Raw genomic sequence first — 130,924 nt, 5'->3', positions numbered from 1 at the left:
CATTCATCTGTAACTTCATCCTTATTTAAAATAAAATAACCGACATTACAAAGTTCGAGATCTCAATCCTTCTGTTCTTAACCAATCAACTGAAGGCAATTAGAAAACAAGTGCAGAAAAATTGTGATGGCAGCTTAAAACAAAGCTTTTTATTACAGTATTAATACATTTGAAGCTAATTAGTCTGCTAAAAATTATTCAAAATAATTGACCGAAAATTCTCTCAGCCCTATTTCACAAAAGCAAACTTCTAACTTCCAGCAGCAGAATGGAAGGTTATGTTTTCACACCAAATCCCCTTTTTTTTTGGTGTTGAGCTTAAAAAAAAAGAGCAACTAATAAACTCTGTCATGAGATTACAGGATGCCCTGCATTGAGGACAGTAGGAGCCTTTGGCGAGCTTCCGCTGGGCGCATATTCCTCATCAATCCTGCAGACTTTTTTCTCTGGGCCGGCCAAAATGCAGATCAGCACTCAATAAATCTCTGAGAACTGGGACAAGCTGAGCTGTCAGACTCACCAACCCTCTTCTTGCTTCATTGATTTTCCTATGCGTGGAGGCCTGTATTTGTGAAACCTCTTGCCAGGAAAAATCGTTTTTTCCTTTTTTACCTGAAATTTTTTACATCTTTAAACCTGAGTGACTTGATTAGATGTAACATACTTTTTAAATTATATTACTCATACGATACTTCAACATTAGACAACAGACAAGTGTCTTCTCCTAAGCTGTCTTTAGTATTCATTTTTTGTGACTGTACATGTTTGAGGGCAGCATGTAGAACCATACTACATGTACAATCCATGATTTTTTTTTATTTCTACATCATGTTTCAAAATATTTTGTTGAACCATTTCCTAGTGTCCCTCCTATCCTCAAAAAGTACCAATAAGTGATATTTTCCTCAGCTTTGTCCAAAGAAATCATTGACAAATGTCTAAATAATTGACACAAAGTATTGGTAAAACTGAGACATACCTGACTCAAATGGGCGTTTTGTGGGAGTAGAAAGTGAACCCAGGACTGTGTCTGAGGTGGATATTTCTGAAGAGAGAAATATATGTGTTAAGATAATATTAGGAGAATGGCATATATTTATATTTTCCTACAAAATACTTTACTATACTTTCTCGAACAGATGAACCACAAATACAAATTTAGATTATACAACACAAGTATAAGTTATTTAAAAAGGCAAATTAACATGAATAAACACGTCTCATAACAGAGTGGTAAAGTGGCTTGTTATTTGCTAAATGACCTGGAGTTAAATATTCTTTAAAATGGTCAAGACCAAAAATATAGAAATAATCTAAGCTGGTCAGGTTTCGTTTTTCTTTTATATTTTAATCATTTGCCCAACATGTACAATCTTTAATGTACCGGTAAGACTTTAATTATCAAAAGATCATTCATTTTAGTCAAGCTTGTCCAAAGTCCGGTCCATGGGCCAAAAGCGGACCACAATCAAATTTCCACCAGCCTACAGGCTCCTTTCATAAAATCAATAGTATGCGGCTCCCAGCAGTATTTTAAAACTGTGTGTATGATTTCTTGATTGTGGTTGGCTAAAATACATTTTAAGCCGTCGTAAACCTGTGGCAACATTGTCACAGGACCCTTTTGTGACACTTCTAGCTCATATCTAAAATATCAAATGTAAGTTTAAAAGAAAAAGAAAAATTGACAGTGAGGGCCAAAGTTTCCAGGAAAAGTGGAAATTTACTTTTTCTAATGTGCCATGAGACTGCAGCTGTTTTTAAGGAGTACAATGTCAAGAGGGACAACCAGACATGACAACCTAACTGGGAATGAACTATGCAAAAAAAGTGACAGTAATTTTGGTAAAAATTTATTTAGATGTATTTGTTTTCTATGTGAAGAAATATAAAGTATGCCCAAAGTTCGAAGATTCTGACCTCACATTTGTTGGACCTCCATTTTTACTTCTGGCATTCTTTACTAAAATTTGGTTAACCCTGATTTAAGTCTTGTAAAGTTTGATCAACAAGCGGGTTTTATTTAAACATCAACACGATAGATAGAATTTCAAAGTATCCCATACTTTAGAAATATGGGAAAGGGTGTTCATTTTAGAAACATCTCAGCAGGTCACTGTGCAGAACCCTATTCTTGATCTGGCATCACAAGAGCTCAAATGTGACTAATAAATGCTTGCATGTGCACTTTTTTCTCTTTGTGTTTCAGACTACCGTATTTTCCGGACTATAAGTCGCACTTTTTTTCATAGTTTGGCAAGGGGTGCGACTTATACTCCGCAGCGACTTATATTAGAAATAAATTGAAATAAATACATTGTTAACCCTCCTGTTATGTTCATTTGTGAGGAACAGAGATGATGTGTAGTAGTGTGAGGACAAGCAGAACTCCCTCCATGATTCTAATCAAACCATGGGATTGGACCAGGAGACAATTTAAATCTGTGTTCGTTTAGTTCCAGCACTCTTCACCTCTACTTGTCCCAACATTAGCCAATATTCTTGTACACTTAAGAAAAAAAAAATGCCACATGAGCTATAGACTTTCTGACGAAGAACCTGAGTGTGTTTCAAAGTAGGACTGAGAAGCTTTTGTAGTTTGAGCTCATCTTTCCATGGCTCTAAATTATGAATCTGGTCAATTCTGTGTTTTCTATGTTTTTGTTTTGTTTGTAAAAAAAAAAAAAAAAGGTTAGATAGTATCAAAGGTGTTCTCTTTACCCTCTACTCCATTGCTAAATAAGCTTTTTTTAATGTTTGATTTTGAAACTGTAAAGGCCTGTTCACACCGGGACGAATTTCGCCGGCGATTTTCGCCGACGTTTAACGCCTCGTGACTAAACAAAGGGCACCAATGAGAGTGTGCACACCGACGCGAAAAAACGCCACGCGACAAAGCGTCAAAAAAAAAAACGCCTCGGGTTCGTTTTTTTTTTTCGACGCATCGCGTCGAAATCTATTCGACCAATGAGAATGGCGCTTTTGCACACGTGTCTGGAGCTTCTGAAGTTACAGTAAAACACAACTTGGGGGCGCTCAAACACAAAACTGCCTTGCGGAGCACACATACCAGCGAAGAAGATAGACGCCAAGTAGCGTCAACACTGCCGCAAAGAAATAATGACGGACATTCTTAAATATCCCCTTACCAAGTACCAGTTGGAGCTACTGATGCTTGAAATATTCATGTTTTCTTTGTATTATTCTGACAAGCGCGTAAATACTTGCTATCTTCTTCTGAGTGAAAAGCGACTTTAAGAAGCGTAAAGTTGCGCAGCGCCACCTTGTGTACAGGAGTATTTCTGTTTACATTAAGCGCCATCTAATGTCAGGGAATGAAATTGCATGTTCGCTCGGCTCACCGTCAGCGAAAATCGCCTGGGTGTGAACACAAAAAACGTGGCGAAAAACGCTGGCGAATAACGCCTGGCGAATATTCGTCCCGGTGTGGACGGGCCTTAAGGACTTGCACAACTGGTACCAACCTAATTACTCCTCGTCTAGGATGTTCCAGCACTGTTCTGCAATGCCCACTACAAAAGCTAGTCAAGGTTTCTTGTTTGAGCCTTTGTCCCAGAGTTAACATCTCCTCCTACCTTTTACTGTGTACCACTAGAAGGGTTTTCAACCCTCAAGTATTTCAAGCAATGTGAGTTGTCAATTCTTTATTCATTTACAAGTACAAAAGCTACAATCAAAGCAGGCCTTTATTTGTTTGAGTGTGATCGCTTGACTCTACACATATGTAAGGAAAGTAAGAATACCTGGATTAAATCGCCTTACCTTCTTGAACAGGAACAGATGTTGCTCCAGAGTCTCCTGGCAAAGGGTCTTCTGAAGTGTTAGGCGTCGTCAGGGACTGACTTATAGTGCTGTTTGTTTCGTTACAGAAGACGTCTGGTTGACTGCTGCTGGTACTAGAAGTGGCCTTTGGGATACAATCGTCATTTGGTTGCTTCTTTTGAGTGTCTGTAAGAAATTGATAAGATAGTGTTTCAGTGTGGCTGTAAGTACAGTACATGTACAATGATCTTTGGGATAAAAACAAACACTTTGACCTGGAAAAAAGGCCAAAAGCTTCATTTGTTTAGGCTGATTTGGAATTGCTAATATGAGAAGCTTTATTCCAATTTGTTAATTTTGTATAGAATAACCTCATTGTAAAATGTGCGAAAAAGAGGAGATGTTTTACTCCACAAAAGACTGCTTAAGAACGACTTTTGGTTCAGAGGCAGTTTGAAAAATGCCAGGTGATTATTTCAAAGCTTGGGAAATACGTTTGAACAAAAGGAACTGCAGTATGACATACTTAAAATAAAGACAAAGGGGTTTGATCTGTGAGTCTTCAAAACCATTTTTCTGGAGGTACTTTTTTCAAATGTCATGTCAATGCAGATTTTTTCGGACAGGCAAAAACTAAGGAATGGAAAATGAATATTAGGACTGGGTTTTAAAATTAAAATAAATCAACTGGTCAATTAAGAATTGATCTTTACTTGGAAAATTCAATTTGTTAAACCCACGTATCAATTTTCTTTCGAGGCATTTTAAAGCTTTTTTTTGGTTTTGATCTTTTTTAAATTAAACATACCACTTTTATCCAATTAAAGTTAATATTTATTAAAAAAAAGCAGTTTTTCATCAACTAACAAAATGTATTTTAAAATAGAAATTCGACCAATAAACCAATATTTAAATCATTGGGTTGAACCAAAAATCTAATTTAATTGAGTATTTTGGCAGTGACTGCCAGTTCTATTCAAATAATAAAATATCTTGAATGGATGCAGCATCTAAAACAGGGCATGTATTTAAAGAAGCTCAGTTGCCATGTAGACATTAAATGTTTTTTTATTTAAATGAGGAACAATACCTGCAAAGCATTTTGAGCAGAGGTTCTTAGTTTTGCTTGACCTAAAGAGAATGGAGAAAAGTGTGTTACAGGTTGGCTTCATACAAACACAACATAAAAAACGAGATAAATGCAGGATCTACAATTTCTACAATTATTATAAATAGAAAAACACGAAGTTGTGACTTAATTTTTCTATACATAGCAGAAATATGTATTTCACAACATTGCTTAGATAATAAAAATAAATAAATAGAGAGTTTACTATTCTATTTCAATATGTCCCATGAATAATATTCTGGGCACTTGTGCTCAGATTATCCTTTAAATAAAAAATGAGCAGATAATGAAGTTAAACCGTGACACTACAGTTACCAGATTACAGTTAAAGTTATCTAAAATTGGCCTAATTTTCCAAGGACAAGTTTTACATTCATATTCAGAAAGTAACATTATCATTACAAATATTATTTTCAATGGATGAAATATTATAAAAAGGGGAAAAATAGTACTTTCAAATATTTCTACATATTTAAAGATGTACACCGTGAAAGACAACAGAAGTGCAACCATTTCTTCCACCTTTTGTCTTTATTAAGAACAATAAAGGGCTGCACTATATTCATGGTGATTTACTATGCCCTCTTCTGTTTATATAAATGACAATTTGAAATGTTTTCCGTTTGCAATCTTTGCTTCTTTTAGACATTTTTCCCATTTGTTCAAGTTTTAGTCTTGTTTTTGCTCGTTTTTTTGTTGCCAGATTTGTTGTATAGTTTGTGCGTTAGAACTATTATTCATCCGGGCAGTCTGACATCAATTTTGATCCACTGATGTATTTTCTGACTACGGCACAAATTTCCCAGTTTTGTTTACCTTAAAATTAATTTTAATCAAATAAATTCCAAAAGTCCCCATCTTTCTGCACATTTTCTGAAGTGCTTAATTTTTCAACATAGTTTAACAAACACATTTAAGTGCAGTGTAGTTTGCATGTTTGGAGATTATTTTTCCTTGGTTTACAAACGCTAAATTAAAGGGATTATTTTATCATCAGATAATATGTTAGCTACTAAAGCAATATTAAATTTACCAATGTTTGTATCATGGTCCACTGAATTAATGGGTTTTTCCCTCTGTATGGTTGTAATTATTGATCATTGAAAACATTGTCACTGAACTGCCATCAGTCATAAGCTCTCTGTACATTACATGGCTCATGAAATAACTAACTGCGGGGTTGAAAGAAAGTGTGTGGTGTGAAAATGCATTCTGCCTTCAATAGAACACATTGAAATTATAGGTAGTGTGGTTTTGTGCCATTATTTCTTTAAATTCATAAGACCTATAAACTGTGCTTGTACCTAACAAACAAGAACGTTCAAATAAAACTGGCATTCATATGGAGTTGACCACTGAAGCCTTGCTAAATTGGCATTTCTCTAACAAGGCTCTTCTCATTTCCCCTCCAGCCCATGTCCTTACTATCTGTGCACTGAGCGTGTCGGTCACTGCCATCAGTCACATGCAATTTACTTTGGGGGCTTTTTGCACACCTTTGTCCTTGTTTCTAAACGTAGGGTCAGCTTCAGTCACCCTATCTGTCAATCTGCTGGTGTGCTGTCTTGTGTATAAAAAGAACAGAAACGAGCATTGGAAACCTGTGTGGCCCATGCAGAGAGGAAACAGGTGACATCCTGCTAACAACCTCACAAATCAGAACTAAATGACCTGCTGGTTAATTAATGAAGTGAAGATAAGGAAAAAATGCATGGGGAAAAATAGTCTGTTCACAGCTGCTCACCTAAGTGAAGTCTAAACAGGGTAAAAATAACGCTTCATTACTGGCCCACCACTGTTACTAATGGGAATATCTAATTAGAACTGACAAGAGGCAGGGCTTGGTCAACTTTACTGTTGGTGACACAGAGGAGCAGTGGATTGTTAAGTGCTTGAAGAATCTATATGTTCTGCTGAACACCAGTGACATGTGCTGAAAAACAGAACTGTTAATCTGCCTGCAGCTACTGATGCTAACATACCGGTACATGGATTAAAATTATAATAAAAAAGAAATTGAAAAAATTGCAGATTTACATATAAGCACTAAAGAATTCATTTTACTCAAGAACTGAAATAAATATAACATTTAAAATGTTTTTTATACCAAATTGTTGGGATTTCTATGTACTTTTCAGAGTGAAGAAGAAGATGAAAGGATTATTTGTGTCATTTTTTGTGTTAACAGCAAAAGATTAAGTATTCTCAAAATTCAAGGAATTGCAACTCACTGCATATTAACAGTTTACACACCCCACTCCCTTTAACTCACCACCCCCACACCCCTTGGCCAAAGGCCACTTTTGTTCTTTCACAATATCTTGATTATCTTGCTGGATGTCCCTTCAGCTCACGTGAGTACAGTGGTTGTTTTACAGATATCGTAAATTGTTCATTACTGTTCAACAATTTATTTCACACTAAAGCCTGCTAATTTCTGGAATACAGAAAAAAGGCCATTATGTTGTGAAAGCTAGAAAGGTCGTGTGATGGTGGAATACCTGATTATTAATGTTTTAACGGAAAAACATTAGGACTTAATGGCCTGACAGTTGCTCCAAATATGACCTGTTATTTATGATGTACACAAATCTCTTCCTGACACATTTGCCTTAAAAATCTACATTTACATCTGGATCAGGGAATTTGACAAAAGAATGGTCTCACACAAGGACCAGAGAGGGCAAGGTAGGTAAATTCTAACTGCACAAATTGTAAAAGTTGTTGTGTTTTCTTTTTTACAGAAAAATAAGGTACAAACAACAAAAACAAACAGAGATATTCCACCACCTGTAGCATATATTACTGATTTAAAATATGTATATTTTTTCTTTTGTATGTATTGATTCCCTCCCTGAGCTCCTTTGCATTTTGTGTCTTTGAGAGTTTATTTAGAGATTTAAATCACAAGCAGTGACACAGATGTTGGGGTTACTAAAATGTGCACACACCCCGCTAAAATTAAACACAAAGCTGGCCAAGAGGATTCGTATACTTAGTATCTCTTTAGACACCACAGCAACTCAAAACCTATATTAAGAACCCAAAGAAGCTCAAATCTCAAAAAGGTGAAAGAATTTGTAAACTTGATTTGGTGTTGTCTGGTGATGAAGTAAAAGAACTAAACTAAATCTGGAGTGATTAACACAACACTAATAGCAATGGCTTATCTGAGTACCATTTTTGATTTAAACCTATAATTTTATCTGAGTTTTGCAAACTGCAAACTACGCAATTATCCACTACAGTTAATATTGCTCATCTACTAAACTAGATTTTTACATTTTTAATGGTTTTAATACCTGTGTATTGACCTACTATGCAAAAATTTATGCTACATTTTTTTCCTAATCAAAGCTCAACTTAGAACCAATGCAAATCAAAAAGATGCCCATCTGTTCACTTTACTAATATTAGTCTATTCGATACTTTAAACACCATGCCCATTTTAAAGAAGTCTCTGGAAGCAAGTAATAGCAACCAAAAACGTATCCACATACCTGCAGGACAAACCTGCAGGTTTAAATTGTACATAGAGCTAAATAAATGCTGAAAAACACTGTTTTTTGTGTTGTTAGTAGCATGTATTTTAAAAGACATGCAAACACACAAGGTTGTACATGTGACATAGGATCAAGACATATATAACTAACTCACTTTAAGAAAGTTGCTCAAAAATCTGAGCTAATGTCAGAATGAGGAGACGTGCAATTAATTTTTTTTGTATTTTTTTTTTGTCCAAGTCCAATCCCACTAACAAAACAAGTAAGTCAATCGTTTTTCCCTGTTTCACTTTGCAATTATAGCAACAGAATGTCATTTTTTTTCTTTTGTATGTCAGTAAAAAGTGAAATTCTGCAACAAAGCTTTAATACTTCACAGCATTAAGCATCATACTAATTGAGTGCGCCTAGTGTCACCTATAAACAGATGATTTCCTTACATGTTTAAACAATTATTCATATTTTGCTAATTTACACAACACCAAAAGTCATGTCAAACACAATGTGGACATAGTAATCTAATAAAATAATAATTTATATGTTGCTAATAGTATTAAAGGAAAGACTAAAAAAACATTACGATGACCTGACATATAATTTTAGCTTGTTAACACACTTTGATTAAAAGTGGAAAAAACTGATAAAGATATTTTTGCATTACATTTTTTATGTATGAAGTCCATCTACATGAGCTTAAAAGCCCAAACGTTTACACCACTGAAACATATTTTTAAGTGCCAGCTAGCCATGACCGTCTTGACAATATTTAAAAGTATCTCCATCATGATATGATACTTGAGGAATTTGAATATAGCCAACTGTTTTTCTTCAACAAAATGTTTTGCTACGCCAGGATGTTTTATTTACATTGTGTTAATGTAAAACAGGACATAATGTAATGAAATGTCAATCCCAACAGCCTAAGACAATTTACGTCATCGCGTATTAAAGAAATCCGTTAAGACAAATCACTTTTAGAAATTGGTGATTAATTACTATTTTAGTGTATTTGTTAAACTTTTGTTTCAACAGTAAATTATCGACGTATAAGCTGCTTCAGTCGTGTTTATGGTCAATCAGCCGTAGTTGGTAAGCTCCAACCAGCCATTTAACTTTTGAACGCGGAGCTTTAGCTGTTTTCTTGTTTACTAACGACACCATTCTTGTGTCATTATGTGTTCACCTAATCTCCCACATCTACCTTTTTGTGCTCCTTCACATGACAAGGTTACCTAGGCCAGCTGGTTTAGGCTAACAGCTAATGCTACAAAACAATGGGAACGGGTACTGACAAGAAAAGCAGCTCATCCCTGTCCTGTTTCGGCGGCTAATGCTAATGCTGGCTATTAACTCAGCTAACTCCTGGTAGAGAAAGAAAGTATTTAAATTGTAGGTTTCGACAAAACTGTCGGCTTACCCCCAAAAGCCACATGGGCAACGAGGGGGTAAAACGTTGACTTTGCCCGGTAGCTTGCTGCCTTCACTCCCGGTGTCCCCCATTTCGGTCAGCCGTGACAAGCTTTCCGTGTAGCAGGTGAATCCGTGGATGGAGTAAAGGCCTCACTCGTATTTGTGTATAGAGTCCTTCGCTTTGACAAATAACTCGATGATGCTCTAACTAGAAAAATACACAGACTTCCAACTAAAAATTAACAAATTGGAGACAAATAAACGTAAAACTAAAACAGCCGAAGTCGGCATTCGAACCGTCAAAGCCGACGACGGAGAGGGCCACCGGGCACACTGGGCCGATCAGCTGGAGTGCGGAGCGAACCACTGACAGACAGGGGACGTTTGTGACGAGGATCATAAACCACCATAGAATAGCGTATTTTTGCTGAATCCAATATCTTTTTAAATATATATTCAAAGCCATTTAACTTTTTTAGATATAAAATATAGCCCGAAAACTGCAAACCACTTTAAAGAACTAGCATAAAGGAGAACTTGAGTTGTCATGGTATGTTCCACACAAAAGGACTTGCATTAAGAAAACAATTGACTACTGACAGCGTACATTTTCGTTGCATGTCATTCGTTGACGTTGGAAAACTTTGACACTTATTTGCAACTTACACAAAAATGACACTGTGTAACAATTATGATGGGCAATTAGTGCCATTTCCCTTTTTCATAACGATAATTTCCCCAAGTTATCCCCATTTCAAGCTAGTTGGACCAATTGTTGAAGCAGTACAACAACATCACCACCAGATACTGCTTTATTCAACCCTTTTTGTCATGATAAAACTTGTTTGTTTTTTAGCAGAAGATGGAAAAATATAGAATTTATGACTCATACCCAAACAAACCCTTAATCAACAATTAAGATGGGGGGCAACAAGGCCCACCCACAGTACTATTTAGTAACAACAACTAATAGGAATAAAATAAAGAAGTAGAAACTTTTAAAAAACACAAAAAAACATTTATTTTAAATATAGGAGGCAATTAAAAAAAGGGGCTTTAGTCACATGACACATTTTTAAAGTAGCGTAGGTCGTAGGTTGTCCTTGTGTCCAACATAGATGGCTGGTTAAAAAAAGAGATTTGGAAATGCTTAGTGGTAACAACATATATATATAATTTTGTTTATATTATTATAAGTGCACTTAAAAACAGGACACCTGAAATGTTGCTATGGTTGGTATATTTTTCATCGTGTAGTATATTTAATTCAGATCTGATAAGTTAAAAAAATTCTCACAATTTCCAGTTATTTTTGCCATATCACAATTGCTGTGTCGGCTGTGCAACAGACATAAAAAAAAGCCCAACCTTCAAATAACTCTAAAATAATGCATTTAAGAACCAAATGTATCTGTGCTACAACATTATATGTTTGCATGTACCTTGGAAGTATGTTTTTGAGGTCTTTGAAATCACTATTTGTATCAATAAATCCGTCTGTCTGTTAAAAAAAAAAAAAACTGCTACAGATGGTATCAAGGGTTAGGAAGATGTATGTAGTTGTAGATATGTGCAGAGCTCTTGGCATGCAAATGGTCTTCAAATACCACACCTGCACTACTCTGATCTGTGCACAAAAGTTTATGTGCTATCTTGATCATTTAAAAGCATGCAAATGCTTTCAAAGGTGTGTGTGCACGGTAAACTTTTCTGTTGGTGTAAAATAAGACAATCATTGTGGTTGATATAAAAAAGACTCATATAGAATTAATATTTGAACAGAATGATTCATGTGCATTTAAAAAAAAACACACATTTCCAAGTTCCTAAAGTTACATGGAAATTTCCGACAACAGTATTTTAATAACATTTTTCAATGATTTTTTCCTCCCCCAACATCTTGGCTTCTGCGACACCTTGCAAACATAGATTGATCAGTAAAATAATGATATTATTTCTGCTGGTATTTAGCATCCCTCTAGGTCATTCCATGAGACATTCCATGATGCTATTTGGTCTTGCCAATGCTCTAGAAGTTTTTCAGTGTCATAATAATGAAGTTTGAGAGATGTCCTGAACAGTTTTGTCATTTGTATATCTAAAGTAACATTATTGTTGTCTGTTAGTATGACCAACATGTGATACATATCAGAAAATATCAGAAAAAAAAGAAAAAAACTGTCACTGTAAAGACTAACACTTTTACTTTCTCTCACCGCGGATTTCTACTGAACTATAATGTTTCTCTTTATGAGCGAAACCTCCCACTGACATGGTGTCCTTTTCCTCCAATATAGCATAACTATGTCGTCCATCTTAGACAGATTTTCTAAAGCAGCTTACAGTTTTTCATTACTTAAACTTCCCTCTACATTTGAAGGCACCAGTCACCTGCGGTCACCATCTGAAGCTTCCATTTATTTATCCAATGCTAAATAGGCTCATAACTTCGAACCCCCAATAGCCACTGGTCTGACAGCTATTAAAAACTTCTCCAGATTGCACGCTGTCTTTGCTATTTCACCCTTTAATCAGCACATCAGTGTCTGTACAAAATAAAAAACCTGAAGTGCACTGCACTGTAAAAAGATTGCTGACTGCTACCCCGCTAGCCTGCTTACACTCCCCTTGATCCAATGTTGAATGATTCTCAAAATGTTGTTCTATTAAAATCCTATAAATTCTAATTTTAATACTTAGAAGTTTTTGAGATAAAATCCAATTAAACCAGAAAAGTTTAGGCCCTATTGGACAGCTTTGATTCCAATGATATATCGTTTTACGGCTCTTAAAATTTTACATCTTTGACATCGAACTGGCTTCTTCCATCTTAAGCATGTTTTTCCAAATGACGGAGGGCTGGTGCTCTACACATTATCTTTGGAATTCATGGTCAATTGTTTTTCAAAAGACCCACTCCGATGGAAATTATGTTTTTGCTGTTTTTAACATTTTGATTTGATTTGATTTGATTTGTTGAGTTATTCCAAGCATTGTAGTCAAAGCAATAAAGAACTGTGTATTTGTCAAACTCATTACAGAAATGTTGAAATGCATAGTTTAAAAGGCATAAAATAAAACAAGACAAAAAAGCCACTTAAATCACATTTTGCTTAAATACAGTGATCAATAACTAAAGTCAAGTAGAGCTTGATTTATTGCTTGAAAAGGAGTGGGAAGAAGCAAACTTACATAATCCCACCCTGACTGAGTTCAGTAAGGGTTAATGGCCAACGAAGTATGCATTATCACTTTTTAACGCACGCTGTGGAAGCCTGAACCGTCCGGCGCGAAGTGACAGTTTGTAACGCACTTCCGCGAATGCACTCCCCTCTCCTGGTCTGGCTGGCTAGGATCTGGTTCCCCTTATGAACACACGGTTCACTTTGGCAGCATGCATGTATCTCCACCCCCACGTGCACGTGCACACTGCCACACTGCTCCCTGTCTGCTTCATCCCTCGTCCTAACCCACAGTGTATTGATGGGCAGATGTTTTCCACTCATCTTAGTGTCAGAATTTCACCTTTGATGTAATATTTGTCTTTCCAGCAGATCTGGTATAATTCTTACAGCTTAAAATAATAACTTATTCAAATCAGTACTTCTATCCCCCATTTTCTCACCTCTTTTCCTTTTACTCTCCCCCCCCCCCCCCCTCACATTCTTCCCCTCTCCGTCCCCACACACACTAGATGTAACAAATAAATAACAAATAATACAACAAGAAGGGGTTTATACAAATCTACACCCTGGTTTCTCGAAGGCATATAACCTCTTTGTGTGATAGTAAAACCTGTCCAACACAAAAAGCCTTCAGCTCTAATCTGTTTGCTCAGCTGTTGGACAGAACAAGTTGAAAAAAAAAAAAAAAAAAAAAGTGATAATGCATATTTCGAAGGCCATTGACCCGCTCATACAATGGTCACTTACAAAATAAATAAATAGTAACCACTTTTTACTCTTTAATTCTTGTTTTTATTCCAATTTACAATTTCTCACAAAAAGCGAACTATTTGTTTGTTACGCGCCACACCACGTGACAAATAGTTTGCGCCGCGCCACCACTGATTTGGCGACATAAAGCGATATATATATTTGCTGATCTTTCCGATGGGTTGAATAAAGCATCAGTTCAGAGAGAAAGTTCACCTCAAACCATTTTATGTGGCCCGCGAGGCCATACAATTTTTTCATTTCTTAAAATAAAAATTTTATTTAGCTGATTACATGTTATTTATGTGTAGTTGCGTTTATTATTCAATGGTTGCAGGTCCTATGTGTGTATGCAGACTAAAAGTTACACGTTTTGTGTAATACATGTTCTTTCTAGCTCAGTTTTATGTTGTTTGTCTTTATTCACTTGGACAGTTTGATCCTTCATTAATGGAGTTATGTAGGTTTTAATAAGCGGAGTTGTATAAGTGATATTTGGCCCTTTGAGGACAGCAGCTTTGCTGGTGTGGCCCTCGTTGAAAATGAGTTTGACACACCTGGTCTAGATGATGAAGCAAGCAATTGTTTTAATGAAGCCGGCGCAGTGATACAAAACATTTAAGCTAGATGACCCGAACATCTTTTTTCACCGTGCGGTTATCCCGTGGTATATCACTTTTTAATGTACACCCAGCAGTCAATCAGAATCGAGTATTCACCCGGACCATGGTATTATTCATTTTACAGTATTACAGTTTTTGTTATCCGGTTCTGATCCGATAGATTCTTTTCAAGTAACAAAATGATTGATTATCTTCGGAATACATTCATTCATGATTTCAGTAAACAGTATCGATAACTAATATGTAATAATCATTGATTATTATTGGAACACAAAATCACAATAAACCAGTAATCATTGCTACACATTGCAGATCAAGTAAAGAAAATCAATAGCATATTGATTGTAATTTAAACATTTCAGTAATCATTAATGCACATTACAATGTAATACTCATTGATTGTCATTAAAAGAGTTTTGATTATTTCACCTCAATCACGTCTTTCATCATTCCTCATGATGAAGGACATATATAATATAATTTAAGCTAATTACTGCATTTCTGAATATTTCTTCGCTGCCAAACACTGGCGCCAACCTCCCACCAGAGGCAAGGCGGGGTTCAGTGTCTTGCCCAAGGACACTTTGACACATGCAAGGCGGGAATCGAACCTGCAATATTACGATCATGGGTCGACCGCCCTACCGCTGCACCACGGCCGCCCAACATACAACACAGGCCTTTTAACTTTGGCTAAAAACTGCATAATCACAATTAAAAGACCACTGGGAACTATTTTACAATATTAAAATTAACTTGGAGTGGGACTTTAAGCCAGCTCCAACTAGCCACAGTTCAAGGGGCACCTGTTAATTCTTACATTGTCAGCTGAAGCCCATTGATGCTGACTGTCAGCTGGTCCTCGTGAAATAGCTAGTATGTCAACTGTTACTTTGCTTGTTGTTCTTGTTGAAAACATTTTTGAAAGACTGGCTGTCCCACTTAGTTCAAAGTTCAGTAAGTGGTTAGTCAGATGCCATGCAGTCGAATCATTTCTCTTTCCTTCATTTATTTACAACATTTTATTATTTTGAGTTTCTCCTTTTTTGGCATTTGAGTTACCGTAAGTGTTTACATTACAAAATGTATTCTTAAGCAAAAATCAGAAGTTGGATAGAGTCTAACCACAAAATATCACACATCGTATTAAATATGTGTAATTTAAGCTAGGAAAAAACAGGGACTTTAACCAAAAAACACCATAACAAAACTTGTATTTGTAATTACATGCAAATCATCTTGTTGCCATTAAATTGAGGATGTATGCTGTGACATCAGAATCAGAATCAGCTTTATTGGCCAAGTACAATGCATGTACAAGGAATTTGGCTTTGGTGTCTTGTGCTCTCATGCAAACCAGCAAGGTATACAAAGGTGTAAAGGTTAAGACAAAAAGGATAAATAATAAAGTAATATAAGGTAGCTATAGGAATAAATAAGCATAATAAAAAATGCAACAGTAGGTGTGACAGTTCTTACGTTTGTGTTCCGTGCTCTGTGAGTGGTCAGGAAATCATCAGAGTGACGGCTCGGGGGAATAAGCTGACTTTGTGGAGAGTGGTTTTGGCCCACATTGTCCTAAAATGGCCCCTGACAGGAGAAGGCTGAAAAGGTAGTGTCCGGGATGAAAGGGGTCTTTGGCGATTCTGCCAACCCGCTTCCCTGGACCCTGGACCGGTACAGGTCTTGAATGAGTCGAGAAACATGTTCTGGTTGTTTTCAACTTGTTTCAGCGGCAGGCAGGAGGTGGCGTTATTTATCCTCCGCAAAACGCTACGATATCACTGTTTTAGTTTTGACTGATGGGACTCTGGAAATCAGCTTCTTTGTGGTGTTGTTTATTCGTCCATGAAAAGTTTAGTTGATTTCTGTTATTTATCTTTCAATAACTTTTTAAAAAAAGCAGTTCTGTACTTGAGACCCTGGAGGTTTTCCCTTTGAGGAGAACCTACCAAGATGGAGCTACTGTCTCCAGGGAAGGAAAAGTGGGCCCTTTTAAAATGGAGAGCTGGATAGCTGATTGTTCATTAGCTAAGTTGGGCACGGAGAAGGGTTCCCCACAGAGGATAGCAGAATTTTTTTTTCTTTGTTTCACTGTAGTGTAACACAATGCTGGCAGTCATCTTGTTATGTGTGCTTAGTCACAATCAAAGCAAACACTTCTTTCTGTTGACATTTTTGTGCTCTAAGACACTGGATTTATGATGTGATGTATGGTTCCAAATACACAGATATTGAGAGGCGTTCCAGTTTGGAAAACACGGCCACTGCCAGCCCCGTCTTCGGCCCCACTGTGGAAAAGTGGTTGTTGCTTCTCTCCACAGCCTGAGTCCAGCCTGAGGCTTCAGCATCCTCAAGAGGCTTGTGGAACACCACTTCAAAGACAAATCCCCTCTCTTCTTATTCTGTATACCCCCTCACCCCTTCCCTGCATTGAACACAAGAACTTAAGAAATTAATTCGATATGGGATCAAACATGCATTAGAAAATGCAGCTCGCAGAGTGGTGATGCCACACGTGGAAGTGGTAGTTCATTTCAGACGCAGAATGACAGAATAAATTGGCAGTCTCTTGACCTTGCTCGCTTTCTGTGAGAGATATATTTGGACATACTTTGCCAGTTTTGCTCTTCACACAGAGGGACAGCACCGCAGTCGTGAAACAATGCACGGAAAATTGTCCTTGATACATGACTGCTTTTTGAAGGTCCCCTCTTTGAACGTTTGAGACACAAAGGCACTTTTCTGATTCATTCTCAGTTCAAGGATTCAGTGACATTACAAAGGGGGTTAAAGTATTTTTGAAGAAAATATAATATAGCTTTTCTGTGATATATGAGCCGATCACTATATATGATTCCAGAGCTTTTTTTCTAACTATTGTATTTTTATAAATAAATACATGAAGTTGAGTTGGTACTGCAAATACTGGTTACACAGTTTTGATAGTCAGTGATACAATTGTTTGCAAGTTCTTTTCCTTCATTATTTCTACTAGATAGAAAACTTTGCAGGGATGGTTGTTGTGGAAAATGTCTTTTGTTCTGGAGACAAACACATTTGATGACTGTAATTACTAAATAAAACAAACTTTGGAAAAAAAAACGCTACTTAAAAGCTAAATGCCAACTAAAATTTGGGAAAACTGAGATGTGGAGCATTAAAATGCATTAAAACAGTCTATCCATTCATCCATCCATCCATCCATTCATCCATCCATCCATCCATCCATCCATCCATCCATTCATCCATCCATCCATCCATCCATCCATCCATCTTTTTCCACTGCAGTCTAAGCAGAGATGCTCAGAGTTTCCTCTCTCCAGCTCCTCTTAGGGGACCTAAAGGTGTTCCCAGACATAGTCTCTCCAGCGTGGCCTGGCTCTTCCCCAAAGCCTTCGCCCTGTGGGAAATGCCTGGAACACTTCCCCAGGGAGAATGATAGCTCACTTGGATTCTGGTGCAAACTAAACATATGAAATCAATCAGCCTTGATATCCTTCAGGTGAACTCTTGTCGATTTCATTGATAGTTTGGACAAGAATAAGTGACATAAATGTTTTCTATAATAGAAAGGAAAAAAAATTGAATTAAAATAACACATTACAAAAACTGTTGGAAAATATCTTATCCCATGGTTTAGTGAGTAGCTGGTGCAATCTAAATTCATGAATAGCAGGACATTCTGGTCAAGGCAAGTTTTAAGCAATACGTCCTGCTAATAAACAGTTGTTATAAATGTGTAGCATTACCTGGCAGCTTTATCAACATTGAAATGAAATCAATCAGAGCCAAAGAAAGGTGTGAAAACTAATGGTTTTCTCCACCCTTTTTAAACCAAGTAGAAGACTAGTGTGCTTAAGTGACTCGACCGTAGTCAAACAAGTTCCTATTATGCAGAGCACTTTAAAAAACACTGACATACATTTTTAGCATGCTCAGTAAGTTTGCTTTCTGTGGATGTATTGACTCTGCAGTATAAATGATTTTATTGTTTTTTTTATCCATATGTTGTTCTCAACTGAGCAAATGCTGATTGACAGATGAGGAAAGCTTTTTTGACAAGGGGGTGAGAGATCATAACTTGGCTGTGAAACAGCACTGGCTGGAGGCAATTTTTAAAGCACACACAAGGCTGGATAAACATCAGAGAGGACACTGCCAACTAGGCAGTCAGTAAAAAGTGTTTGCGCCTATTCATTAAAGCCCCCCTCTCTATTTTTTTAAAGTCTCTAGCTCTCATTCGTTTCAAATATTAATATCACACAATTTTACCTTGCGCCATTTTTCATGTCTTCAAGTGTTTTCAGATTTTCTTTTGCTTTTTTGGTTTTATCATGTGTGCAGTTCATACACTTTCAAAGTTCATCTTGAGCCTTTAAGGTCACAGCCACTGTGCTGGAGAGGTGTTGTGAAGCAGCTTGTGCATCCCATCTCACTATCTGTTGATCAAAGAAGCGCAAAAGCTGAGTGTGCATAGCAACTGCTTTCCTTTACATAATGAATTTCATCATTGGCCCCTGACATTTCTATTAACAAATGCAGTGGCGAATATGTCTGCAAAGTGTAGGAGCAAACAAATTTGATGTTTTGTACTTGCAAAAACAACAGTTTTGTTTTATGTTTTCACACTTGTGTTTAAAGTTGAAAGTCTCTGATAGGCAGGCTGTTCAGATAAATTGAGTGAGGAGCCTCGGTAGGGTATGAGCAAAAGAGGGGGAAGAAAAAGATTTCAGCACAGTGAAATGTTGTGAGCGACGCTTCCATCACCCCGTCAGCATGTGGGGATGCCTAATGTGTGCTCTTTATCTAAATTATACTCAGTTTATTCATGAACTCTGGCTCTCATTAAGACAAGACTGGTACATCAAACCTGTGTTGCCTCTTATGACCAACAGCGGGCAATCCCATTGATTGTGGATTTCCCACAGTAGCTGCATTCTCCTCAAAGTTAGCACTAAATGTAAATACACTAGCATGCATGAGAGTGGGACTGTTACTCTATATTCTCAGTTGTAACATTAAATTAAAAGCCTCTTTTAAAGACTTTACATTTTTTTATCAATGTAATTTATCATTTTAAGCCTGAAAATTAATATTTGTAGTTTTTTCATTTATTTTTCTGTCACAGGTATTTTGAACTTGCACGAAAATATATCGTAGCAGTCACCTTTGCCAGACAATGGTAAAGCACAAATCATTACTACTCTGTTAACCCTTGTGCTATCCTATGGGGTCAAGATGAGCATTGACGTGTTCTCCCTACCATGACAAAGGTGGATAAAGGTGGAGAGGATTTCATGTAATCCATGAACACCAGTGAAGATCACAAATCATTGAAGAAAAAAGGTTCAGCGCACTGTCTAGTGGGTCTAGATGACCCCACTCCCAATGTTAGAGTGCCTAGGATAGGACAAGGGATGAAGCGGCTCTGACTTCTTTTATTTTAAAGCTTATTCAATTGTGCCCTCCAATGGAGGGAAACAGATCTTGTTTACCTGAAAAAAAGAAATCCAGTTTTGGATGTGGGTCTAAAATGAAGTTCTTCTGGACTGCACTCAAATCTTTTGAATAAAAACAAAACAGTGAAACATGTACTTTACAGGAAAAAAACGCAGAAACAAGGCTGTTCTAAATGAACAGAAGTGTCCGTGTTTTTTTATATTCCCAAGAAATGACCAGCTAGGAAAAACAAAGAAATAAATAACCAGGGAATTTCAAATCCCAAACAAAACTGAAATTGTTTAATGTTTTTACTTTTTTAAAGCTTGAGATTTTACTTCTAATAATCTGACACAATCAGAAAAAGAGCACACATAATTTGTAGCACATGTACACTTAATGCATTTTAATGTAGTCAATGGAAAGGTTATTGAATGATTGCAACTTTCTAATCCAATTGCTAATTTGGTCACTGATTGGGAAAGCTCAGTAATGTAATGATAATAATATGCAGATGAGTTCTCATCTGAGCTGCTATCCATTAACGAGGCGATATTTGACTATTGTATTTGTGAGAGTGTACACATTTCCAGTGCGTGCCTGCACTGCTGCACACATACGTGCAGAATTTTTGTATAAGTGGTCACACGCACTGTTACCAGAACATTTTAAATATTAATGTTTAATCAATCCACCACCATAGCAAGGTAAAAATTTGATTAAGAGAGGCCACAATCAGCAGTTATCAGATGGAAGTAGCTGATTGCAGTTTCCCAGACTGTTGGCTCCTTTTTTAGGAAAGTGTTAGAACTAATGTTTTAATCTTTGGAGATTTTAGATTTTTAATTCATTGTGTTGTTCTGTTGGGGTTGTATCATCAAATAAAAAGGCAAAAATATATATCATAGATATTTCAAATATACCATCTGTTTGCAGTGCAAAAAACAACATCAGTGCTATCGAAAATTAAAATAAAAGTTGGGGCCATGGTGTAGGGGTAGAGCGGTCGTCCTTTGATTAGACGCTTGGTTCCGTTCCTGCCCTGCCTGCCCGTGTGTCGAAGTGTCTTTGGGCAAAACACGGAACCCCACATAGCTCCTGGTGGTTATAGGTTGGCGCCAGTGTTTGGAAGCGGACCCACCTTGTGTTGTAGAAGTATATACCACTTACCATCTTTCCCTCTCGTAATCCCTTTTAATATCATTTAGATTTAGTTAACTGTAGTTATTGGACTTAAAACCAACAATTCTACTGTCTGCAGCTAGAAGTTTCTCCGTTTTTTTGTTTTGTTTATTTATTTCTTTATGTTATGTTTTAAGTGAATGCAAGGAGGGTCTAAGGGCAGGGATGTCCAGTTTAGTTTAGTCTGTTTAGTTTAGTTTAGCCATTACCTAATGAATTGTATTACTTCCTATTATTTATGATTTCATGTTTATTATACAATTACCGGTATGAAGCCCATTGAGACGACTATTGTTGTAACATTGGGCTATATAAAAAGATTGAATTGAGTTCTCTTCTATATAAATGTGATAATAAATGTGCCTGCAGAATATTTTTTGCAGGAGAACCTGTTTGTTGCCCAATAACAGTTAATTCAACTTGGAATATATTTGATCTGTAGACAACTTCAACCACTGATTCACATTTCTTTGCTTATGTGTGTTTCTTATGTGACGCCATCAGAGTAATAAATCAGCGATTGTTTTCAGACGATCTAATTAGCAGGCAAATATTCATGAGTTTGATCTGAGAGGTAAGCTATTTCATCTTTTTTGATCTTTCACTCTTAAAACACCAGAAAAAAATATGCTTCATACTGTTAAGTGCACAGTTTAATTATTCAGGACTTCCTACGCAAATCTAGCTGAAGCACAATTTAAATCTTTTTTTCTCTCTCCATTTCCACAATTTCGGATTCTCCTGCTGCCATCAAGTTCCTGAAACCCCTTAGACAATGAATGGTCTGTTTACATCACCTCAAAAGCACCAACAACACATAAAACAGAAAATAAATTATAAATGTACATTGGTTTTCTTCTTCTTCTCTGTGTTACCCAAAGGAAAAATGGTGTTTCTTTCAGTCGAGGACCCAAAACCCATTGAAGAGTGATGAAACAAAATGCAACTGCCTATCTCCTCTCCATTTTCAGCCCACTACACTAAATGTTTGACAATGACTCACAGAGCAAGCTCATATTACTTTACACGTTGACATACCAACTCACCATCATCACTTTAATATCCCATGTGTGATTAAAAAAATTTATGAGATTTTTTAAAGGACTTTGTTTTAAATTCCTCTTAAAATGCTTGCGATAAACTACCAAAGGCATCAATAAAACATCAGACAACACAGCCAGCGAGCTACTTTTATAGAAGTATATTTTGTTACTTAGCAAGTGTTGACTGTCCAGACTTGTTTCAAAGTCAGATCTAATTCTGTAGAACATTCACTTTAATGCTCTGGACACTCAGTTCCAGCAATCCTGTTAATCACCACTAGAGGGCGACAAATAACTAGAAAAGGTTGTGAGAAAGCCTGCTTCCTTTGTGAGTCCATTTTTCAGTTCTAACATCATAATATCAAGTCACTTTTCCAACAGTCAACAAGGTGGGATTATTTCACTTCAATTTTATTAATATAATCCAATATTACAACAATAGTTGTCTAAATGGACTTCATACTGGTAATTGTATAAGAACATGAAATTAGTTTTAAATTCATTAGGTAGTTGCAAAACCAAACAAACTAAGCTAAACTGGGCATCCCTGTCCTTAGACCCTCCTTCTTAGTAATAAAAAACTCCTAAAAAAACAGATTCCGGTAAAAGAAAAATAATGAAAACACTTCAGGGATGTCCACATGAAAGAGGGATCCTCTCCCAGGATGGAGAGGCAATTTCCCAGAACTCTTAGAGAAGAATTTGTTTATCTAAATCTACAACTACATGTTTGAATAGTGTGGCAGATGGGCCTTATCAAGATGGGACTGGGGGATGGGTGTGGGCGCGAGACAAGCCAGAGGCAAAGTCCATGGCCAGGTACAGGGGAACAGACGAGCCAACTTAAAACCTGGAATCACAAAGAGGGACAACATATGAATCGCACTCCACCAACAGAGGCATGGGGAACTAAATGATAAATTAATGATAAATAATAGAGGAGAGAACTAGATGAGAACAGAGGACAAAAGCCCAGCGCACCTACTTTCCCCAGCTTCTAACTTCTTGCAGCCTGCTTGCATCTAATTGATATTGTTATTGAGATTTAATTCAAACATTTTACTAGAAAGATGGTAATAATAAAAATAACAATGATAATAATAATAGAAAATCAAAATTTTTAGGATATCAATATTAATACAATATGGTATTAATCGAAGCAGGGGGAATGGGCCGCCCTGGCCCTGTTTATGAAACAATCTTCTCTCTGCTGAGAAATTTGTATAATGGATGCTGCCGGGGTGGCAGTCTAAGCAAAGATGCCCAGACCTCCCTCTCCCCGGCCACTTCCTCCAGCTCCTCTGGGGGGACCCTGAGAGATGACCCAGAGCTCATGACCATAGGTGAGTATAGGAACGAAGATCCACCAGTAAACTAAGAGTTTTGCTTTCTGGCTCAGCTCTCTCTTCACCACAATGGACCAGTACAGCAACCCCTTAACTATGGGCGCTGCTCCGATCCCCCTGTCAGTCTTGGGCTCCGGTCTTCCCTCACTCGTAAACAAGTCCCCAAGATATTTAAACTCCTCCACCTGGGGCAGGGACACTCCACTCACCGAAATTCTGTCCTCTATTCTTAGACCTGCTAAATTCTGCTACAAAAGAGCCGTGAAATTACAATCTTTGACTGTTGACAAATGTCTGTCTTGGCAAATAAAAGCTCCTAGGTTTAGCCCCTCCGCCATTAAATGAATTTGTGAAACAGAAATCTAGGGAGTCTTCAAACTCGAGCCACTGTCAGACGGGACTGTGAACTCCCATTCAGGTGAACGTCTATCTCACAAAACATTTTGTCTTACCAGGTTTTGACTTTCTGCAACAGCATACCTATTACAATAAGAGAAGGCACAGGTTTTGTCATCTTTAAAACACAATTGAAACTGCGGATTCAGAAATCCCAAATGTGTAATCACATGTGACTAGGAATCAGAGCATTTTATTGGTTAACAGCTTGATATGAAAACATTATACTTAGTTTTATATTTCTATTTGTATTTTATTCCCTTTCACTCTAATTTACATTCTCATGTGTCATTTCTTCCTCCCTAAAATCTGTTTTATCTCTTCAAAAACATCAACCTACCGGGGGACTGCAGATGGAAATTAGCCTATGGTTAGAATCTGGTATATTTACACTTTGTTTTTTAATGATATTTAAAATGCAGTGTCCCTTTCTTAATAAATACTTGTTCAAAATGAGTACATTGTAAGTTTACATTTTCTCACATTTTGTTTAAACCAGGGGTGTTCAAACTTTTTGCAAAGAGGTGTGAGGGCCAACCATTCGGCTTGCATTCTTTGAAGCCTTTTAAAAATATTAAATGCAAATGAACTATTTAATTTAAAAAAATGTTTGTAATGTTTAATTTCTTCACATAGAACAGAAATGCATGTAAATAATTTTTTACTCAGATTACTGTGAACTTGTGGGCAGAGTTAAAATGAAGAAAAAGTCTGTCTGGAGAAAAAAAAGCCTTTTGTCAACAATAAATTTGGGTTTACGGTATATGAAATGTTTCATACAGTAAACTTCAAAATTTAAATCATGTGAACATGAAAATAACACAAATAGTTATCTCCTTCAGAAGTATAATCATTGTTGTTTTGAAACAAATAAATCTGTTTGTTTGACCTTAAAGGCTCTTAAGGTCACAGGTTTTTGCCACATGTTTACAGCGGCTTATAACATCATTTAGCCAATCACAAATCAATAAATCAAATGTGCTGTGGGCTGCATGTTATTGATTTTATGACAGTATGATTTTATGGTGGGTCAGTAAAAATTTGAACAAAATCATGTGACCCCTAGGCCGGACTTTGGACATGCCCGGTTTAACTGAAAGGGTTAATTTCAAACAACCTGTATGATCATCAACATAAATATCTGTAATCAAACACCAAGTCAACAAAAACAGAATTACTACAAGTTGTGCTACCAGTGAGCGTGAATTTAGTCTTTACACATGCATCATAGAAGACTCCTCAATATTTTCACTTTTATCCTCAGGAGCAAAATGTTGTCATTTTCTGTGGCATGATCTGCAGAGGCTTAATGTCCTTCACCCTTTAATACTTTCAGCAGTATCCCCCATGCCTCTAAACTGAAGCCCTTAGAAATACAGTACCTACAGTAGTGCTTGCCTCCAGTCTTCTTTGGAATTTTTTTTTTTTTTGCTATGAAAGGTGGTGCCATTGGAATCTGTTTGAGCTGATTTAGTTGATGCCGTTGGGGGATTTCCCCAAAGGGAAGATGTGTGCAGAGAGTAACTGTATTCTTAGGTGATACTTCAGAGAGACTATTAATGAGCTTTGTTCTCAAACTTCACATGACTGATTCGGAGGCACAGCTTGAAGAACTTTGTGTCTGCCGTTTTTTCAGAAGAGGCGTGGTCTGTCTGACTCTGGTCGTCACTGGGGTCCACGTAGGTGTGGACCAAGAACTCCACACATCAAGCTGGAGATGCTTTTTTTAGAACTTCACAGACTTCATAGGGTCCTCAGGTTCATAATCTTCTGGAGGAACTACCTCCATGAACAGCTGGAGGTGCATGGTGATGGGCCCTATAGAAGAGTGGAGACCAGAGATCACATCAGATCCAAAAGATCCCGGCTTTCCTCTAACCACAACACCACTTCATCAATCTTCTGTGAAACTTTTGTTGACATGCTTTTAAACTTTCGTTTCAGTTCATAAATAAAATTTGAAGATTTTTTTCCTAAATCACTGTTTTTGGTGGAGAAATGTAACCAAACTTTTAACTTACTCATGATCCTGCGTGCCCATCTGGGTTTAAGATAGACAAAGGGATAGTAAAGGATGAGTCCACTAAAGATGAAGATTGTACAGTAAAGGTACTCAAGTTCTGGCTGATCAATAATTGGAGCCAAGACGAGATAGCAAGAGACCACAACAATCAGGGCAGCTATGACAATTGGCACCTGCAGATAGTCAAACACACAGAAAAAAAATCCATTGTAAAAATTTGCTCTTTTTTGCACCAAAGACTGGAAGTAAAAAGTGAAAGCTCTTTCTTCATGTCAATAACAGAAAAAAGAGCTGAAATACATTTTATTTAATATATGTTATTGATTACGGTAATAGTTGTGTTAAGAGGTGTTATCTGAATTATTGCAAAACCAAAATCAATGACAATAAAAAACAAACAAGCATCAGTTCCGCTCTATAGGCCTCACCCTAACAGGTCTGTGCAGTTCCTTCCTGGTGAAGCGCATCACTATAAGAGACAACGCCGTCAGACCATAGAACGCCCACTGAGCAAAGCTGAAGTAGTTTATGAGGCTGTTGATGTCAGCTGGAATGATGTAGAATAAAGACAAAATACCCTAAAAGAGAGAGAAATCCCACATTTTGAAATGAAATACCTCAATTAAAGTAACTGTTTTATTCTGAAAATCCTTTCAAATTAAGCAGAATAGTAAACATTTTCAATATGATCTTTGAAACCTGATTTTGCAAACTGTGCTCAAAAAATCTGAGTACACTAACCAAAATCCGTATCATAGTTAAAGGTTTCCAGCCTTATATACATGTTTTACTTTATTTCAAATATTTAAAAAAAACAAAGAAAAGCCAAACACTGAGGAAAATAAAAAAATGAACATAAATCAAGAGACAGTACATAGTCAACATCAATGTTATTCAGTAAAGATTGAAAACAAGAAAAAAAAATTTTTAAATCTTACCCCTAAACATGATTTATTGATATATGAATTAGTTCAAACTTTAATTAATTCAAATCTTAGACATTAATAAACACATTTTAATAAACCAAGGATTCTACATGCAATAAGAGCAAAATGGATTGTGTTAGTACCTACATTAAAAATAAGAGCAGGTGATGGGGTGTAGCGCCTCAGGCTAACATAGGACAAAATTTTCACCATGTGACCTTCTCTTCCGGAAACAAATGCCAGTCTAAGGGGAAAGAATGACAAATTTACTGTCACACACACAGTAAGGTTCTGCATGCATGTGCAGAACGTGACCTTGATCTGCTCGTTTTACCTCCCAGCAGTGAAGCAGCTCCCGTTAGCAGCTCCAAAGGTGGAGAAGGCAACAAAGAGGGGAACAATCCAAGACAAAGGGTAAAGCACTCTGTCTCCAAAAGTCTATGGAGGCACAAACAAATCCTTTAGAGAGACAAGAAGAAAGAATTGAACTAACATAATGAAGACAAAAATGATCATCAAGCATTACATAGAAGAAATGGATTCCAAAGTTTTCATTTAAGCCTATTAATATTTTATGTTTTCCTGTACTGATGAGTAATTAAAGCCTAATTTAAGCTTTTGCAGCTCTTGGGTCTTGCGTTAAAACACCCCGTTGTCCTTACCACAGCCACAGCTGGAGACACCAGTAGTTCAGAGGGGGTCAAAACCGTGAAGTAGGCAATGTTGACCAAAACATAGCACACAGTTACCAAAGGAATCCCAATGATGATGGCCAGGGGCAAATTTCTGAGATGGAAAGAGAAATATTTCCACATTTTAACATCACACATAGGGGTTTTTCTTTTTTTTTGGCAAGCATGTTCATGTGAACTGGATCCAAACTGGTATTTCCTTCTTTAAATATTCTGATCCAAAATGGTGATGACAAGACAATTTTTACCTCTAGGTTGACTAAAATTAACAGTAAAATTGTAAAAGCATTTATAAAGGGGGTGATTTTTACCTGTATGGGTTTCTCAGTTCCTCTGTGATAAAATTTAATTGATTCCTGAAGGGAAAAAAATAGAAAATAAATAGTTAAGAGAAGTATGGATTTGCTTTATGCTCTGAAAAAATTCTAGATTTATAGTTACATTGTTTATTTCCCTTAAAATTGATGCTTTTCATAAACAGACTGTGGTTTTACGGAGAATACAATTTTTCAGCCTTTTGTTTTTAATGTTTGTAAAATTCTTCAGTCTGCACAACCAAAAGGTACACAATATTAAAGCAGCACTGATTTCTAACAGGGAGTTTGTTGCCTATTGTGACAAATAGCTTCCAAAGTTGCAGCCGGAAACACAGCTCTCTCATGCCACACAGTGGACTTAGAAGGGAAGTGATATTCTTTGGACATCAAACCTGCCAGTGCTGTCATGTAAGTGTCTAGTCCCCGTCTCATAGCAAACTCCCAAAATTCCCACAAAATTTTAAATATTGTTGTGAAATAGTGACATGTTGTAATTTAAAATAGGAATCACAGAAGGCCAAAGTAAATAATACGTTTTTTTTTTTCTTGGTAACCTTTCTGGATGAAATGATTGATGCCACAGGAAGATGAAAATGATATCAATTTCAATGCAAGGGTTGTTAGCATCTCCACAAAAACACCATAGTGAATTGAGCATAATTGTTACCATCCGTCATAAGCCCAAAGACCATTATAAAAGGCAAGTCCAATCGCTCCAAAAGACATTGATGAGCCGTCAAAGGCATTTGACAAGTTCTGTGTCTTTCCTGGAGACAGACAAAACATTTGATTTCAAAGACACATTTTTTTTAAGTATTAAAAACTTTTTAAATTTGGTTAATAAGATATTTAAGGAACACAGCTATAAACCACAAACAATTTGAATTTTAACAGGGCTTACCTTGAGCTAATAAAACAATACCAGCCACTACAATGACGAGAATGATGACAAGCTTGGCTGCTGTGAAGAAGTTCTGCACGTAGCTTGCCAGTTTGACGCTTATACAGTTGATAGCGACAATTATCACTGAAAATAAATAAAAACAGCATCAATATAAACCAGTGGTCTGTAGCCTATAATGCTAGAAGAGCCATTTGGTCTGGTTTCTTACTGACCAAGCGAAATCTGCAAAGTCCTACTTTATGTTTAGAAAAAATACACTTTCTTCATATTTTAAGACCTTTAGCCCTCTTGAATATTTACAATAATTGAAAAAGACCAGGGTCATATTTGTCTGTAAATAACGGACTTTTGTTTTTACTTTTGCCAGAAGCACATTTAAGTTCCTTTCAAAATAAAATCTTCCCTGAGTCAAATAAGATCCTCCTGCTGCAACATTAAAAATCCAGCATGGATGGATGGATGGATGGATGGACCGTAGATTAAACTTTTTACTATCATTTTGATCAGTTATTTGACTTGTTAAGAATTAAACAGAATTGATTAAACCTTTTCATTCATTCATTTATCTTCTTAACCGTTTATTCCCTTTCGGGGTCACGGGGTTGCCGGAGCCTATCCCGGCCACTTGGGCGTAGGTAAGGGATGCCCTGGACTGGTTCGCCAGTCTGTCGCAGGGTAGAATATCTTCAACCACACATCCATTCACTATCACACTCACACCTATTGGACAATTTAGAGTTGCCAATCAACCTATGAAGCATGTTTTTGGACGGTGGGAGGAAGCCGGAGATCCCGGAGAAAACCCACGCATATACGGGGAGAACATGCAAACTCCACACAGAAAGGCCCCATGTTGATGTTGTATTTTTGACTTGAACCAGGGGCCTTCTAGCTGTGAGGCAAGAGCAAGAGCGCTAACCACTGCGCCACCGTGTAGTTAAAACCTAATTAACTAAAAGAAATAAACCATAACAACAAACCCAATAAATAAAAGAGATGGATGTGGCCATGGAGTGGCAGGTTGACCCCTGGTATAAAGGACTATTTATTGTGTGAAGAAGATAATTACTCATTTGACCTGCTTTTTTTAACTTTGACTTGCTTTATACTCCAATTCAGTGAAGAAGACATTTGTGTCCTTTCACAAATGCCAACTTTCAGCAGAGCTACAAAGAACAAAATGAGCTATTCTGTTTCTAAAGTTTTCAACTATTATGGTAAAAAAAAATGTTGTTTTTCTCTTTTTATGACTTTTTAACAGTGCACAAACAGTCAATTTTAGTTGATAACTTCCAAGCTTGCACTTACAAAGAGACGCTATAGCCAGACACTTGATGATCACAGTAGGAGGAGTACAGCCAGGGTAAAAAGGAGTAGCTGTGTATTCTGCGAAGCTCAAAGCGATGATAGCAAAGGAGGATGGCTTTAGAACAATGACTGTGGTCCAGGAGTAGAGGTAAGCCACTATGGAGCCAAAAGCCTCCATCAGATAGGGATACTCTCCCCCAGACTTGGTGATCATGGTACCAAGTTCAGCATAACACAGAGCTCCTGAAACAACAAATGTCCAGATAGAAGCACATAAACAAATAGACATGGAGAAAGAAACAGAGAGTTACAACAATCATTTAAAATTCGTCATCCTCTGTTTTTGATCAACTTTTTTTTACATATTTGATACATATATTTTTTTTGCTTTTAATTAAGCATTAGCTTTGAATAATTAGCTTTAATTGGTTGAATTTGTATGGTCTTTAGTTTTCCACATTTCAAAAACATTGAATTCTTCTGATCCTATCCCATTTATCACCTAATGAATCATGGAAGAGACTCTAGTTCTTGTTAAACAGCTGACCAGTATTTGTGAAAATGAATGGATTTTTTTGTCAATAGCAAAGCAGGAAATCCGCCCAAGCAGTGGTTTGGCTGTAGATTTTCTCCACTAACCCTGGAAAAAAGCTGGAGAAAAAAAAAGCCTTACCAAACAACAAAAATAAGGCTCAATCTCGTTTCACGCTTAGCCATGGGTTGGACCCGAAGAATAAATTACCAAAGATATCCCAACAGAAACAGATAACTACCATTCCATCAGAAAAATAGGTCAAAAGCTGTGCACACTCATGTAAATCGATGGCTCTTTAACTTTAATGACACCTTTCGCTTTTAATAATATCCTACTCTTTTTTTTTACTTGAAATTTCCATGTTGTTTTCTATAATTATGCTTCATGTTACGGTTCCTTTAAACCTGCTTGATTTGTCAAAACGTAACCATGTTGGCGTTCCCATCTTCTCCTAATTACATATGTAAAACATTTAACAATGTTGGTAATTTGCAATCTGCGTGTTTGTGCTGCTGATACTCATTAACATTTACTACCCTGAAAACCAGAGGACAAAGTCCTTTGCATCCAGATTCTAGAACGTGCTACACTAAAATTACTTTTTTAAGCATGCCACAGTGGGATTTTATGGTCTTCATTAAACTTTGACTACCAACTGCAGTTCTTTCAGAAATAAACTTGCAAAAACAAAGATGGTCTAAATGTGTGTGTGTGATCTTAGAGTTTCTAAGAATACTGGAACTATGGAAAAAATAAATTGTGCAAAAGAAGAGAAAATTAAATTCATGTGGTAATAAAAGTTATGATCAATTGTCACATGAAAAAAAAGATTATATATGAAATTATGAAGTATTTCATGTGAGCCGCCCAAGTCACCACATTGACTCATTCAGCTTTAGATAGGACAGAAAAGAGAAGATCTGGTTTCTTCATGTGTTCTTTTTTTCTTTCGCTCTGGATTGGTGTCTCATCTTTGACCTCGGTCACAGCTAATCATCTTGTGGTGTCATAACATGGGACAGCAGCAAAAGTTACTGAGATTCCCCACAGCCATTCTACCTACTTTTAGAAGTGCAAGGCCAGCTGTGACCCAACAAAACATTGACTAAAAAAAACAATTGCATGTTAATAAATAAATGGTATTAGGGGAAAAATGCCTAAAAAGTTGGGTTTTCTAAATTTCCTTCAGACATTTCTTGATCTCTGGATAATTGGTGATAGATTACCCCATGAACAGGCAAGTTATGAAAAACTGGAACTTCTTGCTTTATATACACATCTAGGTACTAGGATTTTTAAAGAGAAAACTAAAAGTTAAATGTATAAACAGCACTTGAAATCATAAATATTTCTGGAACAAAGTCAGTCTCACCTAAAGTGGATAACACTCCACAGGCTGTCCAGATGAGGAGGCAAGGTCCCACAGATCCAGAATAGAGCAAAACAGACTTGGGAGAAATGAAAATCCCTGAGCCAATCATGGTTCCAACAATTAGACAAATCCCACTCAGCAGGCCAACCTGAGCACTCGCAAGGCAAGGTTAAAAAAAACACAGAACAAGAAGAAATATGTTCAGTTGTCATCACTGCAAGAAGCTGTATGTTTGAACACTTAGTGTACATTGAATGACTTCATCTTAGTCTACATGTCTACAAGTCTACTATTGCAATCATTTTCCAACGTCAAGATCAAATTAGATGAAGGCAGGGAGGGTCTATGGAGCCAAATCGGGGAAATAAAAGATCTGAAACCCATAAATAGTATAAAATAGTATAAAATAACTTGAAAAATTCAAGCTGAAATATTGGTGTAAATCTGAAAAAGTGTCTGAAACTATCTGCAAAAACTTCAATATTTTCAGCTTCAAATTTTCTGTTTTTAGGTTTCAGTTTCAACATTTTTTTTTTTTCACTTTAAAATTTTTTTTCTTTCTTTCTTCAATCTAAAGGTTTTTAACTTTTGTCCCCTTTCTGGCGTGTGGAGGCGGGGCTTAGATGAAGGACTAATCAGAATGATGAGGCTGGAAGCTTTCGGCACGGTGCATTCACTAACAATGGAAACTTGGATAATTACGGACAGAATAATAAAATACTTACTATTGAAATGGTCATTGTGAACAAAGTGGCCACAATAGACTTAACTAAGCTTGTAGTAGAACTGAAGGAAGATTCAGACACCAATAACACCCAGATCAACACCCAAATAAAACCAAAGAAATTGCTTTATTTGGCTTTCAAATCTTTATGGCCTGGATTAGTCTCCATAAGTGTACAAGAACTATCAGCGCACAAAGTTTGAAGGGCCTGCATTCCACCAAGTTGAGCAGTGTCTTGACATGATATTTATCTTTGTGCAATCTTGATTTAGTGATAAACCATTTACTACATCTTGCATAAATGAAACTCTTTTTTTAACTTCATTTACAACTTTATGATCAGTAATTGGTGCAGCAACTTGAGCGGCTCAGTTTTGCAATGGAATAAATCAAAAGTATAAATCCAGATGAAGTTCTTTGCGTGACAGATGATGATTACCGCCGTCTGTGTGTGTGTGTGTTTTATTGGGTTTAACAACTAGAAAGGTTTATGTTTTAAAAAACTGTGATATAAATTATTGTCATGTGCTGGATGGGCTTTATCAATTTCACCTGGTTAAGTAACATTGATGCAGCATAACAAATGAGAATCTAGAGTATTTTTAAACCAAACACCATCACACTGAGTATGATGACCAGATATATGTTGCAACACTATATCTACTAAAGTAGTGGGGCAAAAAATACTTGCTGATCTATGAGTTGTTCGACAAAAAATGAAAAAAGGTCTGTAATGTTTATCATATAGAAACTAACTGTGAGAGACAGAATGTAAAAAAAGAATCGAGAAAATCACATTGTATGTTTTAAAAGAATTTATCTATACAAAGGTGCAGGCGATACATATTTTTATATTAATATTCAAACTGGCTATCAGTAACCAAAGATCTGTCCAAGGACACTAAGATTGTACAACTGAACAGAACTAGGCGGAACAAATCTACAATAAGGAAGCAACTTGGTGAGACGAAATCAACTACAAAAATCATTGGCAGCTTCCTCCTACCTGGGGCTCCATGCAACCTCTCACCTGGTGGGGTACAAATTATTCTATGAAGGTAAGGAAAGATCTCAGAACTACAAGGGAGGAACTGATAATAAAGACCATGTAATAAAGGAGTAACACGCTAAATTTTCATGGATTAAAATCCTGCTGTACTCTTAAGATCCCCCTGCAAAGACACGAACATGTCCAGGCCCATTCAAGGTTTCCCAAAGACCATCTGAATGATCCAGAGGAGGAATGGGTGAATGTCGTGTGGTCAGATGAGACCTGAGTTCCATTTCAAGAACACCACATCCACGGTGAAACATGGAGGTGGAAACATCATGCTTTGGAGCTGCCTTTCTTCTAAGGGAACCAGATGACTGATGCATTTTAAGGAAATGAGGAATGCGTCCATGAATGCTAAGATGTGGGGCAAAAATCACCTTCCATTGGTGAGCCCATTGAGGATGAAACGTGCCCTGGTTCCAAAATTACAATGATCCCAAACATAACAGACAATAAAGGAGCGGCTACAAAAAAAAAGCTTCCCAAGGTACTTGAGAGGCCTGGCCAGTTTCTGGACCTAAATCCAGTAAAGAATCTGTGGAGGGAGTTGAAAGTCTGTGTTGCCCCAAAACATCAGCTTCATGGAAGACTGGACCAAGGCAGCAGGTGCACTTTGTGCAAACCTGGTAAAGACCTACAGGAAACGTCAGACCTAATTGATAACCAGGATTACCTTACTAAGTATTGCGGTGAACTTTTATTGTTGACCAAGTTCTTATTTTTGTACAATTATACCAAGATTTTTTTTTTAAATCTTATAATTACAATCATTGAGCGAAAAAACACTTTTTACCCCAACATACACATTTGTGAGCACACATTACATTTTTGTTTAAAATGTCTAAAACCCCCAACCTTCCCAAATCCCCACACGCTGGCAGTTCACTATATTTCAGTCAATTACCCATTTGAATGGGCAGCATCCTCATGTATTTCTACATAGGAAATGTATCGTTGGAGGAGCAAAGTAGTTTGTTCTGGCCATATGTGGGGTTAGCTTGCAGTTTCCAGTAATCATTTATATGTTTTTAAAGTCATGATGTGCTTTTTGTAGCCTTCAAAATAATTGAATTCCAATCTGATCTGTTGGACAAGACCTTAGGAGTAAAATGTGCTCCGCAAGTGTACTGGGGGTTTCAGGTGTTGCATCTGATAATGTAAAAATATTTATCTACTTTTTCATAAAGTGAAAAAGAAATAATTTTGGTGCTAATAACAATTACAAATACAACTCTGCATGCGCAAATAAACAAAATTTGGCTAAAAGCCTGATTAAATTTCTGTATGTTCTCCACATTACAATTGCAAAGAAAAACAACACAAAAAAAGTTAACATCTTGAAAAGAATCTCTGAAAATGTTTTAATTTCCTTTTAATTATTTTTATGATGTGAGTTTAGCTGGAGTTGATTGAACTGAACTAACTCAATTCAGTGGTTAAAAAAAACTGAATGCTCAATTGATGTTATGTATTTTTAAAGGAACACAATACATAAATTAGAGGTGGGTTTATCACAATACAATAAAGGTAATAGCATCTCTAAGGATTTTGACGTGCTGAAAAAATTGCTGTCCTGTGAATACAATAAAAACTTTCAAATAAAACTTTAATAGAACTTTTGTTTGACATTGAATAAATCTAATTAAAGATTTAAAAAGATAAAAATGATCCATCAAAAATAATAATTTTACTATATTTATGTAAAAAGTTATGATTTGGTTTCCTGAATTTGTTCAGCTGAAAGGTCAGATTGACCTGAACTTACAATATAATTTTACCAGACAAAAACTTAGCTAGAGGTTTTGTAGTTTCTCACTGCCAGAAAACTGTTTTGCAAATGCATTATGAAAAAAGATGCTGTCTACATCTGGGATTATTTTACAGGGATTATTATTCTGTCTGGACGTCAATGGAAAAATTGATGGTTCTGCCAGTTGAGTATGGGTTGTTAGGTAAGTGTTAGATACAGGTGTGTTGAAATTATAGCTCAGGAGAAAGGCATGATTCATGTTATTGCGGTTCTATGTTTAGAATAAAGATAAGAACAAATGTGTTTACGGCGATGCACAACAGGAGCCTTCTGTTTGTCTGTATTTCCAAATAGACTTTTAATTATTTGTAGATCAAATATCATAAATACAATCTCAAGGCTAATGCTTTTACTTTGAAAATCTACTTTGACATTGATAATTTTCTGCATTATTTCTGGGATTATTCATCTGATTATTCTTTCTGGGATAGTTTCATCTGATGCTGTAGAACAATTCCTAACCTCCTTCTCTCAACATATCTACTAATCATTTGTGTGGGTTTCTTTGCATAAAAAGAACAGAAAATCCCAACCTCTGTGAAATACACCAATTATTAGAAAGCCAACATATAGCTGTGGTGCTGCCAACTATAAGAAACCTAGGGAAGCATCATCAGAAGCTGCTTACGTTAGACGGGCAGACACATAAGAAGCTTAATTAATCACTTTCTGTTACGTCAGGTTTCCCCTGTCACCAAAAAATATCATTAATGCTGGTGTAAAGGTAGAAAAGATGAAGAATAGAGAGTTTCGTAATGTTATGACCTGCCGTCTTGAGTTAAAATGACGTTTACCATTTTTGTTTTTGGAGTGGGTTCATAGCAGTTTGTCTCACTTTCTTTTGCAGTATGTTTGTGAAACGTTTAAAAAAATTACTTTTCTCATCATAATTTCCAGTTTTCCGATGTTGTGGTTCCTTTACATTTACTTAGAAGCTCAGGAATTTAAGGCGCCTGGACAGTTCCAGGGTTTGAATGATTGCTTGGGTTAATTTGCTGACATTTTTGTGGTACAGCCTGGTACTCGGTTTCAGCACTCCTCTGAGCAAAAAAGGACAGATAATGGGATTGTATGGTGTGAACATTCAAAAAGGCTCTTTCTCAGGAACTCACAAGGACAGCCAAGCAGGCGCAGACTCACATCTTTTTGAAGCGCTGTGGCCTTCTCAGTCTTTTCCTTTTCGGTGGGACCAGTGGTGCCGTTGTGCGGCTGCCTCTTCTTGATACTTCCTTCTCCCATGCCTGTCAGCAGACGCTTTATAAAAAAGCAATGTCGTGCCATTTGGGTTAAATTTTGCAGCTTGTCTTTGTTGTCACAATCACAGGTTATCACACAGGTCACCATGCATGATAAGATTTACAGCCGAGAAGCTTTACTGTCTGTAAAGTTTTATCTATTTTAGATAATGAATGACGTTCAGATCGAAGTAAATTCTTCTGTAAGGATTCACTTACACAAGATTATTTTGCATTTTTAATCCACTATTGTACATTTCGAGCAGCTGCAAAGATTTCCACTGGAATAGTTTAGTCTAAGTAAAGGAATTCATCTTTTTTTTAAACATTTTAGACTGGCAGCGGCACTGTGAACCAAAAACTACTACTGTAATTCAAATATAAGTTAACGTTTTTGCTTAAAGCCGAAGAAATGATAAATAAGAATGATACATTCAGTGAAGTCTTGTAGATAGATTTGAAGTTAAATTCTGCACACATCAGCAGATTCACCAGGACTGTTTTGGTAACCAGTGTGCCATGTTCCATCTCTTTCTGGGTGTCTTATGAAAACTTTTCTCCAAAGTTCAATCACTGAAGCACATTTTTTAAAACAAGCAGTACCTGCAATAAATAGAGAAGACTAGATGTGTGTTTTTAGGGAACAGTTTTGTATCAATACCACTTAAAAAAGAAAATGTTGATCAACCTGATGTTACAAATTCTAATATTAGCCTATGACTGAAAAATCCAATTAAATGGCATTAAATTAAGATTCCATATGTATTTATATATTCTGAAAATTACAAGATTTTGGCTTCTTCTCTGACTTGCTGAGACAATATTTAACTCCTCTCTGTGTTAATGTATAATCAAACAAATCTTAATAAAGACTAGAACTTAAGAAAAATATATACTTGTCACAGTATCTGGTGGAAAATAAAAAAACTTTTTTTTCACTTACCTTAGACACTTGGAAATTTTTTGTAAAAAAATAACTTGAATGCAGGTTTATTTTAGAAAAGGTTGATGTGAGAAGGCAGGTGATGCTTAGCCAAGTTAAAGGAAGGATACCAGGAATGTCTCATGCAAATGAACACCACAGATTTCATGAAGACCGAACACACTCCTCTGGTGGGAGTTTCCTTAATGTGATTGGACGAGCTGGCTAGACCTGAGTGAAAAAACAGGGGGGGGGTAATCAAAATCTAAGCAGTGCACTGATCTGAGCTTAAAAGAAGCGGGATATAAAGTTAGGAAAATGTGGACGTCGCACAGCTAATCCATAAAAATGTGAAGATTTTGACTCATACTATACTTTGGCGCTTAAAAATTATACAGTGTCCCCAATCTCACTTAAGAATAACAGTAGAGAACTGTGTGTGACTTTAGTAAATTGTTTTTGACTGAATTTCGATGCATTCCTAATGCTATTTTGAGAAACTGAACTAATCTGATGATCAGGTTACAAACCTGAAGCACTGCAGTGTGAGTCAGAATGTAAAGGCCATGCCAGTGTGTTTTTACACACACATACAAAAACAAGAACACTTCCTATACTCTGAGCTTACCTAACCCGACTGCCTTCACAATGCTTCTTTGATAAAGATACATGACACCACTGAAGATGTGCTGTGTACATTTGTGTGTGAGCCACATTTCTACCCTGCCCTACTTTTCTTCTTTTTTTTCCTTTCGGAAGTATTTTCTTACCAGGTGCTTTTTCAGATATTATCATTGTAATCATCAACATCCCTACTTTTAAAGCTTAAAAACTCTCCGTTTTTTGTTTGGACTCTCTGCTTAGTCATTTTAACTATGAAATGAATGTTTTATAGACATAATGCAAGAAAATGAATGAATGTCTTGTAATGTCACCACCAAAAGGTGATTTCAAATGCCACCGTCTTGGTAGTGTGGAAAAACTCAATGTGGAGTCCAAAAGGTTCCTACTCTGCAACCATGTTGACTACATAGTAGTTAGCTTTCAGATTTAATATAGATTTTTAACATCGACTGACGGGAGGCTGAAACTTTTGTACATTTAATAAGCTTGAAAAGAACTTGAATTTTTTTTAAAAAGTTTTTGTGAAATTCATTGGAGAATATAAACAGTTCTGAGATCGCTTTAATCAGCTAACAGAAGAAAATCTCAGTATATGAACTTGTTAACCTTGAGAGCAAGAACAACATGACCACATTTCTGACACATAAAAGGGGGGCTTAGGAACTGACTGTGTGCATTTACAGTAATAAAATGCCATGTTGGTAAGCCAGTTTAGGAGGAATTTATTGAGCTGGAACTGTATTTATTTGGTGCAGGGTAATCCTTTGTTCAGTGGGTCTGCACACAGCTTAGACAGAGAATCTGACTCTGCAAACAAGGATGATTGAACAGGAGAGGTTCAGGGAACACTAACAAGTGAGATTATAAAGACAGTGTCAAAATATCACAACTTTGGACCTTCTTTTACTTATTGGCATACTTATCATTAAATATGAGCCAAGAGAAAATATGCTTTTTTTTAAATCTGATCCATGATCAGATTACAATCAATTATATTCTTTAACCAATAAATAAATAAATACCTGGGTTTTTAACATTGCAGGGATATTTAGTGGTTTTCTTCGCATAACTCAAATTCTCTTCCAACAGGCATAAACCTTCAAGGAAACCAGTATCAAAACCAGATTCAGGCAGGAAACCATCCACCTCAAAGTGTTTGATGGCAGAAAGACAGATTTACCACTAATGGGAATATGTACACTAAAATTACTAGATTTAGCAAATTAAAAATATAAATACATCTGAAACATTTGCTATGAATAGAGGATAACTTGGAACGGAGTGGGGAATTCCAGGTCTCAAGGGCTGGTGTGTCTGCATGTTTTTCAGATATCCTTGCCCCGATTAGCTGGATCAGGTGTGTCTTCCCAATTAGAACATAACAGAGCAGGATTTGTTGGAAAACAGGCAGGAATGCAGAACCTTGGTTCAAAGCTAGAGGAAAGCTATATAAGGAGATGCCGTGAGTAATTCAGACCCCTAACAATCTGACACAAGTCTGCTCTGATAACAGATTTATGATAGCCTTCATTTTAAGGTATCCGATCATCTTTTGATCTGTTGTAAAATAGTTCAGAGTGGTCTTTTTATCATGTTTACGCCGGTTTTAGCCAAAATGTAAAAATAAAAATAAAACTGTGTCATTTTCTAGGACATAGAAATTACAGAATGGCAGTAGTTCGTTAGAAATTCACCTATGAGTTGTGGGTGTAACTGTTGGCACGGAATAAGCCTGCCTCATTTCCCATCATCCATCTTTGTACACGCTCTCCCGATTGCTTAAAGCCCCTCCCCCCCAACCTAACATTATGGATGCAACAAAAATGGCGAGAAAAATTGCAAGTATGCTGTACAATTTTAAGCCAGAGGCAAACTCAAATGAAGAAAATGAAGAGATGCATGGATCTATTTGTCTATAAATGGATGCATCAGATTTGAGCTGCAGCTACAAGTCTTTTTCCAGCAGCATTTATTTTTCTCGTTTTCTTCTGATTCACAACAACTTGTATTACGAAATACTCAGAAAATCAATTATAAGCTGAATTTTCTTTATATTTGTCAACAAGAAAATATTGAAAACACCAAAAGTAAGATTTTCATCGGAGTGAGTCTTCAAAGAGTTAATGTAGTCCGATTAATATGTCGGAAATTATATAATTAATGAAATTGCGTTTATGTAAAATCACAAAATTAGAATGGATAAATAAATGAAAGCAAGCCATTTTGGTCTTCCAGCCAGTAGGTGGCGGTAGAAGAAAGAATCATTCAAATGACGTCACTTCCACCCAAACAAACATTCTCATTTCCCACAGTCTGATCCAGCTGCAACTTGAGGTTTCTGAAATGTTCATGGCTAATTCTGACCAATAAGTAAGTTTTATGGTTAGATGATGAACGCCGCTCTGAAGCACTGGAGGGAGGCGGCCACCCTAATCTTGGCCGCAGGACACAGACTCGGCGCGGACAGTTTATTGCCAAGGACACCGCCGTCCGTTTCTCTTCGCTCTCCGTCAGAGAGCAGCGGCGAGTGGGCACAGCCGCCGCTCAGGTCCCGTTTTGACTATGACGTTCTGCTGCTCAAACGAAGCGCTAAGAGCGGATTCATGCCCAACGCCTATGTATTTCCGGGCGGCGTTCTGGACCCCTCCGACTTCTCGGGTGACTGGCTGGACATTTTTAAGCCTTTCTCCAGCTGCCCAAACTTTGGTTTGAGACAAACAAAACAGCCCGTGGAGACCAGACCCGCCATTTTTGCCACAGACCGACTGAAGCTGGGTTCTCCCATCCCGGGGGACGTCGCCCTGCGGATCTGCGCTTTGCGGGAGACGTTTGAAGAATCTGGGGTGCTGCTGGTTGTTCCAAAAGCGGAAGTGAAAAGCTTCAAGGATGATTGTCCTAGTAAACACTACAAAGAGCCTCCGTTCTCCGTAAATGAACTCTCACAGTGGAGGGCTCTGGTGAATCAAAACCCGACCAACTTCATCCGGATGTGCAGGGAGTTGGAGGTGCTGCCCAACATCTGGGCCTTACACGAGTGGGCCAACTGGATCACCCCCGTCGGCATTTATGGTCGCAGGTTCGACACCGCCTTCTTTCAGTGCTGCCTGCAAGAGATTCCGCACACTATCCAAGATGAGAAGGAAATTGTTGATTTTCAGGTGACTTTACAAGCCAGACAGTTTAGCACTTCATTATAACCTCCGAAAAGGTTTTTTTTATATTCCAAAGCTGGCATCAGGGGAAGTTAAGAAGAAAAAAAAATCTGAACATAATTAGCAAAGTCACTCTCTTAAACACGTGCCCGTAATCAGCCTCTAATTATCAAACAGAACAGGGAGATAATTATCAGTTAAAGAAACCAGTTTTTATTTATATGTTCTCAAGATGGTTAGACAGTAGAGTAACAATGAATCACAATGCGACAAGCTGTTGATCGAGCTATACCACTATTAAAAGGTTTCAAAATGAATTAAATATTGGAAAATACCATTTGAATTGAGGTTTATTTTTACTATAACATAAAAACGACAGCGGACAAGACACGTGTGATGACAGCAAACATGATCAGTCCATCACTACGGTCCAATGTGTGGAAATGCTGGATTTTGCGTCCATACTGTCTGATCTAATGACGTTCCATTTGTATTATTTTGATGCAAAAACAGTAGTGGGCTGAACAAAAGTGTGAATGGATTTGCCATTCATTCTTATTTACTTGTTTGTTTGTTCACATATTTCATTTACACTTGATTATCCTGCAAGGAATCTAGAAAACTTCACCTGAACTGTTCAGCACCCAGATTTTTATCTCTCAGTCACACTGATTGAATTTTTGGCCAAAGATGTCCCGGGTCGATTTTTAGGTCAGTGAATCGAATCGTTCAAAATGAACCAAAATCGACTAAGAATCGTATCGGCGGCCACAACTGAATCGTTGTTAAAGTGAATTGTTACACCCCGGACAGGACAGAAATTCTTCCTTCAACATGGCAGAAGACGGTGAAATTAAGTGTAATTATTTAAATAAAAATATAGATTTAAAAAATGAATGAACAAATACAAATCCCAGACTCCATCTTCACATACAACTTAAAGGTGCTATTGGGGATCAAACAGATTAGCAACATTGGGGATAAATGATTTTTTTGTCGATGTTATGCCTGACCAGCAGGTTTCTATATCTCCTGCCTGCAGAGTGATGAACAGAGGTGAGTGGTGTCCTCCGGGATGGAGGTGGCTTTCCTCATCACTGATCACCTGTATGGGTCACTGAGGTGACTGTATTTCAAAGTCCAGTGGGAACATCTCGTACTCATTTGAGCAGATTATTTGCTGGGATTTTCTGTAAACCAGGACATTTTTTCATGTGGTTAACCAAGTTCATCAAAAAGTTGACTTTTATAAACTAGCCTAAACTCAGATCAGGGAGCAGGGAGGCATTGGGACCCATTTTAAGAGTCCTTGGCATGACTCGACCGTGAACTTGAACCAGAGACCTTCCAGTCTCAGGGTGGACACCCTACCACAAGCCCACAGAGTTGGCACAAATATCTGTAGTATAAACCCAGCAGTCCTACCATTTTGTCTGTAGGGTTTTAACCTCCAGTAGAAGAAGCTAAGAGAATCATCATTAAAATGACTCTTTTGAGTGTAGTACTGCTAGGTAAAGATTTTACAAAGCTGTCTCAATATTCCATATTTTTATTATTATTTTTTTACCAAAGCATCTAAAGAGAGTTAAATAGATTCCCAGTCCAAATTGTTTTTCCTGATTTAATTGGCTCTATCTTTGTACCACATTTAATACTCTTAAGAAAAAACACAAGTGGTCCCATAGCAGTTTTTTTTCCCACAGTTTAATATTTTAATCATGCTTTTTTGTGGAAAAAAACAACAAAAAAATGTTAATTTATATGAAACATTTCCTGGCCCTTTAAATTTTGTTTTCATCTTTTTGAGTTTTAATGCTTCTTAATTCTTCATTTGTGTTTTGTTCTTTAATTTGGATCTCTGTCATGTTAAGCCAATATAAGAACAAATGAAAACGTAAGTGTATTTAAACAGCAATACTATGAATGAAATTGATTTGTTACCAAAGCTAATGTATAAACAGCACTTTTTTTAGATTTTAAGGTAAATTATAGACAAAGTTTGAAAAGAACTTGGAAAATAGAAATTCAATACCAAAGAAAAGCAAACGGTTGAAATAACTAAGGCTAAGTGGGCTAAGCAAATGTTTGACCTTAAAAAATAATGGATTAAAGTCAACTGAACATTAACAAGACCCAAATGGAGCAATCCTTTAAAAATAAATCTATACATACATTTGTTCCTATATGACAGCTGGTTGCCTTTATAGATGTGATTTATCGTGTCATGATTTGTTTAAAGACAAACAGATGTGTGCATGTGTTACAGTTGCTGCTTTCATCTTGTGTTCCAGTGGTCCACTCCTTCAGAGATCCTGCAGTGCTACCAGGAGAGGCAGATGTGGATGGCTCCTCCTCAGTTCTATGAACTCAGCCGCATGTGTTGTCTCCCCCGTCTTAATGACCTCCACAGCTTTGCGTACAAGCGTGCAGTAGAAGGCTGTGAACGGTGGCTGCCCGTGGCTTTACTGGAAAATGAGCAATATATATCCCTGCTGCCAGGTACTGGGTATAGACTATGTTCCAAGTATTAACAAGACCGAAAATGCAGAGCAAAATGACTACTCGAATGTATCCGTTTGGTTCGATTTAATGTGGACCTCTGATTAAACATTTAGATTGTTGCCTTCTTTGCTCTTTCCAGGTGACAAACAATACCCGCAAGACACTTCAGGGCAGATGGAAGCTGATAGAACTCCAGACCATGAGCTGAACAATCCTGAAAAACAGTCTGCCCTGCACCGCATGACAATCAAAGACTCCTACACCACAGCTCTGCATGTCACCATCAAGCCCAAGTACAAACACTTGCTCCCCGTAATGGAGCCAGCCTCACCACAAGGAACGAAAAGTCAACTGTGACCCACTCTTCAGTTCTAACAAGATATGATTGTGGAAGACATTTAATTTGAATAGAATGAATGCTGTCATAACCAAAAACTCAGTATCTTTAAATTTATATTTAAAATGAGTAAAATCTACTTTTAAAAGTTGTTTTTCATAAATCTCTATTCAGCTTTTCATTTCAAAAATGTCATGTTTTACATTCTTAATAGGGAATGGTGCAAAACATGTATACAGTCTAAGCTAATATAATGTCCTTTAAATGAATAATATTGCTCTCAGTGGGATTCCATAAGTCAGAGATGGAGGCTCGGCACGGCTCCTACCTTTTTACATGTCTTTGTGTGTGTGTGTGTGTGTTGAGGGGGGGGGGGGGGGGGGGTCATCCTTGCTCATTGCAGTACACTGACTGAGAAGTCCTGGCTGGGGGACATGAAAAATAGAACATCAATGGGGGACCTTTATGTGTGGAGTTTGCATGTTCTCCCCGTGCATGCGTGGGTTCTCTCCGGGGTCTCCGGCTTCCTCCCACCGTCCAAACATGCTTCATAGGTTAATTGGTAACTCAAAATTGACCATAGGTGTGAATGCAGGAGTGAATGGGTGTGTGAGTGAGGACATTCTACCCTGCAACAAACTGGCGACTTGTTCAGGGTGTCCCCCCTGCCTTCGCCCACAAGTGGCTGGGATAGGCTCCGGCAGCCCCGTGACCCCGAAAGGGATAAAGCGGCATAGAAAATGAATGAATTTAAAGCTGTTTTTATATGAATTTTCACCTTAACTCTGACCAGAACACAACTTTTTAAAATTGTGTTAAGCTGTAACAAATCATGCCTTTTTTTTCTTGCTTACTTCATCCTCCACTGACCCAAATTTGGTGTTTGTATTATTTTTAGAGGAACATGACAAACTAAAAGTTCTGCAAATTTTGTTCTTTTCTTGCAAAAATATTAAATAAGTTAACAATAACTGAGTCAAGACTTCTGCATCAATCTACAACTGATGTACGATTGGCATTTGCAATATCTGAGAGGAGCATGAAAGGCTGCAACAAATCCTTTTCACATATTTCCTGTGGCAGAACAGTGAAAGATGCTGAGGATCGACATCCTCTGTCCTCACACATCGTCTCCTGCTACTTCAGATGCTTCAGTGTGTAGGATGTCGGTGGCAGGGAGCGGGTGAGTTGAAATAACGCTCAACCTTCTGTGCTGTTTGCAGTCGATTGAGGGTTTCTATGGAGACGCACAGCCTTGGAAACCTACCAACTAAGTCCAGATGAAGTGATGGCAGTGGTCTGTGTGGCTGTGCACTGTGTGTCGCTCACCTTCGTGCAGAAACAGCCATCTTGGTTCGTCAGTGTCCAGGCAACAGAGTGAAGCTTTTCCTGAACTTGTGAAATTACAACACGGATAATCAAGATGTCTCAGATTCCACTCAACTCATGGAAGGAAGGCAGAAGTATTTGTGCATCAAAGTACTCTATAGTAATTCAGTGATTGTAATGCCAAATTGTTTTGTCCCTTCACGCCATTTTTCTGTTTTACGTGATCTTTTCTTTGTAAATAACTTTTAGAATTTTAATAAACCGTCTTCCTCCGAGCAGAGGAAGGATTGTGGGAGAGATCAAGTTGTTCCTACGTTTGATGTTCTGGGACTTCATTAAGCCAAAAAGCAAAGCAGATTAGACTTTAAATGCCAGGGTTCTGCCAACCAGTAAGTGAAGAACCTCTCTAAGTGGCTAAAGATCTTGTTTGCATCAGTCAAGTGGCCGTTTGAGCAGGCTTTTTGTTCATCAAAATTCATTTCTCATCAAAGCACTGTATCTACATATATCTGGGTAAAAAACATTAGATGTACTGAGGACATGGTGGCAGAAAAGGGCTGTTGATCTGTTTTCAACTTGCATTGCATGTTTTCTTTTGTCATCATTGACCCACAAACAAATTCATAGAGACTAAAGGAAAAATATTAATTTAAGAAGGTTACATTTAACAATTTAGACCCTCTCTATCTCAATTTAAATGCACATTTTTGCATCCACTTTTCTAATTCACTAAAGGTTTTAAAATGTATGACATTAAATAAGAGACAAACAAAACCTTTTCAATTCTTCTTTAACTAGGCCCATTTTTTTCTGGGCTTTCCACAAAACAAAGGAAAACTTTCTTTTGCCTTCTTTTAATCAAAATAGCCACATTTACCATATTTAACGCAGTCCCATGATTGTTCTTTTTTTATCTGTCCAAGACCAAATGTGCATCAAACAAACTACCATTGCTCCAAAATTACTTTAATTTAGCATATACTTGAAAGCAAAAACAAAAGTGATTTTTTAGTCATCGCTGAAAATAATTTCAAACTTGATGTTTGAATATTGCTAGATATGGAATTGGAAACTTTCTAAAGTTCACGTTTTCACTGTTCTGCAATCTTCTGAAACCACTCGTGTTCTTCAGCCAACCTCACCTTTGCACCACTCCCCAAATATCTTCAAATACTCTTAGAACTAAAACTATCAAGGAGTTTAAACCTGCATGTCATTCTCATTTAACACTCTGCTAACACTAAGGTTGTTAGGTCTGGGAGTAAAGCCAAACCTGAAATACCTTTAAGTACATTATCTTGGCAGTGTTTACAAACTCTTTAAACGTGTTTTGGTGGTAGAATTGTGTCAAATGAAGTATTAACATACAAAAGAATCCTGATTTTAGGTGTGTTTCAAAATTTTATTATATTAAATATACTTATGTACATTATCTGATGCTGCAGTACAGACCGTATGTACAAACCATCTACTAACATTTTGCAAAAGGTTTACATTCAACACTGCTTACAAGAAAACCCTGAAAAGGAACAGGCTTACAGTGAACAGGTGCATTAAAAGACAAATCTTATTGTAGGTCCCAAGGCTCGTTGAGATTTTAGTGCAGTGAAGCTAGATGCATGCCCACTGTAACCTTAACCCTTGTGCTATCCTATGACCCCACCCTTACATTGACGTGTCATTCCTACCATGCCAAAGGTGGATAAAGGTGGAAAGATTTCATGTAATCCATGGACACCAGTGAGGTTCACAAATCATTGAAGAAAAAAGGTTCAGAGCACTGTCTAGTGGGTCTAGATGACCCAACTCCCAATGTTAAAGTGCCTAGGATAGCACAAGGGTTACGGAAGAGGAGGTGAGGTGGATGTTGAAGAGTGCAGATTTGATCTTAGCCGGTCTGTGATAGCAGAAGCCAGGATTAACTGTTCTTTCTCTGCTGTATTGGGTTTTAACAGGCTTATATAGCATAGAACTAATGCTCAGACCAGATGGTACTTTTGCTTGTTTGAAGACATTTGACTTTCCTGAACCGAAGTGAGAAAAGTAAAACATCAATCTGCCAGACAGAAATGGGAATACTTATCCACAGGCTACATTTATCTCCAATAATCCACTTGGATTAGGTGTTGTTTGTGTCATTCTGGTGGCCAGACGCTGTCACGTAATTTGTGACTCCTTTTTCTAAAAATAAATTACCATTTTCACCCACTCTCTCATTCACAAAGCACACACAGACTACAATTATCTACATCTGATCAAGTGCAGCCCCTCTCCTCCACGAATTACATTCAAGAATTTAAGAGAAGTCAACAATGTATTCATATTGGATCCCCTTGAAGCCCTGTTTGCCTCCTGGGCAGGTGACAGCTCTTCCCTGTGGAGGCGCTCCACGCGCGGGGTGTCCATCCGCGTGGGCTATAATATATATAATTTTTTTATTTTGGTTTGTTAGTTTCAGAATATTCAGGACATGTTGATCACCAAATATCCTAAAACCAAAGCAACAGTAACGATCAAAAGGAATCCGATGACAGCGCCGACCGAGCCAAATCCACCGCCTCTACTGCCTTCACCTTCATCATCTTTGGGCTCCTCTTCGCAGATGGAGATAACGCCCACGGAGGAATTCCCTACACTCAGGTTGGATTTGAGTTCGGCCCCGGCTTCCTGCTTCGCCACGACGGCCCACGGCGCCACTTGGACCTTCATCTCCATTTCCTCCATCATCTGGCTCACCTGGGTGATCTCGCTCTGCAGGTCTTTCAGGTCCGCCGTGTCGATGTTGCTGTCCGCCTCGTACTTCATATTCTGCACGCTCATGGCGCGCGCCGCCACGGTGCTGGTGCTGCCGGTCATCCCCGTCTGGATCAGGTGTCTGGTGGGCACCTTAAGGGGGAAGTCCTGCCCGATTTCCAGGGACCTTTTCATGTCCACCTCCAGGAGCTCCATGCTGCTGGAGAACAGCACCCACAGGCGCTCGTACTCGGCGCGGTCTTCCTTGCTGATGGACTTGTCTTTGAGCAGGGTGGTCAGTTTAGTCCTGTTGGCGACTGCCAACTCTTGCGCCTTTTTGCGGGTCCTCTTCAGCTCCTCGCGCAAATTTTGGGAGTCTGATGTGCTTCCAAGCGCGATGACCAAGTGTCTGTAGCAGGCTGTGACTTTGTTCAAAGCATCTAGCATTGTTTTGCACTCTTCTTTCCCCATTGTTAGTTATAAAATAGCTGTATCCTGATTAGAAATTTTCAACAAAAAAAGAGCTTGAGGAAAAATGGCGAACTGTTGGTGGTGCTTGGAGCCACTGTGCACATGCGGGTTAGATTCCCCGGGAGCTCACCGCCCGCTCTGCAAATCCACTCAAGGCACTACTCAGAGCAAATTCCTCTCTATCCATCATGCTCTCTCCCGTAAATAGGCACAAAGGGAGGCTTAGAAATCTAAGCTTATGTCTTCTAGTCGGATTGATGATACCTTTACGCTTCCCCGACGCGGGATCAGACGGCGCCAGAGCTCCTCTCCTGCTGGACCACGGCGAACTGATGTGAAACAATTCCGCCCCCCGCGCTTCAACAAGACCCGGTGATTAAGCTCTACAGGTGCCCCGATATCCGCCCCTGCAGGAGAGCACGATGCCTTCACCGCCTCCCCGACTCAGCCACTCAAAGGAGTCAAAATCGTGGAGCAAAAATGGGGCTCTCCATTTACTGCTGTGAAGCATCCGGTGGCACAAGCTGAACGAGCCATTGCGCGTTCATCTGTTTATCTGCGTGGGGAGCTGTCCACTTCAGCACCCAATCGACGGTGTTTAAATAGCTGTGTGCGCCTTCAGCGGTCACATGCGGGCATAAAACGGAGCCTTTCAGAGGCAGGCAGGCAAACAAAAGGATTCACTCCCATTGGTTTGATCACTTTGGCGCCCGCCTACAATGCCTCCTGTCATTGGCTGCTCGGATCTCATATCACAGAGCCTCAATGGATCTGCCACTAACACTTACCACTCATGTTTTCATGATTTTAAGTTTCGCAAAGAAAAACACAAATAAAGTTTATGTAGGTGCATGATAAATGAGGTTTAAAATTATTTTAGCCACCCTTTCAACTAATTCAATTAAGAGAGATAAGACTGAGTGCTGTCACAATACATGCCCGTACATCCATGGAGACCACAAAAGGTGCCAATTGTTGCACACATGCTGGCTACATAATGTGCTGTTAGGTTTTTTCTCCTGCTGTGCTGAGAGGGTGAGTCAAGTAAGGCCACGAGGGGTTTGCCCGCTTTGCTCTTTTTGCATTATTGAAGCAGATGGGGTCTAATGATCCAGTAAATACAGTAGGGAGCTAATGGACTAAAGCACATGGGGATGCCAAAGGAAGCAATAAGAATGGCTCAATGTTTGTGTAACATAATCATTTCTGGATTTTCATGATCAATCCTGCAAAAAATAAAAAACTTCCCCTGGTTTCAGTCCCCATTCAAGCTTTATTTAAATTATTTAAAAATGCGTTATGTGATTTGATCTCATTAAATAATCTGCAGTGCATTGGCAAAATCTGCCATATTTGACTAATAAGAAATATCTTTCACTGAGTCATATGCCCTAAACAAATGGACTCTTTCTTTAGATGAAAATGTCACCATGGTAGTAACCGTTGGTGTTTTACCAGGTATTTCTTGGTTGTTATTCTTGAAGGTATTATTCCTGTTTTTTGTGGATCTGTATACTGGAGTTACTTTTAGCTGTTAAAATAGACGGTAATTAACTATTTGAATAGCTGGACTATGACTAGGCAGTGATGCTTGAGCCAGATTCTGGTTTTGAAACTTTGAGTGATTAAATTAAATCAATCATCACATTTTTTTTTGGGGGGGGGGGGGGGGGGGGGGGGGGGCTGGAATGTCTAAGCCAACTGAAAAGTTTAATCTACATGCACATGAGTTATTTTAATCTTTATGAAGAAGACCTTGTCACAGTTCCTGTGTAAAAGAACTTGGCGCTTGGCCTATAAACAGGTCCAAACTGGGGAATTTGGGGCCATTTTATTCTGGCTTCATTGCCTTTTCAGAGAACTGCTACCAGAATGAAATCGGTACTGTTTGTCTCTGTTGATGAGATTGCTGACAACCTGGTCTGTAGGGTTCAAGTGCTGAGAATGAGTCAAGCCTTGGTTTGATTCCTCTCAGTGTGAACGCATCGAGACAATCAATTCCTGATTTCCTGCAGAACCAGTCTGTCATGGAGCCATGCAGAGATATAAAGCAATGTAACACTACTTCTTCAAATTAAATGCAAGAATCTTTCTTACATGGTAATGTTACAAGAAAGCTAATACAGAGTGTGACTGCACCAAATCCCCTCTTTCAAATATTGACAGAGTTACCAACTCACAACCAACGAACTCCTTTTATTCTTTAAATAGACTCTAACTCATGTAAACAAGTTTTCTTTGCAAGTGGTGAAGGCATAGTTTTCAAAGACAGCATACATTTTGACATCCAGAAACATCTAAGACATTGAAAGAAGTTCATTACTATGACCACTTGCTTTCACAGTTAAATGAAAAAGACTTTAAAAAAGATGTTTCATATAGAAACTGTCATACATTTGTTACTGCCAATAATAAGTATTGTTAGCTTGTCAAAAACTATTTGAGAACTTTGAGAGTCTAAAACACTGCAGTAGGAGCTCTGATGAGAATTGAAAAGATAAATCAAATATGAGCAATTATTGGATAAAACAGTCTTTTTCCTCACATTAAGAGCTCAAACTGATAAAACTACTTCATAATATATGAATCTTATGAAGTGGAAGCTTTCAGTTTGTGCTGTTGAGTTCAACAGTTTCAAGCAAAGGTGACAAATGTAGCTCTTTTATTGGAGTTAAACATTTTTTCTGGACGTTGCAGCAATTTAACCCTATGCTGTAGGCCTCAACAGCTGATATTTTCCCATGATGCACTTTAACCATCAAGATCCACCATCTAGAGAGAATGAGTGCAGGGAACTGTTGGCTGTCTCAGCTCAGAGATAAACTGATTCAAATGAAATACTGGATGAGGTTTGACTGCATTTTGCTGCAGTTTTATTTTCTCATTGTTCTTTTCTTTGATTTTTTTGTAGATGGAAACCTGGTGTGAGCGTTGAAGATCCACACATATTCACCATCACCAGCTGTTTACACTAGCCTCCTGCCTGAAGACAGACATTTAGGAACCTCCTCTAAAAAAGGGAATAATTCATGTTTTATTATTTCATTTTAAACTTAAGTCTAAAGCCAACTTTGTTTGATCTTAAAAAAAATGGTTGTCACATAACAAGTAACTATTTATCACAATTGATTTGACTTCTTTTAATTCTGTTTTTATGAGGAGCAACTCAGTGATCTCCTCAAAACTGATGGACAAAGAAGGCGGGGTTTTGGTTGAAAGGTAACTGTCATGCCTGCATGACATGTTAAACCGATCCCAATAAGTGGCATTTACTCTCAATGACTTAGAGTAAGTTGTCCTGATTTAATTTCAGTCTTGCAAATCTCTTTTTAATTTGGGCATTTTAGCCAATATTTAGCCCAAATTAAAAAAAGGGAAACTTTTATGTTCTGTACCCTGAAGTTTTTTAGGGATTGTCTGTAGCTTTGGCTCTTCGAAAGCTCAGTTGTCTCTGTTGACCTGGTTACTGACAGTTTATCCTTGACTTGCTGACATGCATGCTGGATGGAAGGGGTGTTTTCAGGCCATACCTGACTGACCTTTGGCTCCACCAGCTGGAAAGAGACATGGTGTGAATCCAAGAATCATCTTGCCTGAAGGACTCTAGTCATTTTAGTTCTTAAGATTGACGCATATGGCTGGTTTCTTTGATTTATTGATGTATTATTTATTTTATAATATTTATCAAAAGACATTTAAAGTTTTCTTTAAACATTTTGGGAGTTTTGTTTGGAACTTGATCCTCATCCCTGACAACAGGCAGTCGCTTTTAAGCAGTTGAGACTATAAAACCTTTCCACCTTGACAGCTGTTGAATTTTTAAATTACTGGGAATTTTTCTTTCTTCTTTTTTACCAATTTGAGAAAAAAAATTGTAAAAAACGTTTGCCTATTTCCAGCATTTGTTAAATTGTTTCTCAAACTAAAAGCAGAAGGCCTTAAAACAACACTGAAAAAGCCTTTAAAAAGAGGGACTTGGTAGATGTGTTCGTTTGTGCCTTTTACCATAAAAGTAGCAGTGTGGCAAAAATTCGAACGACTGCATCTTTTACTCACAGAACAGTGTGTTATGTTACATTTGCTTGGATAAGATTTGCTGTAGCAGCACTAACAGATATATATTACAGTGAAATATAATCAAATACACACAAGACTTCAATAGTTTAAGTTGAATAAAAAAAAAATAGTGATAAAAAAATCGTATCCAGGGGTGGGGAGTGGTTAACAACCGATACCATAAAATGTAAAAATCCAGATTGACAAAGTTCATCCAGGTCCGTGGATTAGGAGTGTAATGCCCACTAATGTATTTTTAATGGAAGCTGTCATCTCTCGGGTTTACATTTTCATCATATGGAGTTGATGCTTTTCTGCTTTCAATGTGATCCATGTGAAAAGACCAAAAGAAGAAACTCATAAACAGGCTTTGCCTTAAAGTGCAATAGCTGTGTGCAGACTCATTGGTAGATTCTTCTGACCTCTTCAATTTTCTAAGGTAAAAGCTTCTGCATCATCAAAGATCAAAGTTAGATTTGAAATGCATTAGCAAGTCTTTTACAACATTTAGGTTCCTCAACTCAATATCTAAGACAAAATTGATTAATTTAGCTTCTTCGATTAAAAAAAATAATCCTGGATGAAATAGATAAAGAAAAAACCCACAGACTTTACAGTTTGATGTCTATTTTGAAAGTCTATATAAAATTCTGAAATGAATTTCAAAATAATGTATTTAATTCTTGCAGTTTTGACTCTGCTTTGTACAGGATTTTGGAGGTTTGCTCACTTAAAGAGAAATTGAAAGTCTGTTGTCCTCATGGTAGGTTCATTTGAACAGTGACAGATGGAAAATCACAAAGAAAAAAATCAAGAAATATACTTCAGTGAATTTATATTCATTATATTCAATGAAAATAATTATTTGATCCCATACTAACCTTTAAGAAATTCATACAAACCAGTTAAACTCCTAATCAAGCTGTCACCTGATCAGAAGACACCTGGTTTTAATCACCTGTAGAAAAGAGACCTGTCTACAGAATCAGTCAATTGATCAGACTCCAAACTCTCCAACATGGGAAAGACTAAAGAGCTTTCAGTGGATTTAAGGGAGAAGATTGGAGACCTGCACAAGACCGGAATGAACTACCAGTACAAAACCTTCTGCAAGAAGCTGGGCGTTGATAGAAGTTTAATAAGAGTTTTGCTACAAAGTACTAAAATGGTTCTGATACTTGTTTCCTCAAAGAAATGCAAATATATTTAAGTAAATTATTAAAGTTTATTTATTGTTTTTGCTTGTGATTTTCTATCACTCATTGTTTAAACAAACCAACCATTAGGATGACAGAATGTTATTTTTTTTTTAAGTGGGCAAACCTATAAAGTCAGTGAAGGATCAAATACTTATGTCCTTTATTACATAAGGGTGTATTTAAGTCTGGCTATTCATGCAGAGAGAAATCCCTTATCTGACCAGGGTCACTCGGGCATGACCAGATTTGTTTGGAGATATGCTGAAGCTCATTTTAAGTGGTTTGGGAAGTCTTGGTTAGATGTGGGTTGTCACTGAAAGCAAGAGTTGGTTGTTTAGTTAGAATCAGGGAACACTGGGACGAAAGAGGGGGGAAGGAGGAAGTCAGCCGTCATTGAATTATTCATGGAGTACCTCCACAAATGCTGTCGCATACTCAGAACAGCATGCAGCAGCTATGAGACATGCCTCCACAAACGTCCAAAATTTCTTCACACAACTTTGTCTTGCACAGCTCTGTAAGCTCTGACAATGCACCCATCATGCTCTTTGAACATGAAGTGACCAGCAGCAGAGAGACCCTTGATGTCTACTGATTGATCACTATTTGAGAAAAATTGCCTTAAAACACAAGCGTTTTGTGCTTTTTGCCCGTAAAAGGGAAAAAAATTTGCAGCAAGTGGTGGGTGGCACAGATTAAAGCTGGATGAGAATAAAAAATGTTAACATTCATCATATCAGACGCACTGAGGCACTGAACTCTCTGTGGGAATTTCCCAAAAGTAAACTTCTTCTGGTTCCTAGTAAACAAACAGAAAAGCCATTCTAATGGGTCATCTGTGCAGGAGGTTTAACAGAAACAGTCTGGGAGATGTCGTTGTCCCCCCCCCCTTACTTCCTGCTTCCATTAGTCCATCTGAAATGCAGCTTTAACAGACTGTGCTATTGATCGCTGCAGCTAACTCAGCATCAGAAGGTTGAAATTGTGTATTCCCTATGAGGTTTTAAACACCCATCTGATTAAGTTTAAGAAAGAAATGTACCGTAATGATCTGCTTTAAGCTAGAACTATGCAATTTTCTTTCGAGGATGTCGGATTAGGTCTCTTTACGGTGTTGTGGCTTCACTGCTAAAGTGGGATGAACCAAAAAGATCCATGACATCTGTCAGGTCAAGGCTTAGCTGTAATCCTATCACATCAAGGTAAACCATATGAGTCGAGCTTCAGAAAACCCATGGGATGTTTAGCAAGTGAGAAAAGTGAAACATCTGAAGAGCAACCCCCCATGGACTTAACTGCATCTTTATTGCTTAAATCATTCTTATAACTGTTATTAGGCATAATGTTTTTTTGTTGTTGTTGTCATTTTCCTTCTTGTGTAGTTTTAACAATAAATTTCTCACAGCAAACAGCCTCCCTGGCTGAAAGAGGTAGCTGCTTGTTTGCTGACTCATGTCTCTGAAGTTCTGGTCTAATCCACGCAGGCTTTCAAAAGCTCAACACTGGACTTCAGGAGCTTTAAAAAGTTAACAGACCAAATATGTGCGTGTGCTTCAACAATAAGTAACTAACAACCTGCTGCTAGTTACTTATTTATGACACTTATTGCACATGCCTTTTAGTACTGGGTGTTGTTAACAAACACACAAGGTCAATGCTCTTCCCTGTTTAAATCTTTCACTTTAAAAAAAGCTGACATGTTGCTTTTGTAGAATCCCAAGAAAAGTGTGTTTACGTTTGACTTGTGATTTTGATTTGTTTAAATGAGAAATGTGTCAGCGGTGCTTCAACTGCACTCACTCTCCAAATCACTTAGAATAAAGTTCTGTCAAAATCTTTGCTCTTAACTTTGCGTGTGAGAAGGATTTTGAATGTTTACATTTTTCTTTGCTATGGAAGACAGATGGTTGTATGGAGCCATATAATCGAGATCAGTTGGCCAGGAGATGCATTAGCAGAATTACACCCTTTTAGAGCACCGGGTCATGTGATGCTTGAACCCCGCCTCATTTACAAGTGACTTAAAATTTTTAATACCTTGTAAAAACAAACAATAAAAGAGAGAGGATGCCAGATTTTCCACCTGTAGAGATTTTTGTGTGTTGTAAACATTATTAAAGAAATTATATGAGTGGATTTACCTCAAGAGTGATCAAACCTAATTAAAGCAAACATTATAGTGCAGGATTGGGTATTTGTTGGTTACTGTAAAATCAGATTTTATTTCAAACTTTCCTCATTGTTTCATAATCATTGCATCATTTCTGCAGTATGTGAAATAAAACAATTTAAAAAATGACTTACATTGTTAAATACAGAAGTATTCCTTTAAATATCTTTATTCATCCATCATGTACACAACGAATGTTGCTTCATTTCAAAAGCTTGCATGTAAATGCAGAGCTCTGCACTGTCCTTAGCGAGAGAAATGATTTGTTACACAAGCACCAAGCATTCATTATTTAATCTATTAGCAGACTCCTAAATGCATCAGCCTTTTGAATCACACATCCATGCATGCTTCCGTTCTTTTTTTGGTCTCAGATGTTTTTTTCTTTTCCATGTGAATTTTTATATTCATACTTGCCCCCTTTTTGAGTGTATCTGCTTGTGAAGAGTGGGTGTGTCAGTAGAACCTTTGGGAGGATGAAGCACAGAGTTTATGCAGAGTCACTGTGACAGCTCTTTTGGCCATCACTCACATACTCAATCATGTAGTCATAATGGATAGGGAAGGCAACTCTGGAAATGGAAAGGGCTTCAGTCCCCAGATTCAGCCTTTAAGCTGCTTTAGAGGATTGCTGGGTATTTTCTCTCTCCCGCCCTCCAAAACACACAGCTAATACTGGCTCTGAACCAGAACGAGAGAGAGGGCAAAAGCTCAGCGTTTCGCTGCGCAGCTGCAGGCACAAAGCAAAGAGTGGCCAAGCTGATTTGTCTTGGCTCTATAATCTACTCTTGGGAGACACGTGACAACACACATTGCTGCCAGAAAGGTCTTGTCGCTTCCAGCTGGGAAAGTGAGCCTCTGTCCCCAGTTGACCACAACAGTGTCTGCAGGTCAATCTAAATATTTCACAGCTTCATACAGTCTCTTGTTCTTGATGTGTATTCTAAAATACATCCCTGTGACATCACTGACTAGACTGGAAATGTAGGGTGCATTAAAGTTTTAGTTATGCAGCAGGCAGTGCAGAACCTTCTTCTGCTTTGTTGAATTACCCATGCATAGATTTATGTCTGCTTTGGCAGAAAGATTGTTCCAGGCAAGTGTGTAAGAATGCACGCAATATATGCAGCAATGGTTGACTCAAATGCCTAATAAGCCCGTCTGGTAAACTGTCTAACCAGAAATAGCTGTATGAGTTCCTAAACTAATTTCATTCACTGTAAATATAACACAAAAAAAGGTTTGTAGTCTGTGTCAAATATGTTTAATGTGGAACAGCACAGCACAGCATACGTGGTTCATCCATCAATCACTAACTTTAAGCATAACATCATAAATCTGCACAGAAAGTTTTACAGATTAAAATGTTAGAATAAAGTCTGTGGATTGATTATGAAACAATTGACCTGTCTGAGCACAAAGATGTAAAAACCTCCAGCGCATCAAGGATGCTCAAACAGACTCAAAACAGAATGAAACAGATAATATATGCTTTTCATTTTTTTAATATAAGTGGTTGTTTGGAACCAGTTAAGTTTTAATGATGTAGGGGCTATGATTATTTTGTAATTATTGTTTTTTTGTCTTGTTGTTTATTGTGTGTCCTGTATGGGGCAGTGTCTGATTCAAAGTGGTATGGATTTATTTCAGAATTTTTATTTTAAGCCGATATAATTTAATTTTACACTTTTTTTCTTTATAATCGTTCAGTTATTGTTTGCCACAGAATATTTAATTAATTATTTTTGTTTTAATACAGTTTCTTTGTGTTTCATTCTGATGAGAGAATAGCACCATCTAGTGGAGGGTTGATAAAACCGCACACAATCCTGCTTTTCTCTGCAGGGTGGGGCTCTGGCCCCGGCATTGGAACCATCTCTACGGAAAATAACGGAGAAAGCCGAACCCAACCCCGGAAGCTTGTGGCCGTCACTGACTACTGTCATCCCGTTGTTGCAATGATGGATTTCCTCTGCCGAGGAGCAGTAGAGTCCGTAAATTTTAAATTAAAACGCTGTAAAATGGAACGAGAAGAACGGGAAAACGTGTAATAGTAGCAGTATAAAGGTATGTGTTTTTGTCGCTATGTTTAAAGCTCTGTTTGTGTTGCGGCGTGCTTTGCTAGCATGCTAGCTTGTTAGCGTCTTTCCGAGGTTAAGTCAAATGCGAGATTTTACAGTCCACTTCTGCTTCTGCTTGTGAGGTTTCGGGCTCAGCCACTAACTGGCTTCCCCCGACGGGCTTTGTATGGTCACTGAAGAGTTCATTCACAGTCACGACCCTTAAAATTAGCCTTGCAACGACAAGACACGACTGATCGATGCGTAATGCCTTCCAATTAAAAATACTTGTATCAGCGTAGGCAGTCACATAGATCGTATATATCAAAGATGACCGGCTTTGTTTTGTTGACCTACTATTGAGCTCCGCGGAAAAGCCAGTGACAAAAACAACAAACAGGGAGGATTAAGAATTTAATATTGAGTTGCTGAAGTGATGGGTGTGTTTCTTTTTTTTTTTTTCAGCTCAGCAATGTGTTTCTTTTAGACTCATATATCGATTTATTATGCCGCACCTATACGACGCTGAAGTTGCTATTGTAAATAATTAAAAAGACATTAAGACTAATATAACAGTGTAACTAACAACGTTATCCTTTATTTAAGCCCAGAGCTGTTATTTAAACAAGTTAAAAACATTTATAAATAAAGCTGGCAGTCAAGTGTGTGCATTATATATTATTATTATTATTAGTAATCTGTTTGTTTTTTAGGGGACAAACTTCATTCTTTTACACCTTTGTGCTTCATTGCTGATGTAAGAAGTTCACTCCACTGCATGCTGTAAAATAATTGAGAAAAAATAGGTTTGGTTCCTCTCAACTTCACTGTTTTGTTTTTTCTTTATCTTGTTAGTTGCAAAACAGATTTAAACAACCTCATGTCATCTGCTAGTGTCTGTTTAAAACTGGATGAGCAGCATTCCTCTCTCTGGACAAATTTTCTTTTAAAGTTGCCGTATGATCTTCTTGAATGTTCCCAGTGGTGTTTAAATTATGATTAAGAAGTTTTTAACCGAAATCCCACAACCTAAATGTCTTAACAAACCAAAGTCAGTTGTACAGACGCAATCTTAGGTCCTGCACGCGCGACGTAATTTGGTGCCTATCTGAATCAAATCGGCCAACAGTAACCGGGACCTGGACAGTCTATCGCTGGGCCAATGAAGCTGGAGCGATCCTGATCACCATACCGGCTCCCAGAAGGCGAGCTGGTGGCCAGACAGAGACCCGCTGTGGGATGGGGAGCAAGCCTGCTCGGGCCTCCTAAACCTTATGATATATTTTTTATTTTCATCGAGGGAATAATAAAAAAACGTCCCCTGTTATTCTTGTTTTTATTTTTACCCTCTCTGGTTAATGCGGGACAGCAAGCCTTCAAACTATGTCAAAGCAAGAACTCAAATGTGGAGATCACATTTGGGACTTCAACTTTAAGTTTAATTTTAAATACGTGCAGCCAACAACAAATTCCAGTCTTGGATTCACTTAAGATACATGCGTGGGACGCAGCAATGTGCCATCTTCTCTTCTCTCTGAACTTGTGCACGCTGGACAGGGCAGATCAGGGAGCTTGTGTAATGCGCATGCGCTCCTGAGTCGTTGTGACATCACAACAGCTCATTAGTTCAAACCGAGTGTCTTAATGACAGTTTGATTGACAGCCATTTAAAAGGAGAAAAACTCAGACATTCAGAAATAAAATGATTTTTTATTACATTTGTTCTCTTTCATAAGAAAAATCCTGTCAGAAAAAAGCTGTCAGAATCCATCCACGTGGTGTTTACACTAGCATTCATGGTAAAGTAAAAATGATTTGCTTTCAGAAAGTATCACTAAATTGGTATATAACTGCCATCAAGGAACAGAAAAAAAGTGAATAATCGCCTGTTCTCTTTCACAATACAAGGAGATGGCTTTCCAAAACTGTCTGAAATGAAGGACTTTGGTTGACCGCTGGTTATACTGGTCAAAGAATGGATGAAAGGAGGTAAAGCTATGCTGCACTGCCAGCTGGAGGATCTATTATCGCTTAAATATACCTTTCTTCTTTGTTTACCTAAAATATGTTCATCAAGTTTCTTTGTATGACAAACACAATTTATCATACATTTCAACAATTCTTCCAGCCCTCTACGCATGTTTGTTGCTCATGGATTTGTCTGTTGTTTAAATTTGATCGTTTTTTTTTTTTTTTTATATATATTTTTGACATTTCTGGAATACTTTGCTTTTGTTCGACTTCTCTTTATGTCTTCTGTAGACATCACAGCTGAAAGAGAATAGAGAAAGTCAGTGAGAGACTGATTAGGATTTAAGTTAAAGAAAAGGTCAGCACCCATTTAAATCATTTTCTGCCTATTTTTATGCCCAAAGCAACAAAACAAAACAAAAAACCTTTGAACTTTAAGGTAAAAAAAATAAATCATAACATGATTGTAAAATAACAATAGAGCATCATCTCAAATTTATAATAAGTTAGCTTACTGAAATCTGAAATGAAGCATTTAGGAAGATCAAATAACTAATTTGAGCAGCTGCTTTGGCTTAACAGGAAGCTTAAAAACCGATGGGTATACTAAATGACTTTAAAAACCTCATTATTTGTTTACACTTGCAGTGACCTTCTGCAGATCCACTGCTCAGCACAGATAATTAGATTTTCTTGTTAAACAGATGCTTCAGAACCTAAAGTATTAACACTTTCCTAAAACCTACAGGAACAGTCGTTTTTGTTAGAACTTAAGCTTGGGTTGCTCACTTTGAAGCCACAGTCCACATTTCAAAGATTTCTCAGCGTCTGCTGGCCAATTTATGAATAAATAGGTTTAAGTCTGTCATAAATCCAGTCGCAGTAGTTTTGAGTTTCATTTTGCCAGATAGGGGAGAAAGAAAGATGGCTACCAGTGTTTTGTGGCTGTCAAAGGGATATTGTTGGTGTTTGGGGATGTCAGCACTTCCTGTCTCTCATTATCCAGTTTGCTATATTAGAAGGTTTGGATGCTGGATTTTTAGTCAGCTAGAATCAGACAGCTGAGCATGCTGCATCGGCCGTCTCCCTCACGGCTTTAATTTGATTTCAGCAAATAGTGGTCTTCTCTGCTTCAGCATGATAGACCTGAGTCAGTCCACAGTACTTAACTGAATACAGGGGGGAAAATGGTTTTAGCATCAAACACGTGAAATAAGACTCTAATGTGTTTTCTGTTGGTTGTGCCACAAGTTCTCACTTCCAGAAAGATTTGTGTTTCATGATTGTTTGTTACTGAAGCTTCTGACAAAGGAAGAAATGGATTTTCCTCCCAATGGAAGACTTTCTTTTTTTTTAAAACTTGTCATGTCCAACAACTGAGCTAACAGATGAGAACTGAAGGCCTTCTGTGTTGGACAGATTTTACTATTACAAAAAGGGGTTATTGTATCTTCTGATGGCCAATATATAGCTCCCCAAAGCCGGACCAGCTAGGACCAGACCCACCCATCACCATCCCACCCCTTCTAGGTGATGTGACTAATCAGCTGGGACCAGGGAGAGTCTGAACCCGACAGATTATGTTTGGAGGAAGCAGACATAATCGCTAAACTGATATGATCTGACATGAGATTTCTGTACTGATAAATGCTACGATTATTTTTGGATTTCCAGTTCAGGAGGATAGTTTTCTCTGCGATACATAAAACACTGAGAACCATGTGTACCTTGTTGGTTTCCATGTTATTTGGGTCACCTAATAGACAGAGTTTGGGACCTTATATTTAAAGCATATTGATCAATCCTCTCAGACCCTTCGCCTGAATGTTTGGACAGGTGAACAGAACCACAGGACGAGCATTTAGTCGTCTGTGTTGTTACCTGTGTGCATATAGCAGACCGATTGAGACCCATTCTAAAAAACCTTTGTCCTGTGTTGTGAGTTCTGTGGAGAATCTTGAAATGAATAAGTTGCAGATTAGGACTTTTGGTCATATTAAAGGCATTCAGACAGATCTGCAGCCAAAATTGATCACTGGAATTCAATAATAGCCCAGACTCCCATTTTGCGATGGGCAGGTACATTTTTGTCATTTGTGTTAGATACCAATTTGTAAATTTTGAGGGCTTAGTTTTGGGTTGTTAAGGTCCATGAAGTGTGTTACCGTAGCAGGGAGTTGTAGGTCTATTTGGGTCAAGCAGTATTTAGTACTTATAATTGATTTGAGTTGCTGGTATTCTAGAAATTATTTTTTGCTAATCCCATAAATTGAGGATAACGTTGGGTGTAAATGTTCTTTTCTGAAGGATATGCTGAAACTGTTGGATCCCTTTGTTCTTTATTTGGCATCTCATCTGAAGCAAATAGAAATAGCCACACTGATAATGATCAGGAGCCATGCAAAGGGTCAGCCATGCTTTGGTTTGATGTAATAGCCGTGCATCAGAAATGGGTTTTTAACTGGTTGGTGAATGTGTGTTGAGGGTGTAAGGGTGTGGTGAATTCCCTTTCCCCCCACGTTAGTTTCTTCACTATGACTTTGAAACACATTATGGCGAATCCATTTTGTTGATCTTAGACTAAGCAGCATCACATAAATATCTTGTTTTGAAGCTTTACTTTGTGTATTAAAAAGATGTGGGGAAGTGGGTCTGGTTGTAATTATTATTAGCCATTTTGCACCACTGCTGCAGGATCAGTTTCCTTCAGGGACCAGGAGAGGCATCGATTTATCCTCCAGCTGTTAACTTTGTCTCTCCTGAATGTTTTTTTTTTTCGACCTTGATGTGAAAACAGAAGATCAAACTGGGATGAGTAATGCTTCTCTGAGCAATCGGGGGAGGGCTCGAGGTGTACTGGAGTTAGTAACAATAAATTAGTTTTCTTTTTTTTGCAGTTGATGGTAAAAAAAAAAAAAAGACCGAGGTTGGTGGTACTTTTGTTTTGTCCTCTGTGACGAGGATTTTATGACAAGCTTTGGCATCTTGTTGCAATCAAAGATCTAAAACTTGACCTGAAATGTGTTGCTGCCCTGATTATCACTTCATTTAATCGTTTGGTCTTGTCTGTGTCCTTTCTCTGTTATAGTTACAGGACAAATTCAAATTAATTTCAAATTAATTTTATTTATAAAGCACCTTTCATGTCAAACAGACAGCTCAAGGTGTCCTATTAGTTTCTTTTACCGTTTGAAACATTTATTGATGTCATTTTTAGAAACACAATATTTTATTTGGAGTGGATAACAAGAAAGTAGTCTATTAATTCAATCGTCCTCTCCTTTCTCCAGGGAAAGATGCAGTCTTCAAACCATCGACTACGAGACATGGAGCAGCACCACCCGCTGCTTTCAGGAGGCACAGACGTCGAGGCGGATAGCCTGGCAGCCGGAGTGATGGTTGGTGGTCCGCACTCGGGTCACGCCGTGGGGAACCGCACGGTGTGGTTCATTCAGGACAGCTGTGGGATGGTGTGCGCGACCATGACCTGGTTCCTGGTTCTTTACGCTGAGTTTGTGGTGAACTTTGTCATGCTCCTGCCCTCCAAGAACTTCTGGTACTCTCTGCTGAACGGGGCTGCCTTCAACTCTTTGGCTATACTGGCGCTAGCCTCCCACCTTCGCACCATGCTCACTGACCCGGTAAGGAAGTTAAATCAACATAAATTCAATTCAATTATACTTTATTAATAAAATAAATAACAATAAATACTGTCAAGTTAAAGTTTAGGTTAATAATCAAGGTTTTTTTCTTTGTGTAACCAAAGTGGGGGGAAAAATCATTACATTTGTTTTCCTAATAAATGATGGTCATATTAACCTGACTTCATATCAAGCAGTACAATGTACCCTCGTTTATCTAAAAATAACTTACAAAGTCCACCAAGTAGGATTATAGATGTTTTAAGGCTGTAAAACCCAATACATTCTTTATACACTTTTCTCAGACAGACATTAGCATTTAAACGCTTTTCTCTTGTGCGTAAACCCTCAAAGTTCAAACCTTAATAGACACATAATTCCAGTATCATGAAATGAAAACAAGGATCTGATAGCAGTTGAAGATTTATGTAGAACGGAACGCCTTCTGTACTGGAGACATGACACAGAAGAGGTTGATTGACGAGGTCAATAGCCAATCAGGACTTGGAACACAATGTACTGTTTAAAAAAAACAAAAGAAGCATACCAAAATGCACTTAAAACAAACCGTGAAAGATGAACCACAACACAGCTAGGAAACACTGATTTTATATATCATAAGTAAATTTGCCCTCTTAGTTTTTCTTTTAGGCTAATAAGGTTGTGACTTGATGAATAAACATCCATCAAAGCTTTTTTCCCCCCCATTTTAAGTACTTTTTCCCCTGGTTTCTTTGTCCTGTAGGGTGCAGTTCCCAAGGGCAATGCAACCAAGGAGTACATGGAAAGCTTACAGCTGAAGCCAGGCGAGGTCATCTACAAGTGCCCAAAGTGCTGCAGCATCAAACCAGAGAGGGCACATCACTGCAGGCCAGTCTCACACCCCGTCCACACACATTTTGAAAAGACCATTAATGTCACTTTATATCCTCAAGTGGTGACACAGCCACACCAGGGTTTCTTTACTCAGGCAACAAGTTCAATCTTCCCAGTGTTAAACTCTTGCAGTGGTGGAATGTTTATTTTAGCTTCACAGTACAAACCATACTTCCACAGTCTCTCCTTTTTTTTTTTTACTTCTGTCAGCATTTTTACATTGAAGATGGTAACCAGCTGGAGTTATCATTTCTAAACTCACTTCAATACTCCAGAGTAACAAGATGACAAAACTTTTGCTGGACACTCACTTTTTGATCATCTGCTTCTGCCCTTTTTTGCTTAACGGTTGAGATATTTACGCAGTCTAATACTTCATCGGCTTTTGTTTATGTGAGATTGGATCCAGTCAGTTTCTTTGCTTTAAAGAACAGATCTCTGGCACATTTGTCTTAAGAGAAAATGGTGTTCTTTTCTTTTTTTGCCCGACTGTAAATGTGAAGCAAAGACTTGTATAAACAACCAATTTTAATTTTTTTTTTTTTACCGACCGTCTCTGTACCACCTAAAACACACTTTATATCGAAGTCTGCATAAACATTTACAAGCACTTCGGCTTTGGGGAAATCTGCATAGTCTCCCAGCCCTTCATACATTAACTGTTCTTTTCCTGCCTGCAGTATTTGTAAGCGATGCATCCGGAAGATGGATCATCATTGCCCCTGGGTCAATAACTGTGTGGGAGAAAAAAACCAGAGATTCTTTGTTCTCTTTACTGTAAGTACTCCAAAGGTGTTGTTGTACTAGTTCTGCTGGGTGTGGCAGAAATGTTTAGGATATTTTTTGTCAAACAAAACTGGTGCATGTTTTGTGTTTGCCTCTTCTCTGCACAGATGTACGTAGCTTTGATATCGGCTCATGCCCTGGGCCTCAGTGGCATGCACTTCTTCACATGCATTAAAGTGCAGTGGAACGGTAAGGCTGCGTTTGTGGCATTTACTTTACAAAAAGTTTAAGGTAAAATAATTGCATAAACAAAAAGGCATATACATACTGCACTCCTTAGAGCTGGCAAAGAAAATACAGAACAGAAGGGTAAAGAAGTTTTTTTTCTTCCTAAGACTGTGCTGCTGAAGTTGTAGAGCTTGATTGTGGAAGATCTGACATTCAGGTTTTTCCCTGCTGCTTTTGTTGGCCTTTTTGCAGGAGAATTATGGAAAATTAAGCCAACATTTGCTTTATAGGGGTCATGTTTTCACTGTGATTTTTTTCAGAATGAGCTAAATAACTCACTTCGGAGTCTGTGACCTTCAAACAGAGCAAGCTGCAGAGAGCGCTTCTCTGTCGGTAAAAGTAAACATCCCAGATCGCAGTTTACTTTCAAAGCGTCATTTGGTTTAATAAGACTTTATCATGTTGTCAGTTCTTGTTTTTAACAGCCAAAACGGAAGTAGAATGAAAATTAGAAACCTCCAACAGCCAGAAAAGGCTTTAGTTTTAGACATTCGGATGAGGTTTTTGTTGCACAGTAACAGTCTTGTTTTCTTCTTTCTGTGTTGTCAGAGTGCAGTGATTTTTCTCCTGGGGTGTCTGTGCTGCTGCTGATTTTTCTCTGCCTCGAAGCCGTCCTCTTCCTCACTTTCACAGCTGTAATGTTTGGCACACAGATCCACTCCATCTGTAACGATGAAACGGTTTGTATCCGCTGCCTCCTGCACATTTTTATTTCCCTTACCGGTACTTTGTGTAACCAGGAACTTATGTCAAATGGGAATATTTAAACAAAAGATGACAGCAGGCCAACTTCAATGTGTTCTTCATCTGTAAATAAGTGACTCATATTAATCCAGTTCTGATGTGTTTGTGGCAGGAAATTGAGCGTCTTAAAAACGAGAAGCCAACGTGGGAGCGTCGCACCAGATGGGATGGAATGAAAACAGTTTTTGGGGGTCCGCCCTCTCTGCTGTGGTGCAACCCGTTCACAGGTCTACGTCTGCGCCGGCTTCTGCTGAGCCGCGGGCGACGTAGCGGCTCAGAGTTTTCTGTCTGACAGGATGGGGTCGGGAAGGTTTATACCACCAACAGTTGCTGCGATTTCAAGCAGAACTTCTTACATGCCTTCAGTGGCTGGAACTGAGACGGACCTCTTCCCCCTGAGGCTTTATGTCTGGACGGCAGGCTGCTATGATGCATCACCGTCACCGTGCTCATGGAACACCTTCTGCATTGCTAGGACAGTGGAAAAGCATCTTTAAACACTGGAGGAATTTTTTTATATTTTAATAACAGCGTTTGGGTATAAGTTTGTCGGTACATGATCTAATGTGTAATCGGTCTTTATTTTTCTCCTGACTTTTATTGGAACTCTATCCTTCCACCTTTTACTGGCAGTGTGATGAGTTCATCTTCTGTGCTGCACAAAAAAAAGTTTAGTTATATATATAAATTTCTTTTTTTTAAAGTGGACGAGTTTTATGTCTTCAATCACCTCTGGACCCACAAAAGATCATCTAACTTTGGACTGAGGAAAGGAAGTGGGCCAAGCAAGACGTACACTACTTAGCAGAACACTTGAGTCACATAAGAGACACGTGGAACGTAGTGAGCATCAGATGCTGAGATGCTTGAATTTGCATGTACAAAAGCTCAATCAGTGGGGCTTTCATCAAACAACAAATGATTGAACATGCTACCATGATTGAACAAGAGCCTTATTCTTATTCAAACAGACTGAATAGACTCTAAGCTTTTAGTGTGCATCTTTCTTATTTTTTTGCATCAATAACCCAAAATTTTGAATTTTTGGACTACGCAGATGTCTTTTTCCATCCTTATATTCAAAAAAACTACTCCTCAGTTGCCAGATGACTGTTGGGGTTCAACTGCAGTTTATTCTTATCTTTGAGTTGATAATGGATATGTAGTAATGGAATATGTTTGACTTTTTCCACTTTAATGCTTCTACATGCTGCTCAAAGTCACTGACTGCCAGAACACTGTCATAATTCAGGTAGACGACTTAATCTCAATCATTTCTCATAGATATTTCTTTATATCAAATACTTGGGGTTACCAAGGGTATCGGAACAACTAATGGAAACCCTTTGGGATAAAATTGTACTAAACCTCAAGACAGAGCTCAGTATTAAGTGTGGTAGATGTGCATGCTGCTTGGCGACTGTGTGGAGCGATATTTTTAAAACAGGAGTGCAGTTTGTTAGGCTTTGTTCCTCTGGACAGTCAGCCTGCACATTTGAAAAGAAAGAACTACAATTTTGGAGCATAGAATGTGGCTTCTCATACTTTAACGTTTATAAGAATAAAACCCTAAATTATCTGGCAGTAAAGAAAGAACAATCCTTTTCTAGATTCATCCAAGCGCTCACATTGTCTTCAAACTCATGCAGTCAGTAGAATTTGCTTGAAATATGTACTTACATTTGTTTTATCTCTATTTTACTACTTGGCTAGTTGGCACAACATAAACATGTTTTTGGGTTTAAAGAGCACTTGTTGAATCCTGTTGGTTTTATCAAACCTTACTTTTCAGTTGTTGTTTTTTTTTTTTTTTGATGATCTACTGCTGTTTTAGTCATTTTTTATTGTCAGAGGAAAAAAAACATTACTATGAGAATATCAGATGCTCAAAGACTAGTGTTTCCAGGTAATGAACAGCAATTAGAATGTAAAACCAGTATGATTTTAGGATTAGCGGTCAGTGCATTCAGCACTAACTGATATCAGGGGATTTGTTATTTTCAATGCTGGCTGACTTTTTTTTTTTCTTTTAGGCTGGATTTTTTCAGAATATCACTTTCACTCGAAAGCTATGCCACAATCATGTAGGTTGCTAATTTCACCGATAACATTTGAAACTTTTATTAGAAGTCAAATCCATACATGTAATTAGAGGCTAATATACAAAAAACAGTGTTTTTGAGTGAACAGAGTCGATCGCATCTCTTGTGCTGATTTGCTGTCATTGTTGGAAAACCTTGTTTTATTGTTTACAAGTATATGATCAAATAGTATGTTTTCCTTAAGCTTACTATAATGCTGTCGGTTTCCTACGTTTGGGTATTTTGGGTACTTTTTCCATCATTAGACCGACCATGCTGACCTTTGCGTTCTCTCCGCCTTTCGCTGTGCGATTTAAAAAAAATCTGCCAAATGAGCCGATTATTGAACACCATGCAAACCCATCTATGACAACACTGTGCTGTTGAACTTTTTTTTTTCTAAATTATTTTCCACAAACTGTGGTGCTTTTTAAAGGAATTTATGCATAATCTAGGAGACTTTTGTGATGAGTATTAACAGGATGGGAGTTTAGTTACAGTTTTATTTATCATCGCTGACAACGAAGACTTTCTTACCCACTTTCTCCAGAGAATGTTTTCTTTAAGGGCAAAAATCTTTACAAAGGAAATATAAAGGTAACTATTATTAACTTGTGAATTGAATGTTTTATTAGGTTTTTTGTATTGTGTCAGACAATGTCATATCCCTCATGTCATACTTTTACATAATAAAAACAAATTAAACTTGTGATTTCAGCATGATTTCTTGTAATGCAGAGACATCCATGCAAAGAAGAATATCAGCTGGTGTCAAATAGTAGGGAAACTGAATGCTTAAGCCGATGCAGTGGTTTCATATTGTATTAGAGCCTGAGTAATATATGTTCCAAGGTTTTCATTTTTATAATGAAAGAGTGGATTGGATTAAATTATTGAGTTTAAAAAGGGGCGAGAATCTAATATCACCCAATGTTAGTGTAGTAAAATAAAAAGTTGAAAAGTTAGTGTGGAAAAGGTACGAATTATATGAATTATACTTTGTTTTTACCTTTGATATTTTTGGTTAAAAAAATTGCTAATTTTTAAAATGTCCTTTTTTATTTGTATGTTCTTCTTTTAATGAATATACTAAAGGGGTTTAGCAATGGTGACGCTGCAAGACTCAGCAAAGCCGGACTTTGAATCTACCGGTGTCTGCGTCTTGAAAAACACCATTCCGCTGTCGCTCGATAGAAGGCGCTAACGCACCCAAACTCGGTTTATAAGCTGCAAAAGGCTAACGAACAAGTTAGGCTCCGAAAATGCTCCAAAAATTAGAAGAAGAAGAAGACCTGATTTAACATGGCGGCAAAAAAGTGTGTAAACAGCGATCTTGTTAGTGTCGAACGGGTTGTTAACAGATGGATTGTAGATTATAATTTATCTCTGGCGCTGGAATTATTCAAAAAACAACAATTCGAGGACTTTAATGAAGTCAGGAACGTGCTGAGTGGTAGGTGGCTAATCCTCGATCATGCCGTTGACTAACCCGTAACTGAGTCTACAGTCTGCATATAATGATAACTTTTTTTTATTTATTTAGCATCCTTAATAAAGACGTTCATTTCCCCATGGTAAACCCTGCTGCACAACCTTTACACAAATCATCTGATATTAGAGTTTTAACTTAAGCAACTTTTTAGTTTAGTACATCCCTGCAGAGCTCTTTTGAGTCAGAGGTAAAATCTGCAGAAGAATGGGTTTGTAAACATGTTTTAGTTAAACTTTGTCATTTATGTTTACATTTTCGTCATGTGTCACAACTGAGCAAGAACGATGGTAAACGTTTAATTCTGCAGTCAGTTTGGTCTTTAAGAGTTAACTTAAGCTCACATTGAACTAATTTCAAACAAATTCATTTATTGTAAATATTTAAACGCTCTTGAAAACAAAAAAAAGACATGGCCCACAGGCCACAAGTGCATTTTTATAAACAGTGATGTGGGTAGTTGCTGGGTTTTTGTCTGTAAGAGAATGTACCCAATGAACATTTTACTGTTAAGCATTGCAGACCCCTGATTGAGGTTATTTTGGGTAAAATGATTATTTTGAGGTGATCAAACAAAAAACGTGTGTGACGTGTACGCCTGGATAAATTAGTATAGATTGTATGGTAACTAAGATTTAGCTGTATAAAAGTCACAAAGCTAAAGTAACTAAAGATAGAAAAATTGTTGGCTTTCTTTACAGGATTCTGAAAATCTACTTTTATTTTCCATTTAAATACACATTGACACACACTATATACTAACCAATATTTTCACAAAAACTTAAAAACCAACCAACCACACACCTATGGACACAGACACACAGTATTAACGTATTTGTTTTAGATAAAATTTTCAAGAAATTCTTTTAAATGTTAAGAATTTTGGTTGGATCTGTCAGTTCAGCCTTTGAGGATGATAACTTTACAGTCAGGGCAAAGTTTGCATGTTACGATTTTTACTTTTGATTCATTTCCTGATTCGAGTTACACAAACAAACAAAAACACTGACCTATTTATATTTTAAAGTAATTGTAGAACTTCTTTTTTGTAACTGCAGTTGGTTGTTTACCTTTCAGTTGTCATGAAGCGCCCTGTAGAGGCCACCAGTGACATGCCCTTGAAGATCAGAATGCTACAGTTCCTTGGACGGATAAATGAAGGGGAAAACCTCGGTAAAAACAACAAAGATTTCTTTCATTGTTTAACATCCTTTTTACAAGTTAGTCAATGTTTAAACCTATGTTGGCAGATTGTAAGGTAAAGTAAGGTCAACTTTATTGTCCTCAAAGAGACAATAAGAGACATTTGTTCTGGGCCACAGAGCCACAAACTGTACAACATCCTTCATCATTCACACATCACATACATGATAAAAGAGCATAAAGCAATTACATAGTAAATAAGTAAAAACAGAGTATACAGATTTTTCCCCCAGTTTGTCAATTTGTCTGTATCTGCAATTATGCAATTAGATGGTTTTTACATACAGTGGAGCCCAAAAGTAGTTGGCAGTCAACAATTCTGTAAGTTTTTCCTCTTAAAAAGATGAGAGAGGTCATTCATCAGGCACACTTCAACTGTGAAAGGCAGAAAGTAAAAAAAAAAAAAAAAATGGAAATCCTTTTTTAGATTTGAAGTTTACAATTTGGGGGAAACAAATGTTATTTAGAATTCTGTCCCTCACTGAGCTGTAACTTCTTCTTTTAAGAAGATCTTCTATCCTCCACTCATTCATAACCTGTAATAATGGCACTTGTCCATACTCTAAAACAGTCAGACTGCAACCTAACCCCCAAGACTACAGAGCTGGTGTCCAAGATCACCAGTGAAAAGATTGGACAGCTGAAGAAGACTGGGACACAGTTGAAGTTTTTCTGATGAACATTACAGCTTTGGCTCATATTTTTAAAGTCAGACAACTGTCAGAATCGGTCAATGCTGAACACTTTTTTTTGTCTCCTCCCTATAAACGAAGGTTTGCACTTCAGTATCCATTCTTGTAAAAAAATAAATAAAATGTAACTTATTTCAAGTAGGTAAGTAAAAATTGTTCTTTAAGGCTCTCCTTTATAATAAATTGTGCTTTGTCCTTGAATCTAGAATTAATCTATGATCCTGGGACACCAGTGACCCCATTGGAATCAGCTCTGTTGCTGCTAGAGAACATAATGGAAGCTTTTGGCATCCCACAGCAAGATTGGGAGGACGCCTCAAACTCTCTCAAAGTGATGGTAAGTCATTTAAACGTTCTCAAGTTTTATGCTCATCTCATTTGACTCTGTAAAAGAGACGTTTGAGAAATCTTCAATTAGGTGCTCTATTCTATACTAAAGTACCTCCATGGTTTACCTCAGTTCTGTGTCAGTTTTACGAAGCATTGCTTTGGTGTTTTATATAGAAAAAAGTATGTAGGTTTACTAAAGAAATTATTTTGTTTGTAGATTGTAGCAACATTCATAAAAAATGGGAACTTTGACAAAGCAGCACAGATGCTCAACAAATACTTTCCGAAGCCAGTTGGTCGAGTGGTGAGTTATTTTTTTTGTAAATCATACTTTTCCATTTTCAAGAAAACTGTTTTTCAAGTCAATCACAAAAAGAAAAGAAAAAAAAGAGTATATCAAAGTTTATGCTCTCTAATTATCACTAATACCTATACAGTGCCCTTGTGTGGCAGACAGAAATGTTTTGTTTTTAATTCAATCGTTTTTTCTTTTGTCTCTTTTTCATGAAGTTTAAGTTGTTTTTTTTTCTCCATATTATTCATCTCACACAATTGATTTTTTTTCTCTGTAGAGAAATATTTTAGAGGGTCTCATCAGACAGAAGAATAAAACCTCCAACAGTTTCAGCTTCCAGTTGTTCAAGCAAGAAATGCTGGCCTTTGTCCAACGGCTTTGCTACTTCGATGTTCCCTTTTCCTACAGGGTATGTACAGTTAGCATGTTAAAAAAAACATGAGCAATCATTATCAAGTGTCATGATTTCTTTATAATTACTAAAAAAAAAAGGTTGAACCAAACTGATCTTTGAGATCAGGGAATTCATAATATTAGTCACTTATATATAAAAGTCTGTATTTGCAATTGTCAAAGCTCCACTGCATGTTTTGTTTGTGTAACAGGCTGCACAAGAGCTGCTCACCATGAGGTTGGAAGTAGATGGAGATGACGACGCAGAGGAAATCGAGCAGGAAGTAACCAATGCAACCCCCAGCCCACAAAAGAATCCCGTTCCTTTCCAACCATGGTGCCGTATACCCTTTCTTTCTCTGTTCCTTCATCAGAATATTTAAAAGTTGCTAAAACCTTGACGTGTTTGAGCCCCTTTTAGAAGAATTCCATTACTTTAATCAACTCTTTAACTCATGAATCAAAATATCAAACATGCCAATGCGTCTTGGTTTGCTGCAGAATGAACATCAATACAGGAGCAATGGAGATATCTCTGTAACTGTTCATTTCCTGTTTTTGCAGCAAACATCTAATTATCCTGAGATCCAGATTAGAATCAGTTTACAATGCCCTTTCAGAAGATGAAAAAACATTTGCCCAGTTGGAGCAAGAAGTGGAAACAGAGATCCAGGACAGAGACGGGCTTCATCTTGAACATTCATCAGATTCTGAGACACTGGATGATTTGAATGCTGAGCGGGCAGATCTGCCTCAAAGAAACGTATGCAGCCCTATGGAAGCATCCCCAGCAGAGCAGCCTCCACAAACAGACGATGGCCCTCAAATACAAGCCAGGTCGCTGTCAAAGGAACACTACACCGTGGCACGGCTGGTGACTGAACCCGACAGTCAGTCGAGCTCGCAGTACACGACGGGGCTGGAAGAGCTTGAAACTGAGGCGGGAACAGAGAAGCCACCACAAGTGCCAGATGGCTCCAGCGAAAAAGAGCTGCAGTGCCCCGTTTCTGATGGTGAAACTGCCATCCCCACACCAAAACGCCCCAGGCGAAGCAAAAAAACTGCTGCAAGGTGAGCTGCACGGGAAAGTATGTCTCTACGCTTTGTACCCTGAAGTCTAAGTGATGTGCATCTTCTAGCTGTCGTTTTTGGATCATGGGTTTTTCTGTTTTCCACACAGAGCTGCAGCCAGTGTGCTGGAGACCTCCTCCGACAGTGAAGATAACTCAGTTGAGAAAAGAAAGGAAATGCAAGAAGAAACTCCTCCGTGTCAGTCTAACAAATCCAAATCCAGGTTAGTCACCAAACATTTGTCTGAATTGTGTTTTCTAGGTTGACCATAAGGACTTTAAGTCCCACAAGGGACTTATATTCAAAGTAGGAAACCACATCTATTATAGTAATTCAATTCTAATGAAAGCATGCATTTATTTACTAAATCAAATATTTTTCTCAAAGCTTTTAAACTGCTTGCAAACCTGTTATTGTATAGTCTCCAGTGTAGGTTAATCCTAAAACACTACAGTTGTATGATGTTTGCACAAAACATATTTAACTGTGAGAGATTCAAATGTTGTAACTTTGTGTTTATTTATTTTTTGGCGTAGCAAAATGTAAATCATTTAGAAGTTTAATGCCAAGTATTTAGAAACTGTTTTTAAATGCATAAAAACAAAACCTGCCCGTTTTGAACAGGACTCTCTAAGAAAAATGAAAAATGACCACCTTGGTTTTTATCTTAGAAACTCTGGGACATCAAAACGCCATTCATCTGGCCTTCAGGATGATTACATCACACCAGTTAAGAGGCCAGTTAGACAACCTTCCACTGGTTCTTCAAAGAAGAAAAGGTGAAGACCATGTCTTATGTTTTTTAAAAGTTTTCTTTAAAACCGATTTCTCTGGATGAAAATGAAAAACGTTTGTCTTTATGCAGCAGCAGCACCGGCCGTAGCATCAGCCCTGAAAGTGTCGGGGAGTCCCCCATCACAGAGTCTTGCTTGGACAGCCCCTCCGGCCCATGCCATCAGCATCCTGTCCCTCAAAAGAGCTCCACCCCAGAACAGGCTTTCCCTAACACTAAATGGTTAGTAAATGATCACGACCACACTGTTAAAAATAGTCTAAATATAAAATGCAAACTTGCAAATACCATGAGCTCATGTGGGTATTTTAGTCTATAAGCACAGTGGTGAGGTGGAAACAAAAAAAAAAAAAAAAAAGAGCGCTCCTGTTTTGTACTGATTGCATTTGCTAGTTTTTTTTTGAGGGGGTGGGGGGGGGTGATCCTAAAAGTCTGGAATTAAAATAGTATATTTTGAAAGATTTTACTACTCATCCAAGTGGCTTCATAAATCTGATGAAGAAGATTTTAGGTTGAGATGCCAGGACTCAACTTCCTAAATTTTTTCCCCTCACCAACTTCTCTGGGTTTTGTTCTTTAATGGGGAAAGAAAAGATTTATTGAAAAGACATCGATAGATTATGGACAAATTAATGGATTTACTTGTCAAATCTAGAAGATTGTATTGGTCTAACATGACAACATAACATGACAACTACCTCAATCATGTGGTAGCTTTATGTAACCTTGTTATTCATTGTTGGTCAAACTGCCAGATGCCCCAATAACTTTTTAAATGTAACCCAATGAGGCCAGGTTTAAAGATCATCGTGTCCACACCTCCCAAGTTGGGATTTTCTCTTTTACATTGGTTAATACTGAAGTTAAAGTTTCTTCATTAAGCAACCTTAGAGTTTTATGTTATTTATTTGCGTCTTTTTATGGTTGCGAAAAATACTGCTGATGCAAACAAACTTACGACTTTCTATGATTTCAGGAAATCCCTGTTCAGAACAGCTAAAGAGAGTAAGGTCACATGGAACAACGAGGAGATGGAGTTCCTTCTAAAGGACACCAAAGGTTTGTTTTTTTATTCACGATCTTTCAAAGTGTAATACTTCTTGTTTAAAAAACTGCTATTTTTTTCTTCTTTTTTTTTTAATCAATCAGGGTCAAACGAAAGCATCAAGTCAAACTCAGGCCATAAGAGGAAGGTAACTTCAAAAAATCTTTTTTTTTCTTATTTGTAAAATTAAACAAAATAGTAAATCTTGCGTCACAGTTTAGAACAGCTTTGACACGTTTCACTTTATACACTTGCCTGTTATATTGTCCATGAAACATTTAAACAAAAAAAATCCAAATAATGGATGAATTATTCCAAGCATTATTGTAACATCACAAACCTAATTTGTTTGTGTCGCAGTGGACTGACCAAGAGACAGAAATGTTGAAGGAGGGGGTGAAGACATTCGGAGAGGGCAACTGGAGTAAGATCAAAAGTTATTACGATTTCAAAGACAGAACAAATGTTAACCTGAAGGATCGCTGGAGGACGATGAAAAATCTGAAAATGGTTTAAATATGCTATAGCTCTAGTTTTGTTTTTTTCATTTCTCTACATTGTTTTCTGTACATATCAAAAAAGACTGTCCTGACCTGAACAAAGTTCATTAAATCTTGTGGTCAAAGAGTTGTCTCTGTGTCAAATGGCATGAAGAACCTTTTCAGTTCATTCCTTCACTGCAGACTTGAACGTGGAAACAAACATTTTATTTACTGAAAGGGTTATTTGTTAAAGTGCAAACAGAAACTGTTTGGACATCTGTAAGAAAGGATTCAAGAGAAATCTGGTGACTGCTGAATATCAAGGTGCATCAAGTGAGATTCATCTATTTTTTGGACAAAGGCTTAACTCCTCGTTTTTGTTTGTGCACAAATCCTCTCATTTAGCTCATTTTGGGTGTTCTTCAGTTTAAGCTAATTTGGCTTTTAGCAAAATCCCAGCTGTTTAGCTTCATTTTGACATTCTTCTAGTTATTTTTGCTATTTTGGCTTCTGTTCATTGTATTTACATTTTGCTTTCTCGTTTAGCTCATTTAGGCGTTATTTCAACTATTTAAAGTATTGGGGCACCTTGCATTAAGCCAAATTGTGTCAGCAAACATCTAAAGCCATTTTCTTATGTTTGCATAAGTACACTTCTTAAACTAATTTAGCAAATTGCTTTAAAACATTTACCAAACATCTTCCAGCTGTTTGCTGAACATTTTTGTTGAAGCAAACTTCTTTAGCCTGAACAAAATAGCTTCAACATTATTGCAGGCAATGCTACATACAGTGCCCAGACTAAATGAGTACACCCCCACTGCATTTGTCAGAAAACCTTTAGTTTCCTTTCAGAATCAACATTTTCTGGGAAATACTATACTACAAAATGCACCGGAAAAGGGGAGCCATTGATTGCAAACAAGATATGTTAAATTTCCTAATAAATAAACTCAAGCCCATGTTGCAAACATGGGTACACCCCAGTTATAGTCTTAGGAGAAAAGCTAAACTTAAGACTACAAAATTCTAATTAACAGGCGTTCAACCACAGGTGAATCAAATGAGTCATTTAAGAGATGTCCAACACACAGGTGACTTTCTTACCAAAGAACAGCCTTTCCCATTTCATGCTGTCATCAATGGCTCCACATGGAAAAGGAATGTCAGAAAATCTGAAAAAGGAAATAATTTCTTTGCACAAAAGAATGTGAGGGCTGCAATAAGATCAGCAAAGCTTTACACATCAGTGAAAATACTATAGCAAATGTGATTTAAAAAAATTAAGAAAGATGAAGGTGCAACCATCTTACAGAGACGTCCAGGCCGTCAACAGAAGCTAGCATCTCAACAGGAGCGTCTTCAGATGAGAAGGGTTGAAGAAGGTCAGCATGCAAGTTCACTGTAGTTGGCTAAAGCCAAACTGGAGTGACTGTTTCCTGTGACACTATACGGCACACACTGCAGATGGCATGCATGGTTATCGCCAACGAAGGAAGCCTCTCCTAAACCCCATGCACAAAAAAAGCACACCAAGAATTTGCTAGGGCCCATGCTGAAAAAGAGGATGACCAATTCGCTGAAGTGATGAGACAGAGCTCACTGTTTTGGAACAAACTGTTTTGAAACTGTAAGGCATTGTAAAGGTGAGGATTTCAAAGAACAATGCATGGTGCCTACAGTGAAACATGGTGGTGGTAGTGTCCTTATGTGGGGCTGCACGAGTGCTGCTGGGTTGAGGGAGCTGCATTTCATTGATGGTATCATGAACTCTACAATGTACTGCTCTATACTGAAGGAGAAGATGCTGCCATCACTTCATGCACATGGTCGTCATGCACTTATCCAACATGACAATGATCCAAAACACACTGCTAGAGCTACTGTTGCAATCCTGAAGAACAGGGTGAAGGTGATTAAATGGCCAAGTATGTCTCCTGATCTGAACCCAATCCAATGCCTGTGGGGAATTCTGAAGCAACAAGTTGAGCATCACTCTCCATCCAGCATCCAGGCTCTAAAAGGTTATTCTTGAAGAATGGAAGAGGATAGATGTTGCAATATGTTGCCTACTTGTTCATTTGTTACCTAGAAGACTTGGTGCTCTCTTTCTGCAGGGTGTTTTTATTTTTGCTTCAACCAATTCAAGTAAAACTGAAGATTGTGTGATCCAAGTTAGATCATTAATTTTTCAGTTCATTGAGCTAATGATCAGTAATTTTTTAAAGGGGGGGGGGGTACTCATCTATACCCCTTGTGCTGTCTTGTAGGGTCCAGATGACCCCACCCTTACATCGACGTGTTCTCCCTACCATGACAAAGGTGGAAAGATTTCATGTAATCCATGGACACCAGTGAGGTTCACAAATCATTGAAGAAAAAAAGTTCAGAGCACTGTCTAGTGGGTCTAGATGACCCAACTCCCAATGTTAAAGTGCCTAGGATAGCACAAGGGTTACTAAGCACTGGTATTGCCCGTTTCCTCTTTCTCTATGCACCCTTCTGCATATCAGTGTCAGTTTATGAACAGCTGAGAACAGAATGTTCTCAGAACTATTAAAATGCACAACATTGAAAATGAATAAGGATTTATTTAGAAGACAGAATGTGCAGACAAATATATCCCATTAACTGTGTATTAATAAAGAGACCCAGTAGGTTATAAAAGGTTAGTCAATTGTTGAATCCAGGAACAGAGGATTGTGGTCCAGCTGTGACATCAGATCATATTCGTGGGCTTTAGCCACGTACGCCTGCTCAAGGGATTTCTTGATGCTGTGTTGATGCTTGGATTCAGGTCCAGCACAGCAGATTGTTAGATGGTAATGTCCGACTGCTGAAAGCAGCTTGATGCTTAGACGGAAAATTCTTCTGATTATGTTAATGTGTCCTCGTTCCTAATGAACTCTCCCACATCAGCCTGGTGGAAAACAACAATGGTGAGGGGGTCCACTCGCCGGCACTCTTGGGTGGTCTTGGCTGCAACTCCAAAACCCTGAAAATCAACAGAAGACAAATATGCAAAGCAAGAATGTTTCCAGATTATTCTGATTTTATAAAATTGGAGAAACACATCTTATTCTGCTGCAGCTCTCTGCTTAAATAACAAATATAAGATAATACATGCAACTATGAGCAGAGTTGACGTGAAAAATGAAATGTGCAGACGGCAAAGCTTCAGCTGTGACATCATACTACCAGCTTTTGCCGTGACTGCCATAACAGTTTTGTTGATTCATATTTGAACAATAGAAAAATATGCCTTCGTTAAAAAGCCAGTCAGTAAAAAGCCATGCAAACGTTTAAAGAGCACCTGCCTTTCCTGTTATTCTGGTACTGGTTAATCTGACTAAAGAACGCTGTTCCAGAACCAGTATAGACTTCCTAATTCTAATCTGACCTTTTGAGATGAAGCACATTTTCATTTAACTCATTTTGAGCCAATTATGTACCTGGGAGCTAACTAAATATTGCTATTTCTGCTTAAATTTAGAAGGGAAAATAAAAATGTTAAAGCTGAATGAATGAAGTTGAGTTTATACTATTAGCTAAAAAAAAAAAAAAAAAAGTGTTTGTGACTAATGACCTTAAAGCCAAACAAGGAAATTCAAAGTCTTACCAACGGTACATCAGCCATGGAGTACACCACAACTCCTTGATACTGCATGGTGTTCTCTGTGATCCTTCCCAGCCCAGACTTCAACACATGGTTCCCATACAGGAAGGACTGCTCTGCTCCTGGTTTCACCCAAACCTTGAACTGAAGACAAGACCATTCTTTAGTTAATCACAAAGGACGAATAATAAATTCAATAAGGTACGCCTTCTTTTGAGATCTAAAAACTGTCTTAGAACCTCTTCCCCAACCCACCCCCTCCAAAATAAGGTAGGTAAGTGAAGTGTCCGTTTGAGGGAAAAGCCAAAAAAGGAAGTTATGCCTTAACTGATGGAAGTAGCACATGTGTGTGGTTTTACATAAAGAAGATGTTCCATGGCTTCTTTTGCTGAACTCAACTTTTTTGGGGTTTTGCATTTCCACTTATCTCAACAGTAAAATGATGCTAATGTCATTCTTAGTTCCCGTTTTCTACAAGCAATTGTTTCTCGCAGAAGAGCACAGACATGACTACTGGAGATGCAACAATATTTCCTTCCCTTTACCTACAGTTTAGTTCAAACTTTAATTATGTTTCAATTCAATATGATTGTTTCTTAATGATTCATTAAAGTACATTGTGTCTATAAATTATACTGAGTACTTAAATTATTTTTCTTTCAGAAACTGGTTTGATTTTGTTAAACCTACCCACATGTTTCGGTGGAATACCTTCCGCCTTCATCAGGGTCGACCCTGACGAAGGCGGAAGGTGTGATGATTGTTTATTACAAAAGAACAAAAAAAAATACAATCTTTTTTCTCATTTCCTAATAGGCAAGTAACAATAAAGAAAAACCTTTCAAGATGGCTTATTCTAAGCCTGGTGTAATGTAATAAAACAATAACTTCTTTAATTTAACAACAATTGTTTGGCCCTTTGAATGTAAACATACTGGTAAACAGCGAGATGTGGTTCAGTTGCAAACGGGGGAACTGTGGTATCCCTAATGACCACTAACATTTGAAGCCCTGCAACACTGTTAATCACATATAGGAGCATTTTCCCCCATAATGTAGGAAAATGTGACTTATGATGAGTTTACATCACAATAAATCTACTTCTGCATATAAAAAGGACCCCCCACACCCACCTCTACCTTTTTTTATTCATCCTCTTTTTTGATTTAGTTTATGCTCCTGTTAATCCATCATAAAGATATATAGGCAAGTAAAAATAGATTTAGAAACACATATCTACAGATTAAAAAAATACACTGTAATTAAAAAGGTTAAGGAATATATTTAAATTAATAAAATATGTGCTATTATACTGATTTGCTGCTTGTGGTGGTGGAGAAGACCTAACCAGAAGTCAACAAATATAGTACCTGCTGGGTAAGGACTGCTTTTATCAATAAAGTTACTTTTAGGACTGTTACATTTCTGTAATACTGATCCCCAACAAAAACTACAATAATCACTCAATGGCGCCACCATTTCATACCAGTTTAATATTTTTGTTTCTCATCCCTTTTGCTCACATAATTGCTTATAAAAGAATGAACAAATAATTGAATAATAATATTCCTGGCAGAGTGTTTAATTTTTTAAGAACTATCTTCAAAAAGAAGCATTTTTTTCTTCTGAGTTTGCGCAGTGACAACTTGTGTGTTACCTTTGCGTAAGGTGCCAGAAAATCCAGAGCGGTTATATGGAGACGAAACTTCTTAGTTTTTGTAAACTTTCCAAAGCAAGTTCCCACTGAAATGAGTTTGTCTCGAGAAAAGTTCGTTGCCAACTTAAGAATTTTCTCGCTGTGAAGAGAAAACGATGCTGCATCAACATCTAGGCTGAATTACCGCAAACAATCTTAGGTATTGATCAGGAAATACCTCATGTAGTACACTCGGTCATGGTGTAATCTGAAACAGTAGGTACCGTCGGGTCGGTCCACAAGAAGTTTGATGTTTTCTCCAATGCTTGAGGGGAAGAGAGAGGAAAAAACACATGGGACACACATGCTAACGGGCTAAAATAAACAGTAACTAATGTTAAACGTAGATGCATTAACAGTCACTTACTATTTCGAAAGCTTCTCGAACATCGCTTTTGTCTCCTCCTCCGTTAAAGGTCTCATAATTAGAGTTTAAAGCAAATCTAGGAGAATTACGTTTAAATATCGCAAGAAACGACACAACGTGGGTAAACTGGAAGTCGTCACGATCTAAAGCGGAAGTGGATCTACGTCAGCAGTGATAGCAGTTCCTGGTTTTTTTTTTCTGGCATTCTTCAGATTTCAGACACTTGTCATCTCTCTAGCGACCCGGCCACCCTCGGGTAAGTTTACTCTCCTGGTATTATAGTTATCCCGATGAAATTATTTCACACTTACATTTCGGTGTTTTTACGTTGATTTTGAAGCGACTGTGAAAAACAGGAGTCAAATTGAACGAAAACGGACTCAGTTAGCTTGCTAGGCTAGCTGTCAGCACAGAGAGAGAAAAAACCACAGACCTCGGGAGCGTTAGCTTACAGGTTAGCTGTGGCAGCTTGCTGGTTCTGACTCTTATTTTCTACATCCAATGAACTGAATTTATATTTAAAAACCATAGAGTCCGCACTATATACATTTTTGTTGTCAATGAATTGCTCCCAGCTGTGAACTGATTCGTACTGAAAGGAGATAAGGGCAGCAGGCGCTTTGCCGCAGCCATCCAAAGTTACATAATGTCCATTTGTTTGTAAATACCAATTAACGTTGGTTTAATCCGAGGTTTAGTGCTTTTCCACTTGACCTTTAGTGATAGTAGATTTCAAGAGATCACGGTTAAGCACAGCTCTTATTCTTGCTGCTGATTGAGACTCTGGGTGCTCAGCTCAATCAATGAAGTCTGCTGTCAGCTGCAGAGTCAGGAACACAACAATTTGGGAAGATATACTTGGTCAGCGAGCCCTCTGCTTCTGGCAGACATTTGATCCTCACGTCAACCCCTTTTTTTGTTGGGAACATTGATGATCAAGTCTTTCAGTTTTGGAATTTAAATGAAAATGCTAAACTGGGACCCTCTTGGTTAGGAGAGTAGAAATTTAAACTGTTAAATATCCTCTGTGCATTGAATGTAAAGTAAAACCATTCTGAGATATTTGTCTATTGTACTTCAGTGCTTGAAATAATCTTTAAATGCAAGGCACAGGCACAAGTGCAGATTGCCCCAGTTTCCCAATTTCTGACCTTGTACTGAGGCAAGCCTCCAGATAAGTTTTTGCCCTGAAAGGTTGTAAAAGTTAAAGCCTCAGTAAGGCTACAATGCAAAAACAAGCATTATGAGAATGGGAATGTACTCATTGTTGACCCTCTGACCTTAACGTTACATTGGAAAAGTTTTGTTGTGACTAATCATGTAGACGGTTTCTTTTCAGGCAGCGAATAAACACACAACACCCCACAATGTTGCATCATTGTTTTTTTGCTTTTTCTGATTTTACACACAGAACGTACAGAAAATGTGTTTTCACGTTCTAGTGGAGCCCACCGACCATCAGTTTGTGTCTGTGAATGAACCTCTGTTATTAAAAAAAAATCAAATAACATTCATGTTTCTCTGCGTCAACAGGTGTGAGCTTTGTTGTATTTGAGCACTTCTTGTGCCAACGGTTTCCCCCAGAGAAGACAGTGGTCTGACTGTCTTTCGTTTCCGGCGGGTGTTTGTCACTGAGCAGAGCTGAACAGGAAGACAGTCGCAAAGAGGCGTCTGAACTGAGAGAGGAAACTGCTGTGGCCTATACGTCAGCCTCAGAATGACTGAGTTCTGGGTTTGTTTCAGCTGCTGCATTGCAGAGCAGCCACAACCAGTGAGTACGACTTCTGCATGGAACCTCGACAGTGTTACTCAAGCTTTAATGAAAGTTCCCTGTTTAGATGAAATTCATTTTAAGACACACTTGGTTTAGTTGAGTGATTACCTTTTTTTTTTTAGAGCTTAGACCTTTGTTTATTATTCTATCAATAAAAAAGCTACAAATGCTCCAGATCCAAACAAGGTCATCCGTATTTTATTTTATATGTTGGATAAGTTTATAACTTTGGTTGTCTGTTAAACATCTTCTGGCTGTTTACTACTAGAAAATGGGTGTTTTTACTTTGTTGGGGTTGTGCATATGATTATGCAACCAACATTTAAAGATAAAAATAAGTTTAATTCCTGTAAAGTTGGTGTACAAAAGCAAACTTTCTGACTGACACAATACTGCTGTCTTTTCTTTGACTATTTTATCTTCCAATCCACCCTATGCATTGTTGAGGACACAGAATGCACTTGGATAGTTGATCCTGATAGTAAATCTGCATCCCTGCACTATATGTAAAGTAAAGCATGAAGCTGTGAACAGTCTGACAGCAAAAGCTCCTGTTTTCAAGCTTTAAATGTGCTTTTTTTCCCTGTAGATATGAGTAAAAAAATCCAAGTTGCATAACTAAGTATGTGGCTTTAATGTTTCAGGACTTCCACCACATCTGTTATCCATTTTTGTCGCTCGTTTTACAGGGCACTTTTCAACCCCTTTTATTTTCAAACAAAGAGTTGTGTAAGAGGAGTTTTTGAATGGGAGGTGTGCCCCATTAGACAGACTTTTCTAACCCACCAATGTTAAGGATAAAATGTTTAAATGTGCAACTAGAGCTGTGCCGGTGATCACCGCGGTGATGGACCAGCAGGGGGCGCGGTGTTGTGGTTAACCGCAGCACCCGCCACCCCCCCACCCGCCCGCCAAATATGGCCACGTCGCAAATTAATACAATTACAACGCAGTATTCTTTATTTACAAATAAAAGTAACAACTAACTACTACCTATCTAACTAATGACCTAAACGTATAGGTGTTGTAGAATGACCATGTGTACGTGTGTCAGCGCGCTGCGTGTGTAGGAGGAAGAAGCGCGTCGGGGGTGCGTGTTGATTCTTCTGCAGCGGAGAACATTAATAAACCCCCCCCCCAACACAAAATCCTCAGGCGTGCGGCTGTGTCGCTCACTCAAGAACGCACGCAGCTTGTAATGGAAATGAATACAATGGAAATTAATGATTAGAACGCAGTAAATTTGTCGTATTTCCTCGCAAGACTAAAACTTCTGTTATAGAATAAAGGATGTGTATGTGCTTCTGAAATCGCTCGTGTGGGTGAGTAGAGGGAGCACGCTGCGTGTAGCGTAGAGGGAGTGAGAGGCACGGCGCAGGGAGTGAAGGAGAACAGTAACAAAAGGTTTCCCCCAGAAACCCTTGAAGTCTGAACACAGGACTAGCAGTAAAAGTAAATTATCAACAAAGATTAATGTGTTTAATGTGTTTATTATAGCTCCAATCATGCACCATCTGCAAAACTTTCAACCCAAAAAAAATATATTTTTTTATAAAAGTGCGGTGATGCAGAGATGAGGATGACCTCATCACCGCGGTGATGCGGTTATCGTCACACCCCTATGTGCAACACTAGTTTCTTTAATAAAAATATATTACAACATAGAAATACTGTAGCAGTAATTTTACGTTTTTTGGACACAGCAAGGGTGATTTGAAAGCTTTGGTTTTAGCTTATTTGAGCTTTACACCCCATCTGGCAATGTTTCAAATTATAGTCAGACACACTTCAGCTGCTTTAACTTAACTTCTGTTATTTTAGTCAACACATTCAGGTGGGTATGGCTGCTTTCACACTGAGATATTCCACCAGATTACATTCAAATGGGCGGGGCCTGCAGAAAAAAGTTTCACCAGTGAAGTTAGGTTAGTTTGCTGTCACACATGGCGCTCTGGCTCTGAGCACTACCGGAAAAAAACAAAGTGAAGAAATCAAGCTTGTCCCACTACTCCTCTCGGTATCAACCCAGTTGCACTTCTTTACTTCATCACATTTAACCAAGAGACATTTTGTAATTGTTTTATACTTGAGTTAACAGAGTTGTTCTCAAATAATTCTCTAAGATGAGCTTTTGTTCTGGCCAAACATTGGTCTGCTTGAGAAAAAGGGTCATAGTTCGTTTGGAAATACCTGGTGTGGTTACAGAATTTCTGCAAACCTAACGAGGAGGTTCAAGGAGTAAAAATGTAAATGGCGTTCATTTTTACTAGGAGAAAAACCAGCACACATTCTGTCCTGGTCAGAGCCAAACCCCCCCCCCAAAAAAAGCAAATGTTTCTCAACAATCCACACCCATTCAAACTGAGGATTGCAGGACTCACCCAGTCTGAAAGCAACCTGACATCATGTTTTGATACACTGCTGTTAGAATAGTCATGCTCTCAGATACAAAGGCAGCTAAGATCAAAAGAATAAATAGAAAATGTTGCTCTTTTGTATTTACTGAAAACCTTACTCATATTTTTCCCTAGTCTCCAGAACCATCTCTCTTTCTAGATTGATTTGGGAGTCAAACATATTTCCTTCATTCCTTGTTAGCCATTTCTTTCTGGGATGGAATTACATGGGATCTTGGAAAATAAAAATGGATCAACACCCCACCTTTTCTGGAAAAGCTTTCTCTAGTCAAACTGCAACATTCAGAAAACAAACTTTGTAGTCATTTTTTCATCTTTTTACTTAATTTTCAATTAGAAAAAGTTTCAAAAGATTTGTTATAGTTGGTTCTGGTTTATGATTTTAATTATATTTCTAATATAAATTTAGAATAGAACCTTAATTTATCCATCATGGTTAAATTGATTTGTTGCTATATCTTTATAAAAACAACTGCTAATAAATAACACAAAACAAAAAAGAACACAATAAAAACTAGGTATCCAAAATCATGAAGCATTGTAAAGTCTCAAATGTCATGACTGCAGGATTCCTGATCCTTTTCATTCTCATTTTCAGAAGCGACGGCGACGGATTGACCGCTCCATGATTGGGGAGCCGACAAACTTTGTTCACACCACACATGTAGGCTCCGGTGACATGAGCCTGGGATTGGCGTCTGTATGTTTCTGATATCCACTCTTCATCCTTTTGATTTTCACCACAGAAAGGTGCACTAAACAGTAATTCAGTTAACAGCCATCGCCACCTTTTCGCAGGTGGACCTTGTTCAGGCTCAGATGAAATCTAAAGGGGGCTACGTACATGGAGGATCTGAAGGCTCTCAGTTGTAAACAGGTGAGGGGTTGCCCGATTGACATTTTTTAAGCCAAAACAAAGTCAGGTTTTATAATGCAACACATCTGTAGTAATGGTTTAAATTCACTAACCTTGCACATTTTGCTTGCAACTGTGTGATAACAGGAGTGTTTTTTTTATCACAGCAGTGCAGCATTTTTGATAAAGAAACCTGCTTTTACTTGGTCACTTTCAATAGAACATGCTATTGTACATGTAATCTAAGAGATTTATAATCATCTATGTCTCTCAGACGTTCCAGTTTAATAGACTAAAACAGAAGCAGTAAAACTGAACGGTTTATTATGACAAGTTAAAGCTCCTACGCCTTCCACCCATCTGTGTCCACACACATTATTGCAATCATGGCTGCCTTGTAGGCTTTAACAGGAAACGGGACTTGCATCAACTGTCTAATAATTCTGTATATGGTCTTGTTTTATTGGGGATACTTTCAAATAAGCTGGACAGGCTAGTAACCACCCACTTCTTCCTTTAACTGTCAGTAAAGTGAATTTAGAGCATTTTAAGTTTCTGCCTTTTATATATTCTTTCCTGTATGACCTCTCAGGGTAACTAACTGCAGAAATCAAGATATATTTTTGTATTTCTAAATGCTGTGTTCCTTATACTGTTAGGCTGATCAAACAAATAGCCCAGTTTTCAATCAGAATTTATAAATTGTTAACCTTTTTGATAGAATCCTAATTCTTGTTTCATCTTTTTTTCCGCAGCTCCTCATTTTGGAAACTAGTTGTTGATTTAAGGAAAAATTTAAGAAAAATAAAGCAGTTCCTTCGATAATGTACACAGGACCAAAAGATGAAACTACTGCTTTTCTTTGATGTATATATTTTTATTTTTCATTCCTTTTTTTTAAATGAAAGCACTGCTATCCATTTTTGCTGCCATATTGTTGCACTGTAAAGAATAATTAAGAGTTAATTAGAAGGTTTAGAAAGCTTGTAATTGCTGTCAGATGTATGCTTGTGTGTATGCATGAGGAAAATGTGTTCAAAAATAATTGCTGTTGTTGCCCATTCGATGCCTGTATTTATTATTTGACCTGAAAACGGACCTCAAGGTGGCTGGGCCACGCTGGAGTTTTACAACATTCAGTTTTCTCCTCATTACTCAGAGCTTTCTGAAAGGACAGGTGAGGGTATCAACAACAACAAAAATTCAAAGTTCTTAGTTTAATTCTGAGTAATGCTCATTTTCTCAGAGCTGCTTTCAGAATTAAATATCGCTGTTTTGTAATAAACTTGAAATGAGTCAAGTACACTGGACCACACATTGTACACTCATGCACGCTTAGGAATATTCATTGTGATCAAATGTTTTCTTTTTTTCCCCCCACTGATTTAGATTGAATCAGAGTTTTAATAAACAATGGACTTTTCAATATGCTTTTTGAGAATTTAAGATTATTTGCTGTACATGTGTGATCCTGATGCTCCACTTTAGCATTTTACAGAAGGCTCATATTTTTATAACGCTTATTTTATTTTTTCTGTCATTTAAAGGCTTCTGCTCCAACTATTGCCCAAGAGCTAACCTTGGACATAGCTGGGTCACACATGTAAACTCATTCACAAACATGGGTTTGATTCCACTGAGTTAGCAGGCGTTTGTGTTTTCCTGGTCATGTGTAGCCAGTTGCGTCTGTCACACCCCGCATTCTGAATGCTGTTCAGGTTTTGTCTAGTTGAGCACAGGCGATTTCTGTCCCCTTGAAGGTCTTTGTAAACTCAATAGCTCCTTTTTTTTAAGTCCATTAAGGTTCGGCACAAACATTTTCAGCAGTTTTATAATTAAGCTGCTTCATATTTGAAAAGAAACTTTCTCGTAAATGTGACTAATGTTAAGCTGCAGACACAAATTTCTCAAGTAGCAATTTGTTCCAAAGGTAAAACCTTTTCCTTATTGCAAAATATATATATATATTTTAATGATACAATAACTAAATAACAATATGCATTTTTATTTATTTTTATTTTGCATGGATCTCATTTTTAAGCCCTTAAAATGTCCAAATCAGAGTCTGCAGTAAAAGTTGATCAGATACATGGAACTATAGTCAGTAGACTTTGTTCTCCACATTTGTATGATTGTCATCCAAGTGCATCCTGTGATTTAACATTTCAATTTTAAAAACATATTGAATGTATTAGCTGCAGCATAAAAGGTATTCATGGTACAAAAAGAATGAATTTGTATTTTGCAGCCTTAACTCTTCTTCCTCTTTGTCTTTGTTGCCAGGCACATTCAATGAAATTCTATGTAATAAGGTCAATAAACATGTAGGCACAGTGATTGGTTTCTTCATAAGTGTCTGTAGTTGTTCCTGTGTGAACAGAGATGCACATAATGTATGAGTAAACGTGTTGTTTTTTTAAAAAGAAAAAAGCTTTGGGCTAAATCCTCAAGGAACAAGTCATATTTGAACTGCAGTACATTGTGTGACCAGCGGGCTGTGCTATCGGACTGCTTGAATGTGACAAGAACATTTTGTTTTGGGATGAATGTCACGACTCATTTTATGAAAAGATTGTTTAAAAAAAGAAAAGTGGTGTACACAAGTGGATTCGTGAATTATATGTATTGAAATATCAACAAATTTTGCTTTTTTATGTAAATTCACAGAGGAGGAGCTGGCACGTTTTGTTCCCTCAGGTTCTTTGTTGTTCCCATTGGAAAAGGGACATCAGTTCGTTTTTCCCCTTCATTTTCAGAAAAAAATAATAAATGTTGATTGTAGTCTGACCAAAGTTGTTTTGTTTTGATTTACACTTAAGGAAAAGCAATGTGATGTACAATCAGCAAAACTGTAAAGATACAAGTAACATTTGAAGGAACTGTAAATTCGGGAGATGTGGGTTGCTTCTGACGTAATAACTAGAGCTGGTTGGTGGTCTGAGGTCACCCAAGCTTGACTTCCTTTAAACAGTGTTTTTATTTAAATACTTCATTGTCCAGAACATATAGAGCCAGTATGTAGGAATTATTACTATGTGAATTATTATTTTGTGGTAACACATTAATTATTTTTCACCCATGTCAGGTCACGGGCTCCGTATTTAAAGGCTCAGAATCGACTTTTTCACTTCTTCATCTTGCAGTCGGGTTTGCACCAGGGCGGCTGAAGTGCTGCATTATGGGACCTGTAGTGAAATTGATGCCCTTAAATTTCCACATCCAGCTGAAGGGCTGCATTATGGGATCTGTAGTGAAATTGATGCCCTTAAATTTCCACATCCAGCTGAAGGGCTGCATTATGGGATCTGTAGTGAAATTGATGCCCTTAAATTTCCACATCCAGCTGAAGGGCTGCATTATGGGATCTGTAGATATGTTACCAGTGCTCAGACATACTGGACGGAGCATCTCTGACGACACCTTTTGACTTCTACAGTCCCCTACTTAAATCCTAACTTATAACATCCACATACATCGCCAACTCTATTTTTGCCGATTTTGAACTTTATTATGAAAACATATTTGGTTTTCATAGTTTTGTACGCAAAGACTGTGATACTTTCTTTTTCATCAATCTGTTTTTATTCATGGCTAAATTTCATATTCTCAAAAGTAAATTGACTAATAAAAAACATGAATACTTACTAAAACCGGAACTGCGGCAGTATTTAAAACTCATTTCTGCTTCAAAAAATACAAAGGCTCAAGAAATGATTATCATCTATACACCTTTTGGATTAGTTACATAGATTAATTCTCGCATTTTTCCCTCTGTAAATATTTTATTTGGTCAGTCTTTATTAACAGATTGTTTAAAAAAATATATAACTTGTATTCTTGTTCTCAGTAGTATAGAATTTCAAGTTTAAAACAATGGTGACTGGTATTTAACTGATATTTATTTATCATATGTTATGTTCTTGTTCTTGTGTTGTATTGTTTTAAATATATTTTTGAAAAGTATTCTTCAAATTTTCAAAAAAAAAAAAACTTTAATTCTGTGTAGTGATATTTCTTCCACCACGTTGCACACAAAACCTTTTAAGTTGCAAATGAAAATATTAAAGATTTGCTTTTCAATTTTTATTTTGCTTTCAATTTTTTATTTTATTTTTTTGCTTTCAAAATCTTTTTGTGCGTTTGCAAAACACGTTTTCAGATGCATTGTGTCAAAACTCACTTTGTTTTTTACTATCTTTGATTTTGCTGACTACTCTGAGCGCGACTCGTATATATGGTGTGACATAACTGCCACCGCCAAAAATGTTTTCGCATGCGTTGTGTGTCATCTCACGTTTTTCCTATCTTTGATTTTGCTGAGTTAAGTTTCATTTTGACGTGACAAAGCTGCCATCAATCAGCTGCTGATTGGTCCAGATTCTAACCAATCAGGTGTCTCTGTATGATATTGACGGTGCTTGGAGGCAGACATGATGGACTCGGTTCTGTTCGTACGGGATTCTGCCGTTTTCTGGCCCGTTTCTCTTAGAGTAAAACCCAGAAGGAGCAGAAAAGCAGCTAAAATCAAACCAAGTGTTGTATTTATTTATGTCAGTGTAGCGACCAACATGTTTAAAATGTCTCCAGGAGAAAAAAAAACATCTGAGCTCCGACTCCGTCCAGCAGGAAGTAACACTTAAGATTTGTATCTGAACTATTATTTTATTTTAATCAGAGAAAATCGCATTTTTTATAAATATTTTTTTTTACTTTGCACAAATGCTAACTAGTTCTAAAACATTAACATAAGACACTGAAAATTAACATAATCGTTAAAAATGTTTCTTTGGCTTTAGGCTAAATACATTAAGTCTACTGTGGTGAGCCATTATTCTTTTGCTTATTATTGCTGTTCATCTAATCCCAAACACAAATTATATGTGCTTTAAATATTGTATTGTTTTGTTTTAACAAACAGATCTTAAAGAAAATAACACTTTTTTACCAATAACTTGCTCTGCAGGATTCACAGATCACACAGAGACCTGTTGATTTAATGTCAGCAGATCAAATGTACAGTTTCAGGAGATCCTCAGCCATAAATTCACAAATATGACTTAATAAAAGCTAATCAATGCTAAAAAAGAAACAAAGTATGAATTATTGTTAAAATGATTTTTAAAAAATGGAAACGTCTTCATCCAAAGAGACAAAATCGAGGGTAAAAAGAGCTGGGGGATATTCCAGAAAGCATGTTTAAGCTACCCTGACTTTAACCCTGAACTCTGGCTGAAGTCCGCCTGAACTTGCTTACTCTGGGTATGTCAGTTCCAAGAGACCGGATATGAGTTAGCGTAATTACGCTCGACTTGGTAACCCTGGGTTAATGCACGTGCACTGCAAGTACATAAAGACATTCTCAATAGATCGACGATTTCCGGAGTCACAATGGAAACGCGTGGAGAAAAAAATAGAGTGCTATGCTTCAGTGAGACGGAGTCGGAGATTTTAATGACGGCGTGTGAAGATTATACGTCCATCAAAAAAGTAATAGTGCTGCATCAGCAAAAAAAAAGAGTTTCTGTTTGGAGAAAAAGAACAGACAAAGTAAACGCAAGAGTTTCTGATCTTATTTTCATTGTGACGCATATATATATTACTTATCCAACTTAAATTAATTCATTTGGTAACAAGTAATTGAGTTAAATTTATTCAACCTAATTTCTTACGTCTATCTTACTTAATATTTTTTTTTACAACTCAAATTTACATATTTGTCTTACTAAATGTAATATTACTCTAAATCAATTAAAGTTTTCCATCTTAATTTATTGTACTTCTTGAACTCTCATATGTCTAAATTTGAGCCTGCATATATACTCATTTTTATAACAAAATGAATAAAACAAAACAGGTTTGGAACATGCAACCATATACCATATCTTCAAATTTATCTTTACAATGCCTTAAAGTAGGGGTGCTATATAAACTCATCATCCTCTCCCTCCCTCTCACTCATGATGCAGAAAGAATTAAACATAGTGGGACAAATAACTAGGCAAAACAGCTAAACAACTAAACACATTTGATCAAAATCCACACTTAAACCCAAATCCGTCCAGACAGGCAAAGGGAATGGTATCCCACAATTCCTTGCGGTGCACCAAAGTTACACCTACTTGATTGAATTCATTTAAATGAAAGTCAAGTAAAACAAATGTCTGATAACTACGTGTTATCTTTAAGCTGACTTAACTAAAAAGAATTTATTTATCTTAACTAAAGCAAATAATTAAGTTAGATCAATGTAAAAAGTTTAATCTTTCCAACATCCAAACGTGGTCTTATCACTCTCTCATGGTGGAAAAAGTATTATCTGAGCTTTTTCATCCACTAAATCATCTTCAAATGGACACGCCATGCTGCTTCACCTCTCTGAAAACAAACTAACCTTCAACTAAACCTGCTCCAGACAACGTTATGTTAAGAGCATGAGTTGCTATAGGAACTCGGTATGTTTCAGGGTATGCATACCCTGCATAGTGAGTAGAAATGTACTCTTTAGGATAATTTATTAGTTACTTAAAATGTCAAAAATATACAGGAATGATGCTTTGTAACCATCACACTGTTCAAGAGGGCGAAGAGGAGAGGTGAGAGCACTGTGCCTTGTGGAGTGCCCTTGCAATTGACCAAATATAATCAATAGATTAATTGCCAATTTTATTGTTGATTTTGTGTGTCATGTAGGCCAAATATGACATCAAGGATATCGATTAAATGATAAAAGGGCTTGCCATATAAGCTCACATTTGATTGGTCGCAGTGTGCGGTGTCTTCACAGTCTCCCCTGAGTAGAGGATAGAGGGGTGGAGCTACTCACACAGGTAACATCACACAGCAAGAACATTTACAGAAGGGAGGAAGACAGGAGGAGAGCAGGAAGAACAAATGAGCTGGATATTTAGAATAAAAAAATCCATTACTTCTGTGTTTCAGATAAAAATATTATAAATGTTATTAGCAAAAGCAAATATTGTTGTATTGATTGTAAGATTGTTTGCTGGACATTTAGTCAGATAGATCATGACAGTAGTAACCTACACTTGAATTTTTTCTCATTAAGTATACTTAAATATAAGTATCGCAAGTATAATTACAACTTCTGTGGAGTGATTTTTGAGCCAATATTCCAAGTGCAACACTCACTATTTTGAGTGTAAAACAAAAAAATTTGGTCCAATTAAAAAAACTATTTTGCACTTGAAACAGAAATTGCACTTGAAACTCAAAAATACACACAAACAAAACATTTTATTATTAAAACGTATATGTGCAATCAAAACAGTTTTCACTGAAGTGAAATTTTCCTTTGTTCGGTGCTCCAAACATAGCACCTCAACACATTATGAATGTGCCACGAAAGACAGGCAATCACAGACATGGACATGAAGACTGAATTTTAAAGCTTTACGCTCAAAGCAATGAGTGTTGCGCTTGGAAAAATGGCACAAAAATAATTCCATTCAAATCCTGTGCGTATGGTGTAGGACAGGGGTGTCAAACTCATTTTGGTTCGGGGGCCACATTCAACCCGCCTGATCTCAAGTGGGCCGGACCAGTAGCGTAAAGGCAAAATAAATCTTTATTCTTGTTTTTTTACCCAATTGGAAAACATGCCTCAACCAACATGGTAGCCTAATCATTTTTTATTACATATTCATTCACATGGATCTTAAATAAAATTAATTTCACTTTAAGAAATATTGGTTTATTCAATTTTATACAGACTGAATATTTTAAATCTGATACTGAAGCAATCCTGATAATAAATTCAAGAGGGGCTACAAAATAAGAAGAAAAATCTTCCTAAAATGTAAACGTCCAAACGATGACAAAATTACACTAAATTAAACTTGCAAACATTTGTGAACATAAGAGTTTGGAGTTAACCGCCTTTGTCTCCTGAAACTTCACAAGACCGTCAATATCAGGATTCAAATCCTGTGCAGAAACACATTTACTGTCATTCAAGTGTGCAAAACACAATGAAATGTCCATTATTATTATCATTCATTATTATAAGAATCTTTTGCTGGTTTGTGCCTGAATTTTGTGGCAACACCTGCCTTCTTCCTGACTTTTGATGGAGTGCCATCAGTGACCAAAATTACTTCATGTGACCAGTTCACTTCAACATCGTCCAGCACAGTAACTAGAGAGCTGCCTATGTCATCAGTTGTTGTTTTGTCCATCAACTCCAGAAACTCTGTGACATCTCTTCAACACTTTTAATGAATATGCACAGCTGTACATATCTGTGATGTTGGGGCTTTCATCAATAGTGACTGAAAATAAAATAAATGACTGGATTCCTTCATATGGCTGCCCATGTGTCCTCAGAGATGTTGGATCTGAAGTCGTAATTCTTGACAGACTCATGTTTAAGGTCGACTGCTTTTTGAGAACAAGACTTCTGCAGCCTTCAGCATTTTTTTAATAAGTTCACCATCAGAAAATGGTTTGGATGTTTGCTCCAACTTGTTTGCAATAAGGTACCTAGCTTTCACTGCTCCATCACTGACGTCACGGCTGCAGTAAATCCAGATGGTTATTTATCAGTCCAGCTAGTTGCTAAATCTTTTTTTTTCTTAACTGCAAATGGTGAAACTTTTCTTTGTGGAGAGTCTCATGGTGGTGCTGAATGTTATATTCTTGGATAACCTGTTTATGACATACCAAGCATGCAGGTTTGCATTCAGCTCCGTGAACAAATAAAACGCTTTCAATTTTCCTGGAAAGCTCAGGGGCCTCATTTATAAAACTTTGCGTAGGATTTGTGTCAGAAGTGGCGTACGGATGAAACATAGGATGTGCGTACGCACAGAAATATTCGGATTTATAAAACCGTGCGCACGCACATCCTACGCATCTTTCCCTTAATAAATCACAACCAATTCTAAATGCAGCGCAGCTTTTGCGGCCTCATGACACGCCCATAGTTGCCCATAAATAGTCCGTGAAACGCCCACAAATGAATATTCATTGATTGCGAAATCATGGCAAACACCGAGAGGAAATGAAAAAAACGTAACTTCACTCAATGTGAAGTAAAATTTATCGTTGGCGAGATGGAAAAGAGGAGAAAAGTGTTGTTTGGAGGGCACAGTGTGGGCATTACTAATGCCAAAAAGCCACGTGAGTGGCAGACGCCGTTAATGCTGTAGCCTCACAACCTCGCACCGTGGTTAAATAAAAAAGAAATGGTCGGACATCAAAGTCTAGGCAAAAAAACTTCCCTTAGTGGAGTGGTGACTCAGGCGCAGGGGGACGCCGACGCGCCAGATGCACCGGGTGACACCCCCCCAAAAGCCCACAGAGGTCCAACAGGACGGCTCGAGGAAGTCGGAACCGGCTCATAAGCCACTCGTCCTCTTCTTGCTGTCTAAAGATGCGTTCACTCCGAATTCTTCCATTTGCCACATCTTCTAAGAGCGCAAGATCAGCCATTGTGCGTCATTACGCATTGTGATGGGGCATTTTATTTCCCCTTCATTTAATTACATCTGACAAGCTACAGATGTCGGTAATAATCGACGTGGAAATGGGAAATTGTTCAGCAAATGTAATTTCTTGTTGCTCTCTGAATGGTTGAGACATACGCCATACATTGTTTTATCAAAAATAAAACAAACTAAAGGCATATGCATGAATACCATAATTCTGTAGCTTATGAAGAAATGTTTTACTATGAAAACAACTTTCCCCAGTGGACAATTAATGCATCTCTCTCTATCTATCCATCTGTCTGTCTGCACCTATATCTGCTCCGCCAGACGGACACACTGACGAGAATATCAGTTTTGTAAATTATTTCGTTCTGTTAACTATATTATTTATGAGGATGAATTGCACAACATGCCAATATTGCAGAACATATTTCACTGTTCTTTCTGCAAATATGTGTTCATTTGAATTTCTGTTGTAATTTTCGTTTGATTTTTTTTGTTTGTTTCACTGCTGATCGATCAAACGGGTGTTCGTGTAGGCTGTTAATTGTAAGACTTGCTTTGTGAAGTCTCCATGTTATCTATGAGAGGCAGTATTGTCATTTTCACTTTCACGTGTTTCTTCCATCTGCCGACGGTGTCGCCGTTTCTCATTTCACCCGTTTTTGTGCGTACGCCTGGGTCAGAGCTTGCGTGAAGGACCGCACATTTTCCCGTCAAGTTTGCTTTTTACGTTGCGTTGCGTACGCCTTCTTTTGTGCGTACGCAACGTTTATAAATGAGGCCCCAGGACTTCACTTCAACCTTTTTTTTTCTTTTTGACAACATTTTGGTCATTAGGGTGTCACTACTGATCATCCTTCAGTGGTCAGGCTCACAGGGAAATGTAGAAAATGTATGTTTTAATATCTTATTCTTCATTATGTTATAGCTTTATCTTTAGTGTGAAGTGAACTCATTTTGAACTCAACAGGACTTATTCTCCAGTGACCTTCACTTGTGCTTTGTAGTTGCAGCAGCAACTAGGACTTCTTTGTGCAAATCTAGGAGTTTCCAGAGACGCAATAAATATGTCATGGACTACATTTCTACTATCTGGGTTGAACACCTTATCCTTGGGAAAGTGTTCAGGTTCGTGTTCTCATGTGGAGGATGAAGCTGACCTCTGATCTCGTGCCGGCGATGGAGTATTCGTTTGGCTGGTATGATTTACTTTGGACCAGAGGAGGACTCCTTTTGATCATGGATTGTGTGCGCCGGTGAATGGCCCCCACCCCTGGAAAAGCGGAGCGGATCTGGACTTTGCAACCTTCAGCTATTGGCCGGTGGAAGCAGGCGGGCTATCAGCTGACGAATCAGAGTGTTCCGGGGCGGAGGATCAGCGACCATGATCTTTCCGGAAGGCGGAGATTCAAACACATCTTAAAAAGACTGGTTTTAAAGTTTTCCATTGTTCTTAGGAAAATCTACGAGTAATTCGCATGTAACTTGTGCGTCAGTAGATCTTTACTTGAGAATCCAGATATATCTGCATTAATGTTTTAAACTGTGCTTTAGAACTATTGTCAGGGAAATAAACTCTGTGTATTTTTAAACCGGTTGAATCCTTGTTTGTTTTACCACTCTCGACTATCGAACACGCATGGATGGAAAGAACCCAAAAACGGACGATTCTCTTTCTTTCAATTTGGTGACCTCGAGACGTGAAGTCGGGGGTGAATAGGAAACGCGGACCAGACCGGTTGGACCACATCATAGTGGCTTATTACGAGATTTCTGAGACTTTCGACGTAAAGTCTGGGGATGCTTCCTGCCATGCGGTCGACTTCTTCAGAGGCCTCATTCATAATCATGGTGAGCAGAGCCTTTTGTAAAGTCTGCGTATTGATGATCTCAAATTAAAGGAGAAGTCGATTGTATGAGTGGCACAGTGTACCCTATACGAACGAACGGGCGAGCGCACCCCAGTAAATAAGTGTTGGGTTCACCCTCCCTAGAACAGCGAATTGAACGGTGGCAAAATATACACTTTGGGCGGCAGTAAAAGATTTTGAAAAATTGGACAATTATAATTATGCAGGTTTTTCGTCTGTTCGGCCTGTACAAAATTGAACGTTGGCAAATTGGGAGCTTGTGATATTTGGAAAGCAGCAAATTGACTAGGTTTGTGTCTGTTCAACCTGTTAAGAAATCCCTTACGAAAAACAGAGTTATTATAGGAACTAATTTTGCGCGTCTAGGATTTTCGGAAACACCAAGGAGGCTTCGGCCTCTACAAATTATTTTTTTATACGCGGAGAGAAACCAAAGAAGGATTCAAAATAAACATGAGCGCTGAATTTGACAGAAGATGAGGAAAATTGTGCATTTTGTCAGGACAAAAACGACAACATGACTTGACGACTGACTGATGACAATACAGACGTGATCGCTGATGAACGGACTGAATGTATGAGATTTTGGAGACGTGACTGCTTATGAATGAAATGTATGCATGAGATTTTGGAAAGTATGGGATGAAAAACTGTTTGAAAGTAGCGAATTTTGGCTTTATTTTCCATGTTTCTGTGTGAAATGTTTTCTCTATGGACGTGGCCATCTTGTTTCGAATTAGCCAATAACGGGACGTTTTAGTTTCTTTCGAATGCGTCGACAGCTCTGATTGGCTTTGTTTGTACCATGTGGTCGGCGTGACGGCGTCCATGGAGACCGAAATGTTCAACCTGCGCTAAACTTTCACGTAACAAGGCTTAAGAGTTTGCGAACTAATTTGTGGTAAAATAACAACTGACATTGTAGTTATTGAGCGTGGTCATGACCTCGGTTGTAAGATGTCGATAAAAACAAATTTCAGTGGTCTTAGTTCGACGAAAAAGATTTTTAAGTAGAAAGGAGTCTATGAGCAGCGCTTCCGATGGAAGTTTAAGCCACAACAGCAGCTTGACTGCAGCTGCAGCCTGCAGCAACGGTCTCTGTTCTGCCTCTGTCGAACGTAGCCTAACTTTCTCTGGAATTTGCCTAAAGTTGGGCAAATCTTTCTAAAACACAGTAAGGTAATATCGGTCCAATATATTTTGTGTAAAATGATTTTGCAATTATTTCGGTTTTCTTATTTTGAATAAATGTCTCTACTTTATTTTGTAATTCCTAATTACCATGATTTAGTTAAGTTTTGCTAAAAAGTAATGCTATTGACACTAATTGTAAGTATTTGTTGGTTTAGATCCGGACTCCCTTAAAAAGAATGTTTGCGATGTTTAATTTAGTTTATATGTTTATATGTTTTGATATTTCTCAGATTACTTAGTGTTGGTGTTAAAGGATTTATTGGTGTTTAAAGATAGTTTGCAGCAGATCCCATGTTTTGATGTAATTATAGTTTGAAGACAGTGTAAGTGGATGTTGTACAGAATGGGGAAAGGACAAAGCAGTGAATTAAAGTAGAAATGAACGGCATTGGAAGTGATAGAGGGTCTGTGGACACAGAAAGGTATGGTAAGGTAAGGAAAGGTGCTGGTTCTAGTAGAACAGAAGAAGGGAGAACATGAATGTTAATGCTAGTGATAAACGATTCATTTCAGTGAAATGGTTTATCTTGTTTATCTGTAAGGTGCCTAATTTGTTGTGTTATGTCTTTTGGTGTGGTTTTGAGAAAACGGTTAAAAGTTATTGTCTGCGTATTGATTGTCTGTGTTTTAACGAACCTGTTGTGGTTTAGAGTGTGAATTGTGTTTTTAGTTAAATAAGGAAAAGCTTAAATTGTGGAATTTTGTTGCTTTTAGCACTTCTCAGAATTCTTTTTGTAGGACAGCAAGTCCTTAATGGTAAGTCAAAACAAATTGTCTTTGTTTCTGGATTAAAAGTGAATGATTAGCTGCCAGTATGCATCTAAAACAATGTATTTTTCAAAGATTTTGCTCCACATCCGTCATATAGTTCAGAGAAAAGTTTAAGGTTTTTTTCCTTTGCTGATTTTCATCATTGATTAACCAACTTTAGCATCCATAGAGTTGGTGATGGTGAAAAGAAAGCATGACAGTAACAAATCTGCTTTAACAACATCTGCAGTAACAACATGTTTTTTCCAAGCAGCACATAGCTTTAATGTTGCAGGAAAGGCGCAGAGCCGTCCTGAGACCTCATAAATCTTTACACAGAAAACCCCCTCTGCTTCATTGGGTGAGTGACAAAAAGAGCATTTCTCAGTTCTTTGGCTTCACAGGAAGGAGCCGTGTTAGGGGGGTCTGACCCTCAGGTCAGCTCCGCTAATCAAATGAAGCCATGACTGCATGCATGGAGAATGCATCGGAGCGTCTGCGAGGTGATAAGAGTCGATTTAAAATACATCTGATTCATCACTGCAGAGCACATTTGAAGAAAAAGGACAAAGGGAGGAGTTGAACAACTGAAAAACAGTCATTTACACTGCAGGAACAATCCACTCTGGATAATGAAGGTGTTTAAAAAAAAAAAAGCACATAACATGATGAGTTTAAATACCCTCAGGACCTGTAGCAATGTTCAGGTATCGGAGGCCGGGACGGGAGGACGGGTATCCCCTCCTGGAAGGCGTGGGCCACCCAGGGACCCCCCAGCAGCAGCTGGAAATGGCATCTGTGGCGCTCAGGACATATGGCAACGACTGCCCACAACAAGGTACCCAACAGCAGAATGCACAGACCAGGAGCAGAGGACACGAACAGCACCCACGACCGCTCCAAGCTCCTCCACTGTGGCGAAGACCACAGGTGACAAGTCGGACAATACCACTTGGTGATGTAGGAGCCATGGTCCCTTTCAAGCTCAGAGGTAACTCCATGAATGGACACTGGTGCAATGTGTTCCTCTATAAACTGCCGGTTGCCTCCATCAGCTCTGACAAATGAACATATGACTCCTCAAACCCGGCAAAAGACCATCCAACTGACTTTTGACCAGATGGTGGAACATTCATTTGTGCATTCACCACACACGCCTGTGAATCTGTTGGGACGGAACGTTTTTGTCAAAACAGGAGCCAGCATTCTTTCAGACTGGATGCCATGCCACACCCCACAGCCAACCCCTGCTGCTGACACCTGCTGGATCCAGAGGGCCCTGAAACGCCAGGTGTGTCCATGTATTTCGGGTTTGGATGCCATGAGTCCTGTCCTAGAAGCAATATTTTTCCGCCTCCGATGACCTGAACCGCACATTCTATTATGACAGAGAGGATGATCAACTGTACCGGGAAGCATTTCATCAGGTAGATGGCCATACGTGGTATTTAAACTACACTGACATATAAATTGGTCAAGAGGGTGTATAGTTTATTTTTTATTCACACACTCACATTTGCCATGATACCGGAAGTTAGTCACACCTGTATCGCACATAGAATTAGCACTCCCCTGGTCATGAAGTTCGGCAACTCAGACCCATGACTGAGAGGGATGTAAACAAACATCTGTCTAAACTGGGATTTTCAGGTGTTCACTTCTCTCCCTCAATAAATATGTACAGGATAACTTTGTCTTCAAGTACTACCTCCTCAGTTCTGGAGCATTTCTACATCGTCAGTCATCGCAGCAGATAGAAGACAGATCATGAAGATGCAGAGGTGATGTTAAAAACGCTCTCTGATGCTTCATGGTCAACAGGTTCATTTGATGTTTGTTCATGCTGCACCGCTTCCCCGGTGGAGATTCAGGTAACTGTAGGAACAAATGTTTTTAGATCTCAGCGCAGCTGAGTGAAGGATGCAGATGAAGGGATGATGGAAACTCAGTTTGGTTTGTGGAACTCTGGTGTAATTGAGCATTCGTATTTTTCGTGGTGTACTCCTTTTTAGACCGGTTTTACAAGCAGATAATAAAACTTATCGCATGGCACATGATTTAAGGGCTGTTGATGATGTAACCATTACTCCAGTCCTCCCTGTGCCTGATCCACATCATTTCAACTTTAACCCCACCATGTGCGTGGTTCACTGCTATTGCTTTAGCAAGTGCTTTCTTTTGCATTCCATTACATGAAATAGCAGACATCTATTCGCATTTCAGTATAAAGGTATCCGTTTGCAGTACACAGCTTGCCACAAGGATTTAAATATTCTCCTGGCATTTTCAATCACTGTTTAAAGTTTCTCCGACAGGATATTATGCTATTAGAGGGTTGTGTTTTTGATGTAAGGTTGATTAGCTCCTGCTAACGGCACCGACTGCTGAAATCTGCCTGCAAGTAATGAAAGATCTTCTTTTGACGTTGTTTGATTTGGGTTTTGAAGTGTCTAACAGGAATTTGCAACGTTGCAGAAGGGAAGTCCCATTTTTAGGTACAACTGTTTCCAGCACAGGTTCTTCAATGTCTACGGAGCATAGAAAGTCTGTTTTGCAGCATAAATGTCCAGAGACAGTAAGAGAAATGATGGTTTTCTTGAGTCTTTGTGGTTATGGAAGACATTTTCTTCTTTGTTTTGTGGAACCTACTACCCCTTGAGGTCAATGCTAAACGACAAGGGTGACAGACCTCACGGCTGCAAGGCAACGACAATAAGTGGTTTCATTTCTTCACCTTGTGATCTTGCTTTTCCCAGGACCGTGGACAGGACGCCTGTTAATCTGAACGGTGCACTGATCTGTTTGTTGTTCTTCTATTTTATGTTCAATTTTTATTCAATTTATATTTTTCCTTTCAATATTATCTGGTTTTGTGTTTGTGCCTTATCTCTGTTTGACTCTGCAATGTTTCCACTCCAAGAGAGGGAGATGGACATTAGGGAGTCTTAAGGAAATTGTTTTATTATCATCGTCAAATTGTTTTATTATTATCATTTGAATGTATTTGTTTAGAAGGGATGTTTAAATGGTAACTCAGATTGACCTTTTTCACTTTTTCTACAGCTTTGTTTGTGTGTTCCTCTGGTTCACTCATCCTCAGCAAGGATGAGGAAGTTTTACGACACTGTCCTGGGTTGATAAGGCAGTTATACGACTGTCTCTAATGAACTTTTCTTTTTGTCTTGAATTTTTTTCTTCCCCACTTGTGTTCTTAATGACAGCATGAGGAGAAGCAGACCTTTGAGAAGAGAAACACTGATGGACTTTTTCCCATCACATTTGCTGCTCTCCCCTCCGCAGGCGTAACATGATTCTTGTGTCTTGTGTTTTGTTTTTCTAATATGGTTTTTGGATTATTGTTTTTTATATTTAAGTTACTGACCCTAACGCTAATCAATATTTAGATCCACAGCAGATTCATCTTTGGGAGAAGGTACATATGTGTGGACACTCCAATTCTGTTACAGCTGTTCTGTTGTGTCCTCTGTATCAGATCTCTAATTACCAGGTTTATTGAGAAGTTCATAGGAGGCCTGGTCCAAGCTGGTCAGAGCTTGTGGGACATACAGAAGGACGCGAGTGTTCGAGGCCCTGAAGGATCTTTTGGATTTTGTTGCATTTTACTTATTGCTATTCTTATTTAGGTAGAGCGCATGTATCACAGCCCCTCCAATGGGACCCCATGGAGGAGATGGAAGTAATTTCCTGAATTACGCTTGCTGTTCTGTTTAACAATTCTGTTTTTCTTTTAGTCATCTGTGGGATTTTGTTCTGCCTTAACATGTCTCGCTTTCCTCCCCCTTAATTCCAGGTGTTCTTTTGCTTCACAGGAACTGTTATCTTTTTTACTATTTGAATTTGAATTAGACTGAATTACACTTTGAATTTGTTTTATTTACCTTATTTACTACTTTAGTTTTTGTACTATGTAACTTTTATTAATGACATTGTGCCAAGGGGTTAGGTCGATCTTGTGAGCATGAGCATCCTTTGGGGTGGTTGCCGCAGGAGCACGGAGCCGTCGCAAGACTTTTCCTGTCAGACTGAACACTGAATGTTTAACTGATGCTCCGACAGTTTTCGCTTGCACGTTCATGCATGGACGCCTAACTCCTTTGAAATATTTTGTGTTCCAGATTGTGCGGGCTTCAGACCACAGCTGTCAGGTTAGGTTAGGTTTGTAATGTTTTGTTGTTTTGAGTGTTGTAGTGTTAAATCTTTTAGGTGATCACACTTTGTGTGATCAAGAGAGGGAAATGTAGAAAATGTATGTTTTAATATCTTATTCTTCATTATGTTATAGCTTTATCTTTAGTGTGAAGTGAACTCATTTTGAACTCAACAGGACTTATTCTCCAGTGACCTTCACTTGTGCTTTGTAGTTGCAGCAGCAACTAGGACTTCTTTGTGCAAATCTAGGAGTTTCCAGAGACGCAATAAATATGTCATGGACTACATTTCTACTATCTGGGTTGAACACCTTATCCTTGGGAAAGTGTTCAGGTTCGTGTTCTCATGTGGAGGATGAAGCTGACCTCTGATCTCGTGCCGGCGATGGAGTATTCGTTTGGCTGGTATGATTTACTTTGGACCAGAGGAGGACTCCTTTTGATCATGGATTGTGTGCGCCGGTGAATGGCCCCCACCCCTGGAAAGGCGGAGCGGATCTGGACTTTGCAACCTTCAGCTATTGGCCGGTGGAAGCAGGCGGGCTATCAGCTGACGAATCAGAGTGTTCCGGGGCGGAGGATCAGCAACCATGATCTTTCCGGAAGGCGGAGATTCAAACACATCTTAAAAAGACTGGTTTTAAAGTTTTCCATTGTTCTTAGGAAAATCTACGAGTAATTCGCATGTAACTTGTGCGTCAGTAGATCTTTACTTGAGAATCCAGATATATCTGCATTAATGTTTTAAACTGTGCTTTAGAACTATTGTCAGGGAAATAAACTCTGTGTATTTTTAAACCGGTTGAATCCTTGTTTGTTTTACCACTCTCGACTATCGAACACGCATGGATGGAAAGAACCCAAAAACGGACGATTCTCTTTCCTTCAGAACCAAACTACTGCCTACCCAGACACAGAGCTGTTAGGTTTCGTTTTTGGCACATGCACAGTTGTGTTGTTTCAACTGTTAAGGTTTTTCTTTGCTCCCCCTAGTGGCGGAATTGCGCATTTCGGTTATTTCTTTAAAAAATCATAACTCACCACAGGAATGGACTAGAAACTTGGTTTCTTTTTTAAACATCCTTATCATTTTTACTCTTCTTGTATGGGCCGGACTAAACCACCTGGCGGGCCATATGTTTGACACCCCTGGTGTAGGAAGTATACTAACTGAATATTTCTTCAGGTTAAATTATACAATTTTAAGTTTACAATATATAAGATACAATATAGAAAGCAAACTTCAAGTATGCTGGTTCACTTTTAGTATAGACTAACTTGATTGACCTACATTTACTACTTTTTGCAAAAGGACCAACTAAAAGGGGTTTGATGTGTTAAAAACTGACTGGGTTTACAGAACCTTTAGGCCGAAAGTTCTAATCAGCCTCAAATTTATGTTCCGTTTTGTATGTTTCTCTTCTGATTGAACTTTGCATCATTGCTTTCTGTTCATTAAACCAAAGTCAATCAACAAGGATGATGGAAATCAAAGGGTTGTTTATAATGACAATACTAGAAAACATGTAATTTGTCACACATTATAATGGTGAGGACAACACTGTTAATGTTTTTAAAAGACGTAGTTTAGATTTTTTATGTTTTTATTTGCATACACACAAAATGCATGCTGATAATAAAAAAATGTACACTGTAGGCTCAATACTTTTAAAGTTTACAGCAAACTGAAAGATCACACACAAATTACATAATAAGTAATAAAAATGTATTAAACGTACATATTGTTCTTAGCTCCCTAATTACACACTGTCCTTTATACACTAAAATGTATGTTTAGTAAGCTTTATTGCTCCATTCATGAACACAAATGTAAAAATTTCCATGTATGGAGCTTATTTGCTCTACACTTCAACATATTGGCTAAACATTTTGAAAAAGCCAAGGAAAGAAGAGCCTGCATGAAGCTGAAATGAGATCTGTTTACTCGGAAAGCTTTCGTTTGAGCTTGGAGTCACTCTGGTGAGCTTGAGGCGCCGAATCATGAGAACGAGAGATGACAAGAGCCACCGGGCTTGGCTTGCAACAAGATCTCCATACCAGCATGCTTAGTATGAAGATTGACTGACAGAGCAGCATAGTTACCCTGTGGCTTTAGCACTTTTTTTAAGTTTCTTTGGGATAAGCATCATATGACATGTTGATAAAATAATAAAATAGCTTGTAAACACAATTGGAGGGAGGATGAATTTTGGGCACATGGCTATTGCATCGGTGTTAAATTATGTGCAGACCAGTCAGACAGTTCCTTCATGTAGTTTGGTCCTAACAGATCACTGCAGTTCTCCATATAGTGAGGGTAAGGGTTTTCTTCAACAGTAGCACCTGTGGAATACAGAAAAATAAAAAAGGACAATTAAATAGATGTTTTTTTCATCGGGAAAATGAATATAGTTATCCACCATAAATACCAAATCAAAAACTTTAACTTTATAGAAGTCAGTCGCTTCTATTACAAAAGCATTCCGATATGTCTGTAGACAAAGATTGTCTGTGCATTGCTTACTGGACAACAATACCAGGTAAGTAAAAGCTTCAATCAGCTGCCACAATGTTTAGTTGTTTAATGATAAATGATAAATCTTATTGAAAATGAGCAAGTATTGAACAACAATTTGTTTTTGTTTTTTGGCTGTCTGTAATTGTTTCTGGGGAATTTCCTTGTTTTGATGTTTGGGGAAGTGAATTGTTTGTGCATATACAAAGGACAAAAAGTGAAAGAAAGGACTAATGATAGAAGCAGCATGAAAAGTGTCAAGAATAAATTTTAACAAAAATAATTAAAACACTGAGAAACTTTTGACAAAATTAATATTGAATAGTCCTATTGTGTCATGTTCTGAATGCATAAGAGTTAATGTGTCTATTTATGATTAAGAGTAACAACTGAATTATCCACAAATGTATGTGGATGTATGTATATGTATTTTCCAAACCAATGACCTGAATAATTATCCAAAATTTTATATATCAGTGTATAGATGTATATTTTTGTTGTTTAAAATCCTAATCCAACAAATCAGAAAGTAATTCTTCATAACAAGACCATGGAAAATACTTGTATAGCCCTTTTCTAAGTTCCTCGAAGGCCCAAGGCGCTTTACAGTCACAGTCCCATTCCCCCATTCAGACACTGATGGCGGCTCAGTGGGGTTCAGTGTCTTGCCCAAGGACACTTTGACACAAGGGCAGGTCAGGCAGGAATTGAGCCTGCAATCTTCCGATCAGAGGTTGACCGCCCTACCACTGTACCACGGCCACCCCCAAAAAAGCAGAAAGGATGACTATGATGTTGCAGAAACCAATTGTATCTGGTGTAACAGTTAAGTGTCCTGCAGAGCTTAGTGAAGAGGTCAGTTGGGTAAAACATGAAGAAAAGGAGATTGTAAACCTTCTGTAAATGGTTTGGGAAAAATACAGTAGGGAAGACAGAATTCCTTCTTTTCCAGCATATTTCTTTCTAACAAAAACAAAACTAATAAAAAATGAAATGACAAGGGATGTGAACGGTTTAGGAGTTCTTATATACAGTCAATTAAATAAACGCAGAAGGAATAAGACCTAAAAGGGGCCCCTCTGCATTTAGGAGCAGGAGGCCCTTTTAAAACAGATTAACAGTTTCTATTCTTGCTTTTAAACACAATTTAAAGGAAAGTAAACTAAACTAAATGACTAACTAAATGAATAAATAGCCGAATGATTGACAAAATGACTTTTTAGTCCAAAATAATATCAACATATTCCATCCATTTACAACACGGCCTGATTCACAGTCCCAATCCTAATAAAGTACACAGAGCGGTGTATGCACTGGTTGCACATGCTTCCAATCACAAATTGTAGGTGTTTTAATAAGAATGATTGCACAAGGGACCACATGCCCTAACCGCTGTATTTAAAGGGCCGATGGATTGTAAATTAAATAGTGTAATGGAAAATAGAGAATGACTATAGGAAATTGAGTGCTACTGGAACAGATCCAAAAGTCTGTAGTGCAGCCCTTTGAGATGTTCTGACATCTTTTACACATGACGTACGCATTGTTTCGTGTGACACGGGCGCCAAAGCAGAATGCTCTAGTCCCATGAACTGATCAGCCATCAACCCTGATGATGGCACATACTGACCCAACACGAGGACAAAAGATGAGGTACAGTGAAGTTGCCCAAAAGGGCTTGGAGAGAAACAAGAGAGCAGGACAGATAAAGTAGAAAAGCAGACAGTGCAGAAGAAACACACAAGATTTAAATAGATCTAAAATACGCATCCTAACATCCATGAACAATTTTTGGGTTATTTTTACAAGCAGTTTGGACAAATTTTTACAAATGAAAAACTTTATTGAATTTAATTGCTTTATGGCTGTGTGTGCATATTTTTGTTGTGATTTAGAAACTATGCTGTGGGGCTTATGATGTTAAAGCCCCTGGCCCTTATGGCAGATCTGGGTAATGAACTGAAATATACCTTGTTACCACAGATTTAATGAAGCCACCAAACAAAAACAGACTTTTAGTATCTAGCCTGTGTTTGTCTCTGTCATTTTGGGTCTGGCGTGTGTAAAAAATTCTTTCAGTACTTGACCTGTCTCTAGTCACTTTCATTCTTAAACCTAATGAGCTGTAGGTGCTTTACAGAACTTCTTTATCCTCATTCCATAAATGTATCTTCCTCTTACTCTTCCTGATTGCTCCATCCCCATCATTTTTGGCACTCCATCACATATCCTTCTATAGGTGAGACAGGAAATTATAGTGAAAGTATTTGGTTTGAATGCTATTTGTGCCCACTGGCTGTTAGGTGCTTGATCGTAAAAAATAATTCCACAATCAAATGGGAGAGTAACATTGATATAGTTTGACATTTGTCACTATGAAAGATGTTTTTCATGTGCACTTAAACAGATGTTTTGGATGTCCTAAAATATATTTTTAAAATTTTGATTCAAAGTTACTCCTAAGTAAATTAACCTCACCATGAGCAAAGGTGTATGATTCCTTTTCTCTGTTAGCCCCTTTGGAATTCTAGCAGTTTTGCACCATTTTTGGAGGGATTTTAGAAGAACAAGAGCAGATTTTTAACATTGAGTTACAGCTAAAGACAAGGAAATTATATAAATCATTTCTGTCCGTCAACTTTGTTTTTTGTTTATGTTTGTGGCCACACCCAACTGCACCAAAGTGTAAAAACTGAACAGTCAGAGGCAAGCACCAGACAAGATGATACAAAATATTTTGTCATACATGGCCACTGGTTCCAAAGATTGTGCTGTCTCCATCCTTTATGATCCCCAGTCTGGTTCCAGAGATCTTGGTTGCTGAAGTGTTCCACTAGCTATATCAAAGAAAAGACAGCATTAATAGAAAATGATGGCAATAATTTATCTGCAGGCAAACCAAATTTAATCAAGTATTACAAGGCAACTATTGTTTTCATTTTTTGATTTTTGGTTAAGTGGGTAAATCATTTAAGTTGCAAAAGTAAGATCTGTTTGAAAGTTGAGTAAAAGTACCTTAAAGACAGCCTCACTCTGTTCCTGGTGCTCTTGTTTGGGCTCCCACATCTCTGCACAAAAGAAAAGAATTTAAAAAAATCGTATTCTCATCATCATCAAGAAGAGAAGGATTTTGCAAGATATTTTCAAACTGGAATACGTAGTAGGTTTGGTTTAAAGTAATCAGTGACTTTACTATATTACTCTCTCAGAATTGTAATGTGTTACATGACTCAAATGTTATTTAAAAGTGACTTTCTTAACATAACCTGCAGAAGTAGAACATATAGTAAAATGATAAAAGTACTTTACTTTTAGGAGAGGGGCAATTTGGTAAAAAGGAAAAGTACTATAAGCCCAATCATCAACTTTTGACACTTAAGTCAATAGAAATGAAAATATTGTCAAATCTACTTTTAAAATAGAGAAAACAGAAGCCAGATGAAAAACCTGAGTGCAATATGTTACTGTAATGCCTTACATTTGTTATGAATACATCCAAATCTGAAGAAGATCAGCTTAACAGAATCTCACCGTATGGATGAGTGTTGATGAGGGTGTTTTGTGCAGTTGTTTCCACCTCCTGCGTTGTCTCTGAAATAGGCCTTGTTGTGGGTTGCCAGGTTGGTGTCATGCATGTGTCATCTTGTCTGTTATCTTCTGAACTGATCTGTCTTTCCCGGGTTCTGCTGAACAAACGTAACCCTGCCAAAAACAGGAATAAGATTGGGTTGTAGCATGAGGTGTACTAGACAAATTTTATTGTTAGGTCAAAAAGAAAAAAAATCAAAAAAGGTTTGATTGTTTTTCTTACCTCTTTTGCGCTTCTGTGTTTGAGAGCGGGGTAACATCCTGTAGACTTTGTAGGCATTACTGCCTCTCTTTTTGCTGTGCTCACGCAGCTCACACACGTCAGGCAAGGAGTTTAAAGCACAGCGAAAGTTTGCTTTCCATGTCTTGGGATCGGGCTTGTCTTTACCCGGACGGTACCGACCTGAAAGTGGACAGTCAAAAAGACCAACATCACGTACTGGTTTTCAGATGATGGAGCGTGTTATTTAAAGAAATTTGACCTGTAAAGCAAATAGGACGGTCTGTTTTCTTATGCAGGCACCAAGATTGTTTAGTGTACATTGTAAGTATTTTACCTGAAAGTATGTTAGTAGTTACAATGTGCAGATATCTTCACACAACAAAACATGAAGTAATTTGCAGGGTTAAGACATGTGACAATGTGTCACAAGTGGATACTACATGACAACTACAAGTAGTTTTGTATTGTGACAACTCAATGGTTGATGGTTTTGTCAAAAAAACAAGGTTGCCTCTCAGCTGATTCCATGAGTGCATATGTCATTACTATGAAATTCTATCTCTTTTTGTTTGCTCTATCCCCCTTTAAAGAGTGTAGCAAAGGTTTAAAAACTACATTCTTTTATTTATTAATTTACCATATAAAAAATGGCAGTCTGAAAACAGTCCATGTAGGCAAAAAGAAAAACAACATTTACTTGAAAGAGCCTGAACTGTGACACATGTAGTAAACAAGTGCATAAATGAGATTTTAAAAAAATGAAAAACAATTACAAAAAAAGTTAATCAATTGGAACATTCACCAATCTAATAAAACAAGTTTTTGATTTGATCAAGCAGTCAACAAAGGCAAGAGTAGAAAACATAAACCAAATGAGAAAAAATGAATATGCAAACGTTGATAAGTTTTTAATTAGTATATATAAAAACAACTTTGAAATAAGAAACAGGTATTTCAAGTTTATTTAAGACATTATAACTTTCTTTTCCTCTGAACTTTTTAACATCTGTATATGTATATTCTCATTAATTAAATTTTTATAACCGGTTCATCTTGTTCAAGGTTTCAGTATGACTGAAGGAAGCTCAGCAGTAACTGCCTAGGGATGGGGAAACCCTAACTACTTGTTGTGCTGTTGTCACTGATTCCTAACTGAATGTTTTTGGCTGTAAATTCAGCTCATGAGAAAGGAATTTAAGCAATGTGTGTCAGAGACTGTTGACCCTTGATCTGAGGTTGAGGGGAAGTTGTTTTGTAAAACTGATTTCTGAAAGATCACGGGGTTATTTGGTTGTGCCGCAGTGGTTTTTCTTGATGGATGTATTCTTAATTGCATGAAATGCGGAGAAAAGTAAAGAGAGGAAAATAAATATGTAGAGATCTACATAAATTGCAAGTATAAGTTTTTATTCTTCCTTCCACCCCCTTTTCGAGCTGTTTGTGTATTTGTGTCAACACTCGGTTTAATTGAATTTGTTATTACTTAATGCTTTATACGTGCTCAAAATGTATAAATAAATTCAAAAAAAGGGAATTTGTAAAAAGCTAATAGTAGCAAGATGAATGTGTCTTAAATGTGCTGAAAAATGATGATTTACAGAGTAGATTCCTGACTGATATTTTTGGTTTGACTCAATGAATTCTCTCAATCAAATTGTGTTTTGTTGACTTTCAAAGTCTTTGGACAAAATGTTGAAAGAAAACTCCTCTGCAATTACAACCTGACTTTGTCACAACTAACCCCAATACAGTGTGTAGTCATTTCCAGTTAGCAAACAAAACACTCCTCTATGGTGTCAAAACTTGTTTTCTAATGATTTTTGAAACCAGTTTTGCCACAATAATAATGGCAGACTTACTCCTATTTTGAAAAATGATGGAACATTTTAATAATGAATTAGTAGTTTAATTTTTGTATTTAGTAGATTTTTGTGATGAATTGTGATATCGAAGATAATTGTATTATGATGTCATTTTGATCAGAATATTTTACAATGATGGATTCTTGTAGAACATCTTTTTGCATTGATAAACAATCTCCAAACACATGCTTCCACTTTTAAGGTCAGATATGAAAATGGCTGATCACTCTTAGGCAATCTGGTCTTTGGAGTTTCTTCTGAAATGGATTCATTATTTGTAAGTGGGCTGACCTGGCTGGTTTGTTGGATGTTCATTAATGTCATGAGCTGACAGCATGCCCGTTAGTGTCATGGGAGAGCATCCTATGTGTTGAGTCCGTTCTCAAGTTCGTGACTCTCAACCTGTGTTTCAAAAATATCAACATAAATCACTAAGATCCACGGCTCATTTACGTCTGACAAAGGGAAGACAAGACTTAAGGAGCAGGGCGCAACAAATATATGGAAAAAAATCTCCAAACAAAATGTTTCTCTTGTTATTTTTCTTTTTTTTAATGTTATCAAATCTTTTTTTTCTTTAGAAATACTTCCCTCCGTTTTTAATAACATGTTCTTCAAATATGCTAAACTTGCACATACAAAATTTCTCTGAACCCCTGAGCAGCTGGAGAGTTGTACCTTGACAGCAATTTGATCCCCATGGACACTGACAGCAAGTGAACTGAAGCTTTCCCATCATATGATACAACTCTGCAATCACGAACCATGACTTTCCCAAGACAGAAGGACAGAAATGGACAGCTTTTTCATGTTGCACTCACTCTCCGTGTGTATGAGAACCTTGCTGATGAAGGAGAACAAGTGCTTTAGGATTTATGGATATTGCATTTACTTAAAAGAAGAGTAATTGATGAGAACTGACAAATCCCTGTGACCCTGCACTCTGAGAGCTTGAACTGTCGTAGCGTGACCCTCCACAGTTGCCCTCTAATGTTTATAAAATCTGCTGGGCTTTTAAAAGTTGGTTGGCTGTGTTTGAAAAGCTTGTTAGAACTTGTTTTTTTTTTGATTTTTTTAGCTAAACCTAACATAGCGTAAACATTTAGCAGGAAGTTGGTTTGATGTCAAGAATGTGGTAGATCGAGAAATGGAAATCAAACAACCATTGCAGCTTAATGGAAAAAAAGTACCCTGCAAAAGGAATCAACTGTTCAAGTTCGTCCAAGAATCAGCTTGGAAAAACAGCTGGGTGGCTTTAGGTAGCGCTTTTCTCTGAGAAGTTTGTATCTAAAAATATAAAACTCTAAGAAGATTCCTCAAAGACAATTTCATGGCATTGTCGCGGTCATCCTAAACCCTTTCAAGACGTTTGATCTTTTTTCTCTCAAATACAATTTATTTAGACTTTTTTCTGACTTGATATCAACCACTCAAATACCAGTAATTCATATAAACACACAAAAAAGATAAATCCACATGCTTACAAAATTTTGGTTCTGATGAAAGAACCTGTGGACACAACTTAACTCACAAATTTTTTCCCATCATAACATCCCAAAATGTTCTTATTAAAAATGATTCGGTTATATGTTTGTAGAGGTTTCCTATCCTGTCTTCATCACAGTATCCTTTAGTAGTCATTAATTTGCTCTAGGTGCTGCATAATCTAAGTATGTGTGAAAGGTTAACACATTATCTATTGCTTAACTGTGCAGATTAGTAGAAAACATGGTTTTTGCTCCTACCTGTGTGCATGGCCCAACTCCTGAAGAGCGTGGCATCCCTGTCGATGCTCCAGCCATGGCGAGCCGCATGCTTCCATGGAATTTGGAAGATGTATGCAGACTTCAAAAGTAAATGACATAACGCTCAACACTTTGTTGCACATGCTCGTCTGTGATTTATGTTTCACTCTTTGTATAGTGCTTAACCCTTGTGCTATCCTAGGCACTTTAGCATTTGGAGTGGGGTCATCTAGACCCCACAAGACAGTGAGCTAAACCTTTTTTCTTCAATGATTTGTGATCTTCACTGCTGTCAACGGATTACATGAAATTCTCTCCACCTTTATCCACCTGTGTCATGGTAGGGATAACACGTCAATGTAAGGGTCAGGTCATCTGGACCCCATAGGATAGCACAAGGGTTATGGATTCCTGCATCATTCTTATGAGTGAGACAGGTTACTTCAATAATGTTCAAATTGAAGTATCTACCTTGTCCAGCCAGCTGACTCCCGGGTACCTCCCAGACTGAATCTGCTCCTCCAGCCATGGCCTCAGCTTCAGCCGTCCCTGTTGCTGCATGCTGCTGTTTGAGCTTCAGGTGCGCAGAAAGGTGGGAGTGTCTCACAAGCTGCTTCAGCAATGGCTGGACTCACATTAAATCAGAGTTTTAAAGATAACGTTGTGGATCGGAAACTTTAGCCCCTCCTTTAGTCAAGCTCCTCCTGTTGGAGAAAAGGTGTGCATTTCAATCCAAACATGAAGTAGTTCAGGCAGATTGGGGGGGGGGGGGGGGGGGGTAAAGATGTGATGTGCTTTGACAGGTAACAACTCTACCTTTAAAGTCAGTGCCAAGATTGCTTCTGCTGCCGTTGTGGTTTTCTTTTTAAACACAATACTTTGCAGGCTGCTGTACCAGCGCGAGCAGTGAGTTTGAGACTTTCTGGTTTTATCTGTTTTCTCACACAGAAAACGGACAATAACAACAAAACTATAGGAATTTCATTGTATTGTGGCGTTTACTTGTTTACACTGAAAGTATATTTCACATTCTTGTGATGTTTTCACCTGTTACAAGACACAATAGCAGGCTATAAGTGGTCCATTTGTGAGCACAGCTGATTTATTTCTCTTTACATCACAAATCATGTCAGGAGACTATGAGAACTTTGGACATTGTCTAAAGAATTCAAAGAACAGTGATTTTCTTGTCTATTACTTTATGTGAATTTATTAGTTTTTGACCAAAAAAATGATATAAAAATAATTTCTCTTTTGAAATATTCAGTTAGTCAGTTTGGCTGCTGAAATAAAAGAAATAGTTTAACCATGACACTTGTCTTTTAGTCAAATAAATTTTTTTAATTTACTTAATCAAATAAACAATCTCAATGAGCCAAAATTTTTGAATTCCTTATCTATATGATTTTTTGTGAAGCAGTACTAGTTTTAGTAGGGTATTTTTTTTAGTTAATCAATACTGATCTATGGATAAAAAGCTACAGTACTGAGTTCAAATCAGTGCTTTAAACCAAAGCACCAATCTCAAAATCTCTATGGATTAGTTCAGAGATAACAAGTCCCCACTTGGTGAGCAAACCCATGCATGTGTGGGTTTTCTCTGGGGCTTCCTCCCGCCGTCCAAAAAAATGCTTCATAGGTTAATTGGTTACTCTAAATTGTCCTTAGGTGTGCATGTGAGTGTGCATGGGTGTGTCATTTGTTGCCCTGCAACAGTCTGGCGACTTGCCCAGGATGTACCCTCCCTTCACCCACGAGTAGTGGGAATAGGCAGCGGCAGCCCCGTGACCCCGAAAGGGACAAAACGAGTTTAGATTAAAGAAAAGATAACAATGATACCCTTGAATGAAGTCTTGTTACCTAATACAAAAAGTTTTGCACTGTTGCCTAACTAGAAGATCCTGCTCCAGTTCCCTCTTTGTGGAGTAAGTAGTTTCTTCCGTTGGATGCGTGGGCTGTCTCCAAGTGCTCCAGCTTCAACCAATTGTAAAAGAAAAAAAAGTCACATAGCTCTAAAGTGCCCTCTGGGCTGTATGTGTGTGTGTGTATGTTTATTTGGAACCCCATTAGCTTCCACAAAGTGGTCGCTACTCTTCCTGGGGTCCATAAGCATAAAAGACATTTTTACAAGTTTCACAAAAACCTGCAATGATTTAACAAACCAATTAATCATATTTACCTGAAAAGCTTCACATTTTAAAATAAGTTCAAAACAAATTCCTTTTTTTACACATCATACCTACAACACACACATTTCATAACACATACATTTCACAACAAAAATGCATACAAATCGTTAGTTATTGGAAGTACTCCATATATCTTAGTTCTAAAATCTTTTTGAAATTATGTTTGTTATTAATAAGTGTTCAAGTGTTTGTCTGTAAGTGTTGTGTTTCTTTTATTCTAGGATACGTTGCAGATTAATTATGTTAGTAATTGTAAGTTTTTCTTCCTCCCACTCCCTTTCAAGTCATGTAAATCATATCTGTTGTTTATGCATGATATCTGTTGTGTAATTGTACACAAACATGGAATAAGTTTCACAAATCAAAAATCAAATGAATAAATATTTGTTGCCTGAAATTAATCCCTCACCAATCCAATATCACTTTCTCTTTACATATAAAAATATGATGTACCACAGAGTATATGACTTTTTGATGAGGGGAAAATGGTGTAATAATGAGTAAAAGCATGAAAATTACTGTGAAGACTATTGGAGGATCAGTCATCAGATTTTTAAAGTTTATTCTATAAATGTGAAAATTCTTTCAGTTAGATTTAAATAAACCGAAACCCATGTGCATCAGAAAGATGCAAACAAATGCTAACTAACCGAGGCTGGGTAAAATGACTCCTCCCAACAACAGGACAGACAGATAATAGTTCTTTGAAAAAACTGGACTAAACACTTTTTGGAAACCCAAAACTTAAAGGGTTTGAGTCTCAGCCAAACGCTTGAAGAGTTTGTTTATGAGTGTCACCTAGTGGTTGCAGGTTGGCAGTAGAGCCAACATCAAGTCTGGGCGTGTGAGTGCGTGGGTGAATGGGACACTAAAGTCCCTTGGACCTTAATCAAGTTAGAAAAGTGATTTATAACTATATCGCATTTACATGAAAATAAAAGAAATGAAAAAAAGCTGCATGGTGGTGGTGGTTAAAGATTTTGCTTCACAGTGAAAAGGGGCAGGCATACATCCCATGAAGGTCCTCGTGTGCAGTTTGCATGGTCTCCCTGTGCACGTGTGGGTTTTGTTTGGGCTCCCCAGCTTCCTCCCACAGTCTAAAATCATGATTCATAGTTTAACTGGTACGTCTAAATTGCTGTGACATGCTGATGACCTGTCCAAGGTGTACCCCGACTTCGCCCTACAGTAGCTTGCATAGGCTTAAAGTGACTGAAGAAAAGCTTAAAGTGACTGATGACAGGTTAAAAAAGTATAATCATTTTTATCTGTGAAGTTTTATCTCACTGCTTTGGACAATTAAATTTTGGACAGTTAGGGCTATCAACAGCATTACATTTGTTATAGACTAAATAAAATTTTATTGCAATTTATCATTTTTATTACTCCAAAAACTGAATGTGGCTCTGCATTGAAGGCTTATATTCAGATTAATTTTTCAAATCCCATTGTTTCTGTATCCAGTGTTAGAAATGACTGTTTCAACTAAAACAACATTTAAAAAAAAAAGAAAAGAATCTCAACATGTTTTTTTTAACTTTTATTTGAAGACTTTTTATTTTATTTTGTTTATTTTTACAAGTGATGAGCTTTAAATGCAACATTCAGTCAACAACATGACTGAAGCATATCTGTTGTGATAAGGGAAACATGGTGGTTGAGGATGACGCAAAATTCTTTGGAACTGTGTCAATAGCTCCAGAGAAAAAGCAATGAGGAAGCAATTTCAGTAGAGAAGCACGTCTGTCTGGGTTGCTCTAGTGTGTCACAGAACTCCATAAACCTAAAAGGTTTAGTTCTGATGACGAACTGATACCTCCTTTATTAAATGCTTTCTTGGAAAAACACAGGAAAGGGACACAAGACTAATTTGCCTCCACCTTTACAAGCTTAAAAAGCCCACATATAATACATTTTATTAGCAATTTACATAACAGCAACCATCAGCAACATTCAATAATTTCTAGTGACATCTCTTTAACATGCACAGCATTGAAACAGCAAATACAGAACACTGGTAACTTTTCTGCACCAATACAGAAATAATGCATGACCTTTTGTGTATGTGTACAGAAAGCTTTCTGTACTTAATTTGGACTTACCCTAAATAATAAAGTTAAAGGCTACACTGGTTTATAGCCACTCTCAGTGATAATTGGTATAGATATGTCTCCAGACTGTGGAGGCGACCAAAAAAAAGGTATTTGGAGCTCAGGTTGACGTCGAACACTCTCACTGATTAAATCTGGAAGGAAGGAGTCAAACCCCGCCGTTCTGGGGTTGGAACTCATTGACTTCTCTGAACATTTTTCCAAATTGTCTTCGCATTCCTTTGAGTTCTCTGGTGAAAGCAAAGAATTCAACTCTTGCCTCTGGATAGGTTGGTAGTCATTTTCCACCCTAAGTAAGTTACACTGAGTTTCCTCATTACTGGCCAGCAAAGCTGAGCCACAGGACAGCTTTGGATTCTCTGAGTCAGCATCATTTCTGGATTCAGGCTCTAAAGGCGGGGTTGTGCAAGTCCCACTAGAGAGGGACAATGGGCTATAATCCTCTATGACTGACATTTTTTGTGAACCACTAGTGCCCTGATATGACATGTCTATTGATATAGGTGACAGGACATCTAGCGAGGCTGGGCAAAGGCCAGACAGACTGGAATTGGTCAAGGTGTCACACTTTGTGGTATCATATGAAGGCTCACTCTCTAAGACCCTAGGCTGGTCTGGCATGAACTGATCAGGACTTCCAGACATACCTGGGCAATAGGTAGGATTGATTACACCAGATGATCCAGAACTATCATGAGCACCAGTTACACCACATAAATGGACATTAAAGACCTCACTAAGGTCCCTATTAGTTACAGGACTAACAGGTCTCACATTTGGAAAGAATTTTTCCAAAGCCTCTTGTCGTAAAGTTCTACAATCGGGCTGAACAGTTTCCGCATAACTCGGGTGTGAGGAGCAATCACTGATTCCACTGCTGTCTTGGCTGCTCCCATCACTTTCTTCGCTGCCTGTGAACTGCCGTTCTGACCTTAAAAAAGAAAGGGCAGATGTTACTCAGATGGCTATTTTAATATAGGAAATATCATTCGGGGTACAAGAGTCCTACTTACAACTGTTTGCCACCATCCAAAATGCGGTGCTCCACAGATACTGGGTTACTTCTGGGATCTGAAGGCTCCAAAATCTAAAAAAGGAACATCTATGAATGATTTAATGCAGAGAAATGCTCTTTTATGTGAATTTTGTCACCATTACAGAAAGTAAACACCATAAAGAGTTAATTGGTAAATGGCTTATACTTATATAGCACTTTTCTACCTTCTTCGAAGGCCCAAAGCGCTTTACAGTCACAGTCCCATTCAGCCATTCACACACACACCGGAGGCGGTCCCACCCTTCCACCAGAGGCAAGGTGGGGTTCAGTGTCTTGCCCAAGGACACTTCGACACATGGGCAGGCAAGGTGGGATTCCAACCCGCAATCTTACGATTGGAGATCGACCACCCTACAAATGTTGGGTAGTAATAATAACTGTTAACATTACTAATTTAGTTTATGAGACCCCTCAAAAAAGAACTTTGAACTTGAATGACGTTGATGTAGAGAACAAGGGACAAACGCGGACGGTTGATGTTATCCATCCATTTTCAGAGACCGCTACATCTCTTCTAGGCTGCTGGAGCCAACCCAGCTGCTGCTGGGCGAAGGCGGGTTACACCCTGAACAGGTCACTAGTCTGTTACAGGGCGACACACACCAAGAGGTGACCTAAAGAATTCAATTAACTTATAAAACATGTTTTTTGGACTATGGGAGGGAGCTAAAGTCCCTGGAGAAAAGCCAAACATGCACGGGAATCACACGCAAGCTCATCACAGAAAGGTCCCTACTGGGATTCAAACCAGAGCCTTTTTGCAGTGAAGCAAGAGTGCTAACCAATGTTTAGCCCCCTGACATGTAGTAATGTTATATTATTATGAAATTCTGACAAGAATGACATCCAGACTCCTTAATCCAGCAAAGAATAAAAGAGAAACTATCAAAAGATAGCCGGAAAACTAGAAGCTTTGGCTGAACTGGATTTTGTTTTGATCATTTCAGTTCTATCATCACTTAATTCTAGAAAATTACAGTTTAATTTTGATAGGAGGCAGTCGTCTATGTTTGAGGAAGATGGGAGTTGTAGCAGGATGGGTATGTATGTATTTGTATAATTGTATATATTGTATGATTCTGATACTGAAAGTATAGACAAAAGGGACAAGCTAGATGGCCGAGGGCTAAACTCTGGGGCATGTCTGTATGTGGCGGAAGTAAATGACTGTACTAGAACAAAGTGAGTGTGGCCAGGTAGATTTGAAACAGGAAAGGAATGTAAGAGTAATACATAGAACTAGCCTGTCCAAGAGAAAGGGAGTCTGAAAGGCTTAAAGGCTCCTTTTAAATCAAGAAGGATGAGAGAAGAGGATCAGCTGTTAGAGGGAGGTCATCCAGAAAGGAAAAAGGTCAAGAGTTACTGCACCAGTTATATTTTAAAGAAGACTAGGATAAGGAAAATACAACAAGGATAACTGAGACTGTTGGGATCTGCACCAGGAACCTTGAAGATGGGAGTAGTAGGGGAAGAATTCCAGTGATGAAGGAAGGATATTACTGAATGTTGACAAGGAGGAAGCAGTGGCTCTAACTGACAACTTAATCTTTTGAATTTGATTAAATCTGAAACATTGCAACGGAAGAAAGACTGGGGACCGACTGAGAAAACAAAAGCAGCAGATGAACAGACAAAGGTTAATTCAAATCACTTTTAGGGAAGATGCTGGTGATAAATATTTGGAATTTCAGCTGAGAGAAACAAAACATGTGAGGGTGGTACAGAGGGAAGAAAATACGAAGGTTTTGCAGTGATTCTATCCATTCAAAGCAGCCTTGGAATTAGCTTTAGAAGGGTGGAGTCATTTAACATAGTGAAGTCATTTAACATAGAGAAGTTGTACGAAGGACAAACCATAAGCTCGAAGCTTTTAAAGACCCACTCCGATTAAAATTGTGTTTTTTATTTACTGATATTATAGGTGCCTAACAAATGTGTCAGTGTTAATAAGCTTAATAAGATTTATTAACAACCTTTGTTAACAAATTAAGAAGTATTATTATTGTTTGGGGTTCTAGTAAGATATTTATTAGCATTATAGATGCCTGACACAAGCCTAAGTGTTCATAAGCTTAATAAGTTTTATTAACTAACTCAACAAATTAATAGGCTTTATTAATGTGTCAGATGCTAATAAGATATTTCTTAGCATTACAGATGTCTTGCAAATTCCTGAAAGTGTTAATAAGATTTATTAACATCTAAAGTCAGACCATTGTCTTCTAAATCCATATTACTAAACTGCTTATAAGCTTTACAAATGTATTAATTAACTTTTTTAATAGTTTATTAATTGTTTTTCAACACCAGTCATTTTTGAAGAACGAAGACAATAAACCTACAGGAGCCATGCTAAAGCTAACACGCTAAGGACAGACCGGTACAGAATCAAAGATGGGCGGGGCTTTTTTCGTCACCTGTGTGAAAGCAAAGTCTAAGAGGCCATTCAATTGGCTGAAATCGAGCACGCCTGTTTTGCTGATGAGTTTGATTGACAGATTCCTTAGCCAATGGTGACATTAGTTAACCTGCCCATCTTTGATTCCTTTCATAATCAAAGATGGGCAGGTTAGCGTGTTAGCTTTAGCATGGCTCCTGTAGGTTTATTGTCTTCGTTCTTCAAAAATGACTGGCTTGTGCAACTTTCTTGTGGACTTTGAAGCAAGGCAACAGTGGTTGAATGCAGTTGGCATTGAATGCAGAGAATTGTCTGCTGGTGATGGGATTTGCAATGAATGTTTCACTCAGGATAGATGCTAATACTTTATCGTTATTAGCTATGATGCTAGTCATTCAACACCAGTCTATATGTTTTTAAAAAAAAATTATTTGTCTGAATTAAATTATTATATATCTTTTACAGAACGATTTGTGTATGTTTAATCTGTTTTAATGTCATAAAGTTCTTTTTACAATCTTTATGCTTTGTGGTTGTTTGTGCTAAAAAACGTCCACACTTTAGATGAGGTGCTGCAAAACAATTAATAAACTATTAACAAAGTTAATTAATACATTTGTAAAGCTTATAAGCAGTTTAGTAATATGGATTTAGAAGACAATGGTCTGACTTTAGATGTTAATAAATCTTATTAACACTTTCAGGAATTTGCAAGACATCTATAATGCTAATAAATATCTTACTAGCATATGACACATAAATAAAGCCTATTAATTTTTTAAGATAGTTAATAAAACTTATTAAGCTTATGAGCACTTAGGCTTGTGTGAGACATCTATAATGCTAATAAATATCTTACAAGAACCCCAAACAATAATAATACTTCTTAATTTGTTAACAAAGGTTGTTAATAAATCTTATTAAGCTTATTAACACTGACACATTTGTTAGGCACCTATAATATCAGTAAATGCATCATTAGCATCTTGAAAACATCCTAATAATAATGCTTGTAAATGTGTTAACTAAGTAATTTAATAAACCTTATTAGACTTATTGTACTAATAAATGTCTTACTAACACCCTATAAATTCATTTATAATGCTTGTAAATGTGTTAACAAAGCTTGTTAAGGAATCTTAATATAAAGTGTTACCGGAGAGTGTAAATAGATATCTCTCGGTTATTGGTGACAGGAAGGGGGGACAGGGTTTCTGTGCCAACAGTTCTACCCACAACTCAGAGCTGATTTTCTAATTAACTTCTGCCGCTCTGCAGAAACTATGACATAAAATGACACAGTTTAAAGGATTTTGCCTGAAATTGGCATAATCATAATCTACAGACCTCTGGGAATGTTTTAAAAAAAGATCAAATGATGATGATCAGAGTGGGACTTTCAAGGAATGTCACAACTGAAAACCACAAGTTGTGCTCAGAGCAGGTACTTTTCCAGGTCAAGTGTTGACAGTTCAGTGAATCTAGTTCTCTACAAAAAAAAACTATCAGCAGTCACAAAACCCAAACTCTCCTGATGTCATCAAAAAACCTTTTTTAGGTGCAATTTATAAAAAAAATATCTATCCCTGATTAAATACATAACACTGAAATCAGTAATTCAGTTTGTCCTGGTCATAAATACTGTTTTACATGTTCATAATAGATGTGCAACACTTATGTTTACCACCTTGAAGTTCAGACGTCCACAGTTTCACTTTGAATATCCGGAATGATTATTTAGAATATTGAGAATTCTAACTAAGTTTCTGTTGAGATAAGAACCCAACTGTGACTGGCCATTATTTAAATTTCAAATACAATGGAACAAAATGACACATTTATGTGTCTATAAAATAGTTTTGAATATCCAAATACATTGAGAAGTGTAAACATTCACATAGGGAGATGAATATTGACTTCTGGGATGTCTGAAAATAAAATTCAAAGTGAAAATAAAACTGCCAGACCAATATCAATGCCTCACCTTTTTCTTGGATGAATAAACGGTGGGAAGTTTTAGGTCAGAATATTTGTCCCACCACTTGGTTTTAATCCTGAAATCAAACAAAACTTTGAGCTAAAAACCACAGAAGACAAATCCACGGTGTTTTGAACTCAATGTGCTCAAACCTTTAGGTGACTTACCGTGAAAAACCAATATAGGCAGCAGCGCTCATGAAGACTGCAACAACACTAAGGATGACTATGATGACAACGTCCTGTGCAAAATGGGAAGTGGCTGCAAAAAAAAAAAAAGTCAATTAGAGAGTTTTAATTTTCAGTAGTAAATGGCAAAACTGGATGACGATGTTTTTATAATGTTATGGATAGCAATTAGGAATCCATTTGCTGTGTTTTCCAGTGGAATGAATATGACCCAAGAGATAACACTCAGAGCTTTGTAAAAGCTAAGTAAACAACTGCATCCTTGTTTGTTTGTTCATCCCCGTTAATGGAGTCACACTCAATGTGCAGTTATTTCCTATCTCTTGGCTGCATTTCTAGTCTTACAAAAGGTTAAACATCAAGTTTAAGTCCCGCTCTGGTCATCTTTTGATCCATTTTAATTAGAATTAAGGCACTTTTTAGCCAAACTCCCAAAAACCTGTGTCGCTTTCTAGGATATCATTTCTGCAGAGTGCCAGGAGTTCATTAGAAATTCACCTCTGAATTATGGGAAAAACTGTTGGTGTGGAGTAAGTCCCCATTTCATATCATCCATCTATTTATTTACACCCTTTACCGTAAGCTTACGGCCCCTCACACCCCAACCTAACATTAACGTCGCCAAAAAATGCCGAGCAATATTGGAGGTACGTAGCAGTACAGTTTGGAGCCAGATGTCAGCTCGTATGAGGAAAAACAAAGAGACATAGATATCTTTGTCTGCAATTGGATGCATTGCCCTGCTGATTGTAACACTTTTATCACAGCTACAAGATTTTTCTAATGGCCTTTTTACTTTTGCTCCTGATTCACAACAATTTGAATAGGCTATAAGCTTGTTTATATGTATATATATATATATATATATATATATATATATATATATATATATATATATATATATATATATATATATATATATATATATATATGCCATCCATCATGGGAAAAATGCCACAAGAACATGTTAAAAACACACACAAAAAGTTTTCATTGGAGTGGGTCTTGAATATTTCTATTCATCTTCTAATGGAGTCTAAAATGACCAAAAATAAACACTCACGGGTCTTGAATTCCCACTCTGCACTGCTGTCACTCTGCCTTTTGTTCCACTCTGATACACTTCTAACACTGACCACATATGTTGCTCCCAGTGACAAATTCCCTCCACTTATTTCATAGTACTGGTATCCATCAACCATTGGTGGTTTTAATGGTAAAATGACCTGTATTGGGATTGGAACATAGAAAAATGTGGTTTCTTTGTGGAAGTTTTATGTCATCATAAAATAATCAGCTGCTCATTGGCGCTAGGGACTCGGCTCCTACCTTCTCTGGGTCTCCTTTTTTGTGGTAGGTCACCTCTGCAGTCAACTCATCTCTCACTCCTTCCATGTTTGTCTTCCACTTGACTGCAAAATTTCCATTGGTTTCAGTCACGTTGACAATTGTAGGAGTTTTAGGCTTGACTAAAGAGGAAAAAATAGAAGTAAAGCTGCAGTTTCTTCAGATTAATGGAGTGAAAATGTGAAAGTTTTGAAGAAAATTCAACATACAGCTGTCATTTACACTGATGGTTTTAGATGCAACCCTTCTATCACCTCTCCACAAACTTGCATTGTGATTCTCTCCGTACACAAACAACATATTCAAAGAACAGCAACACTGATTCTTGTCACATTGCTGTAAAGTGCATCCATTCCTGCAGAGAAAAACCAAAAACAAACGTGTTCTACAATGTTTTTCTTTTTTTTAAACAGTGTCATTTTTCTATGGAATAAGGCAGGAAAAACTAACTCAGTGGTTTCGCTGTAATCAATCAGGACAAAAGTCACATTGTGATCAGTGCAGTTTGAGTGTTGTTGCTCAAACTGACAAAACATCTCTGTAAAGTCGTTGGTGCAGTCAAAGTTAACCTCCGCGTCATTCTCGCCTCCTGCAAGGAATAAACGCAGCATTATCACGCGATCCCACCAATAGTTCTAGGACAAAAGACCATAAAATAACCGAGTTAATACTTACCACCGAAAGTGAGAGCAAACTGCCCCGTGAGAAGCAGGAAAAAGAACAGCCATGGCGCAGAAAACAACACTAGAGTGTTTCCTTTTCTCTGCGCGACAAGTATGGATCCATGGAGGTGGAACGACTGTTTCCAGATTGTCAAATACGCCATCCCGTTCATGTTTTTGGTCAGAATAAAAGAAAAAACCCTCCGTTCTCCTCGAGCTCGACGGCTGGACGTAGGGATCGCGTCACAGTCAAAAGTCTTCCTCATTCGGATGAAGTCAGCAGCTGGAAACGCACCCAGGGAGAGCTTCCCGTCAGAGGCGCGCGCTCCACACGCGGAAGAGAGCACGAAGGAATTGAGTTTACCTCAGGAAAAAAACTAAAACAAAAAAATAACTAAGTTGAGTAAATTTATCCGTTAAAGAAGTGGAAGTTTGTCGACATCAACAGAGAGTTGAAAACAGCAACGCGTGTTTACTTTCTGACGAATTGCGACGCAAAAGCATTCCAGCACAAGAAGGAACAGGCCAGACGCGCCTCTCAAATGACATTTATTATGAGGGTTTTTTTCACCTCTGCCTGCATTTTCTTTTGTGTCTGTATATCTTTGACAAAAACAACCAAAAATTACAGTTTAATACGAAACCACAGAAACAACTAAACTGAATAGCCACACCAACTAGACACTTTATTCATGACACCTTTGAGCCACTATTTTGCCTAATTGACTACTCATATTGGAATTGATGTGAAATCTCATTCCATACTGTTTGATATGACGTTGACATATTATTCCTACAATAAAAGAACCACTGGGAGTTTTATGGAAACGTTTATCTGTTCTTTCTAAAGAACATTTGTGAGATCAGGTGATAATCACTTTGTTTTAATCATTTCCAAAAGTGTTCTGTTATGAGGTCAGAACTTGTGTTCTTCCACACAAATGTCTCAGCCATACCTTTATGGGGCTTGTTTTGTTGAACAGACATGTTGGTAACAGGAAAGGGGCCAATTTTTTTTTTACTATACAGGAGCATGGAAATGACAGAAATCTCTTGCTGTGCTGAAGAATTTATAGTTTTGTTCACTGGAACTATGAGGCATCGTAAGAAAAAAAAACACACCCCCTCCGGCAAACTTCATCCTTGGCTCAATGGAGTCAGAAAAGTATCATTTTTCTAGCGGCTGTCAATTTGAGAATCATAAAACAGATTCTTTTTGATAAAGGGGTGTGTTTTGTTCTTCCAGAGAATGTGTTTCCACTTTTTTAGTTTGCATTATAACAGTTAAAGGCCTACTCATATGAAATTGTTTTTGTGTGTATGTGTCTTTTTTACAAGTTCTTGTGGTATTTTTCTGATTATGATGGACATATCTTAAGAAAATAAAGTTACTAAAATAAAACTCATTCAGGATGGAGTCTTCTCATAATTTTATAATTTATACTTTCTTTGCTTCTATAATTCCTAAATACCTGCTAATTAGGCATTTCAGAAAGTTGTTTTATTCCTAAAAATATTCTTCAGATGAATCATTTAAACTGCATTATCTGCATAATCCACAAGGGGCGATTATATCATTAGGATAAACAAGCTTTTAAAGAGCTGAGATAAAACGGCCAGTTTCAGGGAGGGAGAATCGGATCTTTGTGGTCTATGTTAAGGGAAGGTCTACTTTGATTAAACTAAAGAAATCCTCCCCAAAAGGATGGCAGTGATAGAAGATCCACATTATTCAACCACTCTAATGAGCACTGGATGCATATATTTACCTTTAAATCATCAGGAGTTAGAAGTGAAGAAACTATTTGAATGAGTGGTGAAACACCCAACCTATAAAGTCCATTTGGTCTAAAGAACAGAATCCGGGAGCAACATGACTTGGATGTTTATTTGTCATTTATTGGTGTTTACATCACAGGTTGGTTGAAAACCTGGATGGACCCCTTGATCAACCGACTAGATTAACATTGCTTTTGAAGGCAGTTAAAGACTGCTTCATTGGCCAACACTTCATCTTTGGTTTGAAAGTAATATCATGCATGTATTTTTAATTGTATTTAATTTAAAAGAAAAATCTACGGATTACAGAGATTATGCGAAAAATACAATTGGCTTGTCAAATAGCCCTTACACAGCCTGGATGTGTGTTTGGGGTCATTGTCCTGTTGAAAAATAAATGATGGTTCAACTAAACGCAAACCGGATGGAATAGCATGCCGCTGCAAGATGCTGTGGTAGCTATGGTGGTTCAGTATGCCTTCAATTTTTAATAAATCCCCTACAGTGTCACCAGCAAAGCACCCCCACACCATCTCACCTCCTCCTCCATGCTTCACGGTGGGAACCAGCCATGTAGAGTCCATCCGTTTACCTTTTCTGCGTCGCACAAAGACACAGTGGTTGAAACGTAAAATCTTTAATTTAGCTAAACACTCATCTTTTCCAAATGGCCTTTTCACTGTAACAATAACTTTTTCATGTTTTAATGTACATTTTATTTAATTGTGTATGTATTTAAATTGTTGTTGTTTTGACTGTTTATTGCATTTCTTATATTGTATACATGTTGTGCGGCAACCTTGAGTGCCCAGAAAGGAGCCTTATAAATAAAATGTATTATTATTATTATTTAAAGTCATGATAGCCACTCGTTTTTTTGTATTATGGCAAGAATAAAGCACCACAGTCAATTCAGTAGAACTATCAGCTGTGTATCCACCTGACTTCTGCACAACATAACTAATGGTTCCAACCCCATTTATAAGGCAAGAAATCGCACTTATTAAACCTGACAGAGCACACCTGTGAAGTGAAAAACATTTCAGGTGACTACCTCTTGAAGCTCATCAAGAGAATGCCAAGAGTGTGCAAAGCAGTAATCAAATCAAAAGGTGGCTACTATGAAGATCCTACAATATGACATATTTTCAGTTGTTTCACACTTTTTTGTTATGTATATAATTCCACATATGTTAATTCACAGTTCTGATACCTACAGTGTAAATCTACAATTTTCATAGTCATGAAAATAAAGAAAACTCTTTGAATGAGAAGGTGTGTCCAAACTTTTGGTCTGTACTGTAGATACAAAAAAAAAAGTCAAAGATGTGAATCCACCGTTTAGCAACTTTATTAGCAGCATCCTCTGAATATTATGCATTATTATTATGGTCTATGGGAACAACAGTCACAATAAATCCATATGTGGAGTAAAGACTCCTGGTTTTTGTCTGTGAAATGCAGCTTTTTTTTTCTTTGAAGTTGAAGGATCTTCTGTTTCATCTCTGGATCTTTCCTATGAAAAGAAACTTTAATTAGTTTTTTTAGTTAACTTTGCTAGCTTGGGGGTTTTCAATTTAGCAGTTAGTGCAGCCGTATGAAGAAAGTCGTGGATGGATTTGTGACACTTGACATGCATCAAGAATGAGTCAGATATGGTGGAGAGAACCCAGTAGTTTTCCAAAATAAAACTTCCTTCAGAATCAGATTATAGATAAAATGGGAAACATGTAGGTCATGTTTTTAATGTCTGCAGACATAACAGCGAAGAGAACTTAAATAAATTCTGTTAAAACCAGAAGAACGGCTGTCAATCAGCAGAAGAAGGAATACCAAGCTTGTTTATTATAAAAAAATGCTTAATCAATTATTGAATATGGTTAAAATGATTGATTTCTTATTATATTACTTCACTTGCTCAAAAAATTGATTCATGATTTTTCCTGATGACACATAATTTGCACATATTTTTAACTTTTGATACTTGATCAATGTATGCTATGAAGATTTTGAAACAATGTTATGTCTATTTTACTGATGTAGCATTATTTTTTAATCATATACATGTTTTTTTAATTAACATAATCTCCATATATTTTAGATAACTGGTCTGCATTTACCATGTTGACTTCTTAAATAGTTATGTCTATTTTTTACACAATAATTAAGTAATTCATGTTTGTCTTCAAGTGCTCCAGCTTCTGCCCATTGTTAAAAAAAAAGTCATTTGGCTCGAAATTGCCCTCTGGGGTGTATGTGTATCTGTGAAAAAGTGTGTGTTTATTTGTTTATTTGGAACCCCATTAGCTTCCACAAAATGGTCGCTAGTCTTCCTGGGGTCCATAAGCATAAAAGAATTTTTTACAAGTTTCACAAAAACCTAAAATGATTTCACAAAATTCACAAACCAATTCATCATATTTTACTTTTAAAGCTTCACATATTAAAATAAGTTCAAAACAAATTTATTTTTGTACCTATCTCACCAACAACACATACATTTCATAACACATACATTTCCTTACTAAAAAAATCATACAAATCGTTAGAGTTATTGTGATTAGTCCATATATCTTAGTTCTAAAATTATATTTGGTATTAATAAGTGTTCAAGTGTTTGTCTTTGAGTGTTGTGTTGCTTTCATTCTAGAATACATTACAGATTATTTATGTTAGTAAATGTAATAAGTTTTTCTTCCTCCCACTCCCTTTCAAATCATGTAAATCATATCTGTTGTTTATGTATGATATCT

The 130,924-nt window shown here is 37.7% G+C and overlaps 10 protein-coding genes across 13 annotated transcripts in view; 4 read left to right on the top strand and 6 right to left on the bottom strand.

Moving 5' to 3' along the window:
- The window catches only part of zfand3 (zinc finger, AN1-type domain 3), a 15,116-nt gene extending 4,918 nt beyond the window's left edge, over positions 1 to 10,198 (bottom strand). The window contains exons 1-4 of the mRNA XM_023953564.2: positions 9,833 to 10,198; positions 4,874 to 4,914; positions 3,784 to 3,969; positions 980 to 1,045 (exon numbers count right to left, since the gene is read on the bottom strand). Of these exons, the coding sequence (XP_023809332.1) occupies positions 980 to 1,045; positions 3,784 to 3,969; positions 4,874 to 4,914; positions 9,833 to 9,915 (376 nt within the window). The 5' untranslated portion in view covers positions 9,916 to 10,198. The remainder of the gene's footprint in view (positions 1 to 979; positions 1,046 to 3,783; positions 3,970 to 4,873; positions 4,915 to 9,832) is intronic.
- Positions 10,199 to 22,445: 12,247 nt separating this feature from the next.
- Positions 22,446 to 37,766, bottom strand: slc7a9 (solute carrier family 7 member 9). 2 transcript variants are annotated; one of them, XM_004067392.5, is made up of 13 exons: positions 37,636 to 37,766; positions 36,598 to 36,711; positions 31,870 to 32,017; positions 29,963 to 30,205; positions 28,652 to 28,777; positions 28,418 to 28,517; positions 27,745 to 27,789; positions 27,404 to 27,527; positions 27,076 to 27,179; positions 26,889 to 26,985; positions 26,244 to 26,393; positions 25,814 to 25,988; positions 22,446 to 25,610 (listed from the first exon to the last, which is right to left on the bottom strand). In XM_004067392.5, the coding sequence occupies exons 2-13, from the start codon at positions 36,694 to 36,696 to the stop codon at positions 25,519 to 25,521; spliced, it is 1,503 nt and encodes a 500-aa protein (XP_004067440.1). In that variant the 5' UTR covers positions 36,697 to 36,711; positions 37,636 to 37,766; the 3' UTR covers positions 22,446 to 25,518. The 2 variants fall into 2 exon arrangements, with proteins under 2 accessions (XP_004067440.1, XP_020555468.1); XM_020699809.3 differs by having other exon boundaries at positions 36,598 to 36,698; positions 37,636 to 37,757.
- Positions 37,767 to 40,506: 2,740 nt separating this feature from the next.
- nudt19 (nudix (nucleoside diphosphate linked moiety X)-type motif 19) lies at positions 40,507 to 45,202 on the top strand. Its single transcript, XM_004067391.5, has 3 exons — positions 40,507 to 41,396; positions 43,682 to 43,889; positions 44,032 to 45,202. Exons 1-3 carry the CDS (start codon positions 40,626 to 40,628, stop codon positions 44,247 to 44,249), a joined length of 1,197 nt encoding a protein of 398 aa, XP_004067439.1. The 5' UTR covers positions 40,507 to 40,625; the 3' UTR covers positions 44,250 to 45,202.
- Positions 45,203 to 46,939: 1,737 nt separating this feature from the next.
- Positions 46,940 to 52,317, bottom strand: LOC101163311 (regulator of G-protein signaling 9-binding protein). The gene has a single exon (XM_004067270.5). It carries the CDS (start codon positions 48,760 to 48,762, stop codon positions 48,022 to 48,024), a length of 741 nt encoding a protein of 246 aa, XP_004067318.1. The 5' UTR covers positions 48,763 to 52,317; the 3' UTR covers positions 46,940 to 48,021.
- A 5,691-nt stretch (positions 52,318 to 58,008) lies between these two features.
- zdhhc7 (zDHHC palmitoyltransferase 7) lies at positions 58,009 to 69,286 on the top strand. Its single transcript, XM_023953563.2, has 7 exons — positions 58,009 to 58,254; positions 63,509 to 63,859; positions 64,605 to 64,729; positions 65,416 to 65,512; positions 65,629 to 65,710; positions 66,299 to 66,429; positions 66,606 to 69,286. The coding sequence occupies exons 2-7, from the start codon at positions 63,515 to 63,517 to the stop codon at positions 66,783 to 66,785; spliced, it is 960 nt and encodes a 319-aa protein (XP_023809331.1). The 5' UTR covers positions 58,009 to 58,254; positions 63,509 to 63,514; the 3' UTR covers positions 66,786 to 69,286.
- Positions 69,287 to 69,800: 514 nt separating this feature from the next.
- Positions 69,801 to 76,512, top strand: terfa (telomeric repeat binding factor a). Of its 3 annotated transcripts, none has more exons than XM_011492655.4 (13): positions 69,801 to 70,027; positions 71,141 to 71,236; positions 72,165 to 72,295; positions 72,506 to 72,592; positions 72,861 to 72,992; positions 73,189 to 73,313; positions 73,541 to 74,047; positions 74,157 to 74,270; positions 74,719 to 74,826; positions 74,916 to 75,062; positions 75,817 to 75,899; positions 75,990 to 76,033; positions 76,246 to 76,512. In XM_011492655.4, exons 1-13 carry the CDS (start codon positions 69,877 to 69,879, stop codon positions 76,399 to 76,401), a joined length of 1,881 nt encoding a protein of 626 aa, XP_011490957.1. In that variant the 5' UTR covers positions 69,801 to 69,876; the 3' UTR covers positions 76,402 to 76,512. The 3 variants fall into 3 exon arrangements, with proteins under 3 accessions (XP_011490957.1, XP_004067316.1, XP_023809329.1); XM_004067268.5 differs by having other exon boundaries at positions 69,804 to 70,027; positions 74,913 to 75,062; XM_023953561.2 differs by having other exon boundaries at positions 69,828 to 69,890; positions 74,913 to 75,062.
- Positions 76,513 to 78,938: 2,426 nt separating this feature from the next.
- Positions 78,939 to 82,471, bottom strand: nip7 (NIP7 nucleolar pre-rRNA processing protein). The gene is made up of 6 exons (XM_004067266.3): positions 82,358 to 82,471; positions 82,047 to 82,189; positions 81,858 to 81,944; positions 81,641 to 81,779; positions 79,987 to 80,127; positions 78,939 to 79,362 (listed from the first exon to the last, which is right to left on the bottom strand). The coding sequence occupies exons 2-6, from the start codon at positions 82,100 to 82,102 to the stop codon at positions 79,243 to 79,245; spliced, it is 543 nt and encodes a 180-aa protein (XP_004067314.1). The 5' UTR covers positions 82,103 to 82,189; positions 82,358 to 82,471; the 3' UTR covers positions 78,939 to 79,242.
- cdc42se2 (CDC42 small effector 2) lies at positions 82,163 to 89,885 on the top strand. The gene is made up of 5 exons (XM_020699781.2): positions 82,163 to 82,302; positions 83,580 to 83,817; positions 86,836 to 86,937; positions 87,036 to 87,114; positions 87,849 to 89,885. Exons 2-4 carry the CDS (start codon positions 83,764 to 83,766, stop codon positions 87,108 to 87,110), a joined length of 231 nt encoding a protein of 76 aa, XP_020555440.1. The 5' UTR covers positions 82,163 to 82,302; positions 83,580 to 83,763; the 3' UTR covers positions 87,111 to 87,114; positions 87,849 to 89,885.
- Positions 89,886 to 106,091: 16,206 nt separating this feature from the next.
- On the bottom strand, positions 106,092 to 115,108 carry LOC105357520 (interferon regulatory factor 1-like). Its single transcript, XM_011492636.4, has 7 exons — positions 114,934 to 115,108; positions 114,463 to 114,562; positions 110,856 to 111,035; positions 110,576 to 110,746; positions 110,060 to 110,112; positions 109,791 to 109,881; positions 106,092 to 106,872 (listed from the first exon to the last, which is right to left on the bottom strand). Exons 1-7 carry the CDS (start codon positions 115,021 to 115,023, stop codon positions 106,751 to 106,753), a joined length of 807 nt encoding a protein of 268 aa, XP_011490938.1. The 5' UTR covers positions 115,024 to 115,108; the 3' UTR covers positions 106,092 to 106,750.
- A 3,070-nt stretch (positions 115,109 to 118,178) lies between these two features.
- Positions 118,179 to 126,954, bottom strand: LOC101171817 (uncharacterized). Its single transcript, XM_023953558.2, has 9 exons — positions 126,406 to 126,954; positions 126,181 to 126,319; positions 125,940 to 126,085; positions 125,713 to 125,852; positions 125,447 to 125,609; positions 124,363 to 124,456; positions 124,202 to 124,271; positions 119,776 to 119,849; positions 118,179 to 119,693 (listed from the first exon to the last, which is right to left on the bottom strand). Exons 1-9 carry the CDS (start codon positions 126,656 to 126,658, stop codon positions 118,775 to 118,777), a joined length of 1,998 nt encoding a protein of 665 aa, XP_023809326.1. The 5' UTR covers positions 126,659 to 126,954; the 3' UTR covers positions 118,179 to 118,774.
- Between the last annotated feature and the right edge of the window lie 3,970 nt (positions 126,955 to 130,924).

The sequence above is a fragment of the Oryzias latipes genome, chromosome 3 (assembly GCF_053564925.1).
Source record: "Oryzias latipes strain Hd-rR chromosome 3, Olatipes_Hd-rR_3.1".
NCBI lineage: Eukaryota > Metazoa > Chordata > Actinopteri > Beloniformes > Adrianichthyidae > Oryzias > Oryzias latipes.
The sequence above is the reverse complement of the archived record's forward strand: the minus strand, read 5'-3'. Positions and strand labels throughout refer to the sequence as shown.

Bases quoted from the DNA above. Each gene is read 5' to 3' on its own strand.
- slc7a9 (XM_004067392.5), bottom strand. From the start codon at position 36,696: ATGGGAGAAGGAAGTATCAAGAAGAGGCAGCCGCACAACGGCACCACT. The intron at 28,518-28,651 runs GTAAGCCCTGTT...GTCTGTCTCCAG, and splicing joins TATTGTTTTATTAGCTCAAG to GAAAGACACAGAACTTGTCA. The intron at 26,394-26,888 runs GTAGGTACTAAC...TCTCTCTTTTAG, and splicing joins CACCTGCTCTTATTTTTAAT to GGTATTTTGTCTTTATTCTA.
- nudt19 (XM_004067391.5), top strand. From the start codon at position 40,626: ATGATGAACGCCGCTCTGAAGCACTGGAGGGAGGCGGCCACCCTAATC. The intron at 41,397-43,681 runs GTGACTTTACAA...CTTGTGTTCCAG, and splicing joins AGGAAATTGTTGATTTTCAG to TGGTCCACTCCTTCAGAGAT. The intron at 43,890-44,031 runs GTACTGGGTATA...TGCTCTTTCCAG, and splicing joins ATATATATCCCTGCTGCCAG to GTGACAAACAATACCCGCAA.
- LOC101163311 (XM_004067270.5), bottom strand. From the start codon at position 48,762: ATGGGGAAAGAAGAGTGCAAAACAATGCTAGATGCTTTGAACAAAGTC.
- zdhhc7 (XM_023953563.2), top strand. From the start codon at position 63,515: ATGCAGTCTTCAAACCATCGACTACGAGACATGGAGCAGCACCACCCG. The intron at 63,860-64,604 runs GTAAGGAAGTTA...TTTGTCCTGTAG, and splicing joins GCACCATGCTCACTGACCCG to GGTGCAGTTCCCAAGGGCAA. The intron at 64,730-65,415 runs GCCAGTCTCACA...TCCTGCCTGCAG, and splicing joins GAGAGGGCACATCACTGCAG to TATTTGTAAGCGATGCATCC.
- terfa (XM_004067268.5), top strand. From the start codon at position 69,877: ATGGCGGCAAAAAAGTGTGTAAACAGCGATCTTGTTAGTGTCGAACGG. The intron at 71,237-72,164 runs GTAAAAACAACA...CCTTGAATCTAG, and splicing joins AAATGAAGGGGAAAACCTCG to AATTAATCTATGATCCTGGG. The intron at 72,993-73,188 runs GTATGTACAGTT...TTTGTGTAACAG, and splicing joins ATGTTCCCTTTTCCTACAGG to GCTGCACAAGAGCTGCTCAC.
- nip7 (XM_004067266.3), bottom strand. From the start codon at position 82,102: ATGAGACCTTTAACGGAGGAGGAGACAAAAGCGATGTTCGAGAAGCTT. The intron at 81,780-81,857 runs GTATTTCCTGAT...TTCTCTTCACAG, and splicing joins GACCGAGTGTACTACATGAG to CGAGAAAATTCTTAAGTTGG. The intron at 79,363-79,986 runs GTAAGACTTTGA...GTTGATTTTCAG, and splicing joins CCATGGCTGATGTACCGTTG to GGTTTTGGAGTTGCAGCCAA.
- cdc42se2 (XM_020699781.2), top strand. From the start codon at position 83,764: ATGACTGAGTTCTGGGTTTGTTTCAGCTGCTGCATTGCAGAGCAGCCA. The intron at 83,818-86,835 runs GTGAGTACGACT...TCTCATTTTCAG, and splicing joins TTGCAGAGCAGCCACAACCA to AAGCGACGGCGACGGATTGA. The intron at 86,938-87,035 runs GTATGTTTCTGA...ACCTTTTCGCAG, and splicing joins TGAGCCTGGGATTGGCGTCT to GTGGACCTTGTTCAGGCTCA.
- LOC105357520 (XM_011492636.4), bottom strand. From the start codon at position 115,023: ATGCAGCAACAGGGACGGCTGAAGCTGAGGCCATGGCTGGAGGAGCAG. The intron at 110,113-110,575 runs GTGAGATTCTGT...TCTTTTGTGCAG, and splicing joins CATCAACACTCATCCATACG to AGATGTGGGAGCCCAAACAA. The intron at 109,882-110,059 runs GTACTTTTACTC...TCTTTGATATAG, and splicing joins AGAGTGAGGCTGTCTTTAAG to CTAGTGGAACACTTCAGCAA.
- LOC101171817 (XM_023953558.2), bottom strand. From the start codon at position 126,658: ATGAGGAAGACTTTTGACTGTGACGCGATCCCTACGTCCAGCCGTCGA. The intron at 125,610-125,712 runs GTAGGAGCCGAG...ATCCCAATACAG, and splicing joins AAAAAGGAGACCCAGAGAAG to GTCATTTTACCATTAAAACC. The intron at 124,272-124,362 runs GTAAGTCACCTA...GTTTGATTTCAG, and splicing joins GCCTATATTGGTTTTTCACG to GATTAAAACCAAGTGGTGGG.